Genomic DNA, 144,179 nt, shown 5'->3' with positions numbered 1-144,179 from the left:
AAAAAAAAAAAAACTTGTTGAATCAGTCTTTTGTGTGGAGGATGGCAAGTTCTTGGCAAGATGGAGGCATCTGTAGCTTCACGAATATGAGGGTAGCTTTGTTATGTAAGGGAGCATACCATGATGTGCCCTGGACTTTTGATACCATGACTGTTGTCTACAGTAATAAACTGAATATGTCAGAGAATGTTTCTAGGCAATTTACTTGTCCCTAGGAAAGTCCTTAGCCCATTTTTGACCTTCGCCAACAGGCATTATTCTAAACAATTTCTGATCATTCTGCAATACTTGCAGATGACAAGAGCCACTTCAAATTTGCAGACTGAATGCAATCACCTGTTAGAGGCTTGGAGAACCCAGTAATGCCAAAGCAGGTGCTCTTTTGTCAACAGGTCTCACAATCAGGAAGTGATATATGATATGTGCAATTTTTGATGTAGACACAGCCTCACTATCCAGTTTGGAATTTGCTTTTTTTCTCGTCCATGCTGCTGGGAACTAATTTCATACAAGAACAGATACGTGAGGCAGAATGGGACTAACACATACCGCTGTCTTCCCTTCATAAACAATTGGGATACTATCCTTAACAGGTATAGGTCGATGTGCCAGTGAGGCTGGAGAAGGTTGTACCCGATGAATCATTAATATTTCAAGAGGTTCTAAATATTCAGGGTGGGAGCTGGGTCAGCCTCTAAAAGGAGGAGAAGGCTTCTTCTTGAAGCATGCCTTCTAAATGCCAATTTACAAATGCTGGTGTGTTGGAACTTAGGGACTGACACCAAGAAACCACTGACAAGCAATAAGAGAAATTGGACTGGATAGAGATGATGAGGTTTCAGAAGAGACACTACTAGATGAAAAACTATGAGTTCAACCTAAGGAAGACTGCCAGCTTCTGAACAAATGTGTCTTGACATGGTCAGTACAAATCCATTTTCCATCCCCACCTGCCTCATCCTCTTTCCTTTCTTTGTCTTGACCTTCAGCGCAGCTGTGACATGAGCCAATGGATTCTTTCAACTAAGTTTCTGCAGTCTTGTGATCATCAAGTCTTCAACTCAAACGTCTGCACCTGCTGTACTTCTTCTGCCTAAGCAGTGGACTGACACAAGATAGCTTCATTTCTAAAATCTGAAAACTTGAAGTACTTGGATGAAGCCAGTATGCCTCCTATATCACACATCAGTAATAAAATATAACTGCATTCTTTTATTATTTCTCCCCGGAGGATGTTATAGATAGCAGGCGTGATAGCCCATAACTAGGTCTAGATTAAAAAAAAAAAAAAAAAATCATTTATTTTCTTCAAGGGCAGGAGACAAACTGACATACACTTAATTCTTTGCTTTTGGAAGGCAATAAACTCAAAGGTAACAACTACAAAACCAAACCAAACCAAAACAAAACAAAAAAAGCTTTCTTTATTTAGCAATTTTAGAGTTCGTGGGCCATAATAAAGTGGCAGTTTTGAGCTTCTGTATGTTCTTTAGTAACAATAAAACATTCCCCTAGCCTCCCATAAGGATGACACTGGGAATTCCTAAGCTCTCTAGACCACCATAAAAGAGATTTTTCTTCTTTAAAGTAATAAAATACACCTTTATCAATACTTTGTGTGACAACAAGAAATATATCCCAGGCTGCCTTTTATGCAGATGATGTTCATTGTTTGCTGCACAGAATCCATCTGACCTGATGCTGATACCAGCATGGATGGATAGTAGTCATGAAAACCACATCTGTGGGTTTCCTGACATTGCTCATGTGATGCACAATAGAGGTATGTTCTAATTATTAATCAAATATTGTAATATATAAATTGAGTAGTCAAAATAAACTTACTTTGATTACTATAAATCCTAAATATGTTCAGTAATTAGCAAGGCATCACAGAGGGAATATTTTTGTTTTATATTTCCAAGACATTGTTTTCCCTTTGGTTTGTGCCTAGTTCTTTTGGGCCTGTTAACATGGAAAAAGTACCACTTAGTTTTTAATGTTCACACTTCATTAAATGCAGAACATCTTGGAAATCAAATTTACAAATCATCAGGGTGAATAAACCTAAAAAGTGTTCCAAGCTAACATTTCTTGGAATCATTTCTCTGCAACACCTGCTAAAGAAGGTACTGGCATAGCTTAAATAGAGGTCCTTGGAGCATCAAAAGACCCTCACTGAGACATATTGAATGAGAGCTCCATTAGAGCAGTTTAGACTTGTACATAGGGTACACAAAGCTTTATCTCAGGATGGCACAGGTTGATATTTAAAGCTGTGATATTTTTCCATATGAATTATTATGGACAGCAACAGTAATACATAGTGCTACAACCAAAGTTGAGGCTTCTATTATTATGACCTGAACATTTTCATTTTAATTACATAGACAAATAAATCAGAATTGGTATCTAATTGAATGTATTGTTTATTAGCAAATCCACAGGTAAAACTATGTCTTAATTTCATACTGTTATACAGAGGTAAATCCTACAGTCTTCATTTATTCTTATTTTATCCAATGATTTGCTAAAATAAAAATCCTGAGAATTTTATATATTTTTTGTTTGTTTGTTTGGTTGGTGTTTTTTTTTTTTTTTTTTTTTTTCATTTTATTTCATTGTTCATATTATATATATATTTTTTTTTCTTTCTAATTCTTTGAAATAGAGCACCTGGTGTTCCTATATATTTTAATATTGTAATTATATTTTATGTGCCTTCCAGGTCTAAACCAGAAAAATAGTGTGGTACTATAGAGCCTGAAATATAGGCTATGGACAAGCAGTAAAAGAAAAAAATGCATACAGATATGCATTATGTAAAATATTTTTCCAGTGATCCTCTTCCCTTGGTTTCTTCTTAGCAATCCACTTATCTTTTAACTCATATCTATATTTACTTTTAGTAGAAAGATACATTTTTGCCATGTGAAGTAATGTTTTTAAGGTTTGTCATTAATCTTTTAAGGAAGACACAGTTATGAAGCATTTCTGACGTGTCAACATCCCAGTCTTTTAAAAGTGGGACACAACAGCTTTTCTACCTTCTAAGGATCAGCTTTTTTTGTAGAGCCAAGGGCAATCGATATCACTGTCTGTACAGAGGAAAAATCATGCAGAATAAAGTATTTGTGACGCCATATCCCTTCGAACACTCACAATAGTTGAAAAAAAAAACACACACTCCTATTAAATTTGTTCAGGACAAACTGATGCATATGAAATATTTATTTTCTTCTGCTTTGGGCAATAGTATTTGGAAAGCAAACCATAACATTACGTATCAAAGTAAATTAGATTTATTTTTGTGTGTATAAAGTTAAAGGTTCATCCATAAAGTAAAAAAATTAAGATGAAAGAAACCACTTCCCTTCTATTATTATTTGTCTAAGTCAACTGGCAATTTCATGTCCTAACACTTAGAAGTAAATATCAACCTCATTTTTATTTTGTGAGCTCCACAGAAGTATCTGAAGAGGATAGATGTGACTGTTGTCCAGAAGGCTTTGAGAAAGTGACTCAGCAAGCATTGGCAGAACTTAGGTCAATTTACCTTTCACTGTTCTTATGTTGAGTGATGTATCTAGAGAAAGGAAGGGGAGGAGGGAGAGAGGGAGACTGAAATATCTGATAGAGTTTTGTTGAAAGTCTATCTATGGTTATACGTGAAACATTCAGGTATTCTGTTAATTGATCATGTGCATGATCATCAGTCCATCAATGGATTGAATCACAAAATAAGAGAATGATGTTAGTAGAAATTAACAATGGAGATCAACTGGTCTAAACCCCAGCTCAGAGCAATTATGCATGTTATATGTAATGTATGTATGTATGTATGTATCTGTCTATACTCACATACATAAAAACTTCCTCTTCTTCCCTGTCTGTCCCTCATGCATGCACACACATACAAACACTGAGTTTCAGACCTAATACTAGGAAGTGAAACAGATTCTCATAAAATAAAAATTACTATGGAAAATTAATAAATGTATTACCTTTAACCATTATATATCCGGATAACAACTAAGTTATATATTGCACTTCTGTGTCCAGAGTAGGAAATATAACATGTTCTGAGGACACCATCATTAAGTAAATCTTTCTGTTATATTCCTCTGAGTGAATATATAGTTAATATAAATGGTTCTAACAAAGGAATGCTTTAATTACTCATGTGGGAAACTTTTGACAATTCCTATGGCAATAAGGTTCAGAACAACTAATAACCTGCCAAAACATATATTTTACATAGGGCAATGAATTACTAGAATAATTCATTTGGAAACAAAACATGAATTCACTTGAAGTCTTGATATAAGTACTTCTAGATATTTTCAGAAAGAGATTTTGTGATTCTCACAAGAGCTGTGCTTGAGATACAGAACATACCAGGTGATGTTTCCAGCCCCATGTTAAATAAACACTCAAACTAAACAACTGAAACAGTCCCTTCTGGATTTGAATTCTATTAATCTAGGAGTCTTCTTCAACAGTGGGGATCAGCAGCTGCTCAGAATATAGAGTTTAATTAAAATGTTATTTTAAGTCTCCCCCCCCCCACCCCGACATGTTCTAGTGATCTTATATAATTGTTTAATAACCACTAATGAAGTTGTTTACATGACAGTGAACTATCCAGATGTTCCATAGACCTTTTAAAAACAGACCATCAGCCTTACGAATTAGGGAGGCAAATTTGTCCTAAGTTTTATTCTCTATAGCTAATGTTATTTAAGAATATCAGAAGTGAATTTTTGCCGCTTCCTTTTTAAGTCAAAGTAAAATTCTCTGTTCAAGAGGAAGAATCTCATACAACCCAGAAATGACTCCTACAGAAAGCAAAATAAAAATGTCCCTATGCTGCAGTCCTTGGTCACATCTAGTAGTGTTTTACTTAGTTAATACTTCCTATACATTTCTGTGCTTGAATCTGAATTTACAAACCATCTTTACTCTGTGTGCACCTCTCTGCATAGGGGAAACACCAACATCACCTTTTCATGTGGATTCATGGACATATCTATATGCAGCACAAATGGTTTACCTTTGCTATGTCCAGTCACCACAGTATGATCCCTCTGTCTTTGCAGTAGAATTGCGTGGTCACAGTTGAGCTGAGATTTTTCTGAGTCCAACACTGCCCATTGAAAGGGTAATTGGGATCTTAGACTCTTAGTGCTCATGTTGCCTTACTTTCGGCAGAGTAATTTAAGCCATGATCATCCTGTCAGCGTTGATATGAAAAAGCACTGCTAGGTCAGGGTTAAAAGTAGGGCTATATCTGCCTAGATACACATTTCAGTGATTCACTTCAAGTGACATGCAATTTGCATCCAAACTATACATCCCATTATGCAGAACCAACTGATTCTGTCTAGATAGCCTTGTACTTCTCTGATTCCTTTCTCCACAGTAAATTGCTGATAAGTCTTCTTCCCCATCTTTAAAGGAAGATGAGATCAAGTAAAAGAGAGAGAGGGAAAAAAAAAAAAAGAATAAAATAAAAAAAAAAAAAAAAACAAAAAAAGAAAAAGAGGAAAAAGTTCAAGGTAAGGGAAAGGGGCTGAATTCAATCCTACAGCCCGTCAGTCACCCCAGGTACATTCACTTCTTATGTGATCTATTTTCATTTTACAATGTAGAAACTCTGACAGAGAAGAGTGTTCAAGTCATGATAATCCAATAGGAAGATGAGGAAGAGCCGTAGAGGAATTCTCTCTTGCCCAGACAAGCCATATGTTTCAGTACAAAATCAAAACAACCAATTTAGCTGCATTTTGAACAGAAAATGCACTGGTACAAATAACTATGTAGTACCAAGTAATAATGCCTTGAAGCTGCATGAATTCATTTGAGATTGCTACACTGATAAATGGCAATGCCAGTGAAGTCATAATTACAGCAATGGAAAGGGATATATTATTATTAGCAAAATTGTGGCCTTCACAGCTCTGGCTCTGTTTCTGGAACTATATGTGTTTTTTAAGCAATCACATAGCTCATTAGCTAAACAGTGCATGAGGAATTTGCATCCTAGATGTGTATCAACTAGATTTCCTAATTTATGTCCACAAGGTCTATAAACTTTCCCCTTAATTTATTCAGCAAATTTCACATCTTTTAGACAAGATGTATTGAATCTCAGGGCCTGGGATTTGATTGATCCTAGTGTAGAGGCAATATGTTATCCTGTTGCAGCAATATCTGACAGGCGTTTATTATGGATTTTAAAAGGATAAGGAGTCTTGCACAACAGCTACAAAAGTTTGTGAAATCCCTGAAGGTCATATCCAGAGAACTTTGAAACAGAAAATGCCATTCTACTATTGAAAAAATAATGATCTGTTTCAGAATAGAGAAGATCACATATGGTCTGATCCAAAGCACACTTAATAGGATGGGAGTCAGATAATTATGAATTTATATTAACAACATAAGGAGGGCAGCAGAGGGATTCAATTATTATGCTTAATGGATAGGGACTATCAGAAAGTGCTAGATTAGATTGTAACAGAGATATTTGTAAATAAATATTAAGAAAAATATATTCAGATGAGAATTGAGAATGTAAGGAAAAGAGTAGATCTGGAGTATTAGAAGACAGTAATTATTTTTTTTGTATAAGATGCTAGGGGCTATTAGCCCAAGTGACCTGTTAGCTTTCCATTTCAGATGTCTATGTTTTGCTTAAAGTGTTGTGTGCTTATCGATTAGTTGCAGCATTACTCTTTCTGCTTCTCCCAAGATGTTTTGTAGTTTTAACCTCTTCTGTAATAACGAATAAAAATTAAATAAAGACAAGTGCTTGATGTGTAGAAATATATAAGTAAATGCAGTAAATCGCCTATGCAGGAACAAAGCAAATTTGAATAACTTAAATTTATCTTGAATGTTTATTTTATTTTACTTATTTTTTTTCCTGTGTGTCCCTATTCTGAAGATGTAGCTGCATTTCAGTTATAAGTGAGATTATTACTAGATGAACACGTTTCTTATACTTCTTGCTAACTATAGGTCTTGATATAATAAGCTTTGTACTGTGTCTTAACTGTATTTTGAATCAACAAGAAATTTTTAAGCAGTTTGAAATATTCTGTAAATTGTTTTTGAGAATTTCAAAGCCACCTAAAGATGCAGATGCAAAATTCCCATGCGTTTCTGGACATTAATGTGCTCAGATTTCTCATCACCATTAAGATCTCAGTATATATTCAAAACATGTTTTTGAATAAAACTGTAGTTCGTAGGCTAAGTGTGCATTAATTAAATCACAGACTAGTTTCTGCTTTACATACCTTATACATATTTGTCTGCTCTCTTCTTAAAAGCTTTTTAAAAATGATACTAAGGTAGAGTTGGCTGACTTCGTTCTGGAACAAATATTGTGCACTTACACACCTAGCTTACCAACGTAGTGGGTGAGTAGTTACCTCTGCCTAAGCTGTAACAACACCTGTAGGCTACTGCTTGGCAGAACTGAGTATCTTTTGCTATCTTGGTTCTAGTAGTCTCTAGTAATCCTCTGAGTTTTCACTAATTAGGGAACTAAATTGGTTTGAAAGTCAACAAAATTCTTACTCCAGTGCCAAGATTTCCTGAAGATATTAGCTATCAGATATGTCAGCACTTCTGAAAATATTTTTGACAAAGTGCTTTACTGGGTGTGTGTTGTGGTTGAACCTAGCAGGCAGGTAAGCACCACACAGCTGTTTAACTTCCTAGCTAAAACCAGGACAGCGTGCCACGGAAAGTAGAATTTAAAAATCTACCTCTCTAAACTTGGCTTCATTTAGCAAAGAACTTCTTGAACACAATGAGGAATCTGAACTTAAGCAACCTACAGTCAGCCTTGCCAATTTAGCAGTTTGTTGCAATATACAAACCATCCAGGGAAAGTGTAAAGTGATTTACAAAGGGAAACACCGTGGAATAACCAAAAGTAGTGCATACTGACAAGATCCTGAATTTCTATATCCCTTTTTTTTTTTTTTTTCTTTTCGGTTTTTCCCTCTACAAATACATCGCTTGAGAATCTGTAGCACTGTTCTATGACTGAGATGCAGTTCAGGAGACAATTGTACAAATCTTCACTGGAGTCATCAGTAGATATGTAAAAAACTCAGAAGGGATGCACAAACAAATGCTGGGTCAAGGGCTTTATCCAGTAGGTAGTGGAAAAAGTCACACTGGACAGTTATTGAATTTTGGTGTTATAAAAGGGCTTATTTTCTGCATTATGTTTTGAGTAGAATACATGTGAAGGAAAATGCTCCTGTATGGTTACTGAGCTAGCCACCATGCTGTTAAATCATTTAATGCATTCAGTTTTATTTTTGAAGTAAGTAAGGTAAAGTCCCTTTTGAAAAGAAGCAAAGTGCCTCAGGCACAAAGAAGCAGTGCCTCAGTTTTAACAGGGTTTGACACCCAGCCCAGCTTGTCACCCAGTCTTCACAGCTGGAACACATCCGGTCCAGAAAGAGAGGCTGAGTGGATTGTTCTTAGCCTGATTCTTAGCCAGCAACTATCCCATTCACATGGCGAGGTGTGCTCCGTGATTACTCTCAGACAGGATCTCACTCAAGACAATGCTGAGCAAGTCTGAAAGATGATAGCACAGATACTAAGATAAATTTTGCATGGCTGCTCTCTAATGTTTTGGGAAAAGCTGAGGCCAGCTCAGTAATGCTCTTGCTGAACATGTCACAGGCTCACTAGGATCTGGGAGTTTACTTTAAGCTGTGTTTTGAAGTGATTCATATAAGCTGCTTGAAGCCAATTAGCACACTGTAATCACAGTAGTGGTGGTAGTACTCTATCTCCAGCAATGTGTGCTGACAGCTTGCTAAAGGGTTACAGGAAGGAAGGAAACTTCGGGTTAGATTTGGGTCAACTTCTTACCATCTAGCACCTTGGACTGTGCTTTGACAGGGTGCAGTGCTGAGGTAAGCATTCATCTGTTTCCATATCTGTGTTGCTCAGGCATTCACAGAAAAGAACTGTTGAAACTTAAAATAAAATAAAATAATAAAATAAAATAAAATAAAATAAAATAAATAATAAAATAAAATAAAATTAAGAAAAATGACAAATAAATAAAAAGGGTGTGTGTGGGGTATGACCCTTAATTTATTGGAATCCTTGGACTGGGTAAAACTCACATGGGACATCAAATCCCTCAGGTTGGTCAGCAACCGTCTGGTTAGTGAAGGGAGTTTCCATTGCAAGGCTCATCAAAATGGTATCTTCAGGTGGATCAGGTGTGACTCCTGAATCCACTGTTTTTCTTGATTCTTACATCCAGCTGGTCCATGGTTCAGTGTCCTGCACATGTATGATCCATCACTATAGATTATCTGACACTCTACAAAATAACTCTTAACTATTTTAGCTATGTACAAAAGTCTTCCCTGTCTGGCTATTCCTGCATCTGCAGAAAGTTTGTACTACTTAGAAATGTCTTATGCAAGTACACTTTGGCTGATTCTTCATCAGGAAAAAATTGCATAAGGCTTTTCCTTCCTATTTGGATGGCTGTGAACCAAGTAACTGCCCAAACTCTGTATTTCCTCTTTGATCTCTCATTTGATTTAGTAACAGTTGTACCAGTTAACCTGTCTATGAAACTATGACTATCCAATGACACTGAGGCTCAAAGTTCAAATGGAATTTAGTAACTTCATCCCTCTATCAAGGTGAACTTTTTTTTTTTTTTCTCCATTTTTCCTTTTTCCTCATTATAGGTCTCATGTTAACTGTTCTGATGTGAATCTCATTACTTTTGCTGCCCAAACTTTCATCTACCTACCTGTGAACCTCTACAAAGATACTTTGAATATAGGCGTTATTTGTTAAAATTATAATTCTGTTCCAGAAAGCTTTGCTTATTCTCTTTTAGCAATCTGTGCTAATTAAAGAAATGCAGTCCCTATAGTCTAGACAGACAATTAACCCTGGTATCCCTAGAAACATATGGTTAGTATCCCTCTGCAGAAACCAAGAATGACTTAATTAGAAGCTCAGCCTAGGAAGAAACTGCCTAATGGTGACAATGTTATTTCTTCTCTATGGTATTTCATTCAAATTCTCTTCCAAAATAACTTACAGAGGTAAAATATATACATATATCTCAGAGGAAAAAAAAGAAATTCATGGGTTTAAGTAGTGATGAAAAGACATACTGAAGTGAGATTTAAAAATAGATGAGCAAGCTGATGTGGAGAGAAATATGTGAAGGTTACCTCACAAGTCAAAAACTATAGAGAAAAAAGGAGCTTATTTTTACTTCTTACTATTAGAGACCAAATTTAGGAAACTGTGCAGAAAATTTCTGTAAATATTTGTTTTAATTCCTAACCAATTAATTTCACCACATCTGTCTCCTTCAGTATGAATTTTCTTTAAGTATGATTGTTCTCGACATGTATTTGGTTAGAAATATTCTTGAAAAATGCTTTAATTGTCACTGGATTTTAGAGATTTAGAGATTTAGAGACACACATATTTTTCTCACTTGAATTTAATATACCAAAACATTATAAACTGAGTGCTTATTCATCCTACTTTTCTTATGCTGGCAAGTGAGGTAAATCTGGGGGCTGATCAGGGTCTTAATCAAACTAAATACCCCCTAAAAGTGCCAAAAATCTTTGTTTTTCTACAGGGAAGCTGGAGTTTTACTGTATAGGTGCTTGGAGTTAGGTAGGTGAATCTACATCAAAGCAGCCAAATATTTTCTTCAACAAATAAACCCTACCCCCTAAATTTTACAACTAATCTAAATAACCTCTCATAGTTTAGAGATTACACATTATGTGTAATGGTGGCTACACATCTTCCATGGTTAAGACCAAAGCACAGCTTCATAACAATGTGTAAATTATTTATAGAAAATGCAAATGATATAAATGAACTTCTGAATCCATGATTAGCCAAGGACTCTGGTTCTCATTGTAGTTTTAGGATCTTATGTGTCAATACACTGTGTTGAAGAACATGTTAGATAAAATTAATAATACAATGCATATTAATATATCTTTAAATGTCTATTACATGTACAGAATATAAAATAAATCATATATATATAATTAGCACATGTAAGATGTCTTACTATCCATGTATATATATTTTGACAACAGGAAAAGACATTTAACATACTGAATGAAACCGGGTAGTTTTCTACTAGGTAAACAGATAAACAGGTGAAGCTGGTGCTAAAAGGGATGGAAGACAGGAGAAAGATTACAAGAGGAGAAGAAAACCCTGAGCACTTATGTTGTCTTTTTCTCTCTGTATCGATATCTGCCCAAATTCTACACAATGTACAAGGTGAGAAGCCTAAAGCACCAACCTCGGTGTTAGTTTAGCTTATGTAAAATATTGAATGTGATGCTCTTTGTTAAACTCCATAAGAAACACGGGTGCCTTCATGCTGCAGGGAGGAACAGTTACTATCAGCCAGGTCATAATTTAGCAAATTATTTAGTGAAAACACAATGGACAGTCAGCTACCTAATCACCAGTTTGGCATACTGCTTCTATTTTTTATCTTCCAATTAAATGTTGTATGTTTGACTCCTCCAATACTTGCAAAAGTGATTAGGACACTCTGATATGTACCTGCAACAAAGAGAAAGACAGAATATCCAGATCTATGGCACAGATCTGCAGTTTTCTAATTTTCTAGGGACATTATTACCACCTAGTGCCATCTAAAAATTATGATTTAAGCACACAGTGGCTGTGATTTTGACTTATAAATCTTGGTATTTAATGTAAAGTGTCTTTTTTCCTTGGGTTCTTTACGTGATGATCTGGCACAGGTCCAGGCATTTCTCAATGCAAGTTTGAAAAACTTGTAAAAAATACCAACCTGAAGCAGAGATTTTTTTACTCATCATTTTATTTCAGGAATTTCATGGCATTAAAATTAAAAGATCTGAATTCCATCAACTGCAGTTTGGCAAAAGGCATTAAATGTTACCATAGTACTACAATGACACTACGGCTTATAACAGGGTTAATGAGTCAACTGATTTGTTTTGAAACTGATGGGAGGTAGCTAAATTAATGTGAATGTCTGGGACCAAGTGACTTCTTTGAAGACAGATTTCTGTATTGTTGTCACTTAGGATGACAAGAGATCATTTAGTGGGTGCTGATCAGTACCTGTCTAAGAAACCTTTAACGAAAAACCTCAAATGCCTCTAGGCAAAGTGGGGTATGGATTAAATTCAACCTTTGTCCAGTTCACTATTATCTAAAAACAGGCATTTTGAATCAGACCAGAAATGAGTACCTTAAAAATCTAGCCTGGAAAGCCGTGCTTGACAGGAGCCAGCAGAAGAGGATCAGAATGAGACAACACATGTACCCTGGCTGCTTCCATAAATCTGCTCAACAGGCAGCAGATCCCTTGATCCCAGCATTTTACCTGTTGAATGTTTGTTTAGTAGAACTTTCCTCTATTAATTTGCCTAATTTCAGCAGACTCTAAGCTGTCTCCCAAATAAACAGAATAGAAGTGAGGTTTCCAACTTTTCTCAGTATGCTAAGCAATAGCTTCTGTTTCAAATACATTATAATCACAAAGAATTGCAAAACTGTAATGAAGGAAGAATATTCTGAAATAAAATGCTTTCAGGAACGGCAAAAGATGCAGATGCTGTGTCTCTCTTGGGTGTGTTTTCTCCCAGTTCTCTGGTTATGGAGTCATGCTTTGCTATACCAGTTCCTTTACTGACATCACCTTCCTTTACCAAGCAACTGAGAACATTATGCCTTACAGAAGATATAATCCAACATCTGTTTCTGAAATGTAGAAAAGAGTGAAGGAAATCAAATGAATCAGAAGAATTACTAGACCATATTACGGTTTTGTTTTTGTTGTTGTTGTTTTGATAGAAATAAATTTTTAAAAGAAAAGATTATTATTTTTGCTTAGGTAAAAAAAAATAATTAAAATATAAAATACTTTCAAGTGGGTATAGTTACTACAGTGCAAATGTTTTTGTGAAGATACTTATTCTGGAATTAGGCTGCCTTATCATATAACTTCAGAACAGACTTGCTCTGAAATAGTTAACAGCATGGATCAACTGGTCTGTTACTTCTGCTTTAGTGCAATTTAAATTTTAAATTTGTTAAGTTCAATATCTGCCTGATGCATTAATTATGATATTTTACTCTTATAATAGGGCATAAATGCAACAGATGAGATTAGACATTTGTACAAGCATACTGTGGGAGCTAAAATGAGATAAAATGCATTATCTAAAAGGGAAAAACTTGACCAATATCACAGAAAGTGATAGCTAGAAAGTAGAAGAAAAAAATACGATATTGTCTCCACTAAACTAACATAGAAAACTGTCAAATGTTGAGTATCTAAGCTACCATTACAGTCAGAGACTTGTGCAGTATAATTCCTGCTTCCACAAGAACTATGGCTAAAAATAGGTCCCTAAATTAAGAAGTCCCATCTCCCCCTCTCTGTGTTCTACAGCATGCATTGGTCTCCATTAACTACAGTGTGAGTTTATAACCCAATTCAGTCCAGGCACTAATTAAGATGTCTTAATCTGCAGCTGAATCCCACTATGGGGGCTCAAATTATTTGCCAAAATATGTCAATTATGGCAGTTTAGCATATTGTGGCCTCCTGATCATCCCCAGGGACATAGATCCTATGTCAAATCTGCAAGCCTGCTGTGGGTACCTCAGAAACCACTTGATGTTTTATCAGCTGGGCCTAGTCCTAAATGTCCTTATGGGATAGTGGAGAGCGCGCTGGAGAAGGCAGTTTATACATTGCACTGCAATGGCATGCCACAGGATATCAAAGCAGTGGACAATGCAGAATCCCCAATGCCAGGAGAGGTTTATGCCAGAAGATATATCCATGGTATAACTTTCTGAGGTCACCACACTTCCCTGCATCCTGTTATCATTAAAACAACACAACGGCAAAGATGGTTGAAAAAGTCTGGGAGTAGGTAATAAAGAAGGCCCAGGCAGCTTACTTGGAAGTGCGTCTGCTTGGATCTCTCAAAGATTACAACATGAAAGGGTCATATAATTTAAATGTTTTGCATTATCTCTAAGGTGTCAGGCCAGGCCGTAAATAAGGTAAAAAATGCAACTTTCCAGGTCTTGCAGTCCCTGTCTCCCCCCCAACACACACACACCCCTATTTTAATGATTTCTACCCCCACCCCTATCCAAGGATTGTTCTACCCAATAAATTTTAGGTAGTCATAGCAATGTTTGCAATTTAAAAATTTAACAGATTTGAGCCACAGCTGCAGTATCCTGGCAAGCCAGACCAGCTTCGGGTAACAAGATTTATTTTCCTTGTGTGCTGCCAAGTCAACCTGAAGACAATGTTAATAGAAAAGGTCACAGACTGATAAGCTGACATGTCTCTAATTCTTTAGGACAAATCCATGGATGGTGAATTGAAATGCTACTCTGCAGCTCCTCAGGGGCAGAGGCATTAAAGTAAAATGTTACAGATGTGAAGGAATGGCAGCAAGCATGTTTGGCTTGCAAAAGAGCTCGTGGCTGCGGTGGCAGAAATGCAGCAGACACCAGCAGAATTTATTTTCTGAGGTAAAGGATATTTTAAGGACACACTGCCACAGCCTCCACATAGAGCAGGTCTATCTGCCAGGGTGCAGCTGGTACAGTGGTTGGAAAGGTTCACAGATAAAACTTAAGTAAAAGAAAGATCTGATTTCTCTGTGCATGCATGCTTTGCAAAGTGTTAAAGAGATGAAGTGAAAGAAAAAGTATTTTTTGTTGTTGTTGTTTTTGGTGTTTCTCCCCTCCCCCCTCAGGATAATACATTAAGGCTTCAATCTATTTTCAGTCTTTTCATCTGGAGGCAGGTTGCTTATTTAGTATTCCAAAATTCACCGATTTGATTGAAAGGTGTCCTTTAGCGTTCAATGGCTGCACTTACACTAGTAAATTGAAATGGGACAGGGAAGTGCCCAGGACCAGAACAAAATCATCTCTACTGTAGATTGTAGAGGTGTAGATTGATAGATAGAGATGAGCCCTTGGTATAACCCACACTCTACTGAATGATTTGTGGGTACAGGCCATAATTTAGATCAAGCTAGTGACCATCCCCAACGGGCATTTTAAACTTACATGAAGAGTAAAGGAGATTAAAAGGATGAAGTGGAGGGTCTCGTTCCAGCTGGTCTCAACAAGAGAATCACAGAATTGTAGGGGTTGGAAGGGACCTCAAGAGATCATTGGGTCCAACCCCCCTGCCAAAGCAGGTTCCTTAGAGCAGGTTGCCCAAGTAGGCATCCAGACGGGCCTTGAATATCTCCAGAGAAGGAGATCCTACAACCTCTCTAGGCAGCCTGTTCCAGTGCTCCGTCACCCTCACTGTGAAGAAGTTCTTCTCATGTTGGTGCAGAACTTCTTGTGATTCATTTTTTGGCCATTGCCCCTTATCCTATTCCCACAAACCACTGAAAAGAGGTTGGCCAAATCCCACTGTCTCCCACACTTAAGATATCTGTAAAATTTGATAAGATCCCCTCTCAGTCTTCTCTTCTCAAGGCTGAACAGACCCAGGTCTCTCAGTCTTTCCTCATAGGGAAGATGCTTTAGGCCCCATATCATCTATGTTGCCCTCTGCTGGATTCTTTCTGGGAGATCCCTGTGTTTTTCCTACCGGGGAGCCCAGAACTGGACACAGTACTCCAGGTGAGGCCTGACCAGGGCAGAGTAGAGGGAGAGGATCACCTCCCTTGACCTGCTGGCCACGCTCCTTTTTATGCATGCCAGGATCCCATTGGCTTTCTTGGCTACCAGGGCCAAGAACAGTCTTGGGATTGTTAACTTACCAGTACAGGGAAAGTGGCTTATGACCATCCTTCTTTCTTCAGCTTATTCAGCTTTAATATAAATGTTCATCTATAAAGTAATGTAAATAGCTAAAGAAAAACCCTATGTTCAGTATTTCTCCAGGCTGATGGAGGAGGATCAATGAAACAGTACACTCTTCTTGTTATCCCGTGAAATTCCTGTAGCGATAAGCAAAAATCTGCTACTTTCACCTCTTCACTGTTATCTTCTCTTTCAGGTGAAGTCTCAGTGGCTCGGGTGCAGCATATCCTTAGAAAATGTAAAAAATCAGCATGAGCAAGAACTCTCCTGTCTTTTTGTGCATAAAATGGACAGGTTAAAGAAATGTGAGGTATCATGACCAGAATGGCATGACTAATTCATGTGAATATGGAGGCTAGAAATGATGTTTTCAAAACTTACTATGACTCACAGGAGGCTAACAAGACAAATTATTTTTTTTTTTCCCTTCTTTCAAACTCAAAGACTGACACATTATGAGCAGATGATAGTGAAATGGTTCTACATTAATTATTTCCATTGTTTTCATACCAAGATGTCCTAGCAAAGATCAAGGTCCAACTGTGCTCCATGCTGTGTGAACACATTGTACAGGACAGACATAGCTTAAGAGAATATACACAGTGGTAGAATGCCCATGTGGAAAAGAGAAATGCATGCTGGTATCTCCTTTTCAGTATGAGCTCTCAGGTAGATAATTTTTCATGTTATATTTCAGGACATTTGTTGAATGTGCACATATCTTTATAAATACCAGCAGACTGTTTAAATATTTGAAGGACAACCAATACCATAGTACTTTTAAACCATTATGAAGTAAGCTCAGCACTTTGATTCATGAGAATATTCATTGCTGTCAGCTTGCTTCCTGTCTCTCCTTGGTCACTGGTGGCTCTTTACAATTTCCTTGTGCATGGGACTTTCTAGGGGTGTGCAAGAGGTGTGTCATTTGGCTGTGAAATAGGGGCGTTTCAAGCAGAATTGTTTTTCTTCATCTCAAGCCTGTTATAACAGATTAACTAAGCAAGAGAGCTTAATTTATAGGAAGCAACTCATAACACATTCATCTCAGCTGGATGGCACAGCCTGTGCTGTTGCCAGACATGCAAAAGATTCATAATCTAACAAGCAAACAAACAAGCAAAAATCCAAAATGCAGAGAGCTATACCACCTAAAATGAATGATTCATCTGAAATGAGTGAAGGAGCTATCTAGCCTTGCATCACTTGTTTTTCATATTACTTATTTGTTACCATCTCTCGGGTGTCTGTTTTCTGTTTTCCATGAATCTTGATAGCTGCTATCTAGCCAAAGGCTTCTTTAAAATCTGAGAAATCCTCATGCTGTGGAGAACAGTGTTCCAGTATTTATACTGAAAACTTCAAAGCCTCAAACAAGAAAATGAAAAACAAGCAAACAAACAAAACCACTACAATCTAAAACTCATTTCAGAAGATATTTTATAAATGTCCATCTATATTATAAAGTATTTAGATGAAATTCTGTTTTGATGTAGACATGGAGTAAACTAATCTGACTACTATCACTTTACAGGACTGTATCAGACCTAAACCTTGCCTCAGGCTTTCAGTTCCAAGGGCAAATTTAAAAGGAAAGTAATTCTTATACTGTGTTATGGATAGACGCTTCTATAGACACTTTCTCTGCATCTTTACACCTGATGTGTGGTAGCTGTTGAATGAAATAGTTAGACTTTTAAATAATAGTAATACCCCAAACCATTTTTATCTTTTTTTTTTCTACATGTCATTCTTTGCTTTTCAAATGTAGTAACTGTAAATCATAACGTGCTTATCAGGCCATTACCATTAAACAGGAGAGAACATTTGCCAGGAACTTTAGTGGACAGTCATTCATTATCAGAACTTTGACTTCAAGAGTTAGATACCACTATGCACATGGTGAAAATTTGACTGCTAGTGTTCAGTCTATTTTCTTCATTTTTTTTTCTCAGTTTGTGCAAAAAAAAAACCTCTTTGGGAAGCTGCTGCCTTATTTTTTATTTATTTAGTTCGTTCTGAAATGGTGTGGTTAACAGCTGATGCTATGACTCAGTTCCTATTACTGCACTAGTGTAGCAATTTCCTGTACTCGTTTCTTAATTACTCTTGCCAGGTTTTGTCAAGAGGACACTCAATGTTACTTTTTTATTAGAAAAAAATAAAATAAAAGGAATTTCAGTGAGTTAGAAAAGGTTTAATTTAGTGTACGTGTGTGCACACGTATGAAAGAGAGCAGAGTTTGGTCCTTTCTGAAGTCTTGCTATAATTGCAGTCCTCTGGAGTTTTAAAGCATTGACAACAAGAACAGATTATACTGTGTAGCCACCGCAGCACAGATAATAAAACCTATCTCTGTGGCAAAAATCTTGCAAAGAACTGACTGATTGGCCTATATTTATTCAACTGCATATTTTACAGATGAATTGTGTGCTAGCTTGCTAACTTAAAAATAACAGTGCCTAATTCAACAAAACAAGTGTAGATCACCATTATGAGAAAGACCTAAAGATATTGTAAGGAGAAGGTAAACATTATTAAAAGTTCATATTTACTTTTTTTTTTTTTTTTTTTAAGTTAATACGTAAGTCAAATGGTACACCTTCATTCTTTCATTTCAGAATGAAAAGAGATGCCAATGCAGTGCCAAACTGTGCTTGCAGGTTGGAGTTTACAATCAACTTTCAAGCCTTCTCTGGCTTTTTCAGACACTTTCTGTAAACTGATCAGCCTCATTGGTTTTATGTGCCACAGTTTCTTGCTCAAAATGAATTGTTTGTTGCTTTGCATTGCCCAAAATCATGAATGTTTCCTCTGGGACTGACCATTATCTAAGTAATATATTTATTACTAAAAAATATATATGCAAATTTAAAACTACTAATGGAGTTTGAAAAATGCACAAAGGAAAAGAGTCAAATGAACAGCAGAAAACAGAAAAACAGCATTCCAACAGCCTATCTGGGGAAAAAAAAAAAAAAAAGAGTTTTAATAAGATGAAATACACAGCTACACATTTAGAAAAGAAAATTGTAAGCTACGTTTACTGGTTGGAAAACTTTCTCTATTAACTCTAAGGAGCACTGGGGCACTTATTGTTATCTGATAAGGAGCTCCAGAGTTTCTTTGGATTATAGAGTATTATGAAATAAATTTCAGGATAAAATCAAGGGTATTCCCTTCTGCCTGTGTTTGGTACTGGTACTTGCTTGGCAGTGGAATATTCTGTCCAATTATATCATTCATTCACCAGTATCTGAGATACTTCTTCCACTGGCCTATTTTATGTCAAAGAGACTGAAAGAAGTGTTAAAGTGCATGGAAAAATGTGATCAATTTTCTTTGGAAAAAAATAAAAATAAAAATAAAAATGATGCTTTAAAGATGTTAGATGAAGACTGAATGTTGTATCAGCATGAAACAGGAGACTGGCACAAGTCTGTACACACTGCCCTCATTCATAATTGCTGACATCCTTTATGAGTTTAGTCAGCTGTAGCTCTGGCAGTATCCCTGGCACTTGGCTGTTCCTTACCTGTGGTGTTAGCTATCAAGCTCCAGCTTAGGCTGTTCAAGCCTTGAATACTTTCAATATTATGCTAATATACTCTCTTCTATCTTTGCAGTGCTCCTTTCTGGGTTACTCCAGGGACCTTGTCCCTCTTCTATTTTTTAACTGAATAAAAGTTTCTATTAAGAGAAGGAGTTGGAAATAACTATTCTTGGTTTTTGTTTTGATTTCTCTCTAAAAGGAGATAACACCGCTTTGAATATACAGTCAACCTCTTTTAAAGATTTCAAATGAAATCCTTCTCTCCTATCTTTTCCAAGCATCAAGGGCTTCACGATTTCTGTGTCTGTGTGATCATTCTCTCTTTCCTGTCCTATCCAGAACACATTCACATCTTCATTTCCATTACTGAGAAAGTAAGAAACTAGAAACTCTATGAAAGAGTTCCTTCTTATGAAATAAATTTCTTCAAAAGGGTTGAAGTTCCCAAATTTTATGTAACCCATCTACTTTCTGAAAAAGTCTGTTCTAAAGATGTGCAACAGAGTAAGGAATTGACAGTGCAGGGAAATCCCTGTTACAAGGAAGAAAGGGCAGAGAGTTGTATCTTAGCTTACTTGAGCCATCCTTGTATATTTTTTTTTAACCATTGTAAGTTTTTCATGTAGTTCAGTGATAAATTCTGGGATAAATTCTGGCTTCTCAACCACATTCAAGAAGAGGTTTCTGAATAAAATAAAATATAAAATAATAAAATAAAATAAAATAAAATTAAAATAAAATAAAATAAAATAAAATAAAATAAAATAAATAATCAATCAGATAACTAAGAATGGCATTTGGTGACTTCATGATTAGGCTACTCCCTAATGTGTATCTTATAGTGACTGCTGCTTGGAGAAGATAATTCCCTTTAAGATGGACCAATGATTTTCTAAGAATGCCATACCTATCTAAAGGAAGGGGAAAAATATATATATATTTTTTTTCCTTGTTTCCTACCAAGTTCATTTTCAATGAAAATAATCAATACACGCAGAATGTGTACAAGAATGGACTTGTGCAGGCATGAAATGGAAAGGGACAACCTATTCTTGTGCTTATCCCCATTCATTTTCAACTTTCAGAAAAACTGCTGTAAAAGGAAAGATCAAGTTTGAATTCAGGTTGTTCTGCACAAACAGGAGCTTCTTGATCAGTAAACTAAATATGTAGAATATCTTGGAACAGACTGATCACTGATTGTCATCAGAAGAAATAAAATATGTTTCCTGCTTTCCACTTCTTCAGTAATTACTGTCTTGATGGTGATCCTGAGCTGATTATACGAGCTCTAGGAGATTTATCCTGCCTCTGCTGTAATACCTGGGTTGAACACTGAGCTGGGGAAACATCTCCCAAGTGATGCACCATTCCTAATGGTGGGAACTGTTAGTGGTGGCAAACTAATTTCATCTGAACTTTCTACTTTTTCGATAGGAATACACAAATAAAATATATGTTGCATTCTTCATTTACCTCTCAGCACATACATATGCTAATTATTAGGCCTAACAATGCAGCCAGATAAGAAATACAGAGATTTCCGCTTTTATTCTCATATACAAGTCTGCAAACTTGCTGCTCTGTGAGGTTGTAGTGAGTCTCACAAGAAGCCATTGTAGAAATAGTAGTCATGAAGCTGTAGAAAGCCTGAGGCTCCAGTTTCTCTTTAATGCCATTCTCATGACGTGGTCATGAGCCCTGGAAGTGACCCCCAATGGCCTGGGGCTCTCATCCAGACAAGTGAAGGATACCTGTACTCTGTTTTGGCCAGACTTATTTTCTCAAGAATGATGGCATGTCTGAAAGCTGAGAACAAATTATGTCTCATTTGTTCTGTAAGATCATGCTGGCAACCACCATTCACACCCACCTCTGCCTCTCTAAGCTATATATATATCAACTGAGATATGTAGGCACTGAATAAATATAAAGATATACATTTATATATACACTGAGCAATGAACAAGCACTCATACCTGTGCTTCATTGGATAGACAGAGCCCTCGAGGAGCTGAGTGCCTCTTATCGCATGAAGGGACTAATTTAACACTAATGAGAGATGAGGATATCAGGAAGTGTCTTGGCACAACCACTGCTGGAAACCATCTCTGTGCTCTTTCAAGCTTTCCTTATTGACAGGCTGCCGAGGTTTGGCCCTTGAGATTCAATGAGATCACTGACTGAATGGGTTCAGCAGCTGATGATAAATCATATGAATCCTGAGTCCAGAAAACGGGTGTCTGAGCAACTCTCTTCAAGCTTGTGGTGGCACACAGGGGAGGCATTCAGGGTGTAGTTGTGTGTGAACAGATTTACACAGGAACATCCTTAATGCCAGGCAGTAATGTCCACTAATGGTTTGCGGGCAACACTTTATTATAAATGGCAAATCATTATTGCCTCCTTTGGTATTCAATGTAATAACATTTATCATGTTGAGTTATTTTGGTATTCATGGGGATGTCAGATGTAATTCCATAGGAATTACTGTTAGAATGAATGCCCACTAAATTACGATGGAATTAATATGAAATTAGATATTACGGTAACATTATTATCAAAAGAGGTCATCATGATTGATGCACTGTTCAAATAAGGATATCAAAAAGAATTGAAGTCAGACCTGATTAATCCAAATCAGTTTGCAGACTCCATTTTTATGCAGATTATAATACATTTTCAAACTGATAAATCAGCCAAAGATATTAGCAAGGAGATGCAGGCCACCGTCAAGTTTTCCAAAGAGCTCCATTTCTGTATACTACAGAATAGGATAATTAAGAAACCAAGTTGCTCCTAACACTTAACTCAGTTAGAAGAAAATAACAATTATTTTTATCTTTGATTTGGATGACAGAAACTGTTTTGTGCCTTTTTGTTTCAAATTGGAGGAGAAAGCATTGATATTCTGCTATCTCCTCTGAAATAAATATAATTTGTCTAGTTTCCTAAGAATATGGGTTGGATTCAGTTATCCAGAAGGCCTCTTCCAGTCCTGTGTTACTAATTCCCCTGCAATGAAATTATACAAAAAGCATGTCTTTCTGCAGACATGTAGAACATGTCTTCTACACATGTAGAACAGATCTTCTGTTCTGTTCTTTTCTACAACAAGACCGGGGAAAAGGACTTGAGACCACTGGCAGGCATCTGGGACAAGCAGGCTGGACAGAGACCTCCAAAATATTTACGCTTTTAACACCTATTTCACTTTATTGAGAGCATGGTACCTAACTGTTTTAGACCTAACGGGGCATTTGGATTCAGCTCTTTGCTCCTCATGTATCACAGCTGGAAACCTGATTTTTGTTTACCAGGCACTACAATGCCACAATACCCTTTGACTGCATCCAGCTCTTGGATGAAAGTAATTCTTATTTTCATCTCTCAGTGATGTCAGCATTGTACGCTAATGGAAACACCATACATGTTGCCAGCTACACTTGTTCTGCTGCTGTCACCGTATGATGCTTGTCAGGAAATGCCAGATTAGAACCAGGGAAGCTAATACAAAAGTTAGAATTATTGCTCTTCAGGTTGATCCGAGAGCATTTAGCTTAGCTTAATAAAAACAAAGGATTCATTTATTTGAAAATGAACCTTTTAAATATTTGACGTGCACTGTTCACCCCTCACTGGTTTCGGATGGGACTTTCTCTTTTTTGAAATCACTTAAAATCTTTGGGTGATTTCTTTGTCTAAACTTTCTTTTCATGGAAAGATATTAAGTACAATTACAGGAGAAAATCCTAGTATTTCAAACTCTGAAAATATAGTATAAGTTACATCTCTGCCAGAAAACAAGTAAGAAGAGCCTATGTTAAAAAAAAAAAAAAAAAAAAAAAAAAAAAAGTTGTAAGAGGGAAAAAAAGAAGAAAAAAAAAAAAGTCATACAATCATAGAATCATAGAATCATATACAATCATAGAATCATAGAATATCCCGAGTTGGAAGGGACCCATAAGGATCATCAAGTCCAACTCCTGGCACCGCACAGGTCTACCCAAAAGTTTAGACCATGTGACTAAGTGCACAGTCCAAACGTTTCTTAAATTTAGACAGGTTTGGTGCAGTGACTACTTCCCTGGGGAGCCTGTTCCAGTGTGCAGCCACCCTCTCGGTGAAGAACCTCTTCCTGATGGCCAGCCTAAACTTCCCCTCCCTCAGCTTAACACCATTACTGCGGGTCCTATCACTGGTGATTACGAAGAAGGGGTCACCTGCCTCTCCACTCCCCTTCGCGAGGAAGTTGTAGACTGCGATGAGGTCCCCCCTCAGCCTCCTCTTCTCCAGGCTGAACAGGCCCAGTGACCTCAGCCGCTCCTCATATGTCTTCCCCTCTAGGCCCTTCACCATCTTCATCGTCCTCCTCTGGACACTCTCCAACAGTTTAAAATCCTTTTTGTACTGCGGTGCCCAGAACTGCACACAGTACTCGAGGTGAGGCCTCACCAGCACAGAGTAGAGCGGGACAATCACTTCCCTCGACCGACTAGCAATGCCGTGCTTGATGCACCCCAGGATATGGTTGGCCCTCCTGGCTGCCAGGGCATGCTGCTGACTCAAAAGAGGGATTTAACCACAGCTTTTCATGCAGACAAATGACTCCTTTGAGCAAGGATTTGTGGCATAAAGATGAAAGAAAATGCATATACTGCAAAATACACAGATGGTAGAAGACATTTTTAAGCTCCAATTACACCAGGTGTTTTATACTTTGATTATCTTTATCTGTCCAGCCATTGAATTAGGGGTTAATTACTGAGAGTAAATAGGCACTTTTAGACAAAGTATCCCATCATTGCTTTTTCAGCTGATCAGCACGGTAGCAGAGAGAAAAACAAACTGGCTCAGCTTGGAAAAGACTGCAGTATTCCCTGTTTTTTGTTAGGGATTCGGCTGCCTCACAAAACTGTTCTCTTTCCACATGGTAAAAGCCTATTTCCAGAGCAAATAACTGCACAAAGGGCTGGAAATCCCTAAAAGGCAGAAGAAAACCTCAGAATTTTATAGTATAAATGGCCACAGATAGAGATGATATCCTTACCTCCTTCAGTATTTTATATAGTCCAGATAAAACTTCCTTCTGGGGGTTGCTGCATTTTTAAGCTTTTTATTTTATTTTATTTTATTTTATTTTATTTTATTTTATTTTATTTTATTTTATTTTATTTTATTTTATTCTATTCTATTCTATTTTATTATTTTATTTTATTTTATTTATTTATTTTATTTTATTTTATTTTATTTTATTTTATTTTATTTTATTCTATATTTTAATTTAATTTAATATTTATTTTATTTTATTTTATTTTAATTTAATTTTTCAAGAAAGGTTTCTGCCTCCATTTTTCCTTGTTTATTCCATCATTTTGTTTTTTCTCGTGAAGAGAAAAATCTCACTAGCAGATTTGAGCTAAAGCTCCTAGGATCTGGCCTTGAGGAAAACAGCAGTGTAGCCCTTCATCCTTGTAAAAATTATTAAAAACTCATGTCCTGTCTCACTATAGAAAGGTGAATTATATTCCTGATCAATATATAACTGTATGGGGCTGGCTGTCCCCTGATCGGTGGAAATGTGGATGCACACTGGTGTGGACACCATCTCTGCTCTTTGCTGACCTCTCGATAGTGTGGCACCACATAGGGTGCTCTAGTAACAGAGACCAGAAGCACATACAGTTTTGCTGAACACATGCAATGATCCCACATCTCATCTTTCCTTTCTCTTGCTTTTTTTTGTTGGGTTAAACATTGAAATAAAATACTTTGAATGCCCAGGGGAAAAAGAAAAAAAAAAAGAAGAAGAAGAAGAAAGCAATGAATCCATCTGTCAGAGTCTAAATACATATATATATAATATATATATATATATTTTTTTTTTTTTAAACAATAATGCAAACTTTGCTCATTTCCAATAGGTACATCAAAGGGACCTGCCTGATGCTGGAAGACTCTACACAGGACCTCTGGGTGGCTTGCTCTGTTATAAATCAGCAGCTGAGGGCCAGGTATGTTTCTCTAGACAAATGGTCTCCAAAGTGAGAGTGCACACTTTGGAAGTGCAGAAGACAATACATTAGGGGACTAGTTTTTTATTATTATTTTTATTTTTATTTTTAATTTCATTTTTAATTTTATTTTTAATTTTATTTTTATTTTTTTTTATACTACAAATAAAAAAAAAGTGTTTATTTTATCTTTATCTCATCCTTTTTCTACTTTTTTTTTTTTTGATAAATTTTATATTGTACATAATATATTAGTACAATAATGCATGTATATAGTTTATTAATAAATATAAATGTGTTGGGAATATATGCTCAAAAATGTTTACTGATGGGGTACAAAAGCAAAAAAGTTTTGAGACCACTGTGCCATCTTGAATGGTTCTGCATGCCATGCTTGGGCAGTCTAATCATTCCACTGACTTAAAACTAGCTCACACATAGACACATACAGTGTGGACATCTGAATTTAAGTGTTTGACTTTAGAGATGATTCCCACAATTTGTTTTAGGGTGGTTAACTGTAAGACGAGATAAACTTCATTGAAAGTAATGTCAAAATATATGGTATCGATCCTGAGATATTCTCTAATGTAATGTCTTCCATAGGAACACACTGACCTGTGTTTTGTGAAATGTTAGTAATAGATATACCGCTTCCTTTCCTGCACAGATTTTTATTTATTTATTTATTTATTTTTTAATGTGTTTAATCTGTAGGGTCCTCTAGATAGACATCTTTAAATGTTTATAATATGTTTTTCATTTGCATTTGAGTGTATTTTATATCTGTGCTAAATTGTCAATCTTTAATATATCACTACGAGATGTCTTCAGAAAACCTTTAATGTAAATGAGAGTATGGCTCTTGAATTATATATGCAACTATGAAACCACAGAATGTAATAACAGAATTAAACTCCTATTGTATTTTTTTTTGTTCATTTCAAAACCTTTTTATAAGGTTATAGTTCATTACCTATCTATAGTAATTTTTCACACTGATTAATCTCTTTATTTTAAACAAAAATATTCCCTCAGATATTTTCCTATATATTTTAAGGTATATTTTTTCAACAGGAAAAAATAAAGTTTCAAGTGAAGTAAAAAAGAATGATATTCATTTTGTAAATCTATGTGAAGTGTATTCTAAATGAATAGAATGATCTGTTCAATACAAAAAGGTTTAATTTGCAACTAAATTCTATAGGTTATAAGTGGGATGTTTTTCCTTTTGTTGTTCTTTTTTGTGCTTTTATTTGTTTGTTTGTTTTGATCTGATTAGGAAATTCTGTTATATTTTTACAGAAAACTGTTAGTTTTGTCCCACTAAATTATACAGCAATTTCCAGGAATGGTTTCTAGATTATTTTCTACTATATAAGGTTTACATGAATGAATAAGGCATAATTAGGATCAAAGCTATACTCTTATATTCAATAATTTTGTGGTTTGATATTAAGTCCTTATTTTAAATACAGCAAATAAAATACAGCTGTATATTCCTTCCTGAAAAAAAAAAAAAAAAAAAAAAGAGTAGAAGTAATACCCCCCCGTCTATGAGTCTATATAAGGGCAAGGATGCCTTATTTTTGAACCATTTATCCTTCTGCTCTTTGATCACCTCTCTGGATCATAGCAGGGTTTGGGAGCTTACTTGCAGACATTCAGTTCATAGGAATAGCAAAAAGGAAAGCATTATTCTGTGCCCTCTGACTTATGCAAATTCCTGTCTCACAGCAGATGGGATGCATGCCCTAAAGTTTGTAAATAAATAAGAGAGATAAAAATTCTTATAGGTCATGCTTTTGTATTTATCAGCAAAGCAGAGATTCATTCTTATTCACAACAAATCCTCTGCATAGAAGAGAAAAAAAAAATCTTCTGAACTTCTATGTCAATTCAAAAAGATCCATAATACATGTATCAAACACAAACTGGATTATCGTTTCCCAGGTTACTTTTTACCATCCAGGTCCATGAGGACTGAAAGAAAGATTTTTTTTTCTACAACAACAGCAACAACAACAACAAAATATTTCAATTTGCGTATAGATATTATATATATATATATGAAAGCAAGTTAATAAATTTAAACTATTTGATAATGACTGCTGCCTCAGATCTTTAACCCTATGTCCAGCACAGCAACAGAAGTCACTGATGTCCCAAAAACAGGACCCCAGATTTGCTCTTATAGTTGTCAATGAAAGGTACTTGGAGAAAAAGATTATATATATATATGTATATATACATATATTTCAGTGGGGATGATATTACTACAGGAAAATAAATAGTAAAGAGATCTGTTCCTTTCCTCCAGGGATGTGACAAGCTGTGCTACCCACCTGAGCCTCAGAATGGAAGAAGCACTCTTCATATGCCCAACCTAGGGCAAAAGAAGTCACTTTTTAAAAATGATTTATTTATTTATTTTTAATGACACAGCAATTACTGTATTTTGGAGCTGTTGCACAAAAGTGCCTGGAGATCAGTGTCAGGATACAAGTAGACTCAGAATCACAGAAAGGTGATTAGAACTCAGATTAGAAGGTGATTAGACTCAGAACCACAGAACCACAGAACCACAGAACCACAGAAATGTGGGTTAGAAAGGACCTTAGAGCCCACACAGTTCCAACCCCCTTGCCATGAGCAGGGACACCTCCCATCAGACCAGGTTGCTCAAAGCCCCATCCAACCTGGTCTCAAACACTTTCAGGGATGGGGCATCCACAGCCTCTCTGGGCAAGTAGCTCCAGGTCAAGGCTAGACACAGACACTTTTTATCCTTCATTTACTTTTGGCTTTTGGCAAAATTCATTACCCACATCCAGGCTATGCCAGGCAACTGATCTATATTTACTAAAGCCAGAAAGGATATTTTCAATGTATTTTAATGTGTTCCCTACTTTCCTTTGTATAGGAAGCCTTACTTTTGTTCCTCAGCTGCACCACAATGTGTTTAGCCTTAGATGTGACAAAAATAAATAAATAAATAAATGGTGGTAGTGGTGTGTGTGTGTGTTTTAATGAAAATATATTTCAGTTAAGCCTGGAATCATCTTCAATAAAAAGATGACTTGCCTACTTCTAAAAGCAAAACAAAAAACTCTGGGTGCTATTTCTGGAAGTGTTTAATCTAAATGTCACTCCTACCAGAGCTCCACTTTATTAAATTTCCACAAAATTTTGTTTAAAAAATAATAATAATAATTTAAAAAAGCTTGTGATCTTAGTTGTTATTTACATGACAGAAGAAAGTCCCAAGTACTTGGATATTTACGTTTCGAACCAAGAGAAGTAAACTGAAATGAACAAACATCAGAATTTTTCATTAAAATTATTATTTGAGAGTCTTCATTTCTTGAGTTTAATCCACCTCTAATTAGCAGAGTGTTGCCATGCGCAGCATGGGCAGCGAACTGCAGGGCCTCCATGGGTTATTTAGAAGACGCTTGAAATAGATTGTCACAATAAGCAGACGCTACTGCACATCAAAGGCTTATAGCAAAGCCAGTGATTTTCTATACCATTTCACCAGATAATAGGTTTGACTCAAAAAGCCTGCATGAAATTGGTTTCACTCCTACCTATCTGGAACCAGTTATTTGAATAAAAAGACCAGTTTTACCAGTTAAGTATCCCTCTAGGGTGCTGGCATAGAGAAGAGAGCCCAGCACTCACTGGCTGCAATAGAAAAGCTTTTAGGAATGAAACAAACCACCCTGAACGTGAACAGCTCTGAGGCGGCAATCCTGCCTCTAACACTTGTCTGATTCACTTTCTTCTTTCTGAGAAGTTGTAAAAAGACGGCAACTCTCTATCCAGTGGTCTCCAAAGCAGGGTGCAGACATCCCAGGCTCTGTGTAAGACAGTTAATTGATTGAGGTGTCAGAAGAAAATAGTAGAATTTCAGCAGTATGTGTCTATAATTTATAAATACTGCTCTGGTTGTGCTCTTCTTAAATCTTCTTATTGATGGAATGCATGATCTAAAATGTTTGGTGACCACTGTTGTGTTATATTGTACAGACTTGTAAAGTAATTTCTAGGTAATTCATACATTTCCATGACACTTGAAGAGCACAGTTACTTTGGTGTAGAATAAGACCTTGCTTTATGTCTATTTGTATATGTGAAATGTGCCATGTGTGCCAGTTATGGTAACTGTATTACTCTGTGGAAGGAGTGAGCCATCTGCATACCAGCATAGTGCTGAGTAGTTGTTAATGAGTTCATAATTTTTGTGAGGAACTGTAGTGAGAAAAATGCACCTCTATTTTTGTATTTGAAGTCCAGTTTCAGTTATCAGAGCGGAAAAGGACAAATACTCTATGACTGAAGTATTTAGCCTCTTCATCCCTCACAATGTTTCAAAATGGAACATAGCTTTGAAAGATGCATTTAAAATTTGAACAATACATTTTATTTAACCATATAAAGAACTTTTGTCATTATACTGTTCATTTCGCTGGTGAAATTTCTTCTTCATGTTAACTCCCAGGTTAAAACATCAATTAATTTAGATCTGTAATGTACTCAATATTTTCTCTGCAAAAGGGCTGAAATAACATGAAGGATTTTTAAATGTCACAGGCTTTGACCAGGACTAACTGTTCTATCTAGCATAAGCTCTAAGAAATGCATTTCGAACAAATACCCACCCCTCTCTATCACAACTCATAACAAAAGAGGATAGACAGGGCCATAGGTAAAGACAAACCTCTTCTAGCTGAACTAAGAAGTACACACACACACACAGACACAGACACACAGACACACACACACACACACTCACCCACTCACCCACCCACCCACCAAAGGAACTAATTGCATGACTTCGAATAAATTTCCATGTGGAAGTCAAAGGGCAGGTGCTTTCAAACTCAGATACACAAATTTGAATATTGATTCAACTTAAATAAGAACAACAGCTGATAAAATTAATTTCAATTCTTGCTTTTTTTTTTGACTTTGCTACTACTGAAAAGGGAAAGAAGTGCTGATGAGAGGTGTGTTGTGTGCTATTATGGAGGTGTTCAGCTGACTTTGCAGATCTGAGTGTTTGGAGATGACTTCTGAAGGACCAGGTATATTGTTGGCCCTTTGAATTCGACCAGTTCAATGAAGTCAAATTGCTGAACATATTGAATGTTTACCCATTATGACCTTAAGTGTCCTGAAAGCAGATTTTGAACTGGGATATAGAACAGAAGGCAAGATCAGAAACACCAAACAAACTGCTTGAGTATTATAATTAATGTAGAGAGACTAAAGTATCTCTATAATTCCTGTTGCCTTGATCAGCTTTCCTATATCCACAGTTCTTTTAAGGAAAAGGGATGTACTGCTGTCCCTTTCTAGGACTGAAGTTCACTTTTTTCTGTAAGCGCATAAGAAAACAAAACAGGACTTTTTTTTTTTTTTTCTTCTTCTTCTCTAAGTCTATATATCTTCATTACAGTTCTGCTAGTACATGCAAAATCTGTCTAACATTTATTGCACTGCTCAGAAAATTCTCTTCCTCTTACGGAAAATACTGATTTTTAGCAGAAAAATTAAAAAAATATATACATTCACCAAAAAAATAAATCATTCTGCTTTTGTAACATGGCAATTACACTATGTGCATATGGGATTATCTGATGTTGCTGTTCTCTTTCACCAGTAGCATATCATATAATTTTTCCTCCACAAAGTAGGGAAGATACTGTATTTGATAGATTTATTTATTTATTTATTTATTTTTAGACTGTGTCATTTGTTTAGAGGACACACCAATACCAAATGCAATATATTAGGATCATGAGATTCCTGAATTTTTAACTTCATTTAGCTATAGAGCTTCTGAATCAGGTATTTCTCCAGGGTGGCCTAAGTACAATCTGTTATGCCTTAGTACACTCTGGTCCCAAAATCTCTAGATATTTATATTTCTGTGATTGTATTTCTCTGGAGTTTTTCAGCAAGAGCAAAACAAGTTAACCTCAGAAAAAATATACTAATGCTCTATAACATACAAATAAGCAAAAACACAAACAGAAAAACACAGGAGGACTAGATATTTTATATCATAAAACAAAACTATATTCCAATGATCAATTTTCATTCAAAAATGAAATCATTGGTCTAGAACTAATCTGAGTGGCAGAAGATGTTGGTGAAATCTACAGAGCAGATGGTACAACTCAGAGAGGAGTGAAAAATCTATCAGATGGTCATAAAAAAATCACACATTATATTTCTGATCCCATCAACCAACGCTGGAGAATTCTTGGTCAACCTTTCTGAAAGAGTGATGAGGAGATGAGAGTCCTGCAACTTACTTCAGATATGCTTTTGTGTTTTGTACGGTTTTCCTGACAGTCCTCAAATAATATACCAATGATAATTTTACAACTGTGAAATTGCATACATGTATATATATATGCAATTGCACATGTACACATATATTTGAATATTTATTTATATATGTACGTATGTAATTGCATATATATATATACTTATATATATGTAGTTATGTGATGTACTGTGAGACACTAGAGAAACTAGAGGCTAGAGGTGCCACAGAGGTCAGATTTATTTATTTATTTATTTATTTATTGAGAATAGTTGGCACATTTTTTGAATGCATGATTTTTTTTTTTTTTTTGCTGTATGGGTGATAGTTTTAATCCTTTTCTTCCACATTACTGTTATTCACCCTATTTCCCCAGACACATTTAGTTAAATGACTATCAACAACAGATGATTATCGCAAGGGGACAAGGGGATGAGTCAAAACATAAATCAGACTATAATGCTGTCTTCAGCAGAGAAGAGAATATCGACCAGCATGACAGCTTCTGCAAACTAATCAGTAAAGCAACATTCCAATGTAATTGTGCAATATCTTTTTCCCCCTTTACTAATTTAGTTAATGGCCATATATTAAAAGAACATGGAAAGGACAAAAATAATAATAGTAATAATCTCAAGCATGAAAGCAACCCAAACAATAATTCTACTGGATATTGAGCAAGCAGTGCAAGAACCTGGAATTACTTCTGTGGCCTTTTACTCCCGTTACCTCTTAGTTCTGTCCACATTCATCACCTTCTATATAGGTAAAGAGAGAATGGTTTGGGTTGTAAAGGGACCTTAAAGATCTTTAATTCCAATCCCCCTGCCATGAGCAGGGACACCTTCCATATATATATGTTCTTTTTTGGTCTAACTTTTAAGGAACTTTGATTTGGGTAATCACAAAACATTTCTGATTGTTTATTCTTCCTTCAGGTACAAAATTGTTAACATGCTGACTAATTACAAGAACATATCCCAAGGTAGGGAAAGGGGCACAGAACAGAATCAGGTATGATTTGTATCTGTTTTCAGAGAGGAAATGGCCAGACAGAAGAGAGATCATGCTAGTACTCTTCAAGTTAGGAAATCTAGTAAATTTTAATTCTGATAGAAAACAAAATAAATAAATAAATAAATAAAACAAGTAATACAGGATGGGTTCATTAGTGCTGTCTTACTAGATTTTCCAAACAGTAACAGTACTCCCCCAGTTCAGAGACAGTGGATCAATGCTTGCCTCTCCTTGTTAGCATGCTGTGTATATCAGGACAGAATGCCATGTAAGTCATGAATGTAGATGTAGATACCCAGCACCAGCATAGGGGGTCCATTCTGCAGTAGAACCTAAGGATCCTGAGTTACAGTCCCAGTCACATGTATGAGACCTTGCCAAATTTGAAACATGGCTTTAAGGTTGTGAGGGGAGCAGTTAATGTGGTGTACAACAGAACATTCATTCTTGACAATAATGTTGCATATTACAGACATTGTAGAAGTCATGAATGCTATTTACTTCAAGTTTGGATAAGTAAGTAAAGCAATTATTTCTTGTGAACTTTAAACTTGGATTAATGTAGGAACTTGAAATGTTTAAACTTAAAACTACGTAAGTAGATGTTTCTCTGTATTCTTAAAGTCTGATGGACATAGACACTAAATTTGAAATGGAGGTTCGAGTCAGTAAAGACTTACTGTCATCAATGGGACCATGAACCATATCTACGATCACTTTGGTTAGCAAGTTTTACCAAGAAACAGAAGAACATGAATAGTTTGCTCAGCACTGGGCTTTGGTTTAGACATGGAATGTTCTTGGGATCTATAATATTGAATGGGATTATCTACAAGGAACACCAAAGATATATTTAATGGCATTGGGACTCTGAGGAGCTTGAAATTCAAAAGTACCTAAACCTGAAATCATTATTCATGTGAGTAGTTATTACTCTGAATAATATCAAAAGGGAATACATGTCTTTGCAGTGAATATTTCCACATTCTAAGCAAAATACATGATAATTAGGATTCATTCGGGTAAATATAGCTACTCTAGCAAGAATTTGTATGGCTTAAGTTAGACAACTTCAATCCTCATGTGAGTGTATATCAGAAGTTTCATCGTTATTGTCATTGGCATGAATCTGTCTTTAAGCAGATATTTTCATTTTTACAACATAAAATGTTGCAATTAGTAGTTAGTATACAGTAGTTAGTATACAGAAGGAAAAGTCTTTAGATTTGTTCTCAAAATTTGTGATACTTCATATTCTCAAATCACAGTTCTAATGTTCATGAATTGACAACTGCCACAGTCCAAAGATGTAATAAATAATGACTTGACAGGTGGTAATATAACTGTCCTTCCCAATAGCATCACAATGTGAGTGCTCTTTTACCTTAATTATTTTTGATGAGGAATGTTATTTTTATGAGATGGACAAAAGAGTTTCCTTTTGAAGAAGCTGAAAATCTCTGAAAAAAATATATTGGCCAGCTTGTCAATTAGTATCAGCTGTCATAACTGTGCAGATATTGACAGAACTTAGCCAGTTCATACCGGTAGAAAATCTTTTCTTAAAAATTAAACACAATAAATTATCGTGCAAAGCAAAGAAAATGACTGCTTTTCCTTTTAAGTATATTTATTACAGTTCTCTAATCACACACCAGATTTAACAGCAGTGCAGTCACAGCTGAATATATCAACTCCCAAATTGCAAACTATAATGCTATATTAAGATGTTTTTATTTCAGATTCTAAAAATTACATTATTTCAAGATTAAAAAAAAAAAAAAAGGAAGAAGCAAGGAAAAAAAAAAAAGAAAACTTAATAACTTCCCCCTAAATTAGTTAAATGAATTTTCCAGGCAATTCTGCTTGATAATGAGACAAAGATGGCTTTGTATCCATTTGCATCAAATCACTGGATTAACACTCTCATCACCTCTTCCAAAGAAACATTTCTCTGACACATGAGCTACTCTTGGGCCTGGAAAACATAAATCAATATAAGTTAGGAATAAGAAAAACTATGTCATTGTCACCCTTTCCTCCTCTACTATTCTTTTTTGGTATTGCCCCTTTTAAAGCTGTTTATAATCTTCCTGCTCTGTATTTTACCAGAACTTGAATTTCTATCCTGAAAGGCTTCTGGCCCTCAGCAAAATAAGATGCTGTTCCTTACTGATCCACTGAACAGATGCAGCAGAGACAGCAGAAATGAAAACATTTTTATTGCCCTTGTGCTGCTCTAAGCTTTTCACAAAAGCACCAGTACTTGGGAGATTTTCTTTTGGGGAAGAATCTGATTAATTTACACACGTCAAATAACACTGTGCTTCAGTAGAGATACCAAAGACTTTATTAGGATGAGACCTGTCCTGCAGACATCACATCTGTCCCAGTGAGCAAATATCTATTCTTCTACTTTTTTTTTCCTTCTAAAATTATTTTCACATGGGTGTAAAGCAAGTGAATGTTGAGCTAATTTAACCCATTCATTTCTATTTTGATCAGCAGGAAAACACCAGCTAGAAAAAAATTATTCAGCTCTTATTGCCATGGTTTCCCATTCAAACTTGTGACCAAAAAATTCCATGTTGCTACACCCAACCCATGACATCCTCAGCTCTTCCCAGGAGTTGAATGATTTTTATCTGATTTACCTGATAACATCTGACTCTGTATGCATAGCTTTTCATGAGCACAACCTTATTGACAAGCACTTTCAAGATCAACATCTTATTTCTTATGCAGGGTCATTTCACTTCTTGATGCATATTAACAATTATAAAACTTGGTTTCATACCAAAACCAAAGCAATATCAAATCCATCTTAACTAAACTGCAAGAAAGTACTATTTAACTCACTCCACAAAGCAATAAAGTGAACAATCTTGTAAAGCATCCTAAGGAAAGAGGAAGGAATCTTTAGAGAGATATTGCAGAAAAAGGAGGAAGGTAAAGACTGAATAAAGGTCTGAGTCACCATTTCTAGAAGTCTTCAAGAAATGTGTAGATTTAGAACTTAATAGCATAGGCTAGTAGTGGACTTTAGTACTTACAGTACTCTATCACCATCCTAGGGACTGAGTTGAGGTTGACCTGCCCCTTATTCCTGGGATTGTACTTCTAGAGGAGAGGTTTGACATTTACTTACTCCTAGTCACCAAGATCCTCACCTGATCACCATGACCTTCTAAAGACAATTCAGAGGGACTTCATATGGAATTCCAATCAGGCAGCCTGTGGCAGACACCCATAAAGCTACCCATGTTGAACTGCTCTCTACTCCTGACCCATAAGCTCACAATTGGCTCACCATCTGCTCTTAGGCAGCACTCCACATGTTTCTACTGTTCTCTCCCATCACAGGTAGCTCCCCCTTCTTGCAGTCTTTGCCTGTCCTTTGTAGAGAGCCTGTACCCATGCATGGCAGAACTCCAGGCATGTGAACTACCCACCATAACTCATGACCCCAGTGAGATAGTAGTCCTACAACTGCACGCAAACTTCTTACTTCCTCCTACTTGTTCCCCATGCAGCATGCAGTAGTGTACAGGCACTTCAGAGATACGCCCTGTCATGCCGATCTCCCAGATCAGCATGCAAAGTCTGAAACAAAACAAAAACAAAACAAAACAAAACAAAACAAAACAAAAGTATGCAAAGTGAGAGGATCTTCTGCCGTACTGCTGTACTGCAGGCACTGCCTTACTGGCATATGCTTGAGGTACATCCTCTTAAATCCTGTTTTGTTCATTAGGAGGTCTCTTGTCTACATCATCCTGCAACCTTTTCTTGCCAGGCTGGTCCACCACTTCGTCACTTGAACCCCTAGGTTCATCATCTCTCATCCCTGTTGTTTTTTAAAGTTCTCCTAACCAGCTTAACCAGCCTGTATGCAAAGATGTCTTCACTTCACTTATTTGTCTCTTTATAAAAGTCCTCAATCCTCACAGAGGGTCCCGTGGTCATGAAAACCACAGCCCTGTTGCCAACATCAGCTGCACAACCTGTCTGTGATGTTCAGGATCCTTCTGCTCCGCCTCATGCACTTCCCACTCAGAATCAAGGAGAAAGCACATCTCACCAACAGAGTAAAGGAGAAAAGTACCTGGGTCCACAAGACCTTGATTATTGCCCCCAGAGTCCTATGCCAGCTCAGATGTCTCACATTGCAGAAATGTAACCTACACAAGCAGTGCTTCACCCTGAACTTTGGCTTTACTATGCAAGACAATTACAGTTTTCAAAAGGGCTGAAAAAAGTTCCATGGGGAGCTGAACTCTCTTAGAATTGCTTAAAAATATCCAATTGTATTTATTCTGCTTCAGGTTAAATGTCAGAAATTGTATGTGACTCGCTTGTAAAAGTCAAGACATTATAAGTGAAAACAGAGCTCTCAATACTCACCTATAAATCACAGATCTGCAAGTCTTCACATAGGGCAGCTATTCCACAGCAAAAATAATGAAAAAGAGAATTCCTTAGTTCTCAGGTTTCTTCTGGAAAATTTACACATGGAATCTATCAAAACTGGTATGAACTGAGATAATTTTGAGACAGTATGGAAACATCCCTTTAATCTGAGCTATTTCAAACAGTGAAGGTAAATGGATTTTGAAGTTTCATATGGAAAATACTCTATTTTAAATTAGCCCTTTTTATTAAGAAGAACCAGAGATGAAACATTAATTATTAGATAAGTATTAGGTCTAAATTAAGACTGAACAGAAGGAAAGAGAAGGTCACAGAACACATGAGTAGTCCACACATAGGGAATACTGTTGACATTATTTCTGGTGAGGAGCTCTGGGATGATCTTGTGTGGTGGTTTTACTCGGGTGGGCGGCCGAGCTCCACCACAACCACTCTCTCACTCACCCTCCTCAAAGAGGAACAGGGAGAAAATACGATGAAAAGGGCTCAAGGGTTGAGATAAGGACGAGGAGATCGCACAGTAATTATCGTGACGGGCAAAACAGACTCAGCATAGGGAGATAGTAAGATTTATTGCTTATTACTAACAAGCTAGAGAAGTGAGAAACAAAGGAAAGAAACCAAAAGCACCTTCCCCCCCATCCACCCTCTTCCACCTCCTCCCCCCGAGCGGCGCAGGGTAACGGGGGAACGGGGGTTATGGTCAGTCTATAGCGCTTCTTCTCCGCCGCTCCTTCTCGGTCACTCTCGTCCGCTGTGCTGTGGGGTCCCTCCCACGGGATGCAGTCCTTACTGAACTGATCCGGTGTGGGCTGCCCACAGGCAGCAGCTCTTCAAGAACTGCTCCAGATATGGTTCTGTACCACGGGGTCCATCCCTCAGGAGCAAACTGCTCCAACCTGGATCCCCCACGGGCAGCAGCTCCTGCCAGGTCACCTGCTTCTGCGTGGGCTCCTCTCCACAGGCTACAGGTCTGGTCCGGAATCTGCTCCGGCAGGGGTCTTCCACAGGCCGCAGTCTCCGTCGGTGCAGGTCCACCTGCTCCACCGTGGTCTCCTCCACGGGCTGCAGAGTGGAACCCTGCTCCATGGGCTGCAGGGGGACAGCCTGCTTCACCATGGTCCTCACCACAGGCCGCAGGGGACTTCTGCTCCGGCACCTGGAGCACCTCTCACCCTCCTTCTTCACCGACCTTGGCGCCTGCAAGGCTATTCCTCACTCCTCTCACTCTCCCAGCTGCTGTGTGGCTGCATTTTTTTTTTCCCCTGTCTTAAATATGCTCTCACAGAGGTGCAAAACAACATCGCTTATTGGCTCAGCTCTGGTCAGCAGTGGGGCCCTTACCTAACATGGGGCAGCTTCTAGATCTTTCTCACAGAAGCCACTCCCATGGCCCCCTGCTACCAAAACCTTGCCACGTAAACCCACTACATCTTGTCATTCATGAATAAATTAGGAAGTATATAATAATAAAAACTAAGTCCACCAATAAGATTTGCTGCTGGGGAGGAAAACACTGTCCTAAGCAACTCAAATACAAACATGCATTCATACATGTATGCATGTACATGTATGCTTATGTTTAGGTATGCATGCATGTATATCCTGCTTGGTTGCATTTGTTGTGTTATCATTTAAATCCAGAAAGAAATCCAAATCAGTGTCCTAAGCTCTAAACAACTGCAGTCATATATATATTTTAATTATTATTTATGTGTTTATGTACATGCACATTTATATGTGTATATACATATATATGTGTTTATAAAAACAATTTTATGAGGGGGATCCTTCAGATAGTCCATGTGCCTGTATAAATTCACCATAACCCAGGAAGCCATCTCCATGCGTCACTAAGTCTTGTCCAGACCTGCTCAAATTCTGGTTGATCTCTGCAAGCCTTGTGAGACAAATGCACAGCTTAGAGCCACAAGTACAGTGAAAAGAAAAAAAAAAAAATTCTCCTTAGTAACAACCCGTTCCTGCTCACATGGTGCTGCTATTGATTTTAGAGGGAGTTGGACTTGGTTCTCAATAATCTCACATAGACATTGATTAACAAAGAATAGACTAGTTTCCCAGCCCTACTTATTAAAATAAAACCAAAAGAATAAAATGTTATCTGCCTTGTGGAAAAAGTTAACCAAGAAATAAGTTTAATGACTACAAAGTGAATATCAATTAAAAGAAAAAAAAAAAAAAAAAAAAAAAAGAAAATAACATAGTGCTGAAATGTTGTTGTTTTTTTCTCCCTCTGTGTTTCTTTCTTAAATAGCACATCAGCTGTCATCTCTCCTCACTCAGAAACCCTAAACCCGAAAAGATCTTGCTTACTTGAGTAAATTAATTATTTAGTGAGTGATGGATTACATGACACAGAAGTAGATAAAATGCCCCAAGGAGATGATGAAAGAGTAAAAACTGTGAAACCATCTTTGGATGCAGAGAGCAGAAAATAGGCCAGTTGTTTCTAAGCTTAGTCCCATGTGAAGGCTAGAATAGCTCTGTTCCTTCTCAGGGCAGTCTATTGCATACAGCAGTTTCTCTATTTTGACATTTTGCATTCAGATTGGGTTTCTTCTGCATGCTCTGTTCCCAGAGTGATATTAGTTTTATGCTGAATAGAGTTTATCTTCTTGGGTGATAATGTCCAAAGCATGTTTGTGACTCAGATTTCTCACACAGGGTTCCAATTTCTGCCCAATTTGAAGAATGCACCTCTCAATTTGCTTGATAAAAAAATCAGTCAGCCATGAACATTTACATTACATGTGATTTACACTGTACACCGAAAAAGGATCTTAAGAGTCAAGCTGATATTTGATTTTCTAGTTGCTTTTGCTGTTGAATAGGAATTATTTTGCTGGAAAGAATAGGAATTATTTTCCTAAGATAGCTCTGTGTTTTCTGCATAAACAAAACTAGCAAATAACACTGAACAGGTGTTCATCTGACCATAATGTGCTATTCCAAATCACTTGAATGTCTCCAAGCTGCAAGAAAATTAAGCCCATGACATACAAAACCAGAAGTATTTCTGGTTAAGCTGACATGTTAATCTTTTTTTTTTTTTTTTTTTTTTTTTTTTTCTCTAGCATACTGCAGATCTGGCTCTGAAAGCACAGACTGGCAGTGTCATAAGAAGGATAGGAAAGCACAGTGAAACAGGTAGTTCTTCCTGAGCTTCTGCTGAGCTCAGGACTCCTGCATGCCCCGGCATACTGTCATATGGTAGGCTGGTAGCTACTGCTTTGAAGAAGGGAGTAAACACTAAGAAACATTGATTAATAAGTACCAGTAACTACTCAGAAATCCCCACAGGATAAGTCACTGAGTAGGTAAAATACTTAAGAAAAGTAACCACAGCCTTCCTGAAAAGATCTACCTTAGTTAGATCTGATGTGCAGGGAGATGGAAGAACACCTCTGGATAAACTACAAAAAGTAGCAGGTGACTTGGTAAGAAGTCTAGAAGCTACAAGCCTTTGAAAGCAAAATCAAGAAGCCAGTGACCTGTATGACTAAATTAAAATGGAGTCTTAAATGTGGGTGTATGAAAGATGTATCTTAATAAAACAGAGGAAAGGAATTGAGGGTTGATGACTGCTGTAAATCACCACTGACCCAGGATCACAAACAATATCCTTGGCTCAACTCCTTGAGGTATCATAAATTCCCATAGAGTCCCAGTGGGATCAGAAGTTTTGAATAAAGAATCCAAATTATGGAAACTGATACAACCTACAACTGATCGCTGCTTCAGACATATCAACACTTCCCGTGACATTAATAATGCAGAATATTGTGGCCTGTGGGATGAATAGATTTGGTAAGGGATTCTGTAGCACAAAATGTAGCTTAAATGCACTTCAGGGTAGGAGGAAAGAGGCTGAGAAAGAAATCTTCAGTTTTTGCTTAAGACTCCCATTCCATGAGAATGCCTACTGTTAAATACGTAGTTTCAGGTCTGTTTAACTGGAATTAGAAGTGAATGAATATTGTCCCTGGCTAAATTGATTCATCAATAAATTGTTTGCTGCTAACAGAAAAAAGTGAATCTATACCAGGGTTCTACTCTCCAAAGAGTATTGTTATCTGTATAGGCATTTATGTGTAGGCTGCATTGTTTCGTCAATCCTTTCTATAGGAATTAGTTATGTGACAATTTAGTGTAGTCCATAAACTCTCTATCACAATCAATGAATACCATGCAAGGCCAAATTAGGAAGTTGTAGTGGATAGTGGAACACATGATGGTAATGTGATAGTGCATTATTTCTTGTTAGCACACAAAGATAACTGTAGTGACTTTTTTAGTTTTATTTTCAAATAAAGACCAGAATTGCAGTGGTATAGTCATTTCTCTCCTCTTGCTTTAAGAGTTACAAGAAGGACGACACTGGTGAGTAGGGTATGGTTGAAGAAAAGCCTGGAGTTCTGCTGTCAGACTGCATTGATAACTTTGTGCAATCTTTTTTTTTGTTTGTTTTCCTCTAAAAACCTCAAAATTTTTTTTCCTCAAAAACATTTTTTTTCCTCAAAATAGTGGCTATTTCCCATTCTTTTCTCTGTTTTCATATATAAGACATTAAAGCTAGTAAAATAAAGAAATCAGGAATAAGAATAGCACTGTTTGCTCTAGAGAAATATTGCAACAAGATGAGATGATATCACCAGGTTAAACACTTTTACCTTGAATTGGGCATGAATAATTCAAGCCTTCAAATTATTGTTCAGCCACATAACCTTGTCTGTCAGTCAGCAAAGGCCACTCTTTCTGTCCCTGTCCAAATTTAATAGGTGTTGATACCCCTCCTTCCCACTCTACCTTTTCTGTCTGACTTAAATTTACATGGACATGCTGCTTAGCTGCAGTGACTTGTGTCTGTGTGGGTCTCCAGCTGACAAACTTTGTGTCTTCCTGTTTCATCAGTGGCTATCAACAATCAAGGTACATGAAAGCTTTGCTGATTGTGCATTATTCAAGTAATGATGAAATGTCTTGCTTGAGTTTGCTTCTTTCACAAAATAAAAAATCCAACATAAAATTATTTGCAAACTGTAACATCACCAAATGATACTATGGTTGCAAAATTTACAAAGACGACACAACCTATCTCATAAAAATTTGCAATTATTATTTCATTAGTTCTTTAAAAATACTGCTGGGATCCAAAGAATAGTAGTGATAATCTTTCAATTTATAATTATTCCAGGTTTAGATTTTATATAAAGTATAACCAAGAAAAATAAATGAAATAAATAGACAAAAGAGAACTAATGTTTTCAGGATTTGCATTGTTTTACATTGAAACAGAAAATCTGATCCTATTCATGTGCTTGTGAACATAAGCTGAAAAACAAAAAACAAAACAAAACAAAAAAACAACCCACTAGTTTTTGGCTCAGATACAACCCACCAATCAATTAGCTTGCTTGATTTGAATATAAGATGACATAAAACTCTTTGTTGTTATGTTTGTACAGCAATTCTTATAATAGAGTCCTGGCCCACCACTGGGATTCCTGAGCACTATTGACAATGACACAACAAAGACCTTATCTCGAGTGATCTCTTGTAAGTCAGAGCAAATTCACAAGAAATCAAAGGCAACAGATCAAATGTGAATTAGGATCTGCATCAAGACAAAAAAGAAGAAGAAAAAAAAAAAGGGAAAAAAAAAAAGTGTCCTATCTCTGTGTATTACAGTGCCTACAAACTGTGTTCAGTTCTCCACATTTAAGCTTTAAAATATTTTAACAAATTTATTTATTTATTTATTTATTTATTTATTCTCCTCTTGCGTTTAGAGTAGCACAAAGGCAGGGAGGAATATGGCCAAATACGATTTCTGTGTTTTACGCCTTTGTCTAGTTCAACAGCCTGGGGACTTCAAGGGACATCCAGTTTATCTCAACTAGGGTAGTAACATGACCAAGGATACCTTTAGTTCTGGTTATCTTAAGGATTAGAAAAGAAGAGAAAGATTTTTCACCTGTTTTAGGCTATGACAAACCCCAGATTGGTTAAACCCTGAAATATGTCTCAGTTGCCTTTTTCCTGATCCATTTTATACCGGCTGTGCACTTCCTGTGCCACTTCTGGCAAGCACAATTCCTTTGGGGTTGTAACCAGAGAGTGGTTCTGACACTTCAGACTCAATGCAGTAGAGCAGCAAGGCTGTAGTGAAAGTTTTTGCAGCTTCTCTTCAGTGCTTTTATTGGCAAATAAAATAGGAGACAATCTGTATTACAAAATACTTCACTGCTCATTTAAAGACCCAGCTAAATTATTAGGCTGTAAACACAGTTTTAACCTATATTACATGACTTGTAATAACAGTTGTAAATTTATCAGCCTATTTGGAAGCAATTCAAATCAGTGATGTGGAGGTGAGCAATGTGGGAGAGTAAAAAGGTGCAATGCTTGGCTTCAAGACGGAACTCGAAATTCTTCCAAAACAGCAGAAAAGAATAATAAAAATTTTTGTTGTTGTTGTTGTTTCAAAGCCTTCTCACAGCCTAGCCAATGAAGATAAAACATACAATCTAGTCTTGCATATTTTTTTTTGTTTGTTTGTTTGGGACCACCTGTTAGGAAAAGTATTAAGTTCATCAACTATTGCTGTCTTCAGTTTCAGGCTGGATGATTTTTATGTATTTAGGTTTGGTGTGTGTGTGTGTGTGTTTAAGCTATACTACAAGCAAACTTAGGTTCGTGGCAAAAGGGAAATGGGATAAGATTATTTCAATTGTCAACCCACTCAAGATTCAAACTTTTGGAGTTCTGACCTTACAGCTGCCTTACAGGTCAGTTGAAAGCCATTAAGCCAAGGTAAAATGGTGTCATCAAAATTTCTTAAATTAATATTTAGGCTGTTAAACACCCTGGCTGAAAAATGAAGACCAACAAGCTCTATCAGACCTCAGAGACCCCACCTTACTCTTCAAGCATCCTCTCATTCAGATGTTAAACTGCAGTGTTTGAGGCCAATGGAGTGGTCCACCTTTACATTATTGATAACAAATTCAGCCCTTTAGTATAAACATTTGAATATAGGTGCTTTTCTCAAGGGAAAATAAAATTGCACATGATGATATTGGAACTGATGCTGTGTTTCTAAATGAAAAGAAAATGCTCAGTGTGTGACTTCATAGACAAAACAGTGAAGATGATTGCCAAGGTTAAATAATAATGAGAAAGCTTCATTTTTGGTTTCTGTATGTCATGTTAGACCTGTAGATTAACTTGAGATGCAAGAGTGAATTTTCTCTAGAGAAACCAAGCTTTCTTTATAGTTTATCATAATGCTTAAGGTATAACTAACAGTAGACACCATTGTCAAACAGCTGTCAAGATGCTGGAAGCAATAACAATTAGAAATACAGGAGGTGAGCTAGGAAAACAGGAACAAGAAGTCACCTACCTTACTAAAAGGCAAAAAAAATATTATTCAAGGAATAGACAAGGGTTCAAAGGAAAGAATTTTGATTTGTAACTAAAACTGAAAGAGTAGGAAAAATTGAGAGAATATAAAGTTAAAAAAATGGAGAAAAAAAGTAAAATAAAAAAGAGTGAAAAGAAATAGAAACAGAAAAAGTCTGAAATCAGAAGTATGGAGTGGAAAAAAAGGGACAGAAGAAATATATTTGTCATCTGTATGACCCAAGCTTATGACCCAACCAAATACTACATAGATTTCATAAAAGACAGAATTACCAAAAGAGGAAAAGTACAAGTAATGGAAGTAAGGAAACATTATAGTTACCTGTGTAAGGGCATAAAAAGTCTAGGACAGAAGTATACCATGAAGCGTGGAAAGCCTTCAGACTAGCGCAGCTTCCAAAGCCTCTTCTATTTAAAGATAAAGTAGAGAGGAAGCAGTGAACCAAAACACGGAAAAAATTACAAAATCTCAGCTTCTGAGGAATCATCACCTTTCAATAAAACCCCAGACTTAAGGTATGTCCCTTGAACTGGAAACGTAAGCACTGAGATGTCAAGCTTCAAAGTCTCCCATTCACTGTTAATTTTCCTTTTTATTGTTGTTGCATTATCAGATAGACTTTAATGTTCTAGTCTTGAGTTATTTTTCCCCATAAGTATTAATTATTTCTGCCCTTTGGTGGGGAATGGCATACATCACACCTTAACTTTTCAATAACATTTTATTCTCCCCTGTACATTGTGCAGGCCTAGGGCTTATTTACATCACACCATCCAAAACGTCCATAATTTGTCAACTGTTTGTGGACTTCTCCATGATTCTCACCTCTGTATTGTCCAATTGTTTAGCACACATACACAAATTCACCTTTGCAACCTCTCTGGAAGGCAGGGCAGAATTTTTTATTCTCTTTGAATCTGATATTGAGATAAGCCACTGGATGTTATTGATATGCAATGTTATTCAAGCGTCCGTTTCAAGCCAAAAAAATAAAAATAAAAAATCAAAGGAGTTTCTCTGTTAACTTAATTGGACTTTGAATCGCCTTGTGTATCAAGAAATTGCCATCATTTGATTTACATCCATAGAATTCTTTGGTTTACACCAGCTCAGAATACTTGTGGGTTGGCCAGTGGAATACTAATGTTGTTATTTTCTGCTGTGCAATACTCAAGGGAATGTTGAAAGTTATTTCTATAATAATAAAATCTAACTAGTACTCTGACAAAAAACTTTACCTGAAAGATGTGTTTGGGCAGTAAGACCAGCCAGGAGTTTGCATGCAGTCTCCCTGTTCTGAAGTTAAAGTGCTGACCTTTCAGTTTGTTTGCTCCAGCAAGAAAATTGTTGAGTTCACCCTTACAGACACTACCTAAAGACTAAATTCAGGACAGCCTCATCTAACCCCATCACTCTGAATTGCTTGAAAGAAATGAATGCTCACAAAGCGATACACCTGGCCACACATGATAAGATTAACTCTTCACATATCACATGACAGCTAGAAATCATCTTACCTAACACACGTCTTGAAGCTGGTTGTTTAAGTTAAACCAGGTGTCTGTGCTCTCTCTGTTGTCACATGAAAGACACATCAGAAAAGAGTGACTTATCTGAAGTGAGGTGCCTTGCTCCAACACAACTTCTCTTAGCATGTATTATGAGATACTGGTCCATTATAAATAGTACAAATACATTACTCCAGAGCACAGTTTTGTCCTTTTCCTTTAAAACCTCTTCCTCTTTTAAATTATGCTTTCTATGCTGCTCACACAAATAGAAAATGGAATGAACAAACAAACCTGCTTGTACTTACATAAAATATTATTCTCTGTTTTGATTAGGGCTTGCTTTCAAATACTGATTTGACCATAGCTGTTGATAAAAATTCAGTGGAGTCTGTTGTCTTTAAGGAACCTTGAATTTAGCATGGGGATGGCTTGCCCTTCTAATTAGGGGAACTCTGGCATCTGGTCGGAGTTTAATTTGCATATCTTAAAATAGTTAATATATAGTGGCATTCAAGCTGGGACTAATCATCATGGTCTGCCCATACAAATGATATGAGTGAAAAATGTGTCACTTAATGAGCCAGAATCAAACCTCAGTTAAATCAATGTATAACGTATGCAAACAACAGTCCCTGACTTTAATAGGGTTACTCTGGATTTACCAGTGGTGCAACAGATTGAGATCTGTCCCATTATATTGCATTAATTATATATTGTCATTACAATCTAATTATCTTCCTGATTGTCTTCTATCACAAAGGTATCTGTACTCCTACGCCCAACCCTCCTTGTCATCAACACTCATTAATATTAGATAATAACAGAACTGGTGTCTGTCAAAAATCATTTTTTGTTCTTATTAAGCCTAGCATTTTGTAGCTAGTTGCTGAACCAAAGGATTTGTTTCCCACAACTTTCTAAACAAATGGAACCTACAAAGCATTAGTGTTCCACATAGAGAGGTATTTGTTTCTGGTAGCAGGTAAGGGAGTGCTTGAGGGTACTGGTTAAATAAGCTTATCCTGTAACACTCTGTAGGGATGTATGTGAAGGTGAAAAAGTCAGACAGAAAAACAAGTTCTTCAGCATTGCTTGTGTAATTCTCCTTCAGCACCTACAGCTGATGCTGCCCAGCTCCTCAGCAGTTTCTCCATCGCTGGAGGATGATCCCAGGGCAGTATGAAAACAGGAAGAAGAAAGAAATACAGGAAGAAAATATCTGGGGGGAAAACAGTGTAAATGATGAGAAAGAAAAAGGTGTGTAAGGGGTCACAAGAACAAAAAGAGCAGTGTTATTTTTTGCCTAAGCAAACCCATTAGCAAGGACAGCATGTAAGCAAACCTAGCAATGCACTGCTTGACATAAAAGGGGATCAGGTTTGAAACCAATGTAAAAATTATCTTGTCCTGCCCCACTTTCTTTCCTCCTGGAAAAGAAAGAAAAAAAAAAAAGGGGGGGGGGGGGGGGGGCAGGGAACTAAGGGGATTGAGTCTCTGTATAGTTATATATATATATATATATATATATACATATATATATAAATGTTATAACCTAACATATTAAAGATAAAATGAAAATATTATTAATAATATGAAGCTTCTGATGCATGCCACAAAGTAACTGCTGAAATCAGTGGAGCTCTTCTGATATAAAGCTGTGTTATCAGAATGGTGAATAGGACTTAGGTTTATGCAGTGATGGGCTTTTAAGCTTAGAGAAGCAGGCAAGTCAGAACTGAGCAGGTTTAATGAAGTCTTTCTGTATATGTGTTTTGAAATTCAGGAGCTGGTCTTATAACTAGGAAAGCTGCCTTAATGAAAACAGGGAAGGGAAGATCACAGAAAAATTTATTTCCTATATATTTACTGTATTTTTCAGTTATATATATTTAATTTCATAACCCCAAGAGTAATAGCAGGAGCAAATATTTTGCTAGGCTAATGTATTATTAATCGGAGAATAAAGTCAGGGAACCAGACAACTTTGACACCTTATTCTGAGACCACATGAAAAACACTGCACATAAATGACAGGCAAAATAAGAAACCTGGCATCTTATTGAGCATAGAACATCATGCAAAACCAGGAAGCAGCCCTGATTTATCCAGTGGAACGTGACATTTCCTATAGGCCAGCATTGGCTTAACATTAATTAAAGCTTCATATGAAAGTGTTATCCTTTTTTCCCCCTATTGTTCTCATGGTCTGTAACCTATTTTTCTGGAAAGCTGCAGTCTGTGGATATGCATAAACCTGAATGACAGACCCAAACAGCTGACTACAAATGTCAGAAAGTGTGTCTGTAATCAAAACAGAGACTTCTCCTTTATTAATAATCCTGTGCAATTTCATTGAAAAACACGTTAAATGTGTGGCTTTCATAAAGTCACTAGGTGGTTGAGAGATTGGTGGATTTTAAAGAACAAAGTAAAGATGAGAAAAAAATCATAGCATTATTATTATTATTATTTCCCTCTGACAATTCCTTTCCTGTCCTTGAAGAGGCAAAAAAAAAAAAAAGAAGTCTCTTTCTTTTAAACATCAGTTGACAATATTATGACAACATTTTGCCTGGATCTTTGAAATTCAAAATACAAAATTGGCCTACTCTTGAATGACACACATGTGCACTGTGTTGCCACTGCTTCCTGCCTGAATAATTAGTGCTCTTTGTATTTATGTACCAAGGGTTAAATGATAATTTCGTTCTCTATGCTCATACAGCAGTTAGCACAATGAAGAAAAATCCTTAAAAAAAAACAAAAACAAACAAACAAACAAAAAATCCTACCTGTGACTAACATTTATCTTGTCTAATTCTAGCCAATTTTAACTACACATTTCTAGGCATAGGCTACTATTTAAACTGTCTCTGCAGTCAGAGAGAGCAACGCATCGCCAGAGAGAAATTCATCCCATCCTCAAATAGATATTTAAGACATGTGAGATGAATCACTCTCTGAAGAAATCTTGTTCTTTCTTTTATTTAGAGGGGGAAATTTAGGTGACTACCTTAATTAAGTGACTAATTTTTATATAGCTTAGGTGAGATTAATCCCAGATGAAAGGAGGAACATTACAAAGTTAATTACCTCTTTTATTTATTTACTTATTTATTAATTTTATTTATTTATTTATTTTATTTTTTGTAAACCTGGGCCAAAAAATCCATGCCTGGGATCCATGTGTAATTCTGTCTGTGAACAGGGATGCAAGGTAAGCATGATACAAGTTCTGAAAAAGAAAGAGACTTAATAACAACCTGGGACAAGTATAAAAGTTGGATTGTGCTACAAAATCTACACCATACCTATATCATTCAGGAATTGTTTTAGAGTTCTAAATAGAATGTATTTTCATGGGAGTGCTACTCAATAAAAGCATAAGTTTTGCCAGTATATATTTCAGCTTCTTCTCAAGACTTTGCTGAAGTAGTTTGGGATATATTCACAAAATCTAAATTCCAGTCAAGTCCGTGTGCTAGTGAAAGAGAAATCTTAGAGCTCCAAATATCTAATTCAGAGAGCTTGTGGAAGGTGTTGGTGGGACGGTGATGCAGAGCAATTTAAATCCATAAAACATAGCCTTTATACCCTTCATGACCCAATATCCCGATCTGTAAGATAAGCACTGTGATACTTATTTCCCCTGCAAGGGTGTTAAAAGCTTATACTCTAACTCCCAACATTTGCTCTTTATATAACTTGTACAGGAACAGTTTCAAAAATAAAATATATTATAAATTATTAATGCAATTATATTTCTAGAGTGTGCCTTTTAGAACAGCATGAACTAGTAAAGAATAAATATCAATTCGTATATTGAAAAGGCACAGTGTATTAAAAAATACGATTTTCATTTATCATTATAATTATTTATAAGCTATCTTTTGAAATAGTTCACCAGCTCTGTGAATAATGACATAAATTCCTTTCTGATAGACATAGACTGGTGAAATGAAAGGATTTCAGTTTTTAGCATTAATTCTTCCATATTATTCATATAATATTTATATGAGGTTGTGAGAAATTAGCAAACATTACTCCATGACACTAGAGAGATTTCATGGTCAGTGAAGGACTGGAAGGAAGTAGGAAAAAGGAAAGAGTTATTTTCTCCCCTATTTATTATGAGAAAATAGAATTGGTATGAATAAAATCATAGAATGACCAAAGTCGGAAAAGACCTCTAAGATCATCTAGTCCAACTGTCCCCCAGCCACCAATATTACCTACTAAACCATGTGCCTAAGTACCATAATACAGACAGGGAAAGCATTTTATTCTAAAACAGAAAATTCATCTTCTTGCAGTGACTGAGTGAATGCTGGAGTCAACTTCAGTTCTAGTTACTATCTATGTGTATTTGAAGAAATGAAATCTTTCCCTGAGAGTCACATTCTTCTGTGTAGAGACAGACACCCCTAGATGATCTGTCAACTGAGCTGCAGTATGTATATTGAGGTAAATATTTGTTTACAGATTGTAATGTTTGTTTACAGGTTGTCTTGTTTCTTTGTTGTATGGGGTATGGAAGGTGGTAACTTGGAGATTTTTTTTTTGAGAAATAAATATCCACAAGGATGACAGAAAAGTTTATTCCTGCCCCCTTACTCTTTTTAATTGTTTTCTGAAGGCAGTTTGCTCCCTAAGAATTAAATGTTTCAAAGGTGAAAATAAAAGAGTATTCTTCAGATTGTTTGACCTTATTATTGCATAGTTTTATATTTATATACAGCAAGTTACACAGACAGTGTACTCAGAGTCCACCACAATGATTTCTCCTTCTTTAGGAAGTTTTACCAGCAAATAATGCAATATCTACCTTTGTGTGGTGGAGGTGGAACAGGTATTTCAACTGAACATGTCAAAAAGCTATAATAATGCATACCCAAGCATTTTTGATCTTCCAATCTATCTCAATGAGTTATCTCAGCTTCCAGAGAAAAGCTATATATCTATGAATGGTTTTGGAAACAATTATTTAAGCAAGTCTGGAAGTACAAGTCTGACATTTTACTGATTTTCTTTCTTGGTAGACCTTGTGTTCAGCTACAAGGTCTAATGTGCCCTCATTTGCATCTCTGTTCTCAAGACTTCTTATACTCCTTTCCCAGGCTTGTCATATGCCTTTAGTCTTACTTATTCTTACTGTTAACTTGCCCCATGCACATCTTCTTCCCCGTCATAACACCTGAAGCAATCTCTGGGGCAATTCCACTGTCTGGCTACATGCCCCCAGTTAATATTTAGGGGAAGGAAAGAGACATTTTGGAGGAGGATATTTAAGGGTCTCCAAGAACATAAAAACATAAGGTCGGCTATAATATGTCAAAAAGATCCTTGTAGTGTCTCCAACAGAAGTCAAAAGTGAATGAAAAAGTACAACGTCAGAGCAAGCATTTATATCTCCACTTCTAACCTCTCTCTCACTCTCTTAAAAAACTGAGGATAAAAGTCTTTTTTTTTTTTTTTTTTTTTTTTTTTTGAGCCAAAAGTGTTTTCCATTCATTTACCATGTGGAATTCAAGGATTCTCTTCTTGCAAAAATTATTTTTCTTCATGTGGTACCTGTGTTGAAGCAGGGGAAGAGAGAGAAGATGAAGGAGCATGTGATGATGAAGTGTTAATTAGTTAGTGGGGGACCACAATCCCCATTCCCCATTCTCCTGCACAGACTGGAGGGAGGAGGTAGACAAGGGTGGATGGTCCAGACTGCTTTTGATCCCTGTCAGCTTCTATTATCTGAAACATCCCAGGCAAAGGATTTCCCTGGCTTAATTCCTCTTATATTTAGAAAAGACCATGAGGAAATGGGTACTAAGAGTATGGTGATGTTGCAACACATGAGCAATAATTATTCGTCTAAATAAGACAACTCTGGAACAAATGTGTGGTATCATGACTTGGCAGTAGAAAAGACCTCTCCAGTAAATCTGTGCTTGTTCCCTGAGCGAGATCTGAATTTTCTTGCCATGTAGCTGAATACATGTGAAGCTGCATGCTGATCCACAGTTTGGAACAGCCTTGGCAACACACATTGCTGTCTGACCAGCAGGCTGTTTCTCAAAACCTATATCTTTCAGTTTTTTTGAAGACAAATCTTTTTTTCCTTTCCTCTACTCTTCCCCTCATGTGTAAATGTATATTAAAAAGGCAAGAATAAATTAGTCCATCTATTTTATAGCATATCAATTATATTGTAGCAATTTGAGGAAAGGAAATGACTCCACTCTGTAGTGTTACCTGTAAACTGGCACCTTTTTACTAATAGCTAAAAAGATTTAACCTCCAAGGAGAGATTATGTTCCTCATTCTTTCTTTTTGGATGTGCAAAATGTTGAATCAACCTTTTTGCTTTACAGAAAAGACATGATCTTCAAATTACAGACACCAGCAGGATTATCCTTAAAACAGAAGAAATAAAAAACGCACCAGGCTAATAAGGAGTCAGTGTAATAGATAGAAAACATAAAATAAAATGTCTGCAAAATAACCTTGTGATTTTTTTAGTCAAAGGATCAGACTCACTTGAAATTATCCTATTAATGCATATTTACAGGGCAAAAGGCATACAAATATATATGCCAAGGGAAAATTAGAGCTACAAAAATACTTAATATACAGTGAAGAATGAGTTGGTGAGGGGGACATCTCTGATGAGAGAGAGAGAGCAGGAAAGAAAAAAAAAAAAACTGTCTTGGTTTTACAGTGATGTTTCCTGTCACCCTTTTCCCTCCCTCACTTGACTGAATGTAACCATTAATTGTGTGAATTGAACAGTTGCTATGGCTAAATTGGACAGGAACATCAGGAGGTCAAAGGATTCCTGCTTGTTAAAGCTACTGACATGTTTTATGGTTTTACAAAATGTCAGAGTCCATCACACTGTAACCCGGCTGTTGAGGATCCTGTCTCTTGTAAAACACTCATAGCCTTATGAAACTTTCAGGTATAACCTCGAATCTACAACTGAGTCAAAAATTCCCCCTCCTTTTCTCACTCCCTGTTACATTTTTGCTTATGAGCTTGTCAGAAGCCTGTGGAAGTTTCTTTTCCTTTTTATTACATCAATTTTTACTTTCAGTCAGAGCTGTAGGTTCAGAGATCCTGAGCGACAGCAACCTCTATTGCTTTCCTACCACTGCAACATATCAAATTGGTGGAAAGGGGCAATTAAAGTAACCACTAGGGTTTAACAATTGGCATTCAGCATCTGCTGCGTGTCTATGGCCATGCACAGCTGTCTTCTTTCCAAGGGAAATGCAGAATTGTGCAGTAGCTGGAATCCCAATGAAATGAGGCCTCTCTGAAACATGCTATGATGGCAACTTCGCTTCATTTTGCTTTTTGCAGCTCCAAGATAGTAAAGCTCCAAAGGGGATTCATACAACAGAAAAAAACAGACTGGTATTTTAAGCACAGCCCTAAATGATAATCTCTTCAGTCAAGAACATAAAACAACTGGTTCTGGATTAACAAATCTTGATTTTATTTTATTTTATTTATTTATTTATTTATTGGTGAGATAACAGCAGTTTAAATATTTTGTCACATAAAAACTCTGTGTTTGTCTGTAAACACAATTAATATATCATTTTGGTTATAGTAAACTATACTAAGGTTTAGAAGGCCCTATCAATGATGGAGTTCCATGGTTCAAGGTGTTGTTCTTACATGTGGATAAAGCAAGAAGGACCTTTCCTTTTCTAATTGTACATATTCTAACAAACCATGATATCTTTGGCATATTGTAGACCTGCAGAATGAAGATTTCTAATCATTTTTATATTGGCCTCCATTTTTTTTTTATTTCAAACTCAATTAATATGATCTCTAACTTTTTTTTTTTTTTTTTTTTTTTTTGTAGTTTCAGTAAGCCTGGAAGTTGACATACTTCACTTTTCTTTCCCTTTCTTTTTCATGACCATTTCAGGTATTTATTTATTTATTTATTTATTTCCTGGAGTGTGAGCCAGCACCCCTTTAACAAATGTCAGAGTAATATGTCATAAAAAATATATTCACTACCATTTCACAACTTCCAGACAAGGCACTAAAAGGGCTCTACAGGTGATATCTTTATACTGTGACTATGAGGAAGATATTATCCTCTCCATTATGATAATGAAAAAATAAAGAAAGAGAAATGGTTTGTTGTACTCCTAAACCAAGCCTGGTGTAGAGGATATGTCCATCAGCTAAGTGTGCTTCCATGTCCCAGGAGCTACATATACAATAGAAATCTAAACAAGACCACAGTATGCTCCTGAACATTATGCCATGTTCAGTTGTATTTAATGAAGTCATAGTAGTTAATTGTTAACATGCTTCCTGGCGTGTCTTTAGCCCATGACAATTTATCCCAGTATGCTAGATATTTAGACATAGGTGTAGCATGACAAGGTAATGTCCCTAGTAGGCAACAAGAGTCTGGCCACATGGATGTAAGAGGAAAGCTGGTTTAGCCACAAAGGTGCAAGTTGCCACAAGAGTAGGGAGACTTGAGTGTAAGATCCTTTATGGAGTAGTACAGATGCATTCCAGTATCCAAGCAATCTCCAAGTTAATAAAATTAAAGGATATCTTTTCACATCACATTTAGGCATAATTAGTAGTGAAAAGATCAATATTTCCCTAGGAAAAAATCTCCTTAAAATGGCAACCGTTGAGAAGCTCCAGTAACAGTAAGAGAGGAAGAGCTATGGAATGAATCACCTGACAATCATTCTCCAAACATGTGTTTTCCTATATTTGCTGAGTCAGAGTGTATGGGACACTAAATGGAATATACACCATTTTCATCATTACTATTATTTTTAAGCTGAGCATGTGTATATGTGCATGGCAGGTCTGTTTGTAGAAGAAAAAAGAAAAAAGAAAAAAGAAAAGAAAAAAGGAAAAGGAAAAAGGAAAAAAAGAGAAGAGAAGAGAGAAGAGAGAAGAGAGAAGAGAGAAGAGAAGAGAAGAGAAGAGAAGAGAAGAGAGAAGAGAGAAGAGAGAAGAGAGAAGAGAGAAGAGAGAAGATAAAATGAAGAGAAGATAAGAGAAGAGAAGAGAAGAGAAGAGAAGAGAAGAGAAGAGAAGAGAAGAGAAGAGAAGAGAAGAGAAGAGAAGAGAAGAGAGAAGAGAGAAGAGAAAAGAAGAGAAGAGAAGAGAGAAAAAAGAATGAAACATTACCAGGTATTATAGAACACGCGGAAATGTCTGCAGAAGAGTGAGTCTTTGTGTGCATGTGTTGTAATCATAATCAGTCACACTATAATTCTGCCTTGGGGGTACACAAGCTGAAAGAAATGTTGAGAACCACTGTTATAGATAATCCTCTGTAATGATTTTCCTTTCTTGAGGACAATCTTGATAACAGCACCTTGCCCTAGGAAAGTTTTCTTTGATCCATTTTGTGACTGAAATACAAATTCCCTATTTTTTGGTATGCCTCTCTTCAAACTAATGATCCCTCCAATAGGGATGTCCTGCCCAGGAGTGGTTTCTCCAAACAGACTAAAAGAAATAACGCTAAAACTCAGGATCAGGAATTGAGTATGAAAGGTGGGAGGGTGCTTGGTCTTTATATGCTTTTCTTTCTGCCTTTCTGAAGATGCTGTCATGTCCTGTTACACACATCATCTATTTGATAGTATTTCACTTATCAAGGACATAGGCAAATGAGCATTGTTAACAGCAGGAAAGATCTGAGGATTTTTAAGGCACAATGCTTCATTACAGAGGCAATTTTCATGAAACTATTATGCAAAGTAGTGTATAATTTTCAATGAATGTACATACAAAAAACAAGCTGTTACCAGGCCATAGAAATCAGCTAAAGTTATCTAAAGGTTGGAGAGAGAGAGATATGTCTTTTTTTGTGAATGTGTTAAAGAATCTGATAAACTTGTCCGCTGCTGATATAGCTACACAAAAGGCAGTATGGTTGCAAGTGCTAAATAACTGAATCCCAATCAGATATCCTAAATGAGCACCTTGGACCATTTGAGATGCCATGTAATACTCAAGCCAATTGCATGCATATGACAGATTTAACAAAGAATCACAAGACACAACACACTTCTTTAGGGTGGCAGCAGAAGGCCAACTGAAATATTTTACTCAATCAGAATGGCAGCGTACACCTCCATTTAGGCAACCAACCCCCTCCATTTATAGCCTAGCTGTACTTTTCCATAGTGATACATCTCTTCAATCTTTTGTCTTACAATTACAAATATAAAATACTAAAACAAACTGGCTATCCTAGCCACAGGAACTTCCTAACTTTGAGCTGTGTTTTCCTGGATTATTTTTTTTCTCCTTTTCCTCAAGAAGGTGCACCTGATCAAACCTGCAGGATTGTCAGTGTGAAGACTATAAGACTGCATGGCTCCCTGACTGTTTTCCCTCCAATCCCTTCAAAATACTTACTGTAATTAGAAACAAGGACAAACATTACTTGACCATATGATTTCCAGGTTTGTATTTCTTCACCAACAATTTTCTTCCTTTCCATAATGGCAAAAACAATAGGGCAAAGATCTGAATTCACACAATAGCTGAGTCTGGAAGGACCTCTGGAAACTACTTAGTAAAATCCCCTGTTCAAAAAGACTCACCCAGATCAGGCTGCTCTGGGTCATGTCCAGTCAGGTTTTGCATAGCTCCACAAAGACTCCACAACCTTGCTGGGCAATCTATGCCAATGGTGAACACCCTCAGAGTAAAAATGTGTTTTCATCCATTTAAATACAATTTTCTGTATTTCATCCCATTGACTCTTGTCACAGGGCACCACTGAGAAGAGCCCAGCTCTACTTTCTATACTGTCCCCTCATCAGTTGTTTATACACACTGATGAGACCCCCCTGAGTCTTCTATTCTTCAGGCAGATCAGTCCCAGCTCTTGCAGACTCCCCTCATACATCATATGCTCCGGACCCCTCATCATCTTTGTGGCCTTTCCCTGGACTCATGTGTCTGTATCTCTTGCTGGAGAGCCCAGCACCCAGGACAACCCCCCAAATGTGTCTCACCAGTGCTGAGTACAGCGGAAGTTTCACCTCCCTTGACCTGCTTGGCAATGTTGTGCCTCCTGTAGCCCAGAAGGTTGCTTGCTTTCTTTGCCTTGAGAACACATTGCTGGATGATGGTCACCTTGTTGTCCACCAGGACCCCCAGGGCCTTCTCTACCAAGTTGCTTTTCCAGACGGCTGTCTGCCAGACTGTACCAGTGTCTTGGTTTATTCCTCCTCGGGTGCTGGACTTGGTACTTCCTTTTGCTGAACTTGAGGATATTCCCACAGGCCAAATCCTCCAGCCTGCTGAGGTCCTTTTGAATGACAGGAACACCCTGATGAAGTACAGTGCTTTATGATTAATTGGAAAGAACATATGGGAATAAAATAAATTCAAATTGCTGTTATTACTGTTACTAGTATTCTTTGTTTTTCTTATACCCACAGTAAACCAGAAATAACTCAAAGTACATCATCAGTTGACGCCTAAGTGCAACAGTAAAAGCAGATAAAGTAATGGTATTTGGAAATAAATGAGTCGCAAACCTGGCCTGTACAGTACAAAGAGAAATAGAAGTGAAGATCTTCAAGCCCTTCCAAGAAATGGATGCTCTTCTGTTACTACAATTTCTTTCACCAACCACTTGACCATTCTTTCTGAATGCTAGACAAAGTTTCTTAAAATAATCACTGTTTATATATGTAAAGTTTATATGCATATATATCTGTATATGTATACACACACAATTGCTCCTTTAGTATATGGTTGTGATGGATAATACCAGTGGATTTACCTCCTTGTCTTAATGCCAATCTTACAGAAACTAAACAAACACACTCAGCACCTTCCTTAACTCTGGAGTGGTGAGTGCATAAAGAAGTAAAACCACCATTTGCAGGTGAACTGCTGTGAGTTTTTTCTCCAACTGTCAAACATTACTACCAGGTTGCATTATTAATGATTACTAATAAGCTGTTAATATTTCTATTTTTTAAATTGTGATTTCCTCCTAACATAAGACACAAATCAATGTGGTATATGCTGTATTTGGCTTCACTGAAGCATGTCAACCTTTAACTAGAAGACGGTGTATTGAGAAGCTTGATCACTTTCCATGCTCAATTAATCTTAAGCCTCTCTTTGGAGTATGTGATATCAAATGTGTCATACATGCAATGGCTTCGTGATGTGGTTTCCAGCTTATTCAACATTTAACTGAGGCCACTGAACTTATTTTATCAATATTTTAAGTAGTTATTGCCATCTAATCATTGCTATTTTGCTGACTTTGGACGCACTAAATTCAAACTGCTCTCAATGGAAGAAAACGAATAACTAATCTTGTAAATATGATATTGCTGTTATACTACAGAGCTGGAGTAAATGAAACTTTCATAAAGTTTCCAGTTTATTGCTACGGAAAGAAAATCAGCAATGCAATTAACTGGCTTTTAATTTTTTTTTTTTTTTTTAATTTTCTTTTCTTATTTGAAACTCCTTCTTCCAGTTCCTGGCTTTGAAAATTAAAATAAGCTTGTTTCAGTATTAAATTTTGGAATGTTTATGGCCTTAAATCAGGAAAAAAACAGAGAAAGCAAAGCAATTTAATGTGGTAAACAAGTTAAATGACTATTGCCCAAGGCTATCAAACAAGTACGTGGAGCCACAGTGATGACTTCCTTTATTTGTAATATTTTGCTTAGAAAAAAAAGAACATTATGTTGATATGTAAATAACAAACAATTAAACTATCATGAAGGCTGTGGCGCAGATTTCTTATTTCGTTATTCTTCCAAAGCAACAGGCACAGACTCATCTCAGGGAAGACTTATCTCTAGGGAGTAAACCTGAAAACATTAGAGAGCTAGTGTCCTCAAAAAGGAGATGAACCATGTTTATATCCCAGGAGCCATTTAAGCTTAAATTACTGCTGACAGTGTCATTATTGAATTACTTATTAATGTGAAGATAGCAAGTTAGAGGCAGGATTCACAGGGTGCCATCCATAGATAAAATACATGTCTACATGTCATTTTTGCTCTAAGTCTTTGGGGCATTTCAGCAGAGCTGTTGGGACAGGTAAAATCCAGCCATACAAAACTGTTATATATTTATCTGAAGACAGCAAGTAGACAGGACATATGAGCAAGCATTATGGTCAGAAGACTGTTAAATGGTAGAGCATACTTCAGCAAAGCAAATCTTTGTGTGCATCTGAAGAGATTAAGACTATATGATCCTTATCAATAACTTCCAGTGTGTAAGGCAGTCTTTCATTAAAAAAAAATCAGCTGGTTTGCCTTTTCGTTTAGTCTCCAAGGCATTACAGGAAAAAAAATTAGGAAAATATACATATATATATATAGGTGGAGAATTATATTTATATTTTTTCTGTACTTTTATCATGAAGGTGAAGAAGAGTAGAGTAGATTTTGGAAAAGGACCTATAAGTTTTCAAGAAGAATTTATACAGGTGAAGTTGTAATTTATATAGTACACAAAGGTAAGTCAGGTGAAAAGCCAGAGACAAGTGAATGGGGAGTCATGTGCATGTACACAAGAAAACTGAAATTTCTCAGATGAAGTCAAGCATTTCAAGGGAGATGAGGTTAACAGCTCCAGGACCATTATGTTGTGAGCCTTTTGTTGCCACAACAGTCTCAAGAACAGACAATCAGGGATTGAACTCTGTTTATGAATCGTGCAAACCTCTTTTTCAATAATCCTTTGTCTATCACAGGCAGTTTGACTTTGAAGAGACTGACAGCTCAAGAGAGCACCTGGAAGTATCTAGGCTGAAAGATAAGACTTTTCTTACAGAAAGAAGAAAATTATATATATATATATATATATATATAATTTTTTTTTACAAGTCCCTGGGCATAATTATAGAATCATAGAATCACAGAATATCCCAAGTTGGAAGGGACCCATAAGGATCATCAAGTCCAACCCCTGGCACTGCACAGGTCTTTCCAAAAGTTTAGACCATGTGACTAAGAGCACAGTCCAATCTCTTCTTAAATTCAGACAGGCTTGGTGACATAACTACTTCCCTGGGGAGCCTGTTCCAGTGTGCAACCAATGAGAAATGAGAATTAATAAATCTTCTATTTCTCTTCATGCAGTAATTATTCACCCTGGGGCTAACCTAAATAGCTTCTCTCCTGCCACTCAGGGCTTCTATGCAATGTAGGCAAAGGTAGGCTTTGGTGCCTTAGTGATCAGGACAAAGCATTTCATCCTGGATGATGAGCAGAACTAAGAGAACTTGACTGGAACCAGAGAAGAGGGTGGGGAATGATCAAGGAGCAGAAAAGACCACATGTACACTCCTTCCCACAGCATAAACAAGACAAAAGCCAGTGCCTGGCCAGGCAGGTGAGAGGAAATAATTTGCCAAAAATTCTTCCATGATTAAAACATCGGATGCCCCAAATGGGCGGCCATGTGTCCATTTAGCAGAGCTCTTTGCAGTCTAATGGCCTGAACATCTCAGCCTGCGCAGAAAATCAGTTCAGCTCCTCCCTTTCTAGTGAACAGAAGTTAGTTTTATTTTTGATCTTCCTACCTTCTTCCCCACAGAGGTTAGTAACTGGGGGAAGAGGGGAAGACTAATTGTTAACAAAAAACAAACACTTCACAAAAAATAGCAAAAAGAGAAAGGAAGAGCAGGCAAGATAGGGGAATTGCTAAACACAGAAAAGCTTCAAAACCCATAGTCATGCTGTTAGCTTTGATACATTTTGTTCTTTTGTAAGAAAACACCAAAAGAAAATTAGTGTGTTTTGGTTGAACGTAGGAGGTGGTATCTCAGGGAGCAAGATGCAATAACAATAGTTCTAGGAAATGTATGTTTATATATGTGCAAGAAGAGAGCAGTAATAGTAGTCCTAAGATGGGCAGCCTTATATTGAGCTGACACATGTATTTAATAAAGTGTTGTGGTTTAACCTGGCAGACAGCTCAGTACCACACAGGTGTTCTCCACTACCCTCCAACCCCAAGAAAAAAAAAAATTAAACTAAAAAAAAAAAAAGAGAGAGAGAGAGAAATGTGGAAAAAGATGAAATTCATGGGTCAAGACAATCATAGAATCACAGAATATCCCAAGTTGGAAGGGACCCATAAGGATCATCAAGTCCAACCCCTGGCACTGCACAGGTCTGCCCAAAAGTTTAGACCATGTGACTAAGAGCACAGTCCAATCTCTTCTTAAATTCAGACAGGCTTGGTGACATAACTACTTCCCTGGGGAGCCTGTTCCAGTGTGCAACCACCCTCTCGGTGAAGAACCTCTTCCTGATGTCTAACCTAATTGAATAATTGAGCTCTAATAAAGAAGGAAGTAAAGGTACCTGACTGGGATACTATAGAAATATATTTTATCTCTAGGCACAGAAGCAATACTGGGGCAACAAGTCGTATTCCTTTCCTTAGTTTCAGTTCTTGCTCCCATACCACAGCCCTAGCTACTCACATGTCTTCTCTTCTGATACTCCTAGCCATAGGTTTCAGCTCTATATCTCAATCAGAAATGTATATACAGCACATCCTTCTGTATCTAGTCCCGTCCCATAAGAGTCTACCAAGGGATGTGGAAGTTACTATCACAAAATGCCGTGTGAGGGTCTTGCTTCATTATGGGACCAAATATGAGGAAATGTCTGTGTTTATGGGAAGAGATAGTTCAATGCCTGTCCCTCTTCACTCATAACTGGACTGCATCTCTCCCAGTTTCTAACAAGTTATTATTCATCATTTTACTGAGAACCTTCAATTACTTCCAGACCTTTTCAGGCCTTTTACTTCCTGACACCGATGCCATAGAACAGCAGACCCTACTTTGCAAAATTTACCATTGATAAGACACAGGGACTCAGTAGCACAGAGATGTGGCAAAGTACTTGAACCCAGTTTCTAAAGCCTCAATCTATTGCTTTATTCACAAGGTGGCCAAGTCATTCCTTTCAGGAAATACCACTACTGCGTTGGTGCAGTTGGCTACAGGAAACTGTTTGCCCAATTTCCTTAAGAGTTTCTGTGATTCATTAGCCTCTCAGATCCAAGAGAGCATAAGGAGGTCAAAGCCTTTAACTGCATGGCAAAATAAATAAATAAATAAAAGCACTTGAAATTGCTTATATGGAAAAAGCTACTACTACACCCTATTGTGGACTTTACAAGTCACATCGACCCCTTCAGGAGACACTTTGTCTTTCTTCCTCCTGCAGAGATCACACAGAAGTAAATAGGATACTGTAGAAAGCAACAGGGCTTTAAAAGACACAAAGATACATGCCTCTCTGTCATTCTGGACTTTGACAATTTTACTTTGAACAGTGGAAATATAAATTACTGTGAACCTCTAACGTGGTTTCTTGTGAAGAAGGCACTGCATACATATGGACACAGTTTTGATACTGACTGGCTGATCTTTGGACTTCAGGAAGAAGGCAGAATCTCTGTACCTCCCAAACAAGTAACAGCCAGAGGCACTCAATGAGGAGAAAGTGCTTATTGAGTGCCTTTTCAGTGGTAGACAGATTAAAAAGTGTTTAAAAGAGGTGGAAGGAATTACAATATCACTGAACAAAAATCAGCATGAAGTTTCTCAATTACAATTGAACACCGTACATGTGCATTCCTGTCTTGCTATAAGTATTGCAGTGTTTATCCCTCCAAAAGTTGTTCCAAAATTAATTTTTTAAAAGAGGAATAAATTGAGAGAGGCAGACAGAGATGCCTTGATTTCTTTGTTCCCTTCCCATAAATATTAATGCATTTCCTAGGTGCTGCCATTGTGACATACTGTGGACAGGTGCAGAACGTGTGCCTGCCTGGCTTTCAGCCTCACTGCATACAGATGAGCATTTTCAGAAAAGCTGCAGGTGAAATGCACACACAGTAAAATTATTGCTGCCCCTTGTCAAATGCAGTAACATGGTCCAATAATAGCTGCTTATTCCATCACTGGCTAATGCAGTCATTGTGTCAGAGACCTACTCAAGAGTGTTGTAGTATTAAGGGAAAAAAGGTAACCTAGGATGCCAGAGAAAGCACGAAACTGGCAGTTTATCACTAACACTTCCTTCCCGTCTAGAATTCAGAAATGCTTCCGTTCCATCATACCAGACTCTTTACAACTTCTATTCACTACTTTGTCATCCTTATCAGGTGAAAAAAAATAGTACATGTTACGTAACAAACTGAAAATTCACCAAATATGAATAAATTACCACACATAAAAGCATAGATCTAGTTTTAGTTACAAGAAACAAAGTCAAATGAGATCAATATAAAAAAAAATCAGATTATATTTTCTAGAAGTATCATTATTTGGTGATGACTACTACACCATATGAGGTTTTACATCATAACAGAATTATGGTAACAATTTTATAAAGAAAAAGCAAATGACCACCTTCTGCTAGAGAATCTGAAGTATAACAAGTAAGAGAAAATAACTGGGACAGATAAATCGTTTTTCGTAAGGAAGTCCTGAGACAATTACATGGAAATGTAATCAAATTTTAATCTGTTCTCTTAATACCCCAAATAATTGCAAATAATTCCATACTACAACAGCTTTATTTCCACTTAAAAAAAAAAATCACACCACCAACCCCACCAATTTTTATAATAACAAGTTTTGTTAAAAAATCATTTCAATTTAAGAGGAATTTATTTCAGTTTTATGCATCTCAGACAATGTCTAATTTTTTAATGTAAATAATCCATGTAATCATTTTGCAGAGACAGATAACAAGCGGACAAATCATCTCCTCAAGCCTGCCAAATTGTAACCTAGAAATGCTTCTTTGTCTTTCCACTAACTATAGAGGGAGCCTAGGTATGTAGTTAAGATTCATCTCAGCTAATTGTAGTCATGAGAAGTCTTATCTGACTGGAATAAAACCAGTGGCTCTGAAAAGACCTTATACGAAGACTTAGAAGCTAATTCAGCTGATATGAAAGAGTTCAAACATTTTAGAGCTAAGCAGGTGTCTGGATTTCTAGACATGTATCAGACCTGTTTATCATAACAGAATGATCTCTGATGAGGATTGCTTACATGTTTTTTATATAAACATCCTCAATCTCTTGCCTTCTAACAACATAGAATGCACAGCAATTTGCTCTCCCTGTAGTCAAGTGTATGCCTCAAAGCTTTTTTCCATTAATTCATCTGAAAATTTAAAATACCTGAAGAAAATGCTTAACCTGAGATTATGGCCACCATTCCCTTCTTCTCCCAGCTGACAGCTCCAAAGGGCGCTTAAGAACACACAAATGTGCCATGCTTACTCAACCCTACCTGCTCAGGTACATACTGTGATCAAGTTTCAGGCATACGTAAGTATTATCTGAAACTAAAACCTGGAGAACCTCAAATGAAGTGAATTCAAAGTCAGTTCCTCATGGTCAACTTTTTTACTGCTTAAACTTTTTTACTATTTAAGTAGGAGATTGCATTTTAACTTGTTCACTCACATTTTTTGACAAATTATATTTAAAAAATATATGAAGTACGTAATTTGTATGAGAGCTGAGGACATTAAATTTTGGACATATTTTCCTTTAAGTTCTGAAAAGAGATGCTAATAAGCTAATAAGATGCTCCAGTTAATTTCATAATTACTGAGTGCTAAATACAAAACTTTAATAAATACTTTTTTTTTTTTTTTTGGATAGAGATAGCAACAATATTTCTGTTAAGTTTAGGCCTGGCTTTGAGATGAGAAGATTTGGATTTATACGGAAAAAAAAGGAAGGGAAAGGAAAGGAAAGGAAAGGAAAGGAAAGGAAAGGAAAGGAAAGGAAAGGAAAGGAAAGGAAAGGAAAGGAAAGGAAAGGAAAGGAAAGGAAAGGAAAGGAAAGGAAAGGAAAGGAAAGGAAAGGAAAGGAAAGGAAAGGAAAGGAAAGGAAAGGAAAGGAAAGGAAAGGAAGGAAAGGAAAGGAAAGGAAAGGAAAGGAAAGGAAAGGAAAGGAAGAAAGAGAAAGAGGAGGAAGGAAAGAAGGAAGGAAAGAAGGAAAGAGGAGGAAGGAAAGAAAGAGGAGGAAGGAAGGAAGGGAGGAAAGAAGGAAGGGAGGGAGGAATATACGAGCATGTTTTCATGTGTAACTGCTCGGGGGGGCGGGGGAGGGGGAAGTTTCCTTCAGATCTTTCATATCTCTCAGATGCATTCCAGAATGCTAAGATATGAACAAATGATTAAGAATAAATCAGTTGAGACAACATAAAAGTGAGAATTCCTCAAACAAGCTAAAGTGTATCTAGCCTACACAAGATGCTTTGAAAAAAGACAGGGGGGCTTTACTTCTCCAGGACCTCCCATACGGTCAGCTACTAAGAAAACATACTTGGCTTGTAACCCAGAGCAGATTGATTTGTAGTCTCACTGGAATTCACTTTATTTGATCTATCTAACCTCAAAATACAAGTGTTTTGATTGATGTTTTCTGCCGCCTTCTCACTCCTCCCTGTTTAAGATCTAAGATATTCAATAATTTCTATTAAAGAACTAGAGAGCACCCTTTTCCTGCACTGTCTTCTCCCTCATATTTGTTTAACACTTTTAAGTTTAGAGCACTTTAAATTTTGCAGAACATTGAGAAGTTGTCTTAGTCATACTAATTTTTAAGGCCATTTTTTCCCCTTAGTTACAAAGCCTGTCTCTTACTAAATTCAGCAAGGGTTAGAAATGACCAACTAAAAGCAAAACTGAAACTGCTTTGAATACCTTATGATTAATAAATTTTGTCTGAGTAAACAGCTCACACAGCTGCATATCAGAAAATGTCAGATGGGAGCCATCTGTGATGTTATTGAAATTAGGTAATAGCAGAATTAGTAGTGATCACCAGAAGGAGCTAATAAAGCTGGATCTTACAGTTCTGGAACTAATAAGCACCTAATGTTTCTAATACCTTCCTCTTTGTTATTAATGTTCATCAAGACCAAGCCAGCGATTTTTCATCTCTGCAGGCACATATATCATTCTACCAAATTACAAGTGAAAATCCTTCTCATTTGTAGTGTTTGGGAGTTATCAGCAGAATGACTGGTAAGCCACAAGGTACATCACAGAATTAATTTCTTACATGCCTGGAAAAAATATAAGCTTCAACTAACAGTTATATAAGGTCTGAGAAGATTTGTCTTGCTCAATAATAACACTGAAAGTATAACGATTAATTTCAAAGAATAAGACAATGCCCAGCACTGAATAACCTCTCAAAGCATACTAAATATACAAACAAAGCAGAAGGGAAATTATTATTTTGTTTGTTTGTTTGTTTTTCGGGGAAGGGAAAGAATCTCCCTGATCCATTAATAATACATGACATCAGTCCATCTATTTGCTTTCTAAAGTTCTATAATGTTTTATAACCTGCATCAGTAACAGGATGAAGCTTCATTATTATCTTTCCTCATCTTGCTGTTATAGTCTGTAAATACCTTTAATTATCTGACTTGTTTAATATCAAGCAGTCACCTTCTCTGGAAAGTACCTATTTCATAAATAGAAATGTTCATATAAGCTCAGAAAAGATGCAACATGGAAAAATAGACTCAAAAAAAGAACAATAAAATAATAATAACCTTAAAAGATAAGAATAAAGTATGACCCAAAGCAGATAAATTAGAAGACACAAAGAATTTTTGTTATTGTTGGATGAGAAAAGATAATTTAAAAAGCAAATCCTCCTATGTGTTGTCTTGTGCCACATGTGCCAACCTGTTGATTTTTTAATAAAAAATATTTTGTTTCTCAGCTTCCTCAAATTATTTGCTGTTTCATCCTTGATAATTCACACTGGACATGTTCTTCCTTTGCCCCTCAAGATGTACAAGTTTTCATCTCCATTTATGTCTTCAGTATTCCCCAGCCAATATTATGTCTCAATTGGATTCATGTACAATGAAAAAATGAAAAGTTTCTCAGTGATTCTTCTCTTTCTTGTAGATGAATAATAGAGACTAAATTTGGAAACAGTGTTTCTGTATGGCTTTTAGAGATTACAGAAATAGAGGCTATTCCAAAGCCCAAGGAAGTCAATTAAGAGATTCATTGACTTCAACAGGCTTTGGAGCAACACATAATGAATGTGGGTTTATCTCACTATCTGATAGAGAGCCCCAGATCAATCAACATTGCAGCTGCTCAAGAGGAGAAAACTATTTGTAAATAAATGATTCACTGATTAGTTATGATACTCTCCCTAAAGCATTTAACTACTCAATTGACAGTCTAAGAACTGATTATAAAGTGGTAGATTTTACTGGTGAGTAATTCAGGGAAAGAAGCTCTGACAAATGTGTTCTAGAAAGCTGATTCCATAATCCTAATAACATATCCTGCTTGATTTTTTTTTTTTTTTTTTTTTTTTTGGTAATACTTTTGTCTGGCCTTTCTCTTTATGACATCTGAATGTTTTACAAGTCTTAATAAATTTATCCTCACAATGTCCCTGAGGCAACTTCTATATGAACAAAGTAGCCTGAGACAAGGAACCTCTAGGCAGAACCTGGAGGGAAATGCTGCAGGCAATCACATGCAAAAGAACAGCAGTCCAGAAAAGAAAATATTTTGCCCCGGGAAGAACTGACTGTGGGACAGAACTGGGGTAATGTCCTTGATCAGGTCAGATTCACTTCAGTTTAGGAGTTAAGGTTATGTGTTTGCATCTTCTCCTTGCCACCTGCTGACAGATGGGGTTTTCCCAGCATTTCTCATGCCCATTTCAGAAATGATTAAAAAATATAAAATTGTAGACTGCAGATTTTGATGCTGTCTTCCCGAAGGCTAGATCTGATGAAGTTCGTGGAGTTATTATGAATATCAGTTTGTAGCCCTGTGGTGCAATACAGTATTGCTATTGCTACTAAGAAGCTTTGCACTGAGTTTGCAAGGTCTCAAAAGCACAGCTTGTCAGGCTCATTTTGTTTGAACTTGTATTGACTTGCCTGGGGTTTTGTCTTAGCTTCTTTAGCAGAAACAGCATTTTTTTTCTAGCAATAGATCCTTATGGATAATTTATTTTTACTTCGTTTATATTTACAAGGTACAGTAAAAATAGATAGATTCAAAAGGCAGCTACTCTGTATATATCAATATATTTATGACTACTGTTATGATTTAAGAAGTAGAAATAGAGATGTGAGGTGACAGCAGAGGTTGTCATGGAGTGTGGACACAGCATGAGATGTGGAGGGATCCCATCATGGGATGAATGGAGATGGGGCACAGGCTGGCACTGCTGACCCTCTGCAATAAACAGCTCACCAACGGTCAGAGAAAGTCAGCCCTGTAGAAGTGCAAAACCAGATTTAAGAAGAACAAAGAGAAAAGTAATAACATCTAACTTATATGCACACCACCACAAATAGTAGTTTTGGATGTAATGTGTCAATATTTTTTTCCAAAGTGAAGGGCTAGGGATGCTGTGAGTCACCATAACCACCCCCCAAACCATAGTCACACCATAGTCACCCCCAAACTGAAGTCATCAACATTAGGACACCAAGAGTCAGTGGTAGGGTGAGCATGACCAAAAAAAAAAAAAAAAAAAAAAAAAAAAAAAAAAAAAAATTATATCCTGGAAGAATGTGGATGTTAATATTAATAAGATAGCTCACAATGAGCATTTCTGCAGTATTATTCCTCTCTTTCTGTAATAATCAACCTGATTTGCATTAGACTGTTAGTATTTCAACTATACCAAAAATAAGTTGTTGTTTTATATGCAAGGTGTGCTTCTTTTCTGCCCCAAAAAAGATTTTGCATAACTAGTTCAAGTTTCCATACAATGCAAAACAAACATAGCAGTTGTCTTGACCCTTTTGGTGATATAGCCTTCTGGTCTGTACAGCCCATCACAGTCATGTTCTCTGCCCAAAAGTTTACAAAATCAAGTCTAAGAGAGTACTGTAGTCAACTGGGTAAGTAAAAAAGGGAGGAGGCACAGTATCAGAAAGATAGCCAATGAGACTAATTTATTTGTGGATAAATACTCTTGCTGTGCATCCAGTGACCTTTGTACAACTGAAGTGGAAAGTGCAATTTTTGATTTTATTTTTTAAACCTGCACTTGCTTCGGTTTATGAGTAGAGAAATCATTGATCAGCCTGAAATGCAATGTATTGAGGTGGATTTGTCAGCTGATTATATGTCTCTTATTTTTTTCCTCCTTAACGCCCCCAGAGGGAGCTTTAAAGACATTTATATCTGCTTTGAATCAAGTCTCTTGTCTCCTGCTCTCACAGGTAATCTAGAAAACCTCAATTTCCTTAAAAAGGACCAGTGTCTTTTCAGAACTGGTACTTCTTTGTTGGCAAGGACTAAGATTTAAAGATGATCCTTAAATATTCTGCTAATCTAGTCTTCCTCCTTTTCCAGAGCATATTGCTCTATGGACTTAGAGGAACTAAGTATTTTCCATTCTTACATAGTTCTTATACAGATCTGTAAATAATGCAAGACAGCGCTGCAGGACCAACACAACTCTACATGTTACCTTTCAATAGACTCTGCAATTTATCTTTCTCTTGCCTTATTATCTTACTCATTGCCTATCAGCTGTCACATATAGTGATCTTCCACTGTCAGCTCATACATATTCCAGCAACTCCCCAGAAACTACAGCTTGAATAGTTTTTCTCTTTTTGCAGTCATTTATTTGTAGATTAGCCTCTCTAAAGAAACATAAAACCATACTGTTTTCCTCATTTAAATGGACTCTCAATACAGTCTGATTGTATTTTCCTCTAATTTGTAGGGCTATCTTTAGTAGTATTGCTCTGTTATGTTGTCCTATTGCTCTGTAAAGTGCATGAATGCCGTATGGGAATTACATTTAAATGATTTGTTAATACCGAAAGTACAGAAGGAAATGAAAGCAAAAAGCCTTTGCCAGACTCAGTAAGCTATAAATTCTGCACTGTTCAGAAAGATAAAGTGATGCTGTGGCAAGAATTTTAAATGGAATAGAAACCTTTCTGCTGTAAATATATTGAGTATATGCACAAGTTAAAAACAAAGATCAAAGATGCTGACAAATGTCAACAACACAATCTTCTAACACTGCACCTGTGATGCATTAAACACCAAGTTTCTCTAAGGCTGTTTCAGTTCCAATATCTAGGGAATGTAACAGGATTAACTGAGTAGAACTTTATCAATAGAAAAATTCTTAAATGGTTAAGATCGAATTGATATCAAACTTCACAAACAAAAAAAGGTGATTGCTGCAAAATACATAGTTATATTAAAGAATAGATTTTACAGCTGTAAAAATATTAAATAAATAATCTGCCGGCCATTAAGTTGGAAGAGCTGTTTGTGTTAACTATAATGTTTCTAAAATTCTCGATATAGGATGTGAAACTTTTAAGTGGAAGTCTGTGGAAGCCCTCTCCAGGATATTCTAAGTTTGCAAAGAAAACCAGTAAAGCTTACCACTAGCACCATCATATGTATAATACATTAAAGCTTTCTTGTTAAGGATTCTCCATAGTATACTTCAAAATTCCTATTCTGAGATGATTTAAAGGCATTGTAATACAAATTTAGTCTCAAAATTAGATGTGTTCTGTTCAAACTTTTTTTTTCTGCTACTGAACATCAACATGCCTTACTTTAATATAACCCCAGAAAGTTATTTGTGCTTTTAAAATTGCAGCCAGAATATGTAATACAGACAGAGAAATGATCTCCTGTGTATATTTAGAGCAATTGTTACATGTGGATTTGACTCACTTCCTTGCCTGATGCAAAAAAAAATAAAAAATAAAAAAATTAATTACCATGGCAAAACTTTCACTAAAATCCCTAAGCCTAGTTAACTGGTCCTAAGCTTTCAGAGTTATCCAACAATTGCTTATGAAATTCACATGGACTTATCTAACCTTACTATAAGCTACTAACTTGGTTATTGATAGCAATGAGAGACATACCGACAGAGCTCATATGACACTAAAACACCTAATTTGTAAGCCAGTAGAATTACTGACAGCTGACCTGGTTACATGCTAGCCTGTCTGCTATATTACCTTTCCTCAGGCTCTTTTAAATTTAAGTGTCCTGTCCTTATAAACTGAATTACTACAATAGCTCCAGAAGAGCTCAAAATGCAAAACCAAATGTATTTCCCCCGATCCACCCCACCCCTCAAGACATAAGTACTGGGGATATTGTTATGGTGGCCTAGGAGAAATTAAACGGGTATTAGAGTTGATGAAGTTAAAATAATATTCACAAGTAACATATGTACATAGTGCTTTTAAAGATCTCTTTTCCCAGAGCAAAGTTATAAGCCATACTGATTGGAGGAAAAATAAATAAGTCTGAATGAAATTTAAGACTTCCTTCAGGATAAGTTGATTGTGTATCATTGCATAAACACTGAGTGGGACAACTATGGCTGCAAGCTCAGTGGCAGAAAAGGGGTGATTAGAAGTAAGAGCTATATAGCAGAGAGGCATCCTGATCTTGGCAAGCAATATGAACAAGATAGTAATTTGGACTAGTAGACATCATCCAGATTTACACAATGCTTTCACCTAGAGACATTTTTTTTCCATTACTGAAGCAAAGTATAGCCCCATTAGACTTGCACTCAATCAATCTCAGATTTCATTAACCAAAAAAGACATTAATAAATTGGAAGGATGACAGCTGACTTCAGGTAAACCACAAAGTTTGTCATTTGTTACAAGGCTTTGTCAGGCTTCCCAGATGCCAAACTTAAAGAACTTACCATAAAAAAAAAAAATAATCAGGATCCTAGATCATCAGTAGCCACTTTAAACCTGCTTCTTTCCTCACAGTTGGCACAAACAGCTGTGTTATTAATAGATGATTCTGTCCTTGATGGTAATATTTAACACATATGAGTGGGGTATCCGTAATGGCTACTAATAAGGCATTTGAAATCACATGGAAATGCCACCCAACACAAGGATTTTTTATTATTATTATTTTTACTTCCACTTTTACCCATTACTTATTCAGACCTGTTACTACATTCTTCATCTAGCTGAACGAAATCATGCGTGAAATAGTATTCTATTTAGTTTAACAGTTAACAGAATCTGAATGGCTACATGCAGTGCATTAGCTTACTTCTGAAAGGCTCAGTAATTTTTAATACAGTGCAGAACTGTTCAATGTATAACCTCAGTGAATAAGCCAGCCTTATTTCCATTATCAGCAAATATATTCCAGAATGCTACTCCTTAATATTCATTCTTATATTACTTCATCTTATACAAAAAGAACTCTAAAATCAAATTCCCAAAGCTCCATGTTTTTTTTCTGTTTATTATTAAATATTACCTCTGTTAGCAAGACAAATCTTAGTATTATTTTATTTTTTATTTTCACTTTCTTTGAAAGAATAGCTGACTTTATTACCATTTGCCCAGTTATCTCATAAGCAAATTTGCCTTTTTTCTGAGGCCTCTTTTGATAGAACACCTTCCTTAAGTAATGCACTTTCCTTAAATACACTGCTATTAAAGACACTTTCTTTAAAGATATTAAAGAAAATTCATCTGTACACTTTACCATCCCTCTCACATTTCAAATGAAAGTAAAAGAAAACAAGATTAATGATAACAGGGAAACTATATATATGCTTGTATTTATCATTTTATTACAATCCAAGTAGAAAAAATAATAAATGTTGAAGCAGAATGTCAGTGTGCAGGGTGCTGCAGAAGCAGCTTAGTAAGGAGATTTCTCCCCACTGAGCCTGTATAATAGCAGATATGCATGTAAGAATCACATTGATATCTCTGAGCTGTTTGTTGAAACTGATGAGGAAGCAATAGAATTTGGCCTTATCGAGGTCAAAATATTCCTAAAATATTTCTGAATTTGAAATGACTAGCATTTAAGAACTGGGACAAATTCATCTCTGCAGGATTTCATGTCCTAAAACATAATTAAGATATACATAGATACCTGATCCAAAACATTTCTTGCTTTTCTTAATCCAAATATATTTCTATATATACCTATGAAACCTCACTCAACATAGCCTTGCTAGCTCTGTCTCCACCACCAGTGCAGAACTCCCCAAAGGAACACTGACAAGTTATTCTCAAGTAAGCTTTATTTGCTGTAGGCCAATTATCCTTCTAATGTTACATTGATGTGGCTATACTGCTTTTGAGATTGGACCTTAAGGTGTCCATGTGTTTTCTGATTTGTGTTTGGCCATCTCTGAAAGCATGGAGAATTTTTCTGATTTTGGATTTCTTTCAGTTGCCCTCGCTTAGGGGGGTTAGCTGCATTCAAGATACCCTGCAACATCCAAAAAACCCACATGGCACTAGCAGATCTCACATTGGAGCTGTAGGACACTGTGTACATCTGGAGCTAGACCAAATAGCATTGCCTGGGCTACCTCAGATAAGCACTACTGCCAAAAAACAAACAAACAAACAAACAAAACAGCAACAACAAACATTAACATTTACACTTCAGCAGCATCATATTTTCTGTTATGGGTATAGACACGTATACCAGAAAAGTCTAGCAAGTGGACCAATACTATTTCAGTGTTTCTCTGAGTATTCTTGTTCTTCCCTGTTAACCAGTAGTGGTAAGACTTCAGCCTTTAAATCTTGTGAAAGTCTGATGAAAGGAGCTCTGCTTTTTCTCTCATCTGTCGCTGACAGTCTCTTTATCCTTCTCTTCAGTCCTTCCCTCTGAAATAGCCATTCAGTGCCTTTCAAAACAAATGGACTTAGCTGTAAGGTTGATATCTGACCTCTTCAAAATTATTTAAGATGCCCCAGGGCTTACTTGTTCGTTTCTTGACTTTCAGCTCCAGACAACCAGAAGATTACCTACGTAACTGTACTTTCTATATTTTTTCTTACCTCACTCTCTTCGGAATTTTATTGCTGCATGGTATAAAGCCTTCAAAGCCTTCTGAAACAAAACACTTAAGCTTAGCTTCATCCACCTTGATGGTGGCTTGATTCGTCCCACTTAAGATTCAAAACATTTGTGGATGGGTCTACTCATCTCCACTTGGCTACTAGACCTCTGATAGAGATCTCAATTAGATTCCCAAAGGAGTTGAATCCAGGACCAAGAGCCAGATTCCAGCAAGTGTTTGGTAAGAACAGGATAATTGGCTTTGAATATATTACAAAATGCAGCAGTGAGAAGGAAAACAATATGTGATTTACCTCCAAGTTAGAATAGCCAAAAAATAACAGGTTTCAACTGCAGAGAGGTGGTAGATGTAAGGAAATTCTTTTTAACAGCAAATGAATCACTGGAGCTCCACAGAGGTTATTGAATAGATTCCAGAACTGGATGTCTTTAAGTTTATCAAACTTCCCTGTTAAAGTAAGGGTGGACTAGATGACTTTTTTCAACCTGTTGGCCTCTTGATTTAATGTTGAATTATATTTTATTTCATGAATTGTCCCTCTGGGATCTATCAGTCTACTTAGAGTGAGGTATCTTGGCATCTAAATGAACTTTCAGAGTTTGGCTCTATGAATCCTTTTCAGAGGTTGAAGAAACTTTGAGATCTACATATTATGATCTCAGCAAATCTAACACTTTTTAAACAGATAAACACAGTGCTAATACCTGACTCTCTTAACAGAAATTCAGGGATATTTATAAATAAATAAATAAATAAATAAATAAAATCACACTCAATACTATGGAAACAAAACTTTTCCATTTCCTTGCTTCTTATCTGCATCTGACCTTGAGTGTCTCTTATACCTGACAAGGAATGAAAATATTTCATCTATCTTAACTCTCATTTCTCATGATTGGAAGGAGAGAGCTATAATAAACACGAACATTTGATCAATAGCCTTGTATGAGCAGAACAGTAAAGCAGAACTGAATAATGAAGAAATACAATTCTTACTCCTGTTGCATCTCTAATTAGAGCTTTGCACATGACGTAAATTACTCCAGTCCTGTGATATTACCTGAGATGTTTAAATGTTCTACAAAAGTATTGATTTTGTTTTGAATGTCAGATCTTGCACTTAGCAGCTTTTTCCATGAAACGAGCGGATTACACTTGGAATTCTAATTAAGTCCCGCTTCTCAAATGAGAACCAGACAAACAGCAGTATAAGCATACAATTATTGGACTACAGTTATCGACATTCATATGGGTAAAATGACCACAATTTTGAGTGGTACTGAATCGTACATCATTTGCTTTGAGTGAAAGCGTTTACGAAGAGGAATATTTGTCTTCTCGATACATATTTTGCCATCTTGAAAAAGATTGGTTAAATAGTTGAATTGGAACATGAGAGCATGTTTTTTTGTTGTTGCTGTTTTCTCTTACACTTTGGTGACTTAGCAGTATGAAGTATTAACGTTCCCAAAAAAATCAATTCTCTTTTCATCTTCTCTGGTTAAGAAAAACACACACATGCAAGAAAAACTTCACAGAAACCTGATAGAATTAGTCAGCAATGACTGCAAACTTCACTCTAACCTGAGCTTTCAGCACGTGTGTGAGATCATTGCAAAAGATGGGCTATGGCAACGAGAGTTTAGAGGCTGGAACTGAATAAGAAAAGAATCTGTCACTGTGAAGAGATGAAGGGAGAGACCTCAGCTGTTTGCCAGGATCAAAGAAAAGCTAACACTCAGCAGTTATTTTACACAGTATTTTTAGCTAGAGGCTGGTCACTTTTATTTTATTTTATTTTATATTATTTTATTTCATTTTATTTCATTTTATTTTATTTTATTTTATTTTTTAAGATGTTGACTTTGGAGAACTTCTGAGACTATACAAGATATAGTTGTAAGGTAATTCTATCTCACATTCATGGGTAAGAGATATATCATTCTAACTTCATTTTCTGTTTGATTATTATAATTTAAAGACATAAGCTGGAACCTCCAGCACAAGAAAGATTTGGACCTGTTAGAGAGGGACCAGAGGAGGGCTACAAAGCAGATAAGACAGCTGGAGCACTTCTCCTGCAAAGACAGGCTGAGGGAGTTGGTTTTTTTTCAACCTGGGGAAGAGAAGGTTCCAGGGGGACTTCATTGTGGCCTTTCAGTACTTAAAGGGGACTTATAAAAAAGAGGGAGAGGGACTTTTTACATAAGAAGATAGTGATAGGACAAGGACAGGGGGTTAAACTAAAAGAAGGGAGATTTAAAAAGGGAGAAAATTCTTCACTCAGAGGGTGGTGAGGCTCTGGAACAGGTTGCCCAGAGAAGCTGTGGATGCCCCATCCCTGGAGGTTTTTGAGGCCAGGCTGGCCAGGTCCTGGGCAACCTGATCTAGTGGGTGGCAACCCTGCCCACGGCAGGGGTTGGAACTAGGTGAATTCTAAGGTCCCTTCCAACCCAAGCCATTTTATGATTATATGTCTATTGTTATTAGTTTTGTTTTCTTTTATGTGTGACTCAGATTATTTACCCCCCCGCCCCCCATACATGCACCAAAACTCCCATCATCCATTCTTTGGTCTTAACAGCATTATTATACAAACAAAGAAAGAAAACTAAGCCTTTACGAAGACATGGCTAATTCAAAATTGCTTCCTACAACAAATTGACAAGAAACAAACAATCCAATAGCCTGGCACACTCTTAAACGTTTATGGTTTTTCCAAATTTAATGAATTTCTAAAGAGTCGACATGTTTCCAAATGTTGGAAATAAACTCAAAATTGATGCACCAGTATATACAAAGAAAGCTGTATACACATAGATAAATATATACACATGAAGATAAAAAAGAATCTCTGTATTTGCAGTATCTGTCATATAAGGAATTCAATCATAAAAAAACTTTGACCTGTTAGTGAACCATTTCAGATATTCAGCCAAATATTTCCTGTTGTGAGTTCATTATATTCACCCTAGTTACTGTTAATTAAAGTCCTTTGAAGCACCAGTGTCCTAACCTGGTCATTACAGTCACCACAATATAAAAGATAGTGCATTGTAAATGTTTGAGGTGAAAAATAAGATATTTCAGACAAAGTAGAATAACTCCTGCCATGATATGTAACAGAAATTGTTTTAAAAATGAGAAACATGGAGTTCCAATTTTCAAGAAAGGATACAGGCTTCACTACTACATGAATGTTGTAAAAATAGAAGTCATATGTAACCAGGAATTTTTCTTCAACTCACGTTTCTGGGGGTTGCAGAATTAATTAAAAATAAACTCAATATTCCTTGCAAAACATTAATGTTCCTCAGACATTAATATCTTTCAAGTTGGTTTTTGTTTGGTAGGTTTGTTTTTAAAGCCATTTTTATGCTATAGTTTTCCTTCATCAGCTTTTTCAAAAAGAGTCTCTTAATTTAGTGCTAACTTTCACAATAAGCCTAGTAGAACAGATAGCCAGACTAGAACAAATAGGACATCTGTTTCAATTATTTACCTGCCCTAGATCCCTCTTATTTCTGTAAACCTTCTTCTCTCTTGTCATCCTGAATCACACTGACTGTTGTAGAGCTCAAAGGGACTGCAGTGAACACCAGGCCCATGGAGAGTAGCAGAAGCCATGCAGCAAGCCAAGAGACTACAGGAAGTGCTACAGAAACCTCAGAGTAGATAACTAACACTCCATCCACTATATTGATCCCACTTTTATCTTGGAGCATATCCCAAAGAAAAACTTGTAAATTGGAAAAGAATTATTCTCTGTTTGTGAATAACCTATTGTTCTGAACTTTTTGCTTTGAAGTCAGTACTTGCTCCAGGGTGATTCAACGCTGCGCTTTGGCTTTGATGTACGATCTTAAAAGCACCATTACAGGCATTTACTGGAAGGGAATACCTTGTTGCCATGGCTACTAGTGCATCACTTGAAATTGTGATATAGCTGGATTTCATCACCATGACACTAATTTTCAGTGCAGCAACAGAGGGACTAGATCATAACTGTATTAGATGTAGTTGTGTTACATTTCCATCTTTTCACTTCTTAAAGTTTGTACAGGTGAAACCCATGCCTGCAAGGACAAATCTGTAAACCAAAGAAAACAATGCCAACTATTGTTTACAGGAGAAAAAAATAAACTGTATTCTTGGCTTTGTTTTTTACTAGGAAAGATGAAAATCAGAATCCTGTATGAAACCAGCTGTCAGGCTTACCATATCTATTTTGCTATGAGACAATGGCAGTCAAATTAAGTGCCACTCCTTACAACTGTTTGGCTCTAATCCAATACTCACTTTCTCACCTGAATGCAAGATGGTGAGGTGTGGGGTAAGGAAGATTTCTAAAACTCTTAGGGTATGCCTTTACTTTAGACAGAACAAAGCAGAGAAGACCCACACCAGAGAGGGGCAAGCATCCATACAATTTTTTTATCCCCAGAGGTTCACCTACAGCCAACTCATAGCAGAAAGTGTGATAAAATTGCCATTGTGTTTGGAAATAACCTTTTATTCCAGGTTTGTCGTGACTTAGTTCAGTTCATTTTTCCCTACACCTGTCACATAGATGTGTACTGAGGCAGCTATTTTGTCCCAGGTATCATAAAAATAATAATAATAATAATAATTATGGAGGAATATACAACAAATGAATGTGAAACCATTTTTTAGATAGGCTGAATAGAAAGGAACACTTTTATACCAGTGCCTCATACCTTATCAGACTGCAAGCTGAACCATTAGAAGTTGACTTAGAAGGAAGCTCCTTCTACAGACTTCTAGTTGAGGGAACTAGGACAAAAAAAAAAAATTATCTCATTTCATGAGGGAACTAGGAAAAAAAAAATATATCATTTCATCTGGCATGATTAAGGGAACCTTGCACTCATGCTGTCATCCTCAAACACTCAGCACACCTAAAGGATCCCAACTCATATCTTGTTGTGGTTTAGCCCGGCTGGCAGCCAAACACCACACAGCCGTTCGCTCACCCTCCCACCTCCCTCTCCAGGATGGGGGAGAGAAACGGGAAAGTGAAGTCTGTGAGTTGAGATAAAGACAGTTTATTAAGACAGGGAAAATAATAACAATAACAATAATAATAATAATAATAATAGTATTAATAGTAATAATGTGTACGAAATAAGCGATGCACAATGCAATTGCTCACCACCCGTTGACCGATGCCCAGCCTATCCCCGAGCAGCCGGACCCCTCCTCCACCCCGGCTAGCCACCCCTATATATTGTTCAGCATGACGTCAGATGGTATGGAATACCCCTTTGGCCAGTTTGGGTCAGCTGTCCTGGGTCTGTCCCCTCCCAGCTCCTGCTGCATCCCTAGCCTGCTCGCTAGCAGGACAGAGAGAGGCTGAAAAGTCCTTGGCTTGGTGTAAGCACTGCTCTACAACAATTAAAACATCAGCATGTTATCAGCGCTCTTCTCATTCTAATCCAAAACATAGCACCCTGCCAGCTACTAGGAGGAAAATTAACTCTGTCCTAACTGAAACCAGGACAGATATCCACCCCTTATTCCATACCATTTATGTCATGCTCAGGTTGCACTCTTTCCAATACCTTCTAATTAATCACCATTTTCATCTATGATATATAGCAACCATGGTAGTGATGACACACAGTGTTATATGATAATTAACATACTATAATTCAACTCATGGGCTATTCTCACCCAATATTAGGTCCCCTTGAGGTACACACCGGACCTCCCCATTCTTTTGCATTACCCACCAAGTGCATCCAGGTCCCTGAATCCCACGAATGGGCTTGCCTTTTCCTGAGGCAGGAGTAGCCCAGACTGTCTTACCCAGCATGTTTCTTACGTGCACTACAGGAACTTTATCCCCTTCTACAGTGCGTAACAGGTTTGATTGGGCAGGTCCAGCTCGGTTGGCAGATCCTCTAGTATTGACTAACCAGGTGGCCTTTGCCAAATGTGTTTCCCAATTTTTGAATGTCCCAGCACCCATTGCTTTCAGTGTAGTCTTTAACAGTCCATTGTATCGTTCAACTTTCCCGGAGGCTGGTGCATGATAAGGGATGTGATACACCCACTCAATACCATGTTCTTTGGCCCAAGTGTCTATAAGATTGTTTCGGAAATGAGTCCCATTGTCTGACTCAATTCTTTCTGGGGTGCCATGTCGCCATAGGACTTGCTTTTCAAGGCCCAGGATAGTGTTCCGGGCGGTGGCATGGGGCACAGGATATGTTTCCAGCCATCCGGTGGTTGCTTCCACCGTTGTAAGTACGTGGCGCTTGCCGTTGCGGGTTTGGGGGAGTGTGATGTAATCAATCTGCCAGGCCTCTCCATATTTGTATTTCAGCCATCGTCCTCCATACCAGAGAGGCTTTGACCGTTTGGCTTGTTTAATTGCAGCACATGTTTCACAATCATGAATAACCTGTGCTATAGTGTCCATGGTCAGGTCCACCCCTCGGTCACGAGCCCATCTGTATGTTGCATCTCTACCTTGATGGCCTGAGGTGTCATGGGCCCATCGGGCTATAAATAATTCATCTTTATGTTGCCAGTCCAGGTCCACCTGAGCCACTTCAGTCTTAGCAGCCTGATCCACCTGCTGGTTGTTTTGATGTTCTTCAGTAGCCCGATTCTTGGGCACATGAGCATCTACATGGCGTACCTTTACAACCAGGTTCTCTACCCGGGCAGCAATATCTTGCCACAATGCAGCAGCCCAGATGGGTTTGCCCCGGCGTTCCCAGTTGTTCTGCTTCCATTGCTGTAGCCACCCCCACAGGGCATTTGCTACCATCCATGAATCAGTATAGAGATAGAGAACTGGCCACTTTTCTCGTTCAGCAATATCTAAGGCCAGCTGAATGGCTTTCACTTCTGCAAACTGACTCGATTCACCTTCTCCCTCAGCAGCTTCTGCAACTCGTCGTGTAGGACTCCATACAGCAGCTTTCCATCTCCGATGCTTTCCCACAATACGACAGGACCCATCAGTGAACAGGGCATATTTCTTCTCATTTTCTGGTAGCTTGTTGTACAGTGGGGCTTCTTCAGCACGGACCACCTCCTCCTCTGATGATATCCCAAAGTACTTGCCTTCTGGCCAGTCCATAATCACTTCCAGGATTCCTGGGCGACTGAGGTTTCCTATTCGAGCCTGCTGAGTAATCAGTGCAACCCACTTGCTCCACGTAGCATCAGTTGCATGATGTGTAGAGGGGACCCTTCCTTTGAACATCCAACCCAGTACCGGCAGTCGGGGTGCCAGGAGGAGCTGCGCTTCAGTACCGACCACTTCCGAAGCAGATCGAACTCCCTCATATGCTGCCAATATCTCCTTTTCGGTTGGAGTATAGCGGGCCTCAGATCCTCTGTATCCCCGACTCCAAAACCCCAGGGGTTGACCTCGAGTTTCCCCAGGTTCTTTCTGCCAGAGGCTCCAGGTGGGACCATTCTCCCCGGCTGCGGTGTAGAGCATGTTCTTTACATCTGGTCCTGTTCGGACTGGCCCAAGGGCTACTGCGTGAACTATTTCCTGTTTAATTTGTTCAAAGGCTTGTCGTTGCTCAGGGCCCCATTCAAAAGCATTCTTCTTACGAGTTACTTGGTAGAGCGGGTTTACAATCAGACTGTAATTTGGAATATGCATTCTCCAAAACCCCACGACACCTAGGAAAGTTTGTGTTTCCTTTTTGCTAGTTGGTGGAGACATAGCTGTTATTTTGTTGATCACATCCATTGGGATTTGACGACGTCCATCTTGCCATTTTATTCCTAAAAACTGGATCTCTCGTGCAGGTCCTTTAACTTTATTTTTTTTTATGGCAAAACCAGCCTTCAGAAGGATTTGGACTATTTTCTTCCCTTTCTCGAAAACTTCCTCTGCAGTGTCACCCCACACAATGATGTCATCGATGTACTGCAGGTGTTCAGGAGCCTCCCCCTGCTCCACCGCAGACTGGATCAGTCCATGGCAAATGGTAGGGCTATGTTTCCACCCCTGGGGCAGCCGATTCCAAGTATATTGGACTCCCCTCCAAGTGAAAGCAAACTGTGGCCTGCACTCTGCTGTTAGAGGGATGGAGAAAAATGCATTAGCAATATCAGTTGTGGCATACCACTTGGCTGCCTTTGATTCCAGTTCGTACTGGAGTTCTAGCATGTCCGGCACTGCAGCACTCAGTGGTGGCGTGACTTCGTTCAGGCCACGATAGTCCACTGTTAGTCTCCACTCACCATTAGACTTTTGCACTGGCCATATGGGACTATTAAAAGGTGAATGGGTCTTGCTGATCACTCCTTGGCTCTCCAGTTGACGAATTAGCTCGTGGATGGGAATCAGGGAGTCTCGGTTGATGCGATATTGCCGCCGGTGCACAGTTGTGGTAGCGATTGACACTTGCTGTTCTTCAACCCTCAGCAACCCCACAACAGAAGGGTCCTCTGAGAGACCGGGCAAGGTAGACAACTGTTTAATGTCCTCTGTCTCTAAGGCAGCTATGCCAAAAGCCCAGCGGAACCCTTTTGGGTCCTTGAAATATCCTCTTCTAAGATAGTCTATGCCAAGGATGCACGGAGCATCCGGGCCAGTCACAATACGGTGCTTTTGCCACTCATTTCCGGTTAGACTCACTTCAGCTTCCAATACAGTTAACTGCTGGGATCCCCCTGTCACGCCAGAAATACAGATGGGCTCTGGCCCTTTACAGCTTGATGGCATTAGAGTACATTGTGCACCGGTGTCTACTAGAGCCTTATACTTCTGTGCGTCAGACGTGCCAGGCCATCGAATCCACACAGTCCAATAAACTCGGTTGTCCCTTTCCTCCCCCTGGCTGGAGGCAGGGCCCCTCTAGTCCTGGTCAGAATCTTCGTTTCTGTGTTTAAAAGACTGCCTGCTAGAAGTTGGAGCAGCAAACTTTTCAGAGAACCCCTTTCTCCCAATTGTTTTCTTTTGCAACTCACGTACCCGTGCCTCTAGGGTCTCAGTAGATTTTCCATCCCATTTTCTCATGTCCTCTCCATGGTCACGTAGGTAAAACCAGAGGGTGGCGCGGGGTGTGTACCCACCATATTGTCTTTGCACGGATGCACGTTTACCCCTAATAGCCGAGACACTGGTTTGTACAGGTGGGGAAGAAAATACACTCTCTTTAAGTTGGTGGACCTCTTCAAAAAGTTTCTCCAAAGTATTCTCTTTTAGTTGGTGGCCACTGGTTTGTTCAGGTGGGGGGGAAGATAAATTCTCTTTAAGTTGGTGGAACTCTTCAGAGAATTTCTCCACAGCCGAGACGCAGGCGTGTAGGGAAGAGGAGAGATTTCCTTTGTACTCCCGGAGTTGTTTAGCCATGTCACCCACTGTGGGATCTTCACCGTCTTTCCAGGTTATTATTGTCAATGTGCTGGCCCATGATGATGGTGCATTCCGTACAAACTTCCGCCACATGGGTCGAGTACACTGGACTTCATCTGGATCTGTGGATGTCTGTGCGTCGTCTAGGTCCTTATAAATTACTTCCCGTACGGCTAATTCCCTCGGGTACTGAATTCCCTTCTCCATGGTGGTCCACTTGACTGGTAGACATACAAGTTCTTCCTTGTAGGGATACCTTTCCTTCACAGCTAACAGGAGACGCCTCCAGAGGCTGTGAGATCGTGCTCCATCTCCAATTGCTTTGTCAATGCTTGCATCTCTAGCAAGGGATCCCAACTGCCTGGCTTCCCTGCCCTCTAATTCCACACCATTGGCTCCAGTGTCCCAGCACCGGAGCAGCCAGGTGACAAGCTGTTCACCTATACAGCGACCAAAATCTTTTCGCACATCTCGTAGCTCACGCTGATATAGGGTTCGGGTAGTTACTGTTGATTTTCTGACATCCTCATCCTCATCTTCATCCCCCTGCACACTTGATGGCCCAGCCTCGTCTTCTCCACACCCAGACTTAGCAGAAGACTTTCTGCGTTCTAAACGACCTGAGTTTCTATACCATTTTTTCACCTTTTCTACAGGGGCGACTTGCACTGCTACAGCTCACCTCTCCGACCCAGCCACAGGGTCTGCCACAGGGGTTGGAATACCCTCTGCAGGGGCAACTTGCACTGCTACAGTTCGTTTCTCCGACCCAGCCACAGGGTCTGCCACAGGGGTTGGAGTACCCTCTGCAGGGGCAACTTGCACTGCTACAGTTCGTTTCTCTGACCCAGCCACAGGAGTGGGAGTGGCTGCAGGAGCTGGAGCAGCTGCAGGGGCTGGAACAGCTGCAGGAGCTGGAGTTGGAACAGCTGTGGGAGCTGGAGCTGGAACGGCTGCGGGAGCTGGAACAGTTGCGGGAGCTGGAGCTGGAACGGCTGCGGGAGCTGGAGCCGGGACGGCTGCGGGAGCTGGAACGGCTGCGGGAGCTGGAGCTGGAACGGCTGCGGGAGCTGGAACGGCTGCAGGAACTGGAGCTGGACTGACTGCGGGAGCTGGAGCTGGACTGGCTGCAGGAGCCGGGACTGGAACGGCCGCAGGGTCTGTCACTAGGTTGATAGTAGCATCAATTGCAGCTCGATAGGCACAAGCCAGACCCCAGCACGCCACAGTGATTTGTGTCACTTTGGAACTGCCAGAGTCATGACACCTTTTTTTCAAGCATTCTACCAGTTTTTTAGGATTTTGCAGTTGTTCAGGGGTGAATGTCCAAAACACTGGAGGTGCCCACTGCTCTAGAAACCTGCCCATATCCTCCCACACTCCCTGCCACTCGCAACTATCCCGCCTCAAGACAGATCTCCGGATGAGATTCCTAAGTAGTTGTTTAACCTTACACAAAACCTGAAGCGCATTCAGGAGACATAACAACAAGAACATGCTGGTCTGAGTATCCCAAGGATATTCAACATCTTGGAGAGCTACCGTAACTAGCTCGGGGGATAAGAGGGTGGTGAAGGAGGAAGGGAGAGTGAACAGGTAGGAAAAAATATCTTCCCCTGTCCCCTCCACAGATTGACTCCCTGATGAAAAAAGGCAATAGGTGTAATTGCTAATAGTTTCTGAGATATGGTTTCCGAAGTATAGAGTCGACGACAGTGCTGAGTACAAATACCAGGTTAGAGTCATGACCAGATATCTCATCATTTCATAAGCCATCGTTACACCACACAGTACCATAACAATCTTAAACCAGGGCCCGGAAAGGATAAACAGCACGACAGGGAGCACATACAGAAAGTAACTTGCTATAAAACTCAATTTGGGAAACAGGCACAGCAGACTTGAGATTAAGGCAATCAACATTGTGACTAGCAACTATTAAGCAGGTCGAATACTTACACCAATTTTAGTTTAACACACTCTGGTCAAATCTGTCGATATCTCAACCTTTCGAGCCCCACGTTGGGCACCAAATGGACTGTTGTGGTTTAGCCCGGCTGGCAGCCAAACACCACACAGCCGTTCGCTCACCCTCCCCCCTCCCTCTCTGGGATGTGGGAGAGAAATGGGAAAGTGAAGTCTGTGAGCTGAGATAAAGACAGTTTATTAAGACAGGGAAAATAATAACAATAACAATAATAATAATAATAATAATAATAGTATTAATAGTAATAATGTGTACGAAATAAGTGATGCACAATGCAATTGCTCACCACCCGTTGACCGATGCCCAGCCTATCCCCGAGCAGCCGGACCCCCCCTCCACCCCGGCTAGCCACCCCTATATTTTGTTCAGCATGACGTCAGATGGTATGGAATACCCCTTTGGCCAGTTTGGGTCAGCTGTCCTGGGTCTGTCCCCTCCCAGCTCCTGCTGCATCCCTAGCCTGCTCGCTAGCAGGACAGAGTGAGAAGCTGAAAAGTCCTTGGCTTGGTGTAAGCACTGCACTACAACAATTAAAACATCAGCATGTTATCAGCGCTCTTCTCATTCTAATCCAAAACATAGCACCCTGCCAGCTACTAGGAGGAAAACTAACTCTGTCCTAAGTGAAACCAGGATCTAACATCTAAGTAAGAGCCATCTCACCTAAAGTGTAAAGGAGGGAGAGAGATTCAGCTGTAGATTCAAGCATCTACTTCCAGATGTTTACAATGGAGATATCTTCATCTGAATCCAACTGTAAGAACAGGACTCATATTCTCTCAGACAGAAATCCATTGCCATTAGAAAAAGCTTCAGATATAACTAGGAGATACAACACAGGTCTTTATGATTTTAAAACACTTCATCAAGGAACTGAACACCTAGCAGATTGAAGAATTAATAGACACATTAGTTATATTTATGGAGAGATTTTCTAAGGTCATCATATAGGTTCACGTTGTCCTCAAGTGAGAGAAAACACCTTCAGGGTGTTATTAGTGGCCTCAGACATCTGTATCAGGACAGGATAACAAGTGCTTGGGGACATTTATGTTTCAACATTGACTACTGAATGAAGTTTACAGAACTACTTAGACTAGATGCCTTTAATTTAGTCTGGTAGAGATAACCAAGATGATCTTGACCTCAGTGTTTTGATTTCATACATTTTTTTTAATTTTTTTTTTTCCTCCAAGTTGATGCATTTCTGTGAAATAATAAACTTCAAGAAAGTAAAATGAAAAATAAGGATCAACTTAATCTGTTTCACTTTTAGCATCATTATTACCTCTGGCTAATCACAGCTATTCCCAATTCACTCAATTTTGATGGAATGCATGAGTGGTAAAGTCCCCAGTGAACTCCCAGCATATTTCCTAATCTTTAGCTTTCAGCTACCAGATGTTGTAACAAAGATAATTGTGTCTGAGAAGTTGCTGAGTATGTATTTACATAAATTTGTTGCTATTAGGAAAGTTTGGTCCACTGCATTTGCAATGCATAAATTCCAAAATGACTGATGTGTGAATGGCTTTTTGTCTGGAGGTTGGTACAAATCCATTTCCAATTAGAATAATCAGAGTTTTAATCTATCATTTTAATCAGTTTCTTTCTGCTTTTAGCACATATATTCCCTATTTTGAGAAGTAAAGAATTGGGAGGTTGCTTTTTTTCCTCCTCCCATTTTTTTCTTCAGTGTTTTGAAGATCCTATAGCTCAAAGTGACTCTAGGAAGATGCTTGAAGTTGTGCCTGACAGACCTCAGATGTTTGAAGTGATATTTGAGTTTTATAATCTCCACCCCCCCCGCCCCCCCAAACTTGGAACTGGTGATCTTTGTTTGACATATGGTTTCATGTACATCTTCCAGTCAATTTTGAACCCTTAAAAGTTAAGTTCAGTTTTAATAAAAATAGCTTATAAAATTGTTGAAGTGTTAAAAGTCTAAAGAGAAATTCTTATAATAAGGTCTCTCTTTAAGGCAGACTGACTTTCTTCTTTTCTTCCTGTATTTAGATTTACCAAACAATACTTAACATCTCAAAGAAACTCTGTCTCTAAACATAATGTTTCTATCAGGCTTTTTTCCCAAGCACCAAATGATAAAACGAGGGGAAATGGCCTCAGGTTACACCAGGGGAGGTTTAGGTTGGATATTAGGAGAAGTTTTTTTATTAAAAGGGTAGTGTGACATTGGAATAGGCTGCCCAGGGAAGTGGCTGAGTCGCCATCCCTGGAGGTATTCAAGAAACACGTAGATTTAGAACTGAGTAGCATGGTTTAGTGGTGGATTTTAGTACTAGGTTAACGGATGGACTAGAGGATCTTAGAGGTCTTTTCCAACCTGAATGGTTCTATGATTCTATATTTATTTGCTTTCATTTAAACTACAGCATATATTTTTATATTTCCTGCAAAAAGAAAACAAAAATGGTTCTTGGTCTTTAACTTCAATTAGCGTATGACATACAGCTACCATTAAATACAGAGAATGAGGAGTTTGAATAGCTGTTATATAGATTTCTATTTGTTCCACAACAGTCCCCCACAAAATTTTAAAATTAAATTCCTCCATTTCCCCAAACAGTAGCTCTTGGGATTTCTCTGGTCTTTCCCCATCTCCCCTGCAGCAGGACTTCCACATGTAAGCAGCAGCTATTAAACACATTTCTGCCACAAAGTTTAACATCAGTGACTCTTAGTGCTGTTTTTTATATAACTTTCTTTGCTAATAAAGGTAGCTATATATAAATCTATAAATACATTTTGAAAAAATGCTAACAATATTTTATTAGTCTTTATTTTGTAGTAAAAATGCTGCACTTGTCTAAGTAAATGATATTCAAGTTTTAGGTACTGTTCATTATGCCCTAAATTTATATATATATGTGGTGACAGAAATTATAAAAGTATTTGCTTTATTATCTGACCACTGACAAATTTTTTTTGCTAAAAGTCACGGTTTTGAAGAATATATATGTATATATATTTTCTATTCAAATCTTTTCAAAATATCAAAAAGGACTTTATTGAAAGTAAGGTAATTTAGTAAAGAATTTTTAGAATCTAACAAGATCCTTTTCTTTATTTGCAATAGCCTAGAAGACTACAATAAGATGTCATTTTAATGAGTTTAGTCTTCTAAGTAAGTTCTCCATAATACTTTAGCCATTCTCTTGCTCTCTCTCAAATTTGTCAGATCAGAATACAAGGATGAATAAACACCAGTGGAAGAGATGTTGATTCCTGGAAATCATCCAAACTTCAAAAGAGGACCCAAGTTCAGAGGACCTATTTCTTTAAGTAAAAATTTAGTCAATCGGTTCCAGTGTCTCCTGGTCACCTTAAAGTGTCAAACCTTGTCAGAGAGGATTCTTCTCTGTATTTACAACCACTTAATAGAAATGTGAATCTAGTACTGTGTGAATGTTAATGTTCCAACCAGTAACACTGCATGCTTAAAATAGATCCCAGTGCCTTCTCATAGTCTCTATTTTCCACTCTTCTACACAATGGTCTAAGAAATACAATCAAACAGTGAAAAATAAGGCTTCATTCAGGTTCATCTGTGGAGCAGAGAATGCTTTTAATTTTACAGAAAAAGAAGCAAAAACCCAGCCTGTCCATTCCTTAGAAAGTGGTGATATAGAGCCAAGCTCTATTGGGTTGCTGACTGGATTTATTGTATGTCACACAGATCAAAAGTAAGCGTAGGCAGCTAAAGAGTCTTGATACCCAGCTGGGTATGATGGTCTGTGAGCATAACAGACACTGACTGTGCCACAGCACAATACTTCTGCTTGCCAAGTTAATTAAGTTAGGATTTAATGCCCATGGATAGGAGATAATATCAGCCACATACAAAGGATATGTGATATTGTAGATTAGGTTTATAAGAACTGCTTTGTCTCTCTGACAGGGAAACAAAAATGTGCTGCCGTTAAAGAGATGGGACTCCTGCCATATTCAAGAGCATGCTTTAGTTTGTATTTTTTTCCTTTATTATTTCTATTTTCCATTTAATAAAAATCTGAGCCTTTGAGCTATATGCAAGGGAAATAGCAGAAAAGGTGACAAATTCAGGAAACCGCCAGAGGTGAACTTTTCAACTCAGAGCAACATCTCAAGGCAGGCTGTAAATAGGATTGCTTTTATTAGGCTACTGCCTGCTACAGCTGTTCTTGTTAAGGGCCTGTCACTCTGAATGCAGTAGAGTGACAGGCAGCCCAAGCCTTGGGGACCAAGCACAGGGCCCCCACTGCTGCACATCACTCAGGTGGAACCACCCCCTTGAGTCAATAACCGTGTATGTCCAAAGCATAAAATAGGATTTAAAAGTGCCTTACAGAAGATGGGCAGGTGCTAGGATTACCTTTTCAACAGAAATATGGGCAGTCAAAAGAGGACCAGGGGAACCATCAAGACCCCCTTACGTCATCAGCAGGTCACCATGTTGACATCAGAGAGGGCCATGTTGACATCAGAGAGGACCAACAATTTTATGGAATTCGTCCCAATCCTTATCCCCCAACCAATCCCCCCCTCCTAGTCCAGTGTCTGAATCACAAGAAGCTTGAGTTAGGCAGTGCTCAGTCTGGTCTAACTCTTAAAAAGAAATAATCAAGGCTTCAGGTAAGTCCCCAAGAATTTCTGAGGTCTGGGCCACTGTGATGCAAGGTGAGGTGCAAAGATCTATCCCTTCTGGGGGAAGTGTAAGAATTATGGCCATGTCTACACACCACACCTATGGGGATGAAGAAGAACAGATCCAAGAAATGGAAATAATGGTACAGCAATACTGTGGGATTCCTGGTGAGACCAAGAGATTTGCAAAATTTGTAGCAAGCACTTGTTACTATAGCTCATACTCATTAGAGGTAATCTTACATTTGCAAATCAGCCTGACTTCCCAGGAAAAGGGAAAGCTCCTGTGAAGTTATTGCTTCTCCCCATTGGGGTCTGAAATATATATATGTGCATATGCACACACACACACACACATATGCTTACTTGTAAATAATTGTTAATAAAATTGCAGCTCCAGTTTCTCCAAGCCTCTAATTTCTGAAAATAAATAGATAAAATTAAATAAAATTAAATGAGGCCGGTAAGAAGGTACCACACCACAGTAGGCTGGAAATCTAACTCAGGTACTTATTTCATGCATTTTACTCCATCTCTGCAGTCCTTCATTGCATGAATGACTTGAATGCTAAAGTTTTGCTCAAGACAAAAATTTCTATAGACAATCAAACTGTATCAACTGAAGCATCTTCAAAGTATGAGCTAATTTGAATTCCTGACCCAATGTAGTGACAGAGGGGAGCTGGAAAGCTGTGGGCCAGACTGAAGACAAGACTTAAGTCATATTTAACTCCTGTACTTGGCCCTGACTCTGCAAAGGCACTTAAGTATTTGTGTCAGGGACTAGCACAACTTTAAACAGTTTTTAAAGATGATATGCATTTCTGCATTGCTATTCTAATACTTTTGATTAACATTAAGAAATTATTACTAAATTGGATTAGTTTATAAAAATGTTTGGGTATATCTTGCAGGAAGAACTTGTAGGAATACATTTAAAATATCTTTATCATTTCCTTCCTCAGAGAGGTTTATAGGAATATTTATCTCTCAAAACATACAAAAAGACACTAAAAAGATATTATATTCTGTGATCTGATTATACTTATTTTGTTACAGGACAAGCACACTATTTGGAAAATTATGGTCTTAGTCCAGTCACCTTCTTGAGAAAATTCCTATTTATATTCCTAACTGGCATCTCCTATTTCTCCAAGTGATTTTGCTCTGTTTGCATGATACAAATTATCATCTACACAGAGGAAGACCAGATCCAAATTCATTCCTGATTTATCTCTACCAATGAAATAAAGGGTAAATTTAATCCATTAAAAACAAGGTTAAAAAAAAAAAAAAGACACAGCATGATCAGAATGGAAGATAAATGCCAAAGACCTGATTGTCATTTACATTACAGCAGAATAAAGAAGCTTTGAATGGGAACACAAGGGGCTGGCTGTGCTGCCATTTATTTACAGTTAAAAATGTATTCTTGGATTTTTAGAGTGGGATTTCATTTGTTTGTGAGAAAATCTTTCCTGCATTAACAGGGGCTGGCTTGTGAAGGACTACAGGAAAGGTTCAGAGATGCACTGATCTTATAAATTCTCTGGCCCTCCAGGATTCACTTCTCTCTCTCTGAATGGATCTGTCTATCTCTTCATCACAGGCCTTGCAATCACTTGGCTATTATGCAAGGGTCAAATTCACGCTGAAAATGGAGAATATACTAAATTAAGATGTATAAGAGATTAACAGGCTCAGGTTAATTGTGTTTTCATTTTCTTAAGAGTTTATCAATGCTGTAAAATAAATCTCATTATGCCTTGCTGTTATTAAAAGAAAGTAGGACACTGCATAATAGCGATAGTCATTATCATTAGATCTGAAAACAAGCACAGAAAAGCAATTCTTTTTAGTTGGAAGCATAACCAAGTGACTACTTTTAACACTGTTTCTGTAAACTTCCTGCTATCTCTTCATCTTCTTCTTCTATTCAGGGAGAGATATTGTCACCGTTGCTTGCAATGTCATCAAGAAGGCATCTCTGTGTCTGTTTTACTACAGTTCCTGGGAGCTTTCTTCTCCAGGTCTTGTAACATCTTTTTGTATCTTGGGGTTAGAGATGAGCCAACTTCCTTATGTGAAATAGTCTTTGTGTTTCAACTTAACTGAACACATAGAAAAAATTAGACACCAGACAAGTTAAGCTGAGGGTGGTGGAAATAAAATAGCAAACATAACATCTATCTCCTCGTTAACCAGAAGGGAGGAGATGCTTTGGATCAAGAACTTCCTCAGGTAGGATTCTGCCCACATCCAAATACACTCTTTGAATGAGAGCACTTGTGCTATACAAACAGATTGCTGCACACCACGGGTATTCAGACAGTGGTCACAGGACTTCCCCTCAAGCTGAGCTTTACAAATAAGAGATGAATTGTGCATCTGTGCTTAAATACTAGTAGTCTGTCTTACTGGAGAGCTAGATGCATGTGCTTTTGTAAGTGAGCCTGATTTTTACATACACACACACACACACATATATATAAAGATATAAATATATACACAAACACTTTTTTTTTCTTTTTTTTTTTTTTCCTACTTCTTGTGCAGCAACAAAAAGCACAAAGTTGTTTCCTCTCAAAACTCTGGTTACCCCTATAACACTGCTATCTGCCTTCTCCAGGTCCTCAGCCAGGCTCAAAGAGGGCACCTGATCTCACTTCATAAAGTAAAGCACCACACACTCACTTGCATTATGCTAACTACCATAAAGTACATATTTAGTGCTATTTAAACTGCTGTAGAAAATGCTAGGGAGGAGGCTGTGCAACCCTCATTATGGTGACCGAGCATTTACAACAACAATCCTTTTAGCAATAATGAATTTACTAACATGAATGAAGGCTCCCCAGGGTAAAGGGAGCATCCAACAATCAAGAACCTTGAATTTCCTTTGTGCTTATTAAATGAAACAAAAACATGTATGGGGAAAAAACAAACATGGTGTCAATCTAAACACCACAAACCAGACTCTAAACTTCAAAAGCTGTGCAAGTAGTCTGTGCTTCCTGTTTTGCAGAAAACAAAACAGGAACCAATTTGGAATCAATATTAGCTCAATCTTAATTGATCTTCCTTAACTTTAATCTTTCCACTTCAGTTACCCAAAGGACTCTCTACAGTTAATATCTGAGAAGGATGTTTCCAGATTTTAAGCCAACTGAATCATTTTCACACCAAGCCCAATGATCCCCATACATTGCTACAGCAGTCTGAAGTGATTAGTTTCATCATTCGTTCAACTCCCATGTTTTCTCTAATGTGATTGACAGTATTACATAGCTAGAAGAACATAACTCAAATGTTTTTGTATCCATAAGTGATCCTCTGTGAAAACATATGTTACTTTTCCTTTCATCCTGAAGTGAATGGAATGATATACCAGAGTGAGAAACTGAAGAACCATACACAGCCCTGATTAAAGAGGATTTTTCTCAATTGTAGTAAAACAGGAGGTTCTGAGCAAGATAATTTTCAAGACAGACATTAATATGGGACTACAAGATGTCAGGAACAAGAACTGATGAACAAGGAAATCTTTGCCTTGGTGGTGTTTTTCCACTTTGCTTCTGAGTGTAAGTTAGTATTTCAAATCATCTCCAGGGTCTCACCACTTCAGAGAAATAATTTTGATGTTAGACACTGAAAAACTTTGAAATAAACATTGTTTCAAAATACATTAAAAAAAAAAAAAAAAAAAAAAAAAAAAAAAAAAAGTAAAGCTTCATTTATTGAAATAACTAGATAAACTGGATTTCAGATTTTTCTCCTGGAAAAGGTGAGCCACTATATGACCTGAGTTATTTGGTGAGAAAAACATCCTTTGTGTTTTTGCAAGTAGAAACTATTAAATAAATGGTACTAGGAAACCAAACCAAGTATACAATTAAGCAAATAGTGTTTAATTAGCTCTACTAAGAAAACCTGAGCTTGATTCCTCACTCTGCCTATTACTTCATCATTTGTGTCTATTATGCTGTCTATGCCTCACTCTGAGACAATCCGTTATCCATTAAATGGGGCTAATAATGCTTTCCCAGAACTCCAGAACAAGTGTCCCAGGAACCAAGAAGCTTAAATGCTGTTTCAGAGTGACTGGACATCAAACCCCAACATTTCTGTGGACTTTTAACCAAACCAAAACAAACAAACAAATACAACTGAAGCCTGTGTGAAGTTTTTAGTATAATAATAGTTCACTCCAATTCTAGCAATGTAGTATTACTGCTACCTCTCTGTAATGACATCTGCATATATTTTATTTAGAAGTTATGCTGTTTTTTAAATTAGAAATGTACTTATTTTATTATTTTACATTTTATTTTATTTTATTTTATTTTATTTTATTATTTTATTATTTTATTTTATTTTATTTTATTTTATTTTATTTTATTTTATTTTATTTTATTCAGTTAATAGCTTATGTGGTTTTATCAACAGTTTCCCAGATAGATACAGAAAAGGCATCTAAATGGCAAAGATTTATTTTTTCCCCCAAGATGATTTGTGGCTTTATGTCTTCCGGTACAGCAACTGCTTTCTTCTAATTTTTCATTTTGAAGTGGCACCTTCTTGGAAAAAACAACTTTTATTTAGGTGGAAATCTGAAGTGTACAAATTACACCTGACCTCCTGCCCCAGTGATAGCAAGGGGGTTGGATTTTATTCCCCACCACCACCCTATAAGAAAAAAAAATCTTAAAGTATTACTCATTTGTTATAGCCATGAAGAGCATTTCCTATAACTAGGATAAAGCTATTCAATTGCTAAAAATGTCATTGAGCACAACTGCAAAATAAATTCTCTTAGGAAAGGAAAAAGAGAAGAGGCCAAAAAAATAAAATTTAAAAGTGTATTGGAACTTTTCATGTCATGTATTTCTATTCTTTCATGTCCTGGAGCTACAAAGCAAAGTCTGCATTTCAACAGAGAGTATGGTAAGGACTACTTAAGCTAAATAACAGTTTTTACTTGCTTTAGGGGCCAGAAGTTATAGTTGCCCATAAATATTTTGTAACAGGTAGGGTCATAAATCCAGGTGACAATCTTCCAGTTTTAGCAGCAGTAGAAACAGGTCACTATTGGACTGTGTTTTAAAGCACTTTGCTTAAGTAGTTGGAATGGGAGGATTTGGAGGTTTAGGTCTTTTCCTGTATTTCAACTTTGGTCAGAGAAAATGGATTCTTAATGGAAACTTTTTTTTTTTTTTTTTTTTTTTTTTTTTTGTCAGAGATACCAAAACAAATTTGAAAACATTTGTATGTGTATATATATATATATACACCCACACACTCAAAATCCTTCCCTAAAGCTATTTATGCACAAAATGTTGAACTTTTTGACTTTTTGCATTTGAAGTCACACACATAGGCCTATGCTCATGCATCTTTATCAAGCTATCTGAATTTCAGAGGACCTTCCAACATCTTGCAAGTAGAATTATTTCAAAGACATCTCCAATATGAATACCGTGGCCAAAACTCATGTATCTACAAGATGAGGTGCCAGCTAGTGCACATCAAACTCTTCACACTCTGAAGCGTTACCAGGTCTCTTCACCTCAGCAATGCAACTATTAGTAGGTAGACTTTCTGCACTAGGTCCTGCTGGCCTTTTCCTGAATTATCATAACCATTATCATGGATATGGCCCCTGATGACTGATACTCTCCTACAGTTTTCATCCCTTCCTACAAAAAGGAAGGAGGAATGGAGGGAAACTAATAGTTTAGGATAGCAGAGACTCATCTGGAAAACTCCAACGTAGAAACACATAACAGTCATCAAAGATATAAGCCCAGTGAAACCACAAATTTTTACCTTCATGATAAAGAAGTCTTATAAGGACAGACTACTACAGACCCCAAACCCTTTTCCTTTGTCTAAGCCTACTTCTTTATCTGCCTTTTTAAATAGTTTTTCTCCCCTCTTTCAGGCAACATTCATTTCCAAATTAGGGTAATACTAATGTAGTCATTACCTAGTTGGCCTAGGTAAAAGTGGTGGGGGAGAGGCTGAGTTTAAATAAATTCAACTGAAATCAAATTCCCTCATTAGACTTTTCTATAAGGTTGCCACATTTTTGTCACAGTGACTAAGCGTCTTCTGTTGTTACTATAGCAATTCTGCCTTTATTTACAAAGGGTAAGAACCAATTACTTAACTTTTTTTCTCTGCCCATTACTAAGTCAATTATTGATTTAAATATCCAGGTGTACAAAGGCAAGAAAAGAGGTAATAGTATAGCAAATTTCTGAAAACTCAGATTTTTCTGGTGAAAAAGAGAAAAAAAAACCTTTCTGACACAGAAATAAACTAGCATCCTACTGGTACCATGCTTGGGTGTTACAAGATTATTAGGTAGTATCTTGGCAGATAGGTCCTTTACTGGTGCTAATGGCCTTCATCAGCTAACAGTGGCCTGTGAAAATATCAGTGGTTGATCTGCCCAACTGGCATATACAAAAATTGTACCAGCTCTCTATTTATCAATGCGTATGTTGGCTGCACCGGTGTTCAGTAGCGTTCCTTCTGAATTCTGATCTTAACCTTATTTTTGTTAGATAGGGTTCTTTACTGTATGTTTGCTTTCGTTGCTTCAGGTTTTGATTCTTATTTTCTTTCTTTGTGTCTTAGGTTGCTCTTTTGTATAAGCCTGTTTCTTCTATTTGTCCTTTATGCTTTTTACCCCCTGCTTCCTTGAGTGTGTACATATGTTACCAACCATTAAACCTTTATTTCTTCCTGAAAATTGCTCTGTAGCCCATAACGTCTTACTGGGTGATACACCTTAGTACTGAATTCAGTCATACAAGAAACTAAAATCGAATTCTTTCACTCATCAGCTGAACGGTTAGATGGAAGCCCAGCAGTTACCAAGAGGGAAGGATTTGCAATAACTCTTGCAGCCGCTTCAGAAGTGACACTGAATGGTCTAAAATATTTGGTGATGCTGATCTATCAGCATTACATTTTGGTAGAAGAGTTAGGAAGCCGTAAAAATGACAAACAGAGCTTACAGTGGAGAAGTTCACTGAAGAATAGGGGGCAAATGGAGGAAAGAATAGAGACTAGAGAGTGCAAACTTTACTGCCTGAAGTAATGAAAGAAAAAAGAATACGTCTATAATTTGCATAGCTGGTGTTATTTATGTAGAAACTTTTTCCAAGAATCTGGAGACAGTAGATTAACTGTACGCTTTCAATCTATGTAAATATTTAAAGTATATCTGTATAGAAAGGGAAGATATGTTTGCTGACATGCCTGAGAATCACTGTTATATACTTTCTTCTTCATGAAAGCAATTTATGTTATCCATCATTCATCCAAGATGCATCCTGAACTTCTGGTTCTGACTGCAGTTTGCTTCTGTAGGTATCTATGTGTGCAATACTTTGTGGTTCAGATATCGCTGTAGTCTTTAAAGTCTGCTAACTATTCATATTTCTATATTGTACTTGAGAAATGCAAGCATTTAGGCCATTTAGGACTGATTTTCATCTCAACATACAAAACTGAATTTACACTTACTCTGAAGTGCAACTTTTCACTTTTCCTCTTCAGGCATCTTTCAGTTCTTAAAGCTACTAATTTTTCATACCTCCAACTTTAGTGGTTTAGCCAAAAAGTGGTTCACACTGGAAATCATCTAAGATCTACTTTTGCTCCCATAAAGTTTTCTCTGCTGTGCCCTGTGTTGAGCAATACCTTTCCCGCCATCCAGGAAAGAAATACTCATTTTCTAAACTTCAATTACGTTTATGTTTCCATTTAGGTGAGTTCCACAAAATCTTTTAAATTTACACATGGCATATAATTTGAACCCGAGAAACAATGGTGATGGTAAAATAATAATGTTAACAACTGTCAAAAATAGGTAAGATTCATATAAATGAGGTAGGAACAAACCTGGGATTCTGCACAGGATTTAATTGTTAAATAAATAAATAAATAAATGCAAAGACAAAAAGAAAAGAATGAGAGGACATGAACCTTTCCTGCTTAAAAGAGAGAGAGAGAGAGGGAGGCAGAGAGAGAGAGAGGGAGAGGGAGAGGGACAGAAATATTGTTTAATTTATCATCATGGTCTTTTGTGTCTTTCAGGACTCAGCATGAGTTACTTTCCAGAAACAGACTACAGATGAAGAGACTGGAATACGACTCTGTGATAAACAAAAACATCAGACAGAAAATAGGGAAATGAGAAATAGAATTACAGGTGTAAAGTTATTATTATTGTGGCACTGCATTTTAACTGTTAACCATTTTATTCCTGCATATTCTATCAAAGAGATCAGCATTTGGCTTGCAGAGCCACTGATATTTTCAAGGTCTTTGCATTCATTAGAATTTAGTACTGTTAGATTTTGCTTTGCTTTGTTTTTTTTTTTAACCTCTTTTATTCCATTCAACACATTATGGAGAATATGTTTATATTGAAACCATGCCTACGAAAGTAAAACAAATGGGAATAGGATAAATTTTATTAATCACTTCTACTTTTTACTTCTGAATTAATACTTTTCAGTCTTTAGAACATCTCATAAATTTTAATATGTGAAGATTGTGTGCAAATTTTAAGTTCTGAAAAAAATGTTTTTGTTACAAATAAGCCCTAGAAGGAACCATTTGAAATATAAATAGTGACTTTTTCTCTATCTCAGACACAAACTAGAGTTTAAAATAGAGGAAAATTCTGTCAGGAGAAACTACAACAATACCACTTTGAATAAAGCATAAAACTAGTAGTCGCACCATGGTCACAGGTCGCACCTTAGACTTTATTAGATACCTTAATATGAGGATTAGCTACGAGGCAATACGGATTAAACTTTATATCTAGAGACACAGAAAAGGCTTAATTTAAAGGACAATTCACACCATTACGGGATAAACATCTCCAGAGACGCGTACCTCTGACCTATTTGTCTCCATTGAAAAAAAAAAGAGTCTAAGGTGGTCATCTCAGATTTAGATACCTAGCCTTTACATATCTCGAGTGAGATAAGACAAATCCCATCCATAGGGTTCCTCTGCTCTTAATGGTGATAGATCAACTGCCCTAAAGGGAGCAATCCAGAAGAGGGATGTGTTGAGCAGAGGACCACTTTGCAGGAACTGGTACGGAAGGCGGATGGACAAGGTTTGAGGCCCACAGACTGTTCCCGTATTGTGTTCGGTGAGTTTTTAATCAAGCAGGAGGATTTCACCGGTCTTTCACAAACTCTAGGGAAAGCTGCAGCAAGCCAGTTTTTCCCTCCTTTAACGAATAGTTAAGCTGTGGATAATCATTTCCAAGTATACTCATTATCATCGGGAATCTTGGTGAGAGCAAACCTGGCCAGCTGAGACTTGCAAACCTGTCTGGTTTCACTGTAGGTTACTAAATTTAGCTCTACGACTGCATTTCCGAAAATACAGTGAATGCCACTCGTGCCCATCATAAGAGTATCTCAGTGCAGACACATTGTTCTTCATTGCAAGAACTGCACCAGCTGTTTGTGGCCAGCTTTGTGTATGTGAACATGAGAAGCAGGGACACTGTGGTGCTGACGAGATCTCTGTTCAGCGGCTGATGTGGTTGCTATTTTTTCTTTTTTTTTTTTTTTTTTTTTTTTTTTTTTGTTATTATTATTTTATTATTTTTCTTTTCAGACTAAGTCTTCTGCTACTCTGTGATGTGGGGTTTTGATCGCATTTGTATTCTTTGTTCTGGATGGTCTGGAAGTGCCACACTGCAAAACTGACCAAGGTGTTGTGGAACTTGAGGCTGGGAATGATAAGGTTGAGTCCCTGTGGGTTAGGATCAGTGGGAAGGCCAACAAGGCAAGCATCCTGGTGGGGGTCTGTTATAGACTGCCAAACCAGGATGAGGAGACGGATCGCAGTTCTACAGGCAGCTGGCAGAAGTTGCGAAATCGTCAGCGCTTGTTCTCGTGGGGGACTTCAACTTCCCAGACATATCCTGGAAGCACAACACAGCCCAGAGAAAGCAGTCTAGGAGGTTTCTGGAGAGCGTGGAAGATAGCTTCCTGACACAGCTGGTTAGAGAGCCTACCAGGGGAGGTTCCCCGCTAGACCTTCTGTTCACAAACAGTGACGGACTGGTGGGAGATGTGGTGGTTGGGAGCTGTCTTGGGCAGAGTGACCATGAAATGGTAGAGTTCTCTATTCTTGGCGAAGTCAGGAGGCGGACCAGTAAAACCGCTGTCTTGGACTTTCGGAGGGCAGAGTTTGAGCTGTTCAGGACACTGGTTGGCAGAGTCCCTTGGGAGGTGGTTCTGAAGGGCAGAGGAGTCCAGGAAGGCTGGGCACTCTTCAAGAAGGAAATCTTAATGGCTCAGGAGCGGTCTTTCCCCATGTGCCCAAAGACCAGCCAGCGCGGAAAAAGACTGGCCTGGCTGAACAGAGAGTTGTGGCTCGAGCTTGGGAGAAAAAAGAGGGTTTATAATCTTTGGAGAAGAGGGCGGGCCACTCAGGAGGACTATAATGAAGTTGCGAGGCTGTGCAGGGACAAAATTAGAAAGGCCAAAGCTCGTCTGGAGCTCAATCTGGCTACTGCCGTTAAAGATAACAAAAAATGTTTTTACAAATACATCAACACAAAAAGGAGGACTAAGGAGAATCTCCATCCTTTACTGGATGCGGGGGGAAACTTAGTTACAAAAGATGAGGAAAAGGCTGAGGTGCTTAATGCCTTTTTGCCTCAATCTTTAGCAGCAAAACCAGTTGTTCTCTGGATACCTGGTACCCTGAGCTGGTGGGAGGGGATGGGGAGCAGGATGTGGCCTTCACTATCCACAAGGAAGTGGTTGGTGACCTGCTACAGCACTTGGATGTACGCAAGTCGATGGGGCCGGATGGGATCCACCTGGGGGTACTGAGAGAACTGGCAGAGGAGCTGGCCAAGCCGCTTTCCATCATTTATTGGCAGTCCTGGCTATCAGGGGAGGTCCCAGTCGACTGGCGGCTAGCAAATGTGACGCCCATCTACAAGAAGGGCCGGAGGGTAGACCCGGGGAACTATAGGCCTGTTAGTTTGACTTCAGTGCCAGGGAAGCTCATGGAGCAGATTATCTTGAGTGTCATCACATGGCACTTGCAGGGTAACCAGGTGATCAGGCTCAGTCAGCACGGGTTTATGAAAGGCAGGTCCTGCTTGACGAACCTGATCTCCTTCTGTGACAAAGTGACACGCTTAGTGGATGAGGGAAAGGCTGTGGATGTGGTCTACCTTGACTTCAGTAAGGCTTTTGATACCGTTTCCCACAACATTCTCCCCAAGAAACTGGCTGCTCTTGGCTTGGACTGGCGTACGCTTCGTTGGGTTAAAAACTGGCTGGATAGCCGGGCCCAAAGAGTTGTGGTGAATGGAGTCAAATCCGGTTGGAGGCCGGTCACAAGTGGAGTCCCCCAGGGCTTAGTACTGGGGCCTGCCCTCTTCAATATCTTTATCGATGATCTGGATGAGGGGATCGAGTGCACCCTCAGTAAGTTTGCAGACGACACCAAGTTAGGTGCGTATGTCGATCTGCTCGAGGGTAGGAAGGCTCTGCAGGAGGATCTGGATAGGCTGGACCGATGGGCTGAGGCCAACTGTATGAAGTTCAACAAGGCCAAGTGCCGGGTCCTGCACCTGGGGCACAACAACCCCAAGCAGCGCTACAGGCTGGGAGAGGAGTGGTTAGAAAGCTGTCTGGCCGAGAATGACCTGGGATTACTGGTTGATAGTCGGCTGAATATGAGCCAGCAGCGTGCTCAGGTGGCCAAGGAGGCCAACAGCATCCTGGCTTGTATAAGAGGCAGTGTGGCCAGCAGGTCTAGGGAAGTGATTGTCCCCCTGTACTCGTCTCTGGTGAGGCCGCACCTCGAGTACTGTGTTCAGTTTTGGGCCCCTCGCTAGAAGAAGGACATGGAGGTGCTCGAGCGAGTCCAGAGAAGGGCAACGAAGCTGGTGAGGAGTCTGGAGAACAAGTCTTACGAGGAGCGGCTGGGGGAGCTGGGATTGTTCAGCCTGGAGAAGAGGAGGCTCAGGGGCAACCTTATCGCTCTCTATAGGTACCCTAAAGGAGGCGGTAGTGAGGTAGGGGTTGGTCTATTCTCCTACGTGCCTGGTGACAGGACGAGGGGGAATGGGCTAAAGTTGTGCCAGGGGAGGTTTAGGTTGGATATTAGGAAGAACTTCTTTACTGAAAGGGTTGTTAGGCATTGGAATGGGCTGCCCAGGGAAGTGGTTGAGTCACCATCCCTGGAGGTCTTTAAGAGACGTTTAGATGTTGAGCTTAGTGACATGGTTTAGTGGAGGACTTGTTAGTGTTAGGTCAGAGGTTGGACTCGGTGATCTTGGAGGTCTCTTCCAACCTAGGCGATTCTGTGATTACTTTTTGGGACCTGAGTGTCAATGTATGAAATCCGCAATTTATAATTATCTATAAATATATATATATATATATATATATATATATTTATAGATAACTATGACCTTAGAAAAAACGTTTTCAGTAATATTAGTCCCATTGTTGGATATTTACAGATACATTGATATTTCTCCAAGCACGTGCGTCTACAGAACACTTTTAGGGGCATTCAGGTGAAGGAAGAGAGGCACTGAGAGAGACCAAGGCTTCCTTTTGCCAGAAAGCTTCCTCCTCTGGAGATTCTCCCTTTCATAGTTCATGGAAAGATGAGCATCCAATCTATAACTGTTGTACGAAACAGTAAAAGGATATCTCACCGTTTTAAACCATAGCTTTTAAAAAATCCTCATTCACAGTTTATCAGTGGTATTTTTATCCACCTTATCCCCTGTTTTCCGAGTCCTATATGTAGCTACATTTAAGAGACTGCTACGTACAATTTGTGGTATAAAGTTTAAAAAGTCTGTTTTAGGCTGGACTCTAGTTACCCAAACTGCAAATTGGCTGGGATGCAGAATGAGCCCCTTATTGGACCTCAGAGGGGTCAGTGGTTCTTATCTCACCTTTGCATCTGGATGAGAGAGTAACATTCTTCCTCACTTCTCACACTAGTGATGGCATTGCTCAAGGGAAGGGTTGCAGTTTGGCTCATCACACAGAGGATCACATATTAACCAGATTTTCATACTGAAGCCTTTTTTGTTTCTACACACTGGATCACATGCAGCACCACTGTGGTGAGCTCTTTAGCTTACTGTTGGCTGATACCTTAGAGCTCCTGGATCGCCATTGGGCTCTTTTCCTGGAAATGACCCATATGGTCACCTACCTCTGAACTACATTCTAGGCTTTTAGTATTTCTTATAATTTCTAACTCTCTTTGCACATTCAATGATCATTTTCTCCCTTCTGAAATGATGAAGTTTGCATTATCTATTTAACATTTTCAGAAATGATCTTTGGAGATAGTTAGCTCTTATACCTATATTTGCATTTTTTGCAGTTATCATTCTCAACATTAAATGCTATAGGTTTTGATCATTATGATATAAATACTTTTCTTAAATTCCATGTGCCCATGTTTAGACACTTTAAGAAGGCTACCTACTTTCTCCACAGAAATAAAGTTAAAAAGTAACCTGGATATCCTTTAATGTGTTTAAGAATATAGAAATATACTCCCAAATCACAAAAGCAGATGTCTGGAAGCTGGTCTTCCATGAGTAGACTTCCTGGTTTAACTGACAGCAGAAAAATATGAAGTTCATAAATGGGTTTCATCTTTTAAATCTTTCTCAGCCCCCAACATTAATACAGTGTATGCAGTTAACTCTTGGAGCCTTGTCCAATGTGTTGCACTGCTCTAAAAGGCTCCATTTTCCTGTATGACAATCTGTTATATGCTAGTGCAATTGCCAGCTGGCAGGTAATTTTCCTGTAGAAGACACTTCCTCCCAGTAAGTGCTGTCATGGTAATATTCAACCACAGCAATGTTGTTAAAAGAAATTGAAAGGAATAGGCACTTCTGAGGGTGACTCAACGCATCCAAAGACAGGTGTGCAAGGTGGGATAAATCAGTTTAGGAGGTACTTCCAACTCTTTGCCAATTAGAAATTAGATTACAAACCAGAGTTTTATGTGCATAAAGCTTGTTGAGATAAATCTTACTCTAAACATTTAGGTTTTGTGACAGGTAATTCTAGTAACAATAACTGTTAGGTTGCTTGAGATAGAGATACATTGGAAACCAAATCTCATTGCTCACAGGATTATGTGGAAAGGAAGAGAGGATCACAGTTAGACTTAACTCTGCATGTAATAAACTTATGAAAGGAGACACAGGGGATTCACATTCTCATAGGTGAGATTAAGGAACAAAGAAATAGCTTGAATCACCTGCCTGTGTCCAGACAAAGTGTCACACTACTGATCAGACACATAACGTAGCTGGCCTTGGGTGTTTAGAGTAAATCCCCAAATGCCAGCATTCCACCTTTTAGAACAGCCTAGCTGTGATCCAGTAGAGTTCATTATGTGTGGGTGTATCTTTACTGATGCATCATGAGCTTTTGAAAACCATGCTTTTAAAATCCATCCAAGTCACTGTAGATCATGAAAAACAAAAGTATAAATTTAATCTGAAAAGCTGCACTATAAGAAAAAACAATAATGAATTCTCTTTCATAAAAAGAAAGAAAAATAGAATCACAGAATGTTTTGGTTTAGACAGGATATTAAAGACCATCTAATTCCAACCCCCTGCCATGGGCAGGGACACCTTCCACCGGACCAGGTTGCTCAAAGCCCCATCCAGCCTGGCCTTGGACACCTCCAATGATGGGGCATCCACAGCTTCTCTGGGCAACGTGTGTCAGTGCCTCACCACCCCCTGAGGAAATAATTTCCTCTTTATATCTAATTTAAACCTATCCTCTCTTAGTTTAAAGCTATTCCCCCTGGTCCTGTCACAGTACTTCCTGGCAAAAAGTCCCTTCCCAGCTTTCCTGTAGGTCACCTTTATGTACTGGCAGGCCACTATAAGGTCTAACCAGAGCCTTCCCTTCTCCAGGCTGAACAACTCCAGCTCCTTCAGCCTGTCTTTGTAGGAGATGTGCTCCATCCCTTTGATCATCCTTGTGGCCTCCTCTGGACTTGTTCTAACGTTTCTGTGTCCTTCTTGTGCTGAGGGCCCCAGAGCTGAACGCAGGGCTCCAGGTGGGGTCTCACAAGAGCAGAGCAGAGGGGGACAATCCCCTCCCTCATCCTGCTGGCCACACTGCTTTTGATGCAGCCCAGATCATGGTTGGCTTTCTGGGTTGCAGGCAAATATTGCTGGCTCATGTTGAGCTTCTCATCAACCAACATACCCAGGTCTTTCACCTCAGAGCTGCTATCAAGTAAATGAATACTGCATGAGTTGTTTTGTGGTAAAATACCTGACATTACTAATGGTGAGCTAAGGATAACCTCTGCCTTCTCCTAGTTTTATTCATAGACTATGTGGATACCAGTGCATTTATATGATCAGTAGCAGACATTACATTTTCAGTGTTTTTTTTTTTCATTCACAGTGTGTTCCAATTTCAATATTGTTATAAACTTCCAAAACTACCTATCTGATGATAAATATGAAAAAAAAAATCATGGTGTCTCCCTCCCTCGACCCTCCCCATCCCCCCCGATACACACACACACACACACACTAGCATCTGTCTTCAGCTCAGACTAAATGCCGAAGGATTATTTAGTACAGGTTAAAAAAGGAATTTAGTTTTTATATTAAAGAATCTAATTTCTTGTTGTTGTTGTTGTTCTTGTAATTTGTTCAGACAGAAGCTGGAGATGTTTCATTTGTATTATTTATTGAGCCCCTATGAATGGAATAGTGGAACATTTTATAAAAGTTGAGAAAAAAATATTTCTCTGTGTACACTATGTCATTTAAATCATGTTCAATTTTTGTCTTAAACTCTAATCTGTTTTCCAACATAATTAGTATATTTTTCTCCCTAGGTTTCATACCTGCTGTCTTTAAACCTGCTGTCACTTAGTCATTAGTAATCCCCCTTGTCTGCCTATTTGGCTTCTGATTCCAGGCCTTTTGCCAACCTCTTGTTCTTTTTGCACCCTCCTGTGTAGTTTATTGTTTCAGATCAATAAATTGTTTATTGCCTCCTACCCAAATAACAATTAGCATTTCAGAAAAATACTACCCTAACCTGGACTAAACCAACACCAGAAGTGACAGTTGTGGTTCAGCAGTCCTAACACCAGCGTCCAAAATGGGATGTCTGCTCGTCAAGAAGTCACAGCCCCTCCTAGAGCCAAGGAGAGAAACAGGCATCTCCAGGGAGTGATTTCTCTTATCTAAGGTCTTTTCTGATTCCTGATGGTAAAAGGAACCAAATGTATTAGCGCAACATAACCAATCCCAAAGTTATTTAAGAGAGACCAACTAGACTAGACTATGTGGTTGATTATGCTGTGTTAAACGTGGCATTGGACACAAATTCTTGACATAAAAATCAATCAAACGAACAAACAAAAAATCACCAACAACAAAACAACAACAAAAAGATGTTTCTCTGACTAGTCTGTTGGAGTAGTAGATCATCGATTTTAACATACAGGATCTACAGGTTGTTTTTTTGTTTGTTTGTTTTAAATACTTATTTGAGCTTCAATTTAAATAATTAGGCATATGAAATACATTTCTCAAGCACATTTTTTTAAATGCAGTTAAAACTGGTCTGGTTGCCAGAAGATGGATTAGGTAACTTCTTTTAACACTTTTGATAGACCTTTCATGAAATTTCCAGTTTTCATAGAAGGAAATAGACATGGAGGCTCATAGAAATACAAAACAGAATAAAATAACACCACCACCACACAAATGAAAATCCCTATTTAAAATTGAAACGTGCTTGTATATATCTATATACATGTGTAAATACAACATAGAGTGGTATATATATATTTTTGTTTCAAATTCAAATCCTGTGATTAATTATTTGTGCTGTCTAGCTCTGATAATCTATTTTAGTAGTAATTTAACTAAGATGTTAATCATTCATATATTTAAGAAGGATTGAAATCTGCTGTAACTCCTCATTTTGTTTCTTCCTTTTCTGTAACTTTGCTGTTCTCAAGAGATGATATTGTGTATTGACCAGCTGGAATATTGTTGCCAGAACCTGGATTCCTTAAGAGAGAAATCCTCCCCAAAGGTGAGTGCTCATCTACCTGTTAGGCATCTTTGAAGCTGATTATAACTTTGACTCCTTAAATCAAGGTCAGAGTACAATGACCAACTCTATAGCAAATGATGGATATGTCTGAGGAAAATAAGGATTAGTCTCAAATTAATATGGCATACAGTAAACTCTGCTTCCAGACACAATCATTAGTTCACATGAGGAGTGGAAGAGATGTATCTGACAAACAACCACATTTATCTGCCCTTGTTATAAGAGTGCCTTTCCTCTTTTTTAATTAGTGTAAAACCCCTACCTTTGCAGACCATCAGGGTGCATTGGGGTAACAGTAAGTAGAGTCATGCTTTTTGTTCTTTCCCAGAGTGATGATTATAATTCATGATGATTTTGCATTTAATTTACAAGGACTGTACAAGTCTGACAGGGTATTGACTGTGTCATGACAGTTAGGCTGCCCAGGTGTTCACATTTGCTCAGGTGCCAACTTTTCTATTGTTATTATTGTTTATGGACTTTTTTTTTTTTCCTGTTTTCACCTTTCTAGTTCTTCTCATCTCTCCTCCAAACAAAAGGAAAACATAATTAACACTTCTGGTAAATAGTTATGATGTTTGCAACATTTGCAACATTAATATTGTTGAAAATGCCTTATGATACCAAAAGAATTTATCTCAAGATTCTTAAGGATGTGATACACTGCACACTCATTAAAGGTCAGATGTTTTGCTTCAGAAGCCCATGTAGACTTCTTAATTCATTGTTTTACATACTGGATTTAATGTAACTTCTCCATGAAGTACAGAGTCTATATCATTTCCATAGTAGTGTTTGGTGTGCTTCAATGTTAGTTAGAAGAAAGTAAATACGTAAGGAATAATATGATCATGTCAGGATAATATACGAGGTTTATTATCAGAGTTTTGAGGAATTCTACTTTGTATGGGCAGAACAAAGCCATTTTTGTTTCATCAGAAACAGTATGACTTATTCCATAAGACTTATGGAATATGAAGGTTTTAGATGTTGATAAGACATCAGAATAAGATATCAGAATGAAAAGTGAGAAAAAAAAAAAAAAAGTGGGATAATTCTGAAATAGGTACAAAGTATTAAAAATCCTCTTCTCACACTTAGGTCTTATTCTCACTAAGTTACCAGAAATTTGGCCTAAGCACTGAGGGCTTTTGTATTACCCCCGTCACTTTATCATATAGTCAGGTAACAAAGAAAAATCACTGTCTTCCTGTCAAGTATACTGGGAGCATAAAAAGATTAAGTGCTATAGTTTAAATGGTAAGATTGAAATAGGCTTGAAAATGCAAACATTTTCTGACAGAAAAGTGGGCATAAAGCAAACAGTACATGGTCTCTGTCTGGTTTTAGAGGTTTTACAACATGTAGTGGAAGTCAAGGACTCCATTATTTTCCCTGTAATGTCTCAATAATCTCTGCTTTGTTTTTGATCTTAATAGATTATCTAACAGTGTATCATCTGCTTCCACAGCTTCAACACTGCAAAGTTTTAGATGAACCGTTTCTTTGACTTTGATCCACAGTTGTCTGAACATATTTCTCTTGGAAATATGCTTTTGAATGGCACTAAAACCTGAAAAGGAGACTGAAACTCCATCTGTAATTTTCACCTGGCTTACAACTCCAGTGTTCAATATTTTTTGACTACTATTTTGACTGTTAGGAAAAGCTTGAACTCACCCAAAGAAATGCCATCAAGCATAAACAAGATACAACATATTTGATGTGACTTCACATAGAAACATGAAGCTAACATTTATTTAATAAGAAACCCTTTTTTTCCTCCTGTTTCTCATACTGTCATTGTAGAAAAGTAATTCCTTCTGGAATGCCGTTACACCAGCAAGAAAAATCCCATGTTAAAAAATAAATAAATTAATTAAAAAAAAAAAAAAGAGGAAGAAATGTGCAGCATCATTAGTCTGACGGCAAAATAAAAGACACTGAGTCAACTTTGAAAGTCTGACTGAGGTAAAACACACCTTTTTTAAACTTTCCTTCAGACTTACTGAAGTATGTGTCTCAGCAATACACAAAACTGGAGCCTTGTTCTACCATTTTTATTTAGACAAAATTGCCTTTGAAGCTGAGGAAAGAGAATTAACAGCCTTAAAAAAAAAAAAAAAAAAAAGTGTTAGAATTGATTTCCAGCATCCAAAATCATATCTTACCTTATGATCTCATCAGTCGACACCAAGAGCAGATACATCAGGGGAAGTATAAGAAATCAAGGGGAAGAAGTGGAGTAACTGATCCTGTCTGCTAGCATCCTGGTCACTGGCCTAAGAGTCCCTTGAACAACTTGACAACTTGAATAGATTTTCAAAAAACAACTATTAACAGCAGTATATTCAGATAGATTTGAAAATACTTTTTTTTTTTTTTTTTTTTTTTTAAGTCAGAGCAAAAGAACAAAGGTTTTAATCTTAGCTCAGTACTTCCATGTATTACTCACATTGCAGCCCAGAACTTTGGAGCTGCAATTCATGAAAACACAAATGTTAAATTAAAACAACTCTTTTCCAGTAACAGAATAGTAGGGTTAGACTTGGGGAATGTTGAAAGTGATACTAAGTTTGCGTCAAGAGGCCATATCAGTCTACCAGAAAATCTCTGTATATGTGCTTGTTTTTTTAACAGGAATTTTCAGCAGAGATGAAGAGGTATCCTAATGCATACAAAACTGCAAAGCAGTTTAAAGAGTAAAGTGCATAAATAGATAAGGGTATGAATGAAACCAAAAGAAAGGTCAGGCTCCTAGAGAGTTTACCAGAGAAAAGTGTTTGTCTAGAGGGTAACTGATGTCTAAATGGGACTGTGAAAAGAACATTACTGAAATCTGCATGACTATACCTCCCTCCCCATATTTATTTATTTATTTATTTATTTTTAATAGGGGTTAAATAAACTCTCTGGAAAGGACAAGTGCAGATGCCCGTCCAGGGAGATTGATCCTATCTGTTTCATAGGCCGATTCAAGGAAAAGAGAAATATAAGTTTTTGTTTGCATTAATATCAGTCCTGAGCTTTCGCTAATAATGTCATTTTCTAGCAAGGATAACATCCTTTAGAAGTCCAAACTTCACTTTACCTGCAGAACTAAGTTATACTGAAGGTAAACAGTAGAACTTTACAGAACTCTGTATTCATAAGTGCAGTTATACTTATTAAATAATTAGTCGCCGCATTAGAAAAGTAAAGCTGTCAATCATTGCATTTTTTCCTGGCTAGAATGCTTCTGGCACAGCTCCATGAAGCTGAGGACATGATTGTTAAGTGTAATGCCTCAGGAGTTAAGGAGCATCACATTCACACCATGAACAAGAAATGTGTTCTTGCTCAAAAGTTTACGTATCTGTTACAACACAGAATCACAGAATCGCCTAGGTTGGAAGAGACTGAAGACTGGAAGAGTGTGTAGAAACAAAAAAGGCTTCAGTATGAAAATCTGGTTAATATGTGATCCTCTGTGTGATGAGCCAAACTGCAACCCTTCCCTTGAGCAATGCCATCACTAGTGTGAGAAGTGAGGAAGAATGTTACTCTCTCATCCAGATGCAAAGGTGAGATAAGAACCACTGACCCCTCTGAGGTCCAATAAGGGGCTCATTCTGCATCCCAGCCAATTTGCAGTTTGGGTAACTAGAGTCCAGCCTAAAACAGACTTTTTAAACTTTATACCACAAATTGTACGTAGCAGTCTCTTAAATGTAGCTACATATAGGACTCGGAAAACAGGGGATAAGGTGGATAAAAATACCACTGATAAACTGTGAATGAGGATTTTTTAAAAGCTATGGTTTAAAACGGTGAGATATCCTTTTACTGTTTCGTACAACAGTTATAGATTGGATGCTCATCTTTCCATGAACTATGAAAGGGAGAATCTCCAGAGGAGGAAGCTTTCTGGCAAAAGGAAGCCTTGGTCTCTCTCAGTGCCTCTCTTCCTTCACCTGAATGCCCCTAAAAGTGTTCTGTAGACGCACGTGCTTGGAGAAATATCAATGTATCTGTAAATATCCAACAATGGGACTAATATTACTGAAAACGTTTTTTCTAAGGTCATAGTTATCTATAAATATATATATATATATATATATATATATATATATAGATAATTATAAATTGCGGATTTCATACATTGACACTCAGGTCCCAAAAAGTAATCACAGAATCGCCTAGGTTGGAAGAGACCTCCAAGATCACCGAGTCCAACCTCTGACCTAACACTAACAAGTCCTCCACTAAACCATGTCACTAAGCTCAACATCTAAACGTCTCTTAAAGACCTCCAGGGATGGTGACTCAACCACTTCCCTGGGCAGCCCATTCCAATGCCTAACAACCCTTTCAGTAAAGAAGTTCTTCCTAATATCCAACCTAAACCTCCCCTGGCACAACTTTAGCCCATTCCCCCTCGTCCTGTCACCAGGCACGTGGGAGAATAGACCAACCCCTACCTCACTACCGCCTCCTTTAGGGTACCTATAGAGAGCGATAAGGTTGCCCCTGAGCCTCCTCTTCTCCAGGCTGAACAATCCCAGCTCCCCCAGCCGCTCCTCGTAAGACTTGTTCTCCAGACTCCTCACCAGCTTCGTTGCCCTTCTCTGGACTCGCTCGAGCACCTCCATGTCCTTCTTCTAGCGAGGGGCCCAAAACTGAACACAGTACTCGAGGTGCGGCCTCACCAGAGACGAGTACAGGGGGACAATCACTTCCCTAGACCTGCTGGCCACACTGCCTCTTATACAAGCCAGGATGCTGTTGGCCTCCTTGGCCACCTGAGCACGCTGCTGGCTCATATTCAGCCGACTATCAACCAGTAATCCCAGGTCATTCTCGGCCAGACAGCTTTCTAACCACTCCTCTCCCAGCCTGTAGCGCTGCTTGGGGTTGTTGTGCCCCAGGTGCAGGACCCGGCACTTGGCCTTGTTGAACTTCATACAGTTGGCCTCAGCCCATCGGTCCAGCCTATCCAGATCCTCCTGCAGAGCCTTCCTACCCTCGAGCAGATCGACATACGCACCTAACTTGGTGTCGTCTGCAAACTTACTGAGGGTGCACTCGATCCCCTCATCCAGATCATCGATAAAGATATTGAAGAGGGCAGGCCCCAGTACTAAGCCCTGGGGGACTCCACTTGTGACCGGCCTCCAACCGGATTTGACTCCATTCACCACAACTCTTTGGGCCCGGCTATCCAGCCAGTTTTTAACCCAACGAAGCGTACGCCAGTCCAAGCCAAGAGCAGCCAGTTTCTTGGGGAGAATGTTGTGGGAAACGGTATCAAAAGCCTTACTGAAGTCAAGGTAGACCACATCCACAGCCTTTCCCTCATCCACTAAGCGTGTCACTTTGTCACAGAAGGAGATCAGGTTCGTCAAGCAGGACCTGCCTTTCATAAACCCGTGCTGACTGAGCCTGATCACCTGGTTACCCTGCAAGTGCCATGTGATGACACTCAAGATAATCTGCTCCATGAGCTTCCCTGGCACTGAAGTCAAACTAACAGGCCTATAGTTCCCCGGGTCTACCCTCCGGCCCTTCTTGTAGATGGGCGTCACATTTGCTAGCCGCCAGTCGACTGGGACCTCCCCTGATAGCCAGGACTGCCAATAAATGATGGAAAGCGGCTTCTCTGGGCTGTGTTGTGCTTCCAGGATATGTCTGGGAAGTTGAAGTCCCCCACGAGAACAAGCGCTGACGATTTCGCAACTTCTGCCAGCTGCCTGTAGAACTGCGATCCGTCTCCTCATCCTGGTTTGGCAGTCTATAACAGACCCCCACCAGGATGCTTGCCTTGTTGGCCTTCCCACTGATCCTAACCCACAGGGACTCAACCTTATCATTCCCAGCCTCAAGTTCCACAACACCTTGGTCAGTTTTGCAGTGTGGCACTTCCAGACCATCCAGAACAAAGAATACAAATGCGATCAAAACCCCACATCACAGAGTAGCAGAAGACTTAGTCTGAAAAGAAAAATAATAAAATAATAATAACAAAAAAAAAAAAAAAAAAAGAAAAAGAAAAAATAGCAACCACATCAGCCGCTGAACAGAGATCTCGTCAGCACCACAGTGTCCCTGCTTCTCATGTTCACATACACAAAGCTGGCCACAAACAGCTGGTGCAGTTCTTGCAATGAAGAACAATGTGTCTGCACTGAGATACTCTTATGATGGGCACGAGTGGCATTCACTGTATTTTCGGAAATGCAGTCGTAGAGCTAAATTTAGTAACCTACAGTGAAACCAGACAGGTTTGCAAGTCTCAGCTGGCCAGGTTTGCTCTCACCAAGATTCCCGATGATAATGAGTATACTTGGAAATGATTATCCACAGCTTAACTATTCGTTAAAGGAGGGAAAAACTGGCTTGCTGCAGCTTTCCCTAGAGTTTGTGAAAGACCGGTGAAATCCTCCTGCTTGATTAAAAACTCACCGAACACAATACGGGAACAGTCTGTGGGCCTCAAACCTTGTCCATCCGCCTTCCGTACCAGTTCCTGCAAAGTGGTCCTCTGCTCAACACATCCCTCTTCTGGATTGCTCCCTTTAGGGCAGTTGATCTATCACCATTAAGAGCAGAGGAACCCTATGGATGGGATTTGTCTTATCTCACTCGAGATATGTAAAGGCTAGGTATCTAAATCTGAGATGACCACCTTAGACTCTTTTTTTTTTCAATGGAGACAAATAGGTCAGAGGTACGCGTCTCTGGAGATGTTTATCCCGTAATGGTGTGAATTGTCCTTTAAATTAAGCCTTTTCTGTGTCTCTAGATATAAAGTTTAATCCGTATTGCCTCGTAGCTAATCCTCATATTAAGGTATCTAATAAAGTCTAAGGTGCGACCTGTGACCATGGTGCGACTACTAGTTTTATGCTTTATTCAAAGTGGTATTGTTGTAGTTTCTCCTGACAGAATTTTCCTCTATTTTAAACTCTAGTTTGTGTCTGAGATAGAGAAAAAGTCACTATTTATATTTCAAATGGTTCCTTCTAGGGCTTATTTGTAACAAAAACATTTTTTTCAGAACTTAAAATTTGCACACAATCTTCACATATTAAAATTTATGAGATGTTCTAAAGACTGAAAAGTATTAATTCAGAAGTAAAAAGTAGAAGTGATTAATAAAATTTATCCTATTCCCATTTGTTTTACTTTCGTAGGCATGGTTTCAATATAAACATATTCTCCATAATGTGTTGAATGGAATAAAAGAGGTTAAAAAAAAAAACAAAGCAAAGCAAAATCTAACAGTACTAAATTCTAATGAATGCAAAGACCTTGAAAATATCAGTGGCTCTGCAAGCCAAATGCTGATCTCTTTGATAGAATATGCAGGAATAAAATGGTTAACAGTTAAAATGCAGTGCCACAATAATAATAACTTTACACCTGTAATTCTATTTCTCATTTCCCTATTTTCTGTCTGATGTTTTTGTTTATCACAGAGTCGTATTCCAGTCTCTTCATCTGTAGTCTGTTTCTGGAAAGTAACTCATGCTGAGTCCTGAAAGACACAAAAGACCATGATGATAAATTAAACAATATTTCTGTCCCTCTCCCTCTCCCTCTCTCTCTCTCTGCCTCCCTCTCTCTCTCTCTCTTTTAAGCAGGAAAGGTTCATGTCCTCTCATTCTTTTCTTTTTGTCTTTGCATTTATTTATTTATTTATTTAACAATTAAATCCTGTGCAGAATCCCAGGTTTGTTCCTACCTCATTTATATGAATCTTACCTATTTTTGACAGTTGTTAACATTATTATTTTACCATCACCATTGTTTCTCGGGTTCAAATTATATGCCATGTGTAAATTTAAAAGATTTTGTGGAACTCACCTAAATGGAAACATAAACGTAATTGAAGTTTAGAAAATGAGTATTTCTTTCCTGGATGGCGGGAAAGGTATTGCTCAACACAGGGCACAGCAGAGAAAACTTTATGGGAGCAAAAGTAGATCTTAGATGATTTCCAGTGTGAACCACTTTTTGGCTAAACCACTAAAGTTGGAGGTATGAAAAATTAGTAGCTTTAAGAACTGAAAGATGCCTGAAGAGGAAAAGTGAAAAGTTGCACTTCAGAGTAAGTGTAAATTCAGTTTTGTATGTTGAGATGAAAATCAGTCCTAAATGGCCTAAATGCTTGCATTTCTCAAGTACAATATAGAAATATGAATAGTTAGCAGACTTTAAAGACTACAGCGATATCTGAACCACAAAGTATTGCACACATAGATACCTACAGAAGCAAACTGCAGTCAGAACCAGAAGTTCAGGATGCATCTTGGATGAATGATGGATAACATAAATTGCTTTCATGAAGAAGAAAGTATATAACAGTGATTCTCAGGCATGTCAGCAAACATATCTTCCCTTTCTATACAGATATACTTTAAATATTTACATAGATTGAAAGCGTACAGTTAATCTACTGTCTCCAGATTCTTGGAAAAAGTTTCTACATAAATAACACCAGCTATGCAAATTATAGACGTATTCTTTTTTCTTTCATTACTTCAGGCAGTAAAGTTTGCACTCTCTAGTCTCTATTCTTTCCTCCATTTGCCCCCTATTCTTCAGTGAACTTCTCCACTGTAAGCTCTGTTTGTCATTTTTACGGCTTCCTAACTCTTCTACCAAAATGTAATGCTGATAGATCAGCATCACCAAATATTTTAGACCATTCAGTGTCACTTCTGAAGCGGCTGCAAGAGTTATTGCAAATCCTTCCCTCTTGGTAACTGCTGGGCTTCCATCTAACCGTTCAGCTGATGAGTGACAGAATTCGATTTTAGTTTCTTGCTCTAACAGGCTCTCTAACCAGCTGCGTCAGGAAGCTATCTTCCACGCTCTCCAGAAACCTCCTAGACTGCTTTCTCTGGGCTGTGTTGTGCTTCCAGGATATGTCTGGGAAGTTGAAGTCCCCCACGAGAACAAGCGCTGACGATTTCGCAACTTCTGCCAGCTGCCTGTAGAACTGCGATCCGTCTCCTCATCCTGGTTTGGCAGTCTATAACAGACCCCCACCAGGATGCTTGCCTTGTTGGCCTTCCCACTGATCCTAACCCACAGGGACTCAAACTTATCATTCCCAGCCTCAAGTTCCACAACATCAAAACACTCTCTAATATAGAGAGCCACACTACCACCCCTTCTGTGCTGCCTGTCCCTTCTGAAGAGCCTATACCCAGACATTGGAGCAATCCTGTCATGAGAGTGGTCCCACCACGTTTCCGTGATGGCAACCAAGTCATAGCCTGCCTGCTGTACAATGGCTTCCAGCTCCTTTTCTTTGTTACCCATGCTGTGTGCATTAGTGTAGATGCACTTCAATTGGGCCATTGCCTTCTCCCCAGGCCTTGCCATTTTTCCCCCTGGCACAGCTCCAACAAGACTTATTTCAGCCCCGTCCCCCTTCTTACCTAGTTTAAAGCCCTCTCAATGAGTCCTGCCAGCTCCTGGGCTAGGATCCGTTTTCCCCTTAGAGATAGGGACCTATCTGCAATTAGCAGGCTGGATGCCGAGTAAAGCATCCTGTGCTCAAAAAAAACAAAATTTCTGTGTTGGCACCAGCCTCTGAGCCATGTGTTAATCAGCTGGGCTCTCTGTGTCCTCTCTGTACCCCTCCCTGCCACTGTATGGATAGACAAAAACACCACCTGTACTCCCGCTCCATCCACTAACCATCCCATTCCCCTAAAGTCCTGTTTGATAGCCTTCAGGCTTCTCTCTTCAATGTTGTCTCTGCCAGCATGGACTATCAAAAGAGGATAGTAGTCAGACGGGCGGACCGGATTGGGAAGCTTTCTGGCAGCAATCCTAACCCTGGCCCCAGGGAGGCAGCAGACTTCCCTACGGGTAGGGTCAGGTCGACCAATAGGGCCCTCTGTTTCCCTGAGGAGGGAGTCACCTACAACAATCACCCTTCTTTCTTTCTTGGTGGAGGCAGTCTTGAGGCGTGGAGTTGACTTCCTCGCCCTACGCACCCTCCTAGGTAGACTTTCTACCTCATCCTCACCCACTGGTCTCTCAAGCTCCAGGGCCTCAAATCTGTTCTGTAATGGCACCTGGGAAGGTGGGGCCGGTAGGGGGGGAGCGTCGCCTGTGAGGTCGAGCAGGGACCTGCCTCCATTCCTCCTCAACTCCTAGGTCCCCTCCCTCTGCCCGACAGTGATAGGCAGGGGGCCCACCCCCATTTGGGTTCTCTTACCCCGGTACCTCTCCTTCAGGCCCTGCAGGGAGTCGCTCCACCAGTCTATCTCCCGCTCACACTCCCTGATAGCCCTCAACCTCTCCACCTCCTCCCTGAGCTCTGACACCAGGCGGACCAGGTCATCCACCTGCTCGCACCTCACACGCACAGTCTCTCTGCCTCCCTCAGATGGCAGCAACAGGCTCAGACACTCCCTGTATCCAGAGACCTGAACTGCCCCATTTTTGAGCGGGCAGTCAGTCTGGGTGGTTACAGACTTTCTAGAGAGAAAGCACTCGGCCTCGTGTAGACCATTACAGCCTAGCTAGCAGTTGACAGCCGTTAGAGTAACTGTTCGTATGGGCAGGGGGGAAAGCTCTGCCTCCCTGCTCGCCCTGCCTGCGCAAACTGCCGCGCCCCGCCCTTCTGACGCGCCACACCCTGTTCACCGCGCTCCCTAGGGGCTGCTTTTGAACGGCCGGGGCGGGGGCGCTGCTGGCTCCGCCTACGCCTCGTCAGCCTCCCTCGCGAGGGCTGCCGGGTCCTGGCGGCTCCCTCGAGTGGCCTCGATGCCGGAAAAAAAGCCCTGCCTGTCCCGATCCCCCGCTCCGCTGCAGAATGCAGAACGCGTCTGCCCCAGAGCCGATTGCCTCGGCAAGGTAATTAAATAGCTGACAGAGATTCCCTAGTCAAAAAAATAAAAATAAAAAAATACCAGAAACAGTGAAAGGGATATTGTTAACCTTCCCAGCTTCTCCGATCCCTCCAGACACACAGATATATTGACGTATGGCCGGGAACAGAAATATGTTGCAGCCTATGGAAACAATCAAAGACTATATTTTGTATGTTTTGTAACATATATTATATGGCATTTGTCACAGATACCTTGTACTATAGTCAGAGCACAAAGAAATAAAGGAAAAGGAAAATTCATTAACTTCCAAGTAGTTATTCTCATGTAATTGTCTAGTCTCAGCTCGAGTCGCAATCAGATAAAACCCACCAAATTCTCCATCGATCAAAGTCTCTCCAGGAGGAGGTGCTATATTCAGCATTGATCCTCCATTGATTTAGTGTTATTTAAACCAGGTTAGATTTAAGCTAGCATTTTCAGACAGGTAATCAAGTACAGAACCAAGTTGATTGTGCCTGCTGATAAATTACATTGAATTGAGGAACTCTGTAAACCAAAGTCAGCTACATTCTCATTAATAATAAGCCAAGAAAAAGTGTCAGAGTAGCCACTTGTAAGATCTTCCAAACACACTTTGAATAGTGTAACACTTTTTCAGTGTTGAGATTCTTGTTTATATTTTGATGAAGGCATATGTTTTTGCCATCAAGAAGCCATAAGCAAAAAAATATGGATGTAGTATTATATACCAATAAATAAATAAATAAATAAATAAAAAATTATGGAGTTAGACATCTCTTCTGTTTTACACCCTCCATAAATATAAAGCATCATTTAATATAGACCAATTCATGTGATATACGTCAGGTGCTATTACAGTCAAAGGTGTTATCTGCCTTAGTAAATAGTTACAATAATCTGTAGCCTAATAACACTGTAAACCACAGTAATAGATAAGAAGAAAGCCAGGAATATTTGAGTTTTCAGGGAGCAGCATGGAAAGATTTTCCTACCCCATCATAACCTGTGAAATGATTTACATTTCAACTTGTACTAATTCATCAAAACAAATAACTCGTAAATAAATAAATAAATAGATAGATAAAAGAGTAACAGTCTGGAGAAGTCAGAGTCTCTCAGAACTATTTAGCTAATAATTTATCCTTTAAAATACTAATAAATCAAAAATAAAGGGGAGGGGAATGATAAATCTCATTTTCTTTTCCATTCATTAAATTTAAAGGAAGAGGAACAGTACATTTAAGCATTTTTTTTAATAAATGAAATATCCACAGAGGCCAATACTAACAGGTAGTGAATACTGGAGTCAGGATTCAGTAGCCACACAGAAGCTCCTCCTGACATTGTATTGGCACTCCAGGTATTTAACTTACATATCCAATACACTGATGAATAAGTAAGGCACTAAGAATGGAACAGCTGGCAGAAGAGTAAAGCTGTTAGTGCAGCTTATCTAGCTAATTCTGATTTTTATAGCCAAAGTCTTCAGCTGTTTGCAACATGAACTCTAATTTTCTTAGTATTTATAACAGGTACTTTTCTGCATAGATATATACATATCAGATATATAAAATAAATCTTTAAACACTTAATGATGTCTGGTTGTGTTACAAACAGCCTTGTAACACTAAAAAGTTTAGGAACCCCTGATCCTGAAAAACAGCCTTGAAGAACAAATTGTATAGGTCTAAACTCAAAAGTTTCTTGTACATTTTATTTATACATTTTTTTAACTAGGCTTTTTTATTTTATTTTATTTTAATTGTCCCCAGCTTATGTATTCTTTATTCCATTTACTAAATGTATCCATTTATATTTTGGTTCTTCAACGTATAAATCTTCTAGTGTGTGTTTTTGTGAAATTTAGGTGATTTTCATCAGTGGTTTCTCTCTTGTAACAATTTGAAAATGAACATATTGAGCATTTCTAGTACTGTTCTCAGCTATGATCCCTTTTTTATGAATCCATTTTGGTTGTCCCTTAATATATTTCTAGATGTTTTGTACCATGTTCTCTTATTGGTAATTTTTATATTTTATACAGCTGAAGTTAGGCTCACAAGCTAGCTATTTCCTGCACATTCCGTTATTCTCTTTGAAGTGTGCCTCATAAGTGCTAAATGTAATGTTACTGAGGATACCTATGAGCAAAATAGCAAGAGGCTAATATATTATGGTGGGATTTACTTGGGGGTAGGGTGTGGGGGTTTCACAGCCATGGCTGTGAGAGACAACATTTGGGTTGAATTCAGTGAAACCAGAGGACAAAATTGCAAGGATTTTTATTTGTTTCTTTTATCTGAAAGTCCAAGTGACAGGGAAAAACAAACAAGCGAACAAAAAACATACTCACTATAACTCTGTTCTGTGATACTTTACAAAATTATTAAGGACCAGGGATGCAGAACATCTCTAAACATAGTATCTTTCATTCTGTTTTTACCCATGACAGAAAGCAGATTCTGTTGAGGTTTTGACACATTCACATTGCTTTGTATAATGACTGTAAAAACATCACTTTTAATTTTCTTTTTTTTTTTTTTTTTTTTTTCCGCCTTGAAGTAGGAACACGTCTCTGACAAGAAAAGCCAAAATAGTATAGAAAATGCCATTTAAGGCACTCTCTGGTAGGAATAGAATATACTTCTATTTCTGTTTAGCTTTCCAACTCCACTGTCCAAATCAAAGAAAAAGAACTAGCAAAATTACTAGGGAAATATGTGAGTGGATGTGGAGACACCTTCCTTGCTAATTAGCCATTAATGTTGTTGACCACTTGTATATGTTGTTGATAGTAGACTTAGCTGCTTTAATGTACAGATTGAAGAAACCATATTTGGACAAGCTTTGGTAAGCTCTGCTTTAGAACTTCTCAACAGCTCTGTGACTGTGTTTAACTATCTTTTTTTTTTAAAAAAAAAAAAAAAAAACTAAGCCAGTAAGCAAAGACTATTTTCATTATATGATTTATATGTCACTGTTTCAGTGTTTTTAAGCTGATAGCTGTTTGTTTTCAGTTACAAGTGAAAACAGTTGCTTAAATTTTGTTGTTAAGTGAGAACAAAAACGATGTCTTAGTGTTTTAGTATTCGAGAGCTCTCCAAACCTGGATGAAGTGCTGTGAAGCATGGCTTGACCAGCATGTTCTTGGGACTTAGCTCTGAACGGAGTCTTTCAATCTTACAATCCATTCCCAGCCATGTTCTTCCTGGTTAAATTGTTATATATATATATATGGAAAAGCCTGTGTAGTTAAACAGCTACACAGAAGTTGCCTTTTTCCTGGCTTTCTGGTTCAAATAAAATAAGGAGGGGATATGGCTAAAATGTTCATACCACCAAACCAACGAATCAGTTCATCCCATCAGTAGAAGCTGCAGGAGTAGTATAAAAATGAAAACCTTTATTATATTTCCACTTATTTTTCCTTTCTTACATTTTCTGAAAACCTGATCAGTTCATTTTAATCTATATTTGGCAATGGTTGCTAAACCTTTGGGGGAGAAAAGTCACTTTGTATGGGAGACAATCACAGAGTTTACCAGCATTCCATCTATCAAGAAAGCTAAGATATTGAGCTGAGCAGCAGTTACTGAATGCAGAGGCTTGGGCCAAGAAGCTAAAGGACCAGTGAACACAATGAGTGGAAAGGATGGTGAATCTTCTGCACAGGTCATGCATGGCAACTAATCTTGTCAAAAAGCTTCTTTGCAATTATTAAGATGATCTCCTTATTTGACTACTAATTTCACTAATAACATTCACCCTTTACTACCAAAATAGGAAGACAAACACAAACACTAAATGCAAATCCGTATGTAATCCCCTAAATAATCACAATTTGCATTTCAGTCTTTTAAAGAGGTGTCGATTCACTGGTTTGAGTGGATTAAGTTTCTTTGCTGGGCTGTAGCGTGTGGGTTGCTGTAAGCTTGCTCTTTCTGGCTACTTCCACAGCACTGTGTAAGAAAAATGTCACAAGAATTCTTAATGCCTGTTTTTTTTCCTGGCTGTTTGCATATGTTTAATAGAGTCTGATTCACTTATGATTTCTAACTGCAGTTTATTAGCTTTGCCAGAAAGATGAAAATGCAAGGCAAATTCATATGAGCAGATGTGAATGTTTTTTAAAAGAAAATGTCAGTCTTCTTTTTTTGTCCCCCCTTATTTGTCCAAAGCAATAGCTTTCCAGGAAATCTTTAGGCAACCCCAGGGAAATTAGAGTAAAATATTTATAACTGAGTTAGAATAATTGGTTGATTTAGAGGTAACTGGAAAGGTATGCCTGCTATTTTTACCCTATAATCTGGAATATCCATACTGTGGCAATCATTTCACGTTCAGCAAAAATGTAGTCTTAGCAGATGAAGGAATATGCAGAGAGTGGCCACCTCCAAGTATTATTTCATTTATTGTGTCACCAAAATGTTTCCCTCTTTTTCACTGATTTCAACCCTGATTTTTCATATAAATTTTGTATTTGAAAAAGAATGAAATCACTTCTGTTCAAAATAAATTGTTGTTATTTTTGTTAGCAACCTTTTCTGTTTTCCTATTTCTAATTTTTATATTGGAGATAAAGGGTTGAATTTTAGATGTTTTATTCTTGTCTTCATTAGCATCTGCTGTGCAGTGATAGTGTGTCAGCTGCTTTAGAGAAAGGCTTGATGCATGTGGCCTTGCTTGAAAAACTTGTAAAGTTGATAGCCAAAATGAACAGCTGATGTGTGAACACAAGAAATAACATCAGAGTTAAGGAGTCAGAGATTGGTAGCTTCTCTTAATCTTTACATTAAGGAGAAAAAAAAATCTACTTCCATAGTTTCTAGACATTCTTTTAAAGATAAAAGGGAGAAAGAAAAAAACAGTGAAATTATTCATGATCAATGAGTAAAGTTAGAAAGATTTCCATCTAGCCAAAATGGTCTGAGCCTTGTCAGGATAAATTTTAAAGTCTATTTAAGGTCTGCTTCAGCTGAAGACATAATAGATTCATGCAGCTGGTAGAGGTGATCCCAGCAGAACCCATTCACACTACCACCCTGGGTAATCCACTTTCTTTCCAGTAGTATTGTTGTTCCAGTACCTTGGAAAAAAAGCCGCATAATAAAATAATAATAAGAAAAAAAAAGAAAAGAAGAAAAAAAAAGAGAGAGAAATAAAAGCTCCCTTAGATTTGACATAGCATAATTACTTTTAATAGTTGATGTAAATCATCACAGATTCTTTATTCAATATACTGACTTCTGGTTTACTTTGCATGACTGATGGGAGAGTCTGGCCAATTGCACTTGAACTTTAAAAGGCCGGTGGTTTCATTTTAGTAAGTAAAACAGAGGGATTCCTAAAATGTGGCTGTATTTCCTTATTTATGGGTGTTTGGGTGGAGGCACAAGAAACTGTAAAAATGTTGCAGAGTGGACCAGTCTGACAGATTTCTAGTGTAGAGTGCCTTTAGTGTGAGATGTTCAGCTTTGCATCTCCTCTGCTCATATGTTACCACTAACTTGGTTTTATGCTTCATTATTAATCTGTAAACTGTCTGCAGAACAACAGGAGACAAATGTCCAGGCTGAAATGGGAGGACGTAATCATTGATCAACCTGCTCAAGACAGTTCCCATTGATTTTCTGAAGCTATGCATCCCTACATGCCTGCAATAATATGGGAATGTGTTCTGCAATACAAAACAAACAAACAAAAAATCTGAAAACAAAAACCCAATCTGTTTGGATTTTGCCTAGAAAGCAGAAGACTTTATAACACTGTGCATGTATATTGTGGCTAGTTGTACTGGTTCCATTGACATCAAAGAGTTCTGTGGACTAGAGTGCGAAGAGCATTTAATTATAAGTCAAAAACAGAATAGTGACTATAGCTTCTGCAGATGAAGAATTTAAATGATTGCTTTTATGCTTCTGAAAAGAAACTTCCAAAGACTTGCATTTTATTCTAATATTGCAAATAGATTGACTCTAAGATTTGTATACATGGGAACAGGATGAACAGGTTCATCAACCTGTGTGCATATCTGTGAAGATTTGTACATTTTATGGCTACACCATGACATAAATACATGTGTTTTTCTCCTGACAACATGTTCCCTTCATCACATAAAGAAAGTCTCCAAAAGTTAAGAATTTTGCTCAGCGATTCTTCAACAGTTGCGTTGTACTGTTCATTTCTGTCTTTTGTCAATATCCATTTAGGGATCTGATACAAAACTGGAACAGGCAGTGTTAAATATTTCTCATCAGACTTTTACGATTTGCCGTCTTATATCCTGCGCTTTCACATTCTGAGGAATGGGTATTGTTAATAGCTGGCAAAGGTGGTAACTGGTGCTTTTGCAAAGGTCCTACAGCCCATTCCAGAACAAGCAAAAATTGATTATACTTTCCTATAAGGAATTCACATTTAGTCATTTTTACACTTTTCCCCATCCAAAATAAATTTGATTTAGGTAGAAGAATATGGAAAGCTATGTAAGAATTTCCTAGTAGAGGAGAAAAATTGCATATTTTTATAAAAGGACTAATTGCCATGAATCACATAAACAATAGTGAGGAAAAATGGATGTGTTGATGCTATGATGCCACTTCCATCTTCAATTTCTTCCTCTTCAGCTGCTCTGTTAATTCAAAATTTACTGGAAATAAAAGATTTCAGCTTTGCCTTGCTGCATTGGTCTGAAGCACAGCTGAACCAGTTATAAAAACATAGAGTCTTCTGAGTCAGAGAAATAATCAAAATTCCAATTAATGCTGCTGCTGCATTACACTATTGTCATAGTAACAGTGGCATGAAAGTTTACATCAAAAGCCTTTTTAGGAAGTGCCAGTCTAAAAGCAATCAAATCCCTGGGAAAGCATTCATAAGTTCAAAAGAAACTAATGAAAGAGGCCTTCAGGATGTAATTTTATTGACAGTTATTCTTAGTTAATAGTGGCAACCCAACCAAGGTGCTCTGTTAAAAGGAAGCTCAGTGGCTAAAAAAAATATATTAGAGCAATAGTGCTAAAATTAATGGAAACAAAAAGGCACTATGCAGAAACAAGCACAAGTTTGTACTTGTAAAAGGTAAATTCACAAAACAGTATCAGCATTAAAAGTGTTTTGGTAAACATACCATTAGACTATATGGACTGAAAAAAGTGTAACTTATACTATGGAATGAAAATATGGTAAAAGGTGTTCTTGGTTTCCTTAGAGTACACTGTCATAAGACATTGACCCATATCTAAGACTGAAAATCCTAAAACATTTAAGACATCTATGCCTATCAATCCCTGGAGAGAACATAAGACATCTAAGAAGTCTATTTAGTGTTCATACATGGATGACTCTTGCAAATATCTCCACATTAAATATTTTCAGAGGATTGACCAACATTGAACTTGATGAAAGAATTTTCATTTCGGTTCTGTTGAAGTGAGTTGTGTATCATCATGTTTCCACAATGGTTAATTATGTTTTTTTTATTGTTATTATATGTTTTTATGTTTTTAATTGCCAGCTTTGTTTGTCTTTGACCATTTAAAATTTCTCACAGGGCAGGTCAAGAAATAAAAACAATTTCCTTTTCAGATCTTGAATATGAGAAGCCCACTCCTTTCCTTCCTTGTCAGTCTCCTATCAAGATTTTCTCAGACATTTTTGTTTGCTTCAGTGTTCTGTATTTTCCATTTATTTATTTGTTTATTTATTTACTTATTTATTTTCTGTTTGTTTTTTACTTCTTGGGAGTACAGAAACCCAACTAATATTGCAGACCCTTCTCACTGCTCTTACAAAATTTGTCATCTTCTCAGTCTGTTGTAGTAACACTAACAGAGCAAACAACTATCTTTGGATTAGAATTTCACCTGGAATATAATAGATATCTGATGAATTGCAGTTCTTGTACTTCAGTGTTCTGTACATTATGCAGAAGCAAGCTAAAAGAAATTTTTAAGTCATATGTCATAACTTCCCACTGTTGATCCTACCACTAACAGCATAGTCAGTGTGATAGCCTGTATCCATTCTTTGTTCACATTTTGATCTAAAATAAACAGCATCATTTTCTTTTATTCTATTGTGCAGAAAGATAATAATGATTGCAGAGAGTTGATAAGGAAATCTACCAAATTCTTTTCATAGGTGCAAAGTTTTTTTTTTTTTTTTTTTTTTTTCTTTCTTGTTTTTGTAATCCATCATACATTACCTTGTTTTCTGTACCATAAAATACTGCCATTGCATATTCTGGGTCCCTTTTCTAATCTTTGTAGTGAAGACAGAATTTCTCACACTGTTCACCTTGTATACTCAGGCACAGTGTTGAAAAATAACTATGCATGTAATGTGTAATGTTGAGGATCATATAAGGCAATTAAGATTCAGTTTGTGTTTAGAGCATGCAGATCCGTCTCTTGGAGAATGTTTTCATATGTTGAATGTTTAGATGAATGGTCCTCAGCTCATGATCTGCATAGGACACATTGTCTGAAAGACCCTCTGATTTGTCTTGATGGCACAGAGAGGGGAAAAATAGCAACAAAATATAGTGAGCACATTCTGATGTTGGTCAACACATTTTATATGATTTCTACCATAAAGTTAAGGAATGTGCACTTAATGGTTTTTCCTGTTTTGTGTTTTACATGGGCTTTTGGTGCGAAAGTAGACTGTTGTTGACTGCAGTTTGAAAACCGTTGAAATCCCACATGAAAAGCGACTATTTCACAGTGTTCCAGGAAAAGACAGAGGCATTGTCATAAACATAGATATTCTCATGAGAGTTCTGCTTGTAAGAAGGGAAAAGAAGAAAAAAAAAAAATAAGATACAGAATGAGCGAGTAATTCCAATATCTCATAAGCTCACTAAGCTGCTAGATTCACACTGAGATACGAGTCTTGAATTTCATTATAACACAAAACTTAGTCCTGATTTTGAATAAAATTTGGAATTCGTGGTCAAATTTTGCAAACTTGGGTGGATAAAATCAGGCAAATGTGACACACTGAAATAATAATTGGTCGTATCCTCAATATGTGCAATGCAGTCCTGTCAAACCAAAGGCAAAACAAAAATGAGTCTTGGGAGGAAAGGGGGGGGGGGGGGGGGGGGGGGGGCGGGGGCTGTTATAAGAAAATCATGCACATTCAGGTAATGTTCTTTTGATCTCCTTTCACTCCTGTATTTCATGCTCATCATTAATGCCTACACAGGAGGGAGAAAGGATGGAAAATCAGGTAATTAGTTACACATGTACTTTGATCAGTACTGCATTTTCTTTTTTCAAGTTGTTTGCCAAAGTGCTAACAGACGAGAGGGAGGGTTTAGTTTATGGCAATTGTTCAGTCAAGTATGTTCTCTGGACTGTTTCCATGATCTCTAAATTTAATCCTATACTTATCTAATGACAACTTAAAGGTGATTTCTATGATTTGGATTTGACTTTAATTCCACATCATCAAAGCTTTCTACCTGGCAGAATTTCTGTATAGCATCTAGCTTTCCATGTCCTCAGTCGTAAGCCACTGTACACAGGTATGTGTCCTGGATTCGGGTGGTATATAGTTAGCTTTGTTCACATAGATGCACATGATGCTGTGTGTTGGATTTTAGATGAAAATAGTGGTGATAGCACTCCGATGTTTCAGTTGTTGCAGAACAGTGCTCACCCAGAGCCAAGGACTGTTCAGCTTCCCATGCTGCCCTGCCAGTGAGGAGCTGGGGGTGCACCAGGAGCTGGGAGGGGACAGAACCAGGACAGCTGACTCAGGCTGGCCGAAGGGATGTCCCATGTCATGTGGCACAGTGCTCATCAATGATAGCTGGGGGAAAGGAGGAGAAGGGGGGGACGTTTGGAGAGATGGCATTTGTCTTCCCAAGAAACCATTACATGTGATGAGCCCTGCTTTCCTGGGAGTGGCTGAACTCCTGCCTGCTGATGGGAAGCAGCAAATGAATTCCTTGCTTTGCTTTGTTTGTGTGCATGTCTTTTGCTTTACCTGGTAAACTGTTTTTATCTCAACTCATGAGTTTTCTCACTTTTACCTTCCCAATTCTCTCCCCCATCCCACTTCGGGGGAGTTTGGGGACTGAGTGAGTGGCTGTGTGGTGCTCAGTTCCCTAATGAGATTAAACAGCAACAGTATGTAACCAGCATGATTTTTCAGGTGGTGAGAACAAGGTCTGGAAAGAACTAAAGAGCAAGTAATTTAAAAAGTTAAAATTACTTTTAGAAATCTACAGTTTGGTGCTTAGCTTCTGACTAACAGAAGAAGAAAAAAAAAAAAAAAAAACTTGTAAAAAAGCCTGGAGGCAAACCAAAACACACCAAAACACACAAAAAAAAAAAAAAAAAAAACTTGGAAAACTTGGAAAAAAGCATGGAGGAAAAGAACTTCCCTTCTTCCTTCTTATTGGTTATGACCCATGCTATACCTGGTCCCATATGAAGTGACATGGTGCCTTTCATGCAGCTAGTGTCCCCAACACCGTCTTCAGCTTATAACAACCTATTTTTAGCATTCAGCATAAGAGAGAGGGAAAAGAAAGGAGTGGGAAGAAGAGGCAGCAATTTTCATATGTTTTGGTGGAGCAACTCATTTTTGGACTAGTGTTGACATTGAAATAAGATTGAAAGAGGGGCATGGGTTAGGGAACCCTAACCATTCCCAGCTGGAAGAGGCAAGAAACACCATCAAATCCCATAACAACGCATAGTTGTTTTTGTTCTTCCCTAGCACTGTACACAGGGAGCTGATCAGCTTGCGAGATCAGACACGGGTCATTTTCCTCAGCGTCCTGGCTGGGGGCAGTGTTTGAAAGCAGGGTTGTGTGTTAACTATGACAATTCTCTATAGGAACTTTTACTGGAACTTTAAAAATGTGCCCTGTAATAGTCTCTGACAGCAGTCAGCCAGGGTCTGGCTCTATGATCCCTTTCCTCTCCATCACGGAGTCCCAGGACACCTGTCCATAAAGCTCCCCACCTCCACTATAACTAATGAGGTTGTGGAGCACAACAGAGCATCATAGGTCACTCACTACCAACAGTATGACAAGTGTTGGTTCTGTATAAATTACCTTGTAGGCACGTTTTGTAGAATATTTCATTATTTTGTATGGCAGCTTCAATAGCAGCAGTATGGGACACATCTCCCATTAGTAGTACACAATATATTTTCTTGTCAGTTAATCTTGAAAGCTGGCTACCGTTCCTCAAAAAGGCTGGATCTTTCATTTCCTTCTAATAAATACTTCACACTAAAAGCATTATTGCTAGAGAGATGTCAGTAATCGACTGCTTATCATCACATTTTCCTTGTGCCATATGACAAAAATATTTTTTGTAGTGGATGCAAAAGGAGAATAAGAGAGGTGATGGGAGTAAAGTAGGGAAAGGGGATCAAATTGAGCTTTAGATGAATAGCCCTCTGAACAGCCTGATCTCCCATAGACAACGTAAAGTCTGGAAGGCTCTGGAATATGAAAAAAAAAAAAAAAAAACACCATGAATATGTTTCTGTTACAAGAAAAACCTCTGAAGATCACAAGTCTGTAAAGTATTAATATCACCTTAAGTAATTTGTGAATATTCCATGGTGCTTACTCTGTTCTCTATATATTTCGTAGCCTATCTGCATGTGTAATGTATAAGTAGTTAATCCTGACACACTTAGGCACTTTAAAAGGCACTTATTGGAGACCTGGCTCTGTTAAAATTGTCGCTATGAATTTTTTTGGTAGCATAAACATGTAGGCCAGAGCAATGACCCACTATTTCTTTTGCATCATTATCTTCTGCAGCTCCTGACAAAGAATTAGCCATTTTAGATGTGTTGCGTATGTTTCAGCTTCATATTGCATGCAGAAAAAAAAGCACAGCAACAGCTTGCATTGTATTTATTCCAAGAAATCATGCTGCTGCTGTACTAGTACTGGAAACACAGAGTCCTCAAAAATTGAAGCAAATGAAGGAAAACACAAAGGACTCTTGCAAAAATGCATGTGAGGAGGCTATGAGTGAAGGGGTGAGAAAGGACAAGCGTAGCTTTTTTTTTTTTTTTCTTTTTTTCTTTTTTTCTTAAAATGTTTTGAAGATCAGAGATTCATGTAGGTTTCTAAAGAAATCTGTCTGCAGATCATTTACTCTGCAAAGTAAGATTTCAGCTGATAAATTCCTGTTGACTGATCCCGTTTCTTCAATAACCCCTAAAAAGGATCAGGTTTATAACCCTCTTAGCTACCGAATCTCAAAGGTTCCAGACAGCCAACTCTGCCTCAGTTACAGCAAAGTAACAAAAGTAAGCAGCTTAATCCTTTCATGAGCTGACTCGCGTCTTCCAAATCTCCAGTGTATCCATCCATCTTAGTGCATATCCACATCCCTTCCAGTTAAAGCATGGCAAGAAGCCTAGTGCTTCAGAGGGAGGATGTTGCTGTGTCTGGATCTCAACTCTTTTTCAGGCTGGGAAAATCATTTAGCTTTCTTATGCCTCTTTGCCCCTGATGAAGGTGATAAAACCTATCATTACTTCCACACTTTTTCTTATCCATATCATGTTTATATTGGTTCTCAGGCCGAGCTTTCTTACAGTGATAAAATGGTATTTTGAAAATGGAGCCATCTCGAGTGTCAGAGGTCCTCAGAGAACTGTCGTACAGACACTAATGTAAGTGAGCTGAACAGTGATATTTGGCATACACCAGGCCTCCGAAATTCAGAAGCTGCTTAACTGGAGAGATTTTAGCTATATTTTGAACCCTTAAAGCTATTGATACATTTAAGGAAAATAAAAGTGAAAATTCAATCTGCTCTAACATATCTGTCTGTCTATCTGTGTATTGGTTTTACTCTACCATTCTATCACAGCACCTGAACAGTTTCCACAAAAAAAATAAATAATAATAAAAAAAAAAATAGTAAGAAAAAAAAATCAATAACAGTGGTGTTTTCTCAGCCTGCCCCTGCTGGCTTTTCTCCTTTTCACTCCTTCTCTTAGGCTGGCTCCGAGTTTGTCACCTCCATGCTGTGAACACTAGCACTGCCTGTTAGCTGGCTTGACTAAAGGAAGTGATTTCATTTGAAATCAAGAGGCCCAGCAAGTGCAATTTATGTTTTTTATTGCAACCATCATGGATCCCACTGAGATGCAAAAGTCTGACTTCCCAACACACGTGGCATTTGTGGCAGCAGGGAAATGTGTCTCTGCTGGCACAGGAGGTTTCGTGTCCTACCAACAGGAACATGTCTGCACCTCTTTAAGGAAGGGTTTATCTACTCAGTTTGACTTCAGTCACGTGTTGAGCCTAAGCAGTCGGGAGTGGTTTTTTTTTTTTTTTTTTTTTTTTCCCCTTCTTTCTCTTTTTTTGTTAAGCTCTCCTGACTTTGGCATTCTCCCTGTGTGCAATGACGGCGGTTGTGTGAGTAGCTCGGAGAATAATTATCCTTGCTGAGACCTGAAGAGGCAATTCATCATGTCAGGTTAACAATAGCTGTGCATAGCACAAGGAAGCCTACATAACTAAGCATTGAAAACTAAGCACAGAGCACAGTGAATTTCCCCTGTGAATATAGAATTTGAGGTCATTATCTCACAGTTTTGCTGAATACCACTGGACATATTTTGAGGCTAACAGATGCATCACTTTGGATTTATTTCTACCTGCCAGAAAAACAGAGGATTTATGGTTATTTCACTCGGCCCACCAAGCAATGCTGTGAATAGTATCAAACAGTCTTTTTGCTAATTCTGCTTGCCTTGGGGGTATGTGTAATTATCTCTTCTGATATATGGCATATTGAATTGTATTTATTTTTATTTTGATGTGCAATGCTACATTCCTGTTCAACTTATTGGCATCTTGTTGATAGGCAGCAATTTTGTATAAATTTGTTATTTGTTCCAGAAGAAGGCTGCAGTCTTCTGTGAGTGCTTGTGTGTGGGCAAATAAACTTCATTTACAGCTCTTGTAGTGATGGGTTCTCTCTCCAAAACTCTGCCTTTACGGGACTTTTTCCAGACCTGACATGCAGCAGGAGTACCCAAACCAGCAACGCTCTCACTCCTGCATATTTCAGTGCCCCAAATTCACAGTCTTCTGAAATCGGGGGGACAATTTGCTAGGAGCTGAGAGAGCTTTGCCTAGGCCTGTATGGAAGATAGGTTTGAATTAGTTAAGTATGTCTAATAGCACTAGTATGAAGGTAAACTGAGCCCTGTCAGAGGTACCCGTTTCTAAAGGTGTCTAGGATACACATATATACGTATACCTATGTATTCAGTGATGTTTGTGACTGTGCATTTTTACACTTCTTTTACACTTCTTATGTTAATAATTTTGTGAAGCTAAGCGGGTTTTGAAGAAGTTGTCAACCACATTTTCTGTGAGTAAATATTCCTGTGTAAATAATGAGGGAGGATAGGTAAATCAACATGGAAATATTAAGAGATATACTGTTGTGAGACAAATTAGATGTTGGGTTTTAATTTCACTTCAATTTAATATGAAAAGAAATTCTGAAATAAATAAAAAAAATGTCATGAAAGACATTTGTCATTCTTTGATTATTAACTTGAGATTGGAACTTTAAAATAAATTTAAAAAAAAACTGTTAAGTCACAAGAGTATTGTTTCAGATGTCCTCATAAGCTCAATGTGGGGCTCAGGACTTTTCTCTATCTCTTTTTTTTTTTTTTTTTTTTTTTTTTTTTAGGAGAAAGAATAGAAAAAAAACGTCTTTCACAGTTCAAAAAGACAAAGAAATTTTTTCAAAACTTTGAAGAAATGTAAGAGATTGATTCTGAATGGAAAAAAAACTTTTGTTCTCTAATGAAAACTATATAAACACAGCTACAAAGAAAGACATTCTCAAAACATCTGTTATAATGAATTATGGCACAAAGAAATTCATCTGGGGAAAACTGAGATATAAAGTGGATTTAAGATTAAAAAAAGTGATACTTGTGCACTCGGGGTGGTCTGTGTGTGAATGGGAACTGTGCTAGGCCAGTGTCCTCAGAAAAGTGTAATGGCAGGAGAGGGAGTTTCTCTAACAGCCTCCGTGTGCTTCCATATCCACCTGGGTCAATCATTCCCCAAGGGCTGGGTTGTGACATAAATTAGCTGTGCACAGAAGAGAGAGGAGACATGCCATAGTGCTCGCATACTCTTATATTGGGTATGAACAAGAAAGGAGAGATCTTGGCTACATCTCCAAGCTTGTTTTTTCACACAGTGCTCACCAAACTACCCTTAAATCACTAAGCCACAGAGAAAAATAAAATAAAATAAAATAAAATAAAATAAAATAAAATAAAATAAAATAAAATAAAAGTTTGTGAGATTGAACTACGAGTCTTCATAAAATAAAATCTGATCTTGCCACTTACTAGAATCCTTGTTTTTGGAAAATTTAGAAAGGAAAAAGTTAAATCAGATTTCCTTACGATAGGCTTATTGGAATGCAGCAGATGATGGATTCCTCATGAAATTCCACAACTGTGTTTAGAAAACAAACCTTATGGTAATATTTCTTGTCAAAATGCTAAAACCTGTCTGAGGATGGATAAACTTGGACAGGTCACCAGCAGCTGAAGGACAGTGGGAACCAGGCTCGTCACCCAAGACTAGAGAGGAATTAGGTTTTCTGTAGAGGTGGAAGCATCAGAGCCATGCAGCTCGTGGTGGGCCAAGCACAAGCCATCTGACTGTGGATACTTATGCACAGCAAGCAACAAATTCCCCAGACCTTCCTAATTTTTGACAAAATGATTTCTGATGAAGTAGATGATTCTTGTGTTCATGCAAAAGATTTGTGTTCAGAAGTGGAAAGACAGGAGATAGGTTAGGATATAGGGAGACATACCTACCATATACCATCAGTGCCTCCTCTGAATGGACAGCCTTTGCTCAATGAAGCAGCAGCTCTAACATGACTCATGTGGAACACATGATTTAAGATTTTGCTAACAATGAGAGCGGAGGCAAGGAAGTGGCAAAATATAAAAAAACTTGATATTAACGTGGAATGAAATTCAAAGAAAACTGTATTTTTAAAATAAAATCAACTGCATGGTTGTAATACTTCAATACTTCTCCTTTCTGTGACTTTTGAAATTGCTAGTATGGTGTGAAAACCACTATGATTTTTGTGATGTTTCTACTTACCTGAGCTGTAGAAAATGCAGCTTCAATCTTTCTTTGCTGTTTTCAGACCACCAGTTTAGAGAAGTTAATGGTCTGTTGTAATTCTGCTATGAACTGAGCTGAATTGCCAGACTTCTGAGATTTGCAAGGCTGGGTTACATTTTCAATTTCCCTCAAACAGATGTTAATTTTGGAAAATTAGGATAATGCCCAGAAAGTTTATTAAGAACAGAGCTGAATTCTTGTTTCTCAATTCATTCTCCAAAGTCCTCCAAAAGTAACATTTCCATGGTTGTAGTCTAGTCCCTATCAATGTCCCATACAAGAATAAAGGCTGGTTTCCTTGATGCGTGAGATATTTCATTGTAGATGAGCATTTCTTAGCTTTAGAGAGAATCCCTCCCCTTTCCAGCCCAGGGAATTACAGGAGTATCTCCCACTATCATTTGCAGGCATAATCAGTTTTATGACTCAGCGTATCAAGGACTTGCTGCTAGACTGCTAAAATAATATGGCTTAGCAAGACGCTTTGGAGGAGTTTATGATTTGGGGAGTATTTTATTAATTCACTTCAGTGTTCACTTCAGTGAAGATGGCCCCAATTTAGGATGAAGAAACAAACTCCCTTAAAAAAATAGGCTTTTTATCTTACAATATCTTCTACTTCTGTGTCGCAACTCAACCAGCTTTTAGGCTTCAAAAGTTGACTTAAAACACAGAAAAGCTCTGCTAAGATGGGAGTTCATTCACTACTGGAGCTCTGACTGTTCAAGGGTATTCCTCCAGTAGTAACGATCAGAGACCCAACACTTCTCCTACCACCTAGGAACAAAAATCATTGAAGGCTGTACTTCCGAGTTCAATTGTCTCCCATACAACCTTTATTCACTAGGAAGTCTCTCAAACAGTGAACACTGCTCCATTTCTCACAATCCAGAATTGACAGCCCTTAGGAACAGTGCTCATCCCTGTCCTGTCCCCACCATCCCTCCTATCTGCTGTCACTACATACCTGTTCTACATACTGAAAATAATTGCAGTAACAGATACTCACTAAAAACAACAATGAGCAAGTGCAGCATGATTATTCCTGTGTAATGGCTTGGGGGAATTTGGGCAGGACGAGGTTCAGAGGCTTATCTAAAGCTGCAGATACAGTGGCAGAGAAGAGGGAAATGTCAGACTCACAAACATGAGCCTTACAAACCAGGCACTACTACCTCAAGATTATAGGAGTCACATTTAACCGATGAGCTGATTTAGGATGAAGCAGAGTTTTCCATCAATTACAGAGCAACATTATTGTGTGTAACTTTGCTAAGCCCCTGAATGAACCAAAGGTCTGGCAGGGCCAAAAGGGCCTCAGTCAATTCTGCTAACTGTGTAATTCTTAAGCAGAGCTGAATTCTCCTAAACAGTATTTATGCTAAATTTCATGGCAGCTGATGACCTCAATTAAAACCTTTCAGAGGAAATCAGAAGTGCCAGCAAGGTCCTGCAAGATGAATGTCTATGGCTCTCTCCTGCTAACTGCTGATATAAGTTTGATGATTTTAAAGAAGATTTTACAGTGATGCTGCTGCTGCTTTTATCAAAGGTGTCAGAATGGCAATAGTGATAATGTCTCACCGAAAGAGCAACTTGCTTTCTCTGGTCTCTCTCATAATGCACATCATTAGCATCCAGATAAATCTCCCTTCAAGGCACATTTGATTGGAGAGAAGAATAAAGTTGTGATTTCCTAAAGTTCCTAAGATTATATCTGTGATGATAATTGACAAAGTGCACAAACTTTTGCAACTTTATTGCTCTTTACTGGGCAAGCCAGTAATGACCCAGAAGGTAAGTATTTATTAAGAATGAACCAAGCTTGGCAAACAAAATGAAAGCTTGTGTGCCATTGGGCTTTAAAACTTGTACATAACATAAAATGGAGGGTGCAGAGAACTGCACAGGAAAAAATCCAGGTGCAAACATAAGCACCAGGCCCCACGCTGAATGCCACAGAACTATCTATGTTAACCGTACATCTGTTGGAAACCTTAACTCCTTAATATTAGAAAACCATGAGAGATAAATTAAAATAACAGATGGGTATATGGGGAGATGGGGATCTATGGGACTTGGGGATATATATTTATATAAAATGAAGTATGCATTGTTTGCACAAAAGAGTCCTGGAAGTGGTTACACAGGTCAGGAAACTGGGTATGCAGATAGCGATTAGTGTACTGTTCAAAAGCCCAGCTTTGTGCATTCAGTGTAGTTATGTGGCAAATTGCTTACTTTGTTGTGAGCATTTTTTGTGTATAAGCATATCAGACCACCGTTTCTTAAGACACAGCCCAGTGATAGTGTAACTCCCTTATCACCACAAGCTTCCACAGCTGAATATGTACTAGTATGTACTAGTGTTCAAAATCAAAAGGCCAGATGTTTGTGTTTCTGAATATCACCTTCTTGAAAAGATAAGTGCATTGATTTCTTTTTCTTCTGATGATTTAGAAAATTCAACTTAAACTTTTCTACTGAATAAATATTTACAGGCTTCCAATAAGTTCAGGAAGTTGTCTTTTTTTTTTTTTTTCCTTTTTTTTTCCTTTATTATTTCCTTTCTTTTTTTTTTTTTTTTTTTTTTTTCCCTAAAGTAGCAAAGCATACTGTTATAACCATGAATATTGTAATTTCATTTATTCCAAATTCAGTACAAGACTTGAAGGTAAAAAAGAGTTTTCATAATTTTAATTGAAAAGAATGATTTTTGGACATTTTTTCATGTTGGTGGTAAACAAAATTTTGGTTAAATATCTTCTAGGATAGGAGAGTTTTTGGCAATTATGAGATTAATAAATGTAACTCTGAAGAAAAAATATTTTTAATTGCAAGTCAGTTCTAATGTTTGGGACTTGGGAATTCATTGTATAATTAGGATAAAGTTTAAGCATATTTTTAACTGCACTGACCCATAACATAAATATATTTTGGATGTACATAGGATTTACTTGAACAATTTTAAATCCCTACAATCACAAGTATGCAGCAACCACAATCTCAAATTGTTCATTTAATTTTAATCACAGCCCTTGTAATGCGGAGCCAACCCACTCTAAGGGACATGACCTTATCACAGTGGACAGATGGCAAAAAAATTTCAAGCCGTGTTAAACCTTTTTCTTCAACACTTTTTTGTTCTTAACATATTTATTGCTGACACCGTACATCAGTGTTATAGCTTCTGTTCAGGTGAATACAATCAGTCGGCAGTAATAGGTTCAGCTCTGGGAACCCTTCAGCCATTGCTTTTTGAGCTGTTTCTGTAAACTCAGTGTCTGGAGGAAACAAGGAAGAAACAAGAAAGGGAGGGAGAGAGGCTTTTTGGAAACCCTTCAGCTTGGCTTAATTCCCATGCAGAGAGAAGAATAAATTAATGCAGACACCATGTTTTTCTGGCACGGATGTCATATTTTCTCATGATTGGAAAGATCAGTGGCAATGCAGAATATGTGGAGGAGAAAGGGGGAAGCAGAAAACACAAGAGAAAAATATACTTGAAAACATTAAACTTTGCTCTAGCAATATCTGTTAAATGTCTCCTGTATTTGTAAGAGAACTAAGTATCCCTCCATTAATGCAGAGCCTCTACTCCTCCACGGATGTCTGTCATCCTAGTAAAAGAACTGAATATGGTTTGAAGACACAGTAGGAAAAACAGCTTAATAAATGCCTCTGCAATTGTATTGTATGACTTTATGAATGCTCTGCATAACTGTGCAAGCTATGAACATATTTTACTTGTGTCAGATTTTCTATTCCTGTGCTCTTTCCACATTTTTCCTCTGTTTCTTTAAGAAGAGAGTGATATGGACGCCTCTCTAATTATATCCAGGGGTGAAAAATTATCCCTGCCTAGCTCCAATTCAGGAAGTCCAGGGGGGCTTTCTAGGTTCAATAGCACTTTTCTGTTCCATAGACAGATATCCTCATGATATGACTAAAGATTTTTTAAAGATACTTACTGCTTTCTGTACCAGAAACAAGCTCAGATGCAACTGTTCTTATTTCCTATTTGGTAAGTGTCTTGGCTGAGGTGACCTAATGTATGCTGGACATATGTTCAGCATAAGAAATGTGAGTATTAGTAGGAAAAATAAGAACATCCCACCCAGAGACTCATCATTCAGATAAAGATCCTGAGAGCAGATTTACTGGGACTGGGATGGAAGGAGGTGTGAGAATTGCCTCTCTCAGCAGCAAGGAGCACTCATCCCTGATAAGTAGCAGCAAAGAGCTGCAAAGTTGTGTAGTTACAGCTGCATCAAACCGCGAGTGCACAGCACGCATCCCGGGCAGGGAGGCTCCAAGTGATTAAGTTGTATGTGCAATTAAACCTAATGCCCCAATAACTTTCAAAAAAGGCAAAGGGCATATGGATGCAGGAAGGAACAAAATCCTCAGGCTCTTTTTACTGGCCAATAAACCTACTATAAATGCTAGTGACTGGAGGCCCAGATCTTTATATATAGCTGCAAAGCAGTATTTCTGTTAGCTGGAATGGTGGTAAGATCACTTCTGTTGTCTTCAAATTAGATCATGAACACTTTCAACAGTGTTCTTGTGCCACATGGGAAAGAAGCGGGGGACAGTTGTTCTTGGTTATGTTCTGGGAGTTAGGGGTGAACTGTTAAGCTTAGTTCTAAGCATTTTTACTTCCTCTAGGCCTATTAAAAATACAGGGGGAAAAAGATGAGAAAACAGTTAAAACTTATGCCAGCATACACTATTATTTAGAAAGCATTGCTCAAGGTTTTCCAACAAAGATTGCTGTGGAATTCGCCAGGGAGACTCACCTCAAGTAAATTTAGTCTTCTAAAAATTAACAAAATTGGCAATGTGGCTGACTACAGATGGAAGCAAAGCACCTGTTTCAGAATAAAGACTACCAGTCCAACAAACCTACTGAGGTTATTAGCTATAAACAGAAGCTTACACAAAGGACTTTGGTCAGTTTAAGACATATAAGTTTGGTAAAGTTGAACCTGAACTAAGGGGAGGCACAAGTAATTCTGGTCCTCATTTCCTTGCCCCAAATCCTGTGCTTTTGCAACTTATCACAAAGTGACCCACCAACCAAAGATAGTTCGGGTAAGATACGGGTACCAATACAGGTGTTTTTACTATTTGTTGTTTTCTATGCTCTACCCTGTATTTTTTTCCCCTCTGTTTTTCCTGTGTCTCCAGCACTAGGATGAGAATGCAAACTGTAAGGAACAGGGCCTGTATTTTCATTGTACTTGCAAAGACTTCTCAAGAAATTGGAACCTACATTCAAACACAGACATTGACTACCCTGCTATATTTTTTTACTGCTCCTGTTTGTTTTTCTCAGACAAGTCGTCTGTGGGTACAAAAAGTAGGAATCATTCATCATCCCCAGTAAAGCACAGCAAGCGAGTGGAAATGACAGCCAGCTAGCTCAGACAGCCAGCAGGCCAGACCTGGTGCTTTTGCAGGGAGGTTTCTGTTCAGATGATAAATCTGTGACCTGGGATGTGGGGGACTAGAGTTTCCCATGGCAGGGAGTTTGGGGTGACAAGTGTTACCCAGAAAGCACAGCTGAATGCAAAGTAGCAAGACAGACTGAGGCACTGCCATGCTGCTGAACCAAAACTGAAAGCAAAGGTGCTGGTGAGCAAGCTGGAAAGATGAAATGTGTACTTGGCTGGAATCAACAATAAAGCATGCTGCACTTGGTTAGGCAGCAGAGACCAAGAGTTTATAAAAAACAGCCTGTTCTGATATAGCAGAAGGCAGTAAAATGCTATGTGGTTGCTGAGTAGACCATGAAAAACTGTATCAAAACTTTCTTATTGTACATAAATCAGCAGGTGAAACAGATCCTCGCTGGCCTTAAGTGAAGAGGGGAGATTCTGAGAGTCATCTTGGCTTATGCAGAGTAAAGTGTGTGGCAAATGAGGATTTCACAGAGAAGCAGTTTCTCTCTCCTTATTTGTTTAAGACATTTTGACAGCTGAGTGGAAACTATTCTGAAAAGAATCAATTAATAGGTTCGTTTGTTTGTTTGCTTGTTTGTTTTAAAGTGAAGCCAATACAAGTCTATAGAAATTATAGAAAAAACACTTTTACACTAAATTTTTGAACAGATAATTTCAGAGATGAATATCCCCAGTCAGGATTTCTTCGGTAAAATTGTAAGTGGATGAAAATCTTCCCAGACCAGCCTCTTTTAAATCAGCATAATCGGCTATGATAATTTAAAGGTATGGTATGAAAGCACAGGGTCATCTACAACTTCTGCATCTTGTCTTAAGACTATGGCTATGGTTAGAAAGCAGTTATTTTTCCCCTGACTCTACAGTTTTGCTTGTAGCTGAAACTTTTTCTTAACCAGATGTACAAAGTAGTTAAATTCCTTTGGATTTGTTAAACAGGAACAAGTGGTTGGCAACCATCAGTACTGAAAATGAGCAAAAGATTCAAGGATCAGGAACTAAGAAGCATCCTGATTTTCAGGAGTCCATTTGCTACAAGTGAACCTTACTGTGACCGTAGCCACAGAGATTTAAAACAAAGCTGCATATTAGCACGTAGGTGTATATGCCACATAAATAAATAAGCAGAATTTACTCACTCAACCTGCAGCACCAGGAACTCCTTGCTGCCTGCGCTGACACACCAATACTGAACAGCACAAATTACAAAGTTGCAATTGTCTGTGGTTTCAGGACATGATTAATGAGCATGATTTTCCTCCATGTGATTATTGATTTAAACTGTGTCTGCTAATTTTGTATGGATTTAGTACTTCAGCTACTCAAACTTGGACAAAGATATGTATAAGATATGGGAATAACTTTTTGCTCATTCAAGTCAAAGTCTTGCTGTTTAGCTCACATGCACATGATTGCATGGCTGATAGCAAGCACAGAGGAACATTTGTTGCAATGCCTCCAATAGACATGTTCCAAAAGACATGATCCTTCAAATCCTTCAAACCTGCTATACAGTTACAGAAGATTTACAGGATATGTTTTTCATCTTTTGCAAAACAAGAGTTTGCAATAGAGGTGAAATTGGATTGGACTAGCAGCTAGCTCTGTCAGGCATGATTCAAGCTAAATTGAAAATAGAGAAAGAAAGACTTCTTTCCTCTGTAAGGCTAGCCAGATGGTTGGCAATGCAGACTCATGTCAGAGTGCAAATATATGGTTGATTTGTCCGTGCATTTTTTGATCTATTAAGTAAAATTGTCAGTGGAATAAAGATAAGTGAGAAATTATGAAATGAAATCACAAATCAATATAAATATAAAGAAGAGTATATCAGATAAGATAGTTCAGCTGTACTGGCAACATATACAGCCCAGAGGAAGAGATGCTTATAAATTGTCAAGAAAAATGTGTTAAAAAATGGATATACAGCTGACTTAGGAAAAAAAATAAAAAACCTATCAATGCCTCAAAAAGACAAAGAAGCCATGCCAGTGAGATTTCAACAGGAAGAGAGAGGCTGAAAAAGAGGTGGCAAAGAGATAAAAGATGCTGCAGATCTTGTAAACAGAGAACTGGGTAGAAAGAGACAAGAGAAGGGCATCAGAGAATTGAAAGGAATAAAAAAGGTAGGTGTAGAGGAAAGAAACATTAGGAAAGCATTGTGTTCTGCGTGTCATTAAGAGTTTGATAAGCTCTTGGGAAACGAGTTCACTTTGATGCAGCCCACACCGCTTCTTGTATAATGGGCAAAAGAAGTAAGAAAAAAAAATAAAAGATAGATGTTCAATCAGCAAGAGCTATGTAAAAGGGTACTGTACTGCACTTCATGTGATGCTAGATGAGGGGAGATGTCTGAGCTCTAAAAAGGAGGATGTCTACAGAGACAATCAGCATCCACATTTTGCTAGTCAAAAAAAAGACTGGGTCAAGGGACAAATTTTGGACTGGACACAGAAAACTTCTCATTTTCTAGCAAGAGAAAAACACTGAATAGTTGAAAACGTAAGTAATGCACATTGCTGTGTGTCTGCGAGGGATCTGAGAGAATAAATTGCAGGAACAACCAAGTACAAGATACCAGAACACGATGATGATGTTGATCACATCTTTGTAAAAGCCATGTCTGTGTAGCACTGCACTGCCATAATGATATGGAGCCAGCACAAAAGGGGCAGGAAAATGTTTTCTTTTATGACAACCACTATCCCTTACCTGGGGATCCTAATAGGCAAAAAGCTGGTGTGACCAGTTTCTGTGGTACTTCCCAATAGGTAATAAGAGTGTTTTGGACAAAATATAAAATAAAATAAATAAAATAAAATAAAATAAAATAAAATAATAAAATATTAAAAAAATAAAAAGTTACCAAAGCCAAAAGCTCCTCAGCCCTCTCCAGCTGATATATAACATTTTGGGCTCTAGCTGAGGACACAGCAGCATTAATCTACCTCTGATAGCTTTGCCCTTTAAGTGTGGAAGCAAGTGATACATCCTGGTAGGCAGTGGCATCATTTTTCTCCATCTATCACATACAGTTTTGTGGCCATCTTGATAGAACTATCCCCTGCATTTAATACTGCACTAACTTAATCCCCCCCAACATTTTTTAATTGTCTTATTTGCAATTATGACTGTAAAAATCCAATACAAAATATGTATACACAGTAAAATGCTTCAGCTCAGCAGTTAACACTAAACACAAGGACAAATTCTTGACTCAAGAAAATAACACAGATGGATTGCAGTCAAAGGTACAGTGATAAACTGTCTTGTTCAGTGGCTTTTCCCACTAAAACAAAATCATTACTCTTCTGGATATTCTCATTTATGCTACACCTTTACATATAGTGAGCGTTAACAATTTCTCACATATTTTCAACTTGTTAATTTTTCTCTTTTGTTTTCCATATCTCTACATCTTCCCTTCGCCCCCACTGCCATCAAATTAAAGCACATATTTATGCCACCATTTGACAGATTTACGGGAAAGAAGTACTTGGGAGAAAGATGTAGAAATGCTTATCATAAAACTAGTGCCTCGATAAGAAAAGGCTGGTCTGTGAAAAAATAAGCTAATGAAACTAATGGATTTGTGTCCTTTGTCTCCTTTGCTACTTTTATGGCTAAACCGCCCAGTCCTTCCACGGCGTCCAGTGATTTTCCTGTCAGAGCAGTTTCCTAAATACCGATGAACTTTTTAAGTGACTAGCATCAAGCTTCTCTTGTGTCTCCATATCTTCTAGTTCATTATGCACATTTATTTCCCAGCCTCCCTTTGACTCTGTGTAGCAGCCTTTGTACATAATTCTGCCCAGCTTTATCTTCGCGGTGCCTAGGCTCCTCCACTCTCCTCTGGCTGGATATTTTTGGCATACACGTGGGAAAGAGTTGGAATATACTGCAGGCAACCTACAAATAATTTTTTGTCAATTGACCAGCTGCTAAAAGCATGCAAATTTAAACACATAAAAGCTGTTTTTTTTTGTTTTGTTTGTTTGTTTCTACTTACAATAGTACTATTTAAAATTTTTCTTCCTTCATCCAGATGCGTAGGACCTTGATGTCTTTCAAAATTCAGCCTTTCTTCAAAAATTTCATTGAATCTGACAAGAAGATTAAAGGTTATTAGAGGACATTAAATTTACTGACAGGCAGAATGAGAGCATGATCGTGGGAACTCTTTTCCTTTAGGAAAACAGACTAAAGGACTGTCATTCCAAAAATGCAAGGCCTGACTCTTCTGGCTGGCTAAAGGATTCTTCTGGAGATGAAGTACATTGTAATGATGGTGCAGCACTCCTGCACCTGGGATGACTTTCCTTTGCAGAAAAGGACTTCGGGGTCCAGGTGGGCAACA

Source organism: Cygnus olor, chromosome Z (assembly GCF_009769625.2).
Source record: "Cygnus olor isolate bCygOlo1 chromosome Z, bCygOlo1.pri.v2, whole genome shotgun sequence".
In the NCBI taxonomy this organism is placed as follows: domain Eukaryota; kingdom Metazoa; phylum Chordata; class Aves; order Anseriformes; family Anatidae; genus Cygnus; species Cygnus olor.
Note: the sequence above shows the minus strand (reverse complement) of the source record.